This window comes from Gastrolobium bilobum, unplaced genomic scaffold (genome assembly GCF_033153095.1).
Source record: "Gastrolobium bilobum isolate Gb01-03AN ecotype WA unplaced genomic scaffold, APGP_CSIRO_Gbil_v1 utg6194, whole genome shotgun sequence".
NCBI lineage: Eukaryota > Viridiplantae > Streptophyta > Magnoliopsida > Fabales > Fabaceae > Gastrolobium > Gastrolobium bilobum.
Window position 1 is genome coordinate 1 of NW_026898563.1, and position 115,483 is coordinate 115,483.

Sequence of the window (115,483 nt, forward strand, 5' to 3'; positions counted from 1 at the left end):
ATGATGTGGGAATGATTTGGAAATTTCCTTTTCCACTTGAGATATGTAGAAGACTCTTCCCCTAGTTCTCCCAGCACATGATGTCAATAGTCTACTGAGATCACTTTCAATTTCTGCTCTAAACAATTTAATGTTCCTTAGCCTTTTCCTTCTTTTTCTAATTTATCCATTATCATAGCCCTGTCAGCAAGCTCACTTTATGATTTAGTTTGACCACAACAAAGAGCTCTGATGGCTTCCTGATTGACTACCTCTGCATCAGTTAGTTCCAATTCTCTTTTCTACAAAAAAATAAAATAAAATAAAAAAGCACAAATACAATGGTTTTAGTTGCCCCTGATCTCATTTTCTTCATAGATGATGAGTCAATCATTCAAAAACAAGAAAAAGGCATATCCATGTACAAGGAATGCTGCCCTTATCCTGTTGAGAAAAGCAAGAGATTTTGTTGTCTCCCACATCAGCATGCAGGCATGTGTCCTTTCAGCTTGCCTACTCTTGGAGAGTGTATCTATATTGACACATTAACTTGCACTTCACTTTCATTATCGATTGATTCTGTTTAACTTACTGTGCATGCAATCCTTAAGCTTCTAATTCTTTTAGAACCTCCATTCCGCATCCCAGCTTTAGATTAATAAGACTATCTTTGAGAAGTCTCACCACCAATTTAGCAGTGAACTTTCATGAATTTAATATCCTTATTCACCCTTAAGATAAGTTAGAGAAACTGAAAACGATCTTTTAGGTTCAGCAGTCTGTTGATTGCAAAATATTACATATCTATTAGATAGTCACACGGGATAAACTTCACAACCCTTTTACTTTTTTCTACCTTATCGCAAGAGAATTTAAAGTCTGGCATCAGAAAGTTAAAATGCCAGCTCATAAAGCTCGGGTGATGCATCCTCACATGTCATTCAAAAGCACTCCAACTAACCCTTACTACAATCGACCACTACGGAATCTTGCTCCTGAAGATATATAAACCTCTTTCTCAGCATCTGAAAACTAACCCTTTCAAGAATTTTTTATATTTCAAAAAAGTTGACTTGGTTCTTTCTGTAGCATATTTTTCTAAAGCAACCAAACAATCCATGATGTTATAATATTATCTTGAATAACTGTCCTTCAAGTTGCCATGTCAGTGCCTTTTTATCAACCAAGATCATGGTTGATGATCCAAGGTTGAGTCATCCCACCAAAGGGTCAACATTCACTTTCTAATTTTCATCCCTTTAAATACCTCTTTGGAATACAAGGGACTCATCAACCCAAGTGAGCATAGCTTCCTTAGTAATATAGTTGCTCAGGCCATTCCTCTTCACCTACTGTTAGTCCTTTCAATAAAACAGAAACCTTATATTAATCATACAAAATGCAGACCTCACTTCTTCACGAGCTAATTGTTGGAAATCCAATCGTATCAGCAACATATGATCAGCTTCAAAAGTCGTTTAATAGATACTTACCTGATCCTGCCACTCAATGTCAATATTCAACCACAACATCAAAGCAAAGTAAAATCTCTTTTCCTTTGTAATCGAGCATCCAATTTTATTAGGTATTGATGGTTTTGCCAATACTGAGAGCTCCATTGTTTCAGGTAGATCATATTTGACTGTAAACAAGCTTGGAAGGAAGGCTGATATTTCACAAGGAATCCAAGAACATGGTGAGTAATATCCTTGTAAGCAGACATTTTCTGAGTTATATGGCACTGATGAGCTGCGATATATGTGAATCATGCCTTTTGTTTGGGGGATAATATAGTCAAGAAGCTATTTAATCTTGCATCAAAAGGACTATGGTTCTGACAGTTTAACTATTTTTCTCCTTCCTTCAATGTCTGCGGCACCTATATCAGTTTTGTTTAGTGTGAATATATCTAATGCTATTTATATAACTCTGAAATTGCAGTGAGATTGGGGACAAAGATATCTGAAACTGTTAAGAGGAAATTGAGCTTAGGGGCTCGCATTCTTCAAGTGGGTGGAGTGGAGAAAGTCTTTAAGCAGTTTTTCAGTGTGAGAGAAGGGGAGAGGCTGCTGAAAGTTTCCCAGTGCTATCTGTCCACCACATCAGGCCCTCTAGCAGGTCTTCTCTTCATCTCCACTGAAAAGGTTTCCTTTTGCAGTGAGAGATCAATGAAAGTCTTTAATCAGAAAGGCCAAATGTGTAGGATCCGTTACAAGGTAAGTCATCAAGTAGTATAAACATAAACATCTTCATCTCTCTCAGTTTCCTCTAATCCAAGATTTGTTGAAGTTCTGAAAAGTATACATGTCATGTGCAGGTTGTCATTCCACTGAAGAAGATCAAGTATGTGAAACAAAGTGAAAATGTTCAGAAGCCAAGACAGAAGTACATAGAGATAGTCACAGTGGACAATTTTGATTTCTGGTTTATGGGTGTCTCAAAATATCAGAAAACTTTTAAATACCTTGAGCAGGCATTTTCTCAAGCTTAGATGAGTATCAAAATCCGCCGTTTGGGCTTGAAGCTTCATGTTTTAAGGACAAACATCTTGATACAAGAGATGATCAGAAACAAAAACAAGAGCCACTTCACTTCATTGCATTATCCATCCCGATGATCAAAACATCTCATGACACTTAGGCTTTCCATCCAAGACCCAACATTGAGCTGTGATAGTGGATGGATATGGTTCATATTAGATGAGCTGCAGACTTAGCTGCCAGCATATTGTGGATAAACATTGTGAATGCAATAGTTCATCATTTGGTGCCTGCTTTGTTGCAGAATCCAAGCTATATGTATTCAGTCACTGGCAATGCTAAGGACCATATTGCTTTTGCAGAAGACATCCATCCAGGGACTGCTCTATGAAGGGAAATTGTGGTTATTCTAGAAGACAAGATTGAAGGAAAAATATATAGAAAAGGTGGGAAGAAAACTGCAATGGGATCCGATGAACAAGGAAGTCCAACATGAGACGAGATAATGTGTGTAGAGATGTTTTGTAAGCTTATGGATTTATTATGTAAAAGTTTTCAGGAACCAGAATTTGTATTTCAGATTGTATTCATAGCATCAAACTCTTTAATCAATTTTGTATATAATTACTTGAATGTGAGTCTGTTTTAATTAATTAGTTTAAATAATTAACAGGAAGTGTGATAGATTCTATTGATAAATGAAAGCTTCTAAAATAATTAGTGAATTGATTTTATTAACCACAATCAATTTCATTTTTTATTTCTTTCAGTTAGTAATATGATAAGAAGATTGGGAGATCCTCATCCTACAAGCTAGCTTATAGTGTAAGAGAGTCCAAAGTTCATATAAACCTCACACCATAGCCTTATGTTTCCGATGTAGAACTCCAAGTCTCATACCTTATGTAACATCCCACCATGCTCTGCAGCCCCGCACATGTGGAACTCCAAATCCTCAAACTACTGCAATGCCAACGTCACTAGTCGCGCCGCTCAATTCCAACTAGGAGATAAATGATACCAAATTGATACAGATTTCAAGCCAGACAATGAAAAAGAAGAGAACAGAACAACTTTTTGGCCTCGTAAATCCTGATCTTCTATTTATGTATTAAAATGAGACAGAAAGGATATAGATTCGTAAGAATTCTGAAGAAAACACATTCACAAGAAGCAAATACTACTGACAGCAAATGGAAACTAAGTAAATGCAGAAAAGTTAAACGGTGTGAAGCAAAAATGAGAGGCTTAGGGTTTAGGGCATTTGACAACTCGTAGTACCAGGTTGGGGTTCTTTCATACAGCTTGACAACAAACACTTGAATACATATACATAAGAATTGAGAATAATAAAGAAATGCAACAAATAAAAAGAAAACATCAATGGAGTAAATTTGATCATTCCCTTAAAATTTCAAAGCTCAACATTAAATTCCCCTTAGGTAAGTTGAACTGGTCAAGTGTGTGAATGTGTTATACCAATTAGTAGAATAGTGTTTTCCCTTTCAAAACTCAAAAACAGAAAATGATGAAGAAGGAACTTTTTACCATCAGCTTTACATGTGAGGCATGAGCGAGGATGATGTGGGAAGATTTGGATTTTGGAAATTTCCTCTTCCGCAAAACCTTACAAATATTTTTAAATTAATTATGCGTATTTTTATAATTTTAAAATCTTTTCTTAAATGTTTTTTTAATTTAATTTCTTTTTATATTCTACATGAATTTAAAATGGGTATAATCAATAATGAGGCGTGCTCTTGTTCACATAAGCAAGACATTGTGTTCTTCCAAATTTTAGCAAAAAAAATTCAATATTACTGTGGATAAGGGAGGGGGTTGTTGAGAGGTATGGATTTCACTTGGCATAAGGGATTTAGGAGAGTCTTTGTGGAAGGTGACTCCAAGGTGACTTTGGAATTTATAATAAAAGGGTGTGACATAAGTCATCCTCTTTCTGCTTTAATCATCCGAGCTCGTAGCATGCTTCAAAGAGACTAGATTATTCAGCTTAGTCATATTTATAGAGAAGACAATTTTGTTGTTGATTGGCTTGCTACTCATGCACCTCATCAGGATGGACAACTGATTGTGCTGGATGTCTCTCCAACGACTTGTTTGGAATTGCTTCGTAATGACTTAAGGGGAGTTAGTCTCCCAAGATTGTGCCCAGTATAGGGCTTTTTTTTTATGTTGCTTTAGTTTTCATTGTATTTTCAAAATAAAATAAAATATTATGTCTTCTTTTCAATTATCATTTAATTTTTTTTTTCATTTTAGATGCTATGATATTTTTTATTCACCTATCACAAAATAAATAACAATTGACAGTAACATTGAATTTTCATTGCTACCCTAACACTAAAATTTATTCGAATTCAGCAACTGGGCGGGTGCATGTGTTCTCAACTGACGTACTCTAGTATTATAATAAGAGGTGAAAATAAAATTTTAAAAATATAAATATTATTAAGATTAATAAAATATATTAATTATTATAAATATTTTTAAATGAGAAATTAGCTATTAATACTAATAATTTATTGTTATTAAAAATATTATTTTATATATAAAATAAATAAATAAAATTAAAATTTAGGAAGCCACGATCGGCCCCCTGATTTTGACCCATTGACTTTCATTATTGGTTGGTTTTGTTTAACTTTGCATGAAATCCTGAAAGCTTATTATTCTGTGAGAACCTTCACACACTTTCAAACTTTGTAAGTATTTTTTGAAGTAAAACTTTCACAAATTTAATATCCTCATTCACCCTTCAGCCATGTAGAGAAAGTGGAAATGTATGTTGTTTGTAGGCTGAGCAATCTGTTGATTGAAAACAGGACTTGTCTATTGAACAGCCTCATGGGAATATGGGATATATACTTCATCATTTTACTTTTTCTTACCTTATTTGCAAGAGACTTTAAAGGAGGATGGCATCAGAAAGTTAAAATGCCAGCTCATAAAGCTTTGATGATGCAAGAAAAGAAGGTAAATGAAAAAGAATTTCATGTATTGTCGGTGTACTTGTCATTGAGGCTGATGAATAACTGCCCTATGTAATGCATGAAAATCACTGATACAAATTTTTGTGACCCATAGCTATTGTGGTGAGCACAAACTTTCAGAAAGATTTGTAAAGGACCCCTATAAATGGGGAAAAGGTTAAAAGGTTTTGTTGTGTTGGGTTCCAAAGTAAACTTTGTGGGTGCATGATAAGGGTCTTAAGAGTATCATTGATAAGTCCTTATACCTGTAAACCATTAGCTACACAATTGGTGTTCTTTTACACAGTCACACCACTGCACAATATGCACAAACTTATATTAACACTTGAATATATACACAGGAATTGTGATTAATCAAGAAATACAACAATTGAAAGAAAATTTAGTATTAGTAAATTTAATCATTCTCCCCACAAACTTAAAGTTCACATCATTGATACCTCTCAGGGAAAGCCAATTGTGTTGTACGTAAAATTAATAATAGTGATCACCCTTTGGTAATACAAAACAGAAAGTGATGAAGAATGAACTTCTAGTAAGAGCTTTCCACGTGGGGAACGGGGATGATGTAGGAATGATTTGGCTATTTCCTTTTCCACGAAACATTGAAGTTTGTCTTCCCCTTTACTGCTCCTAGCACATGATGTACATAGCCAGTCTTAGATAGATATTCATTGTTTGTTTCCTTTCCATCTCTTACCTAAACAATTTGTCAACTTCACGTTCCATAGCACTGTCAGCTAGCTCTATGATATAGTATTTTTCACCCACTTAAGCACACTGATGGGTTTCGTTAATGACTGCACGTTTGATGTAGGGGTTTTGGTACGTTTCTAATCTTTTATATATGTAGCTAAGAAGCATAAAAGCAGAATATTTTTTCCTGAATGTATTAATTAGTACTGCATTATCTATTTATTTATTTATTTAGCTTGTAATTCTGGTTGATGTAAGCAAATGAACTTTTCCTCTCTTTACTTTACCTAATACGAGTAAACTTAAGAGGGATCTGGCATCAGAAAGGTGAAATTCCAGCTCAGAAAGCTTAAATGACATCTTTGCATTAGCATTTACAAATAAAATAAAGTGGCAGTAGATCGTGGCTTGTCATCAAGCATGTGGCATTGTCCTAACAAACCAACCAACTAAGATAATAAGATATATTATATTATTATTTGCATCCTCTCCCATTTGCAAAAGGGTGACATTTCCTAAAGCTAAACGGCTGCTTATTATTGATTTGTTCCTTAAGAATCCAAAAAATTGCCTTGGAAAATATATCAACATAAATTCTGTAAAATGGATAATATTCTTATTTTCTTTCCCGCTTTGCATCAATAAATTCTGTACACAAAAAGCCTTCAACCAAAAATAATAAACATGAGAACATTATGTCAGTAAATAAAAGATGAACACCAAGGTCTCTATAAATCATGGAAACCACAGATGTTTTTTCAAATCTATAGATATTATAAAGAACCAATTCAACTCAAAAGTTTAAGCTGGTGGATGAAGTTACATTAATGATTTTATATATCTCTAACACGCCCCCTCACACGATAGCTCACTAGACATGAAAGGTGGATAATGCGTAGGTCCAGTTACTTGTGCTAAGAAATTCCACGAGAGAAAATAAGGGGCGATGAAGATCGAATGCGTGAAACCGAGGCTCTGATACCGTGTAAAGAACCAATTCATCCCAAAAGCTTAAGCCCGTGAATGAAGCTACATTAATGGTTTTATATATCTAACAGATATGATGCAAACCAATGGCCAACCTACAGTCAATATCCAAATGCGCTGAAAGCTGAAAAGAAATAACTGAACCTTTGGTCTGAATATAAGCAGTAACATGCAGCCAACCATATTAAGTTCAACCACGTTCCAAGTTTATAACTAAGTCCAACAGTATCAACATCCAGAGGGAGACTTGTACAGGAAAAAGTTTCCTTATTTAAAGACATCTTTCCTTTTCATCTTCTTGTAGGGTTAAAAATGACATGTCACCCTATTTTATGCCTTTATTTTATAGGTAACCCAACACATAATCTTCAAATTTTGAATTACTTTTTTCCTTTTAGTCTTCATGATGATCCATAGCTGACTCATCCTGCAAAAAGTCAAGAGTCACCTTCTTTCCTTTTATCCATATATATCCCCCAGTAGAATACAAGTATTCATCAACCAAAATTAGAAGAGCTCTTGAATACTTTTAACAAGCTAGTTGGTGCTCAAGAAGATCCTCCAAGGCTCCAAGTCCAGAGATAGAAGTGCAACCCCTGAAAGATAACAACAGATATGAAGGCCTCACTTCTTCATGAGCTAGTTAATGGAATTCCTATCTCCTCAACATACCAGGTTGGGAAATCATCAAAGAGATACTTGCCTGATTCTTCTGGCAAATACAGCAAGTCTATCACAAAATCCAAGCAAAGTAGGACACCCTTTCATTACAAAAGTGGATTTGATAAATCCTTCCAAGAAATTTAATTTTATTAATTATTAATCATGGTCATGTTTATCTTTCCAGGTAAATTAAATTCAGTTCTGACTAGGATGAACAAGTTTGGGAGAAAGGCTGACAGTTTTGCAAATGGAGTCCGAGAGCATGGTATGTAATCTTGAAAGACTGATTTTCAATTTTTTACTTCTAATATTTCTTTATGACACTGCCAATATTTCTGTCATTACCTCCAAAATTACTAGGCCTAGATAAATTTCCAATACACATATGATGCATAATTTTCCATGTTTGAAAATGGAATGAAGCTGTAACTAATGGCTTGAAACTGTTGCTGTAACTTGCAGTGAGACTGGGGCCAAAGATAACAGATACAGTAAAAGGGAAATTAAGGTTGGGAGCCAGAATTCTTCAGGTTGGTGGAATGCAGAAGGCCTTTATGCAACTGTTTAATGTTAGAGATGGGGAGAAGCTGTTAAAAGCATCACAATGCTACTTATCAACCACATCTGGTCCTATTGCTGGCCTCCTCTTCATATCCACTGATAAAGTTGCTTTTTGCAGTGAGAGATCCATCAAGATCTCTTCCCCAAAAGGAGAATTGATTAGAGTCCTTTATAAGGTAACTTTCTTAAATTTCTATTTTTTGTATGCAAATTCTCTCTATCTATCTTTAATCTTTCCTTAGACTTTGCTAACATGTAACTTCAATCTATTTGTCATTTCAGGTCTCGATACCCCTTAAAAAGATAAAGTTTGTTAACCAAAGCCAAAATGTGAAGAAGCCTTCAGAAAAGTACATAGAAATAGATACTGTGGATGGTTTCGATTTCTGGTTTCTGGGTTTCTTAAATTATCACAAAGCTTTCAGATATATTCAGCAAGCTATCTCTCAAGCTTAGTGGAAAAATTAAACTGTAGAAGTAAAATTGTTCATTCCCTTTGCTTCACAAGTTACTTTGTGAGGTTGCAATGGTTCCAAAAGATGTACAAATATTTTACATAATCTTGGTAATTAAAAAAAAATAGTTGTTTCTTAAAATTTTGGTTCCTTTGTCCTGTTGAACAGATAAAAGTTAAAGTCAAACTTCATAAAATTAAATATTGGGCACATTTACTCTGGCCATTTCTGTTAAAATTTGCAAGGATATTCAATATCAGATAAACCAGAAACTAAATTGGCTATTATTCATTTAATCAGTGTGCAAAATAATCAAAAAAAATGAACCGAACCGAATCACTCTTAAAATAACCGATTTTTAAAAACCAATTCATGAACAGAACCAGTTTTTAGAACCAGTTTAAGAACCGAACCATTTTGAACCGAACCGAACCGTTTCCAAACCGAACCAAATTAATTTTTGAGTAAATACTGGTTCTTAGCAAATTTTACAATGTCCGCTTTAGTCCCTAGCAAATAAAAGGCTATTCGTGGTCCCTAAAAAATTTAAAATGGATCCATTTTAGTTCTTTTGAGAGACTAATGTGGGTCTTTTTTGAATTTGTGGGGACCACGATTTCAACTAAATGGATCCATTTTGAATTTCTTAGGGACCACGAATAGCCTTTTTATTTGCTAGGGGTTAAAGCAGGCATCGTAATTTGCTGAGGACCAAAAAAGGTATTTACTCTTGATTTTTATAACTTTATTTTTTAAATTTTTACTTTTTCTTTTTTTTTCAAAATAGGGTCAACCCGAACCGAACAGTTTTCAACCGAACCAAACCATTCTCGAACCGAACCATTTAAACCAATTCAATTCGATTTTTCAAAAAATTCGGTTGGATTCGACACATCACATCCCCAATTTAATCCAACATATTTCCACATCACATCCCTAATTTAATCCAACATATTTCCAATCCATATGCAATTGATCTCTTCTATTACTTCTTTTTCTATCAACAATGATAAGAGTGCATTTATTGTATTTGCTTATAAAGCTTAACAGATCAAAATTCCTATAAGTAATTGCACGAATTCCGAGACTCTCAACTACTTGAAACCTGCAATGCAGGGTGTAGTTTTGTTCATATTGCTATTCCTGACCAGAGAAGGCTCATCTTCTTTAATTTGTGGATTCATGGGCAACCTTATTTTACAGTTGACACACACCTTTTAAGATATTACAACTCTGTGAAAGTGGCTTCCCAATTTCATATTTAAGTATATAATGTTGGATGAACCTTGTTATCTTCTATCAAAATCTTGGAATTTCAATATTAAACAAGATTTACTTACATGTGGGGCATAAGAATGATGCGGGAATGATTTGGCATTCCCTTTACCTAAAAACAAAAAAGTTTGTCTTATTACCTTACTACCCTCACCACATGATATGCATAGCATAGCCCACCTAATGTTAATGTCTAATATGGTTCCTTAGCTGACAAGGTTACAGAAGCACTTGCCCTTTATGCTTGCTTACTTTATCATAGTTTATTTTGATGGATGGCTGCTTGTATTTCTATTTGGATTCAGGGATCCAGAAGCTTCGTTCCTTTATATAGATTATTTTCTCTCAAGAAAATAACTCATGGATCTTCATTTGGCAGAATTTATAATAGCATTGCCATACTGAATCCTTACTTAGATGGGAAATGGAGCTAACTTTCATGATTGCAAATCTTACATCAAAAGCATAAATTACGTGTTCTGCCAACTTATAAAGCTGAATTGACATACTAAACAATTGTTAAAAGACAAAACTATTTCCTAAACTTTCCTTTATAATTTTCATTGTAAATTATTTTAAGCTTTTCATTTTTTATTTTGATAATCAATATTTATGTTTTTTACAGTAATGTTCTAGATTTCTGTTAATGATGACAAGGATCTTTACAATATGTCTTTTAAAAAAAAAAAAAATAGCAACCAAACAAGCCATCTTCAACCGTCGATTGATGGATCAACAAATTTACCATAAAATCAAAGCATATTATGGCATCCTTTGTTTCAAAAGATGATTGATCAATTGTTTAGCAGAGTATGGTTTCCTTGGTTCCAATGAAGTTTGGTTGTATTAACAAAATTGACTCTCTTCATTTTTTGTCAGGTAGAGTAAAATTCAGTTCTTACTGAGACCACAAGGTTGGGAGAAATGTGGACATCTCTACCTAGAGTCAGAGAACATTGATTTTTTACCCATTTTATTTAAAATTTGAAACTTTTTATTTGATTAATACAAAATTAAAAAAAATATATCAAAATAATATAATGAGATGCAAGAGGGCCATACGTGTTCAAGTTGCGAATGATGGTTTGCACGACTTACACATGGGGCAAATGCACATATGTCACATGGTGCACTGCAAGATGAGTATGGAGTGTGTGCGTTCAAATTAGGTAAGTGTTTATTTGTCCATGAGCAAGTCATGAACACCCACAATACTTGGCTTGAATGTGTGCGAACACCTTTGTGTTGTACTGTATTCTTTTGATAAATTTATTTGATTTTACGTTAATTAATACAAAGTTTCAAGATTCATATTGTTATGATCAAAAGGCCTGATGTGTAACTAAATGTTGTTTAAATCTTTAGGTTTACTCAAATTTTAGTTCTTAGGAATCATGCTTAGGAGGTTAATGTACCACAAGAGGGACAAAGCTAAAGATGATATACACATTTAAAAAAAAAATAAAATAAAAAAATATAGGATTGTTCATACTTTTCATAGTATATTTTTTATATTTTGAGAACATAAATGATTTTTTCAATATTTATATTAAAAGTTATTTCTTTTACATATGCAATTAAACAAAAGTGTTAAATCAATTATTTATTTATGAGATATTGTTTTTTCATGTAAGGAAAGAAAGAAAAATTTATCCAATAAACACAAATGGAGGAGAGAGAAGAGAGAAAAAGCATGAAGTAAGTTTCACCTCATATTTGTGTCTACTGGAAAAAAATTCTCCGGTTAGATGAGAAAACAATATCCCTTTATTTTTTATCAAAACAAAAAGTCAATCTATTATTTTAGGGTTTGATTTTTCTTATGTTGCATGAGATAATTTATCTCATGCAACACATAAAAAAGTGGATAGGATCTATTTTAAAAAATTGAGAGAAAAGAAAAATGTGAGTCTCATCTACTTTTTTATGTGTTGCATGAGACAAATTGTCTCATGTAACATAAGAAACACATTTCCCTTTATTTTTAAAGCTGATAGAACCATATATATAAAAAAAAATATCAAATATCTTTAAATTATAGATCCACAAATCATGAAGGCTTCTTATAATTATTAGTAAAATAACAATAATAACTAACTGGGGATATATACCCCCAAAACCCCCGGAACTAATTCAGTCCCAGGAGTGTATTTTTGGTTTGTACCACTGGAGTATATACTACTTTATAAAAATAGAAAAAGTTGATACTAAAGCGTACGGAAATATTAAAGATATTTTCCCGTCCAGGTTAGAGTTGTTCATTTTCTTCGAGGGACTAAGCTGATTTTCTGGCAAACATTGCCCTTACAAAATTTAGCATTCTCAGCTCAGACAGAGATTCTTCTGGCAGATTCTAATATGCGATCTTCATTCGTTAAGAATTAGTTATTTATTTACCTTAGAAGTAATTGCCTTCTCTTTTGACGTCATACACAAATGAGGTGCATGAAAATATACGAATAATAATTACAAATTTACCAACAACATTTAACAAGAAAATGAGGTAAATTAGACTAAATTTTTTTTGCCAATGAACTAACTTTAAAATCTTAAAATATACGCTCAAGTTTCAAAAGGATATACTACTGTCATCTGAATATTTAGAAATATTGCAAGTGATTACGTTCTTTGCCTAAATAGCACGGAATTCACCAAGAAGCAATGAGACTATCTTGTAAACAATAGTTGCTAATAGAAAAGATAGTATATTGCGTACAAAGTGTAAAAAAGGATGAGTGCAAAATATCATAAATTGTGGTCCTAAGCAATATAAGACAGATGAGTAAAATATGACGTATACATTAGTTGTGAAATTTTAGAAAAGAAAATGAGGTATAGCTTTTCAGTGCTACTTTTATGATTAACAGACGTCATGTTTTTCAATCTTTTGCATAAATTTTTTAATTTGATAAATTGAAATTAATTTAGCCAAAAATTTTAGAGAGATGTGTAAGGTGTAATTTATAACAAAAAATAAACAAATAAAATGAAGTATCTCGTTTTCATTTCTCCCATTGACATGTTAGATAACAATATATAAATTTAACACCTCATTTCATTCATCCCACATTTATCCCTGACATAAAGAACGTGAAGTTGTCAAACCACAATGATTGGCCTCCAACCCCCATTAACTTGAAGGGAAAAAAAAATTCCTACTCCAGGATAATAAAAAAATCGGTGAGATGTTATTTGCCAATCAAAATAAAGGCTACTTTTCATTGCTTTTTCCTTTTTGCCATAGATAAGGAAATGATGTTGAAGTAGCTATTCTCACATCCTTCAACTCTCCAATCAGCATATAAAGATCCGCAACGCAATTCAGTCTATTTACAGTTTGATAAAATATGAGTTATAAGAGAACTAATTTTGGCAAAGCCAATAATCATCTTATCTGACCCTCTTAATCAAACATAGGGATTTGTTTCTATCGAAGATCTATACGATGACAGAAAAGAATGTTGAAATGAGGGCAATCCATGACTTCCCCCAACTACCTCAATGGAAATGCTAATGAACCCTTAACCTTATGACTAATGTGAAAATATAATCAAGGCTATATCATAGCCTCGGTTTACGCTTAGGGAACATTCATCACTGTAACTGTTTAGACAATGGATTTGCAGAATAGGAGATAAGCTATGCCTATATGTGTCACAGTTCAAAGATGACAAACTAACTAGACAAAAGACAACCTAAGGAGAAGTGATTAATAAAATCAGACTCTGTCGAAGCGCCGCTAAGGAACAAAAAGTGACGTATAGAAGAACCAGTACCGAACCCCTCTCTCCCTTTTCAGAATGCAGAGACATTATGTACAATACTTATTCAGAACTCTGCCAGTCCTTTTAGTAAGGCGTCGCGTTAAAAAAAATAGAAAAATTTTAAAAAAATGTGCCTGAATTAAAAAGAGGCACGGCTTTCAGAGATCACTCTATCTTATAAAGATGGAAAAATAATCTCATGAAACACAAGTTCAGCTGTTCAACACTGTGCTCTCTCATCTTAACACTTTAATTGACACTATTACATGTAGATATTCTCAACCAAAACGGTACAACTTGTTTATTCAATTAATATTATGTTTCTTCTTGTTTATTAACACTAATACATATTAATATTCTCAACCAAAATGGCGCAACTTGTTTAGACAATTCATATCATGTTTCATCTTGTTTATTTTCTTGCACATTAATCTGGTTATGTTCCAGTTCCTCATTCTTTGTTTGGCAAATGGCAATGCTTTGTTGCCATTCCTCTTGTACTACACAGACAACTTTCGAATTTAGATTCTATTTCTAACTTCGAGCAATAAGCATTATGAAAATCAGATGCTCAGTCGAAGTCTAATCACTCATAATTAATTGAATCTTTCAGCTCGAGTGCTATCTTATCCTCTCCCTTGTACTCTTCCTTTCTGTCCCTCTCCTAATTTCTATATAATATTTCTTCTTCTAAGGAAACAACAAAATCATTCATCCAAAAAAAACTAAATTGACCCAATTCAACAAAATCCATGGGGCTATGCTACAAATAAAACATGCGAGTGACTCGAGCGATCAAAATGTCCACAAGAAAGGACATGCTTATTTAGGAGAAACTGAAAATTCCGTTGAAGTAGTGTGATCACATTGATCCAAATGCTATATACAAGTATCTTAGCATCTGAGAGCTAAGAAGCCAACTAGATAAAAGCTTCAAATAAATAAAATTGTACAAGCTTTGATAAAAATCCACTAATAAAGAAGTTCACAAAAGAAGATAGAAAGCACGAAATATATTACACAAATGGAAGAACAGAACAGAACATACCAGGTGGGAATCAAATGGTGGAATCTCCACCCGAACCCGAACCCGAAGACCCTGCCCCATTAGAAGGGTTGACCGCCACCCTGTCTTCCTCATATTCCTTATCATCCGTTGGGAGCTCAAACCTACAGACAGGGCAAGAATTTCTGCAACTCAACCAAGGAACAATACAATCTCCATGGTACTCATGCCCACAAGGCATTTTCTTAGCCACCTCTCCAACACCCACCAAATCCTTACATATAGCACACACCACAGCCTCACTTTCTGAGGCAATCTTCACCGTCGGTAACGCTTCCACCGCCGTTTTCGACGCCGGTGGGGCTCCCCTCCTCCCACTTCCGTCGCTCTCCGCCAGAGTCTGCAGCAACGCCTCATACTCCGCCGCATCCACATAATCCTCCGGATTTCCGACGTACCGTTCCGATTCCGGCACCTGAAGCCTGAACTCAATGGAATTGTCTTCCAGACCCATCAAGATCTCAGCCCAATCCAAGATCCGGTTCCGCATGCTCCTCGTTCGGGTCGCCAAATCCCTAATCCTATGCCGAAGCAGCTCACGCCTCCATCGCCTCAGATCTTCATCATCTCCGTGCGGATCCTCGTTACCGGATCGATCCTCCGGCTCCTCGACGGCACCTTCACCGTCGTTGTGAAACTCCACGCCGTCGTCGTCCTCCTCCTCGTCGTCGTTGTCCCAGCCGCCGACCTCGATCCTGAGGAAATCGTTCTCCGGGGAGCGACTCGGCGGCGGCGGGGGAGACGCGTCGTCGTCACGCGCCGATTGGGCGATTAGGCGAAGGACCTGGAGGAACTGGGAGCCGAAGTAAGGATCGTCGGAGGATGCGGAAGGTGAGCGAGAGCGCGAGAGAGATGGTGTGGGAATGGATTCGACGAAGCCGTGCTTGCACTCGCCGCAGATGACGTCGGGGGAATTCACGGTGGTTTCGATGGAGACGCGTTTCTCGCAGTGGTAGCACCAGTGCGGCGGCGCGTCGGTGGCTGGGAGTGGTGGCTGAGACGGTGCTTCCGACATGGTTTTTCCGGTACGGCGGAGATGGAAGGAGCAGAGAGTGCTAATTGGGTTTGTTTTTTGTGCAATGTACATTAGAATACTAGTCTTGTGTCAGTAATATCAGCATCTTTCTCATTTTTTAATTTATTTATTTTAATTAATTAGTGGGTCTTATTCAACGGTTCAATCAATTTCCAGGAAAGGATAAAGCAATAAATTAATACAAATGGATGTGTTATTTGAGACAATTACAATTTACTAGCTATGAATATCAAAGTTTTCCGATCCAACCTCTTAATGATTGGCTTTTTCTACCATATATACTGTGTTTTTGTTTTCTTGCAATTACTTGCACGGAATCTATGTGAAAAAATGGTTACGTGATCATGTTACTTGATTACAATTATTTATTTAAAAATTATATATTTTTTTCTCTCTTATCTTATCATCAATAAGTGGTTGTGATCAAATAACATGACCATTTTTTCACGTGAGAGGATCCACTCCCCAATTACGGAACATCTATTATATTTTTGTTTCTTTTAATGGAATTTTTGTAAAATTGTATTAAATTCTGCTCGTACATTTATAAAATAAATTAAAAAAATTACAAGTTTTCTTTTCAAATTATTAATTTGACTTCTAAATTAGTAAGGTTACATTAATATTTTTTTATTAAATTCGTATATAATTCAACTATTTTGTAGATAATCTATTTTTTCTCATTGAAATTTCCTTCTATAATATGATAGTTTTTTATTGTTTGGCGTATTATCCAACAACTTTGAGTATCTACTCTTTATAAAAGAAGTTTTTTAGTGGTTAAACACGCACTTTGTTACGATTATTTTCAAATAAGGGGCGATTATTTTATTAAGAAAATTTATGACTTATTTATGAATTAATTAATTTATACATCAATATACTTGCTATATTTGGAGAAACGAATACATTAAAAAAAATTGACACATATAAAACTATAATTGCGTAAGATAGAATGGGGTGTATTCCAATTATAAAAGAAACAAATTACATACTTACGTAAATATTTAAATTGAAATATTAAGGGTGTGCATGACAACTTTCTCGGAATCAATTTTTTTTTATTTCTATTCCCGAGAACATAAATGGATAGAAAACTCATTTGGTAAAATCGATTTATTTTTTTTGTTCCCGGGATGAACCGAATTAATTTTTGTGCTGTGGAACAGAAAAAAGAATAAAAAAATTTCTGTTTTTCTGTTTCCGAGCACAAAATGAGAAACACTTATTTCTCTCAATCACTCTCCACCACTATCATAATTATCATTACCTTAATCATCCTGACACGACCACCGCCACCATCGTCGCCGTTGTCAATGTACCACCAATGTCATCGTCACCACCACCACCACCAATACGATGTCACTGCCACCATCACCACGACGATACCATCACTACCACCTCCACTCATCGCCACCATCACCGCCCCGTCGCCGCCAACACCGCCACCACCACAAAGCCACCACTTTCACCAACCACCACTATCATCGTCACGACTACTGCCATCACCATTCCATTACCACGCCACCGCCACCACGACCACGCCACCACCATCTTCATCAACAACCACCAACACCCCCACCACCACTACCACGTCGCCACCAACCACCACCACCACCATTGCTACCATTACCACCACCACCATGCCGCCACCATTACTACTACTATGGCCGCAGCCACTGTCATCACCACCACCATTATCATCACCACGTCACTATTAACGCCACCACCACCACCACACCGTATGGAAAGGAAAGTGATGATTTGAAAAAAATAATGCTTATAGAAATTATTTTTTATTATATTATTTGTTGTGTTATCAAACAGAATTCTCACTCTCAGAATAAAAATAGAACATGTTATCAAACATATTTTTTTTTCTCAAAAACTGTTCCAAGGCACAGAAATAGAAAAGAATTATTTCTTCTCAGGAACAATGTCAAGAAATAGAATGATTGTCATGCACACTCTAATTATACGGTGAAATTCTATATATTATAAATTTATAATTAAAAAAGTCACGCTTTAGAAAAAAATAATTAAGACACTTCAATCATAATAAAACTTTAGGTGAGAGACATAAAACTATGGGAAAAACTACTCCTATGCTACATGTGATAAATTTTTCTCCTACACACCCTTCGATAACTGTGTCAGCCCACGAGTTTGTCTCTATGACATGAGATTAATAAAACCCTAAAACTATTTACACTAATACTTGATCAGAATTAACTATAATTTTCAAATATTATAATTGCCTTACTTTTTTGTACATGTTAATACACACTTGTTTTCAAATATTATATCTCGCTGAAAGCTTGAAGAGCAACCCATCTTCTTCTTCTTTTCTTTGTTTTTCTTAATATATTAAATAAAAAATGATATTTTTGTAAGCAGTTGTTATACAAAAAATGATATTGCCATGGTCGTATTCAGGTTGAATGAAGTAAGAAATGCAAAATTCTAAAGGCACGAGGGTGGACAAAGATACAAAAGCCGAAAACAATTGTAAAATGTACAACTGAGCCGATCAAAAAATTACCAATACCAGATGGTACAGTCACATACATAATACATTGGATGCACAACAAACTAACAAATATTCTCATCAAATTTCCAAAGGCACGCCTTATCAAAAAAGTTCACATAGGAAGATCTTATGAAGATGCCAATCTTCAAAAATAATTTTAGTATCAAAGAAGCACACCAGGCTCACCAATGCTACCATTAAAATTAACTTTACAGCATTCAGGAAAATGGAAACCAGCCTCATCGAGGCCAGCCTTTGTAATATGTGGGCATGACCTCACATCCAAGTATTCCAGATAAGTGCATTTACCCACAAGAATGCCTATACCTGCCACTGTGATCTTTGGACAATTACTAACCTTCAAAACCTTCAAACTCAAACCAGCCTCCTCACTGCTTACAAGCTGAAAAGCAGCATCGGTCACCTCTTCACAGCAACCAATGTCCAGTGCCTCAAGGTTTCTGCATAGACTTAAAATACAGCTCAATGAAGAATCAGAAATGTTTAAACACCAATCCATCCTCAAGTTTTTAAGGTTGCTTCTACAAGCATTAGCCAACGACTTAATCGCCTCATCGGAGACATCCCGGCACCCACCAATGATTAAAGTCTCCAGATTATCACAGAATTTGGCCAAGGACAATATGGTCTGATCCCCAATTTTGTAGCAATCTAACAATTTCAATGTCTTGAGAGAAGAAGAACAAGCGCTACAAATACTAGAAACCCCAACATCACTGACATTACTGCATTTATTGATGTCCAAAAACTTGATCTGTTGACAACCACTTGCAAGGTTGATCAGTCCATTATCACTAATACTTGTGCACCCTTGCAATCCCAACTCTTGTAAATTATGACAGTTCTTGGAAAGAGCTTCTAATATACCATCAGTAACAAATCTGCAGCCAGCAAGATGCAATATCCTTAAGTCACAACAGCCTTCGGCAACAGCTGATAACCCCTTATCAGTTAGTTTTCTGCAGTAGGATACATCCAAGGACTGCAATAACGAAAGACCTTCACCAATTGCTTTCATTCCAACATCTGTAATTCCTGTATAATATATTAACACAAACAATAAAATAAAATTCCATGTCAACCTTACTTTAAATTTGAACTCTCCGAATTAAATAATTTAAACAATAATAAAAGGAACCCTTTAAAGGTGATAGTCCTTAATGAATCATCACTCAAATTAGATATAACATCACAACTTAAATAACATAATAACCGAAATTATAGGAGAATCACAATCAGAGTTCAGAAAAGTAAATTTCAAAGCCAAGAGACAGAAACACAGAACAAAAAAGGTTTCACCTTTGCAATTATGCAAATTGAGGACCCTCAAGCATCTGAACCCATTGGCGATGACAGCAAGATCGGAATCGGTGACCCCAGGATAGAAGGAACGAGATACGGACTGTGCGAGGTCCAATTCAAACAAGCGTGTGAACCTATCGGCCATTCTCTGAAGCATGTGAGGACCAGCACGTGCGGCAAGCTTCTTCCTTTCGGTGCTCTGCAACCGAAGCCATCTCTTGCACACCAACCCGAACACCTCCTTGTCCTTCTCGCTCTCCACCCTCGCCAGAATCGAACGCAGTTCGTCGTCCGTCAACGCGTCGTTTACGCAGAGCCTCGAGCCCGATACGGCATCGTCGTCGATCGAATTCGAAGCCATTGATGCTGAGGAAACCCTAACCCCACGATTTGGGGCTAATTGCCGATCAGAATTATTGGCACAACATAACGACTGTGTTTTAGTTCAGAGATATAAAAAACAAAAAAGGAAGAACTCTCGTTTGGTGCTGGTGCTCATGATTGTCTACAGCGAAACGTAGATTGTAAGTAAAGCACCCGAGTGTGAATTTACGAGCAAATGCCCCTTCTTCCTCGGATTCATGCCTGTGGTTAAGGGGCGATTTCGACCCAGAGAAAATATATCCTTTTTTTCGTCCCAGACAATATTCACGAAATTTTTTTTGGTCCCCAATAATAAAAAATGTTTATTTTGGTCCTTAATTTTAGAAAAATAGTGTCACGTTAGTCATTCTGTTAGTTGAGCTACGACGGTGTCACTAACGTGTCTGACGTGTACAGTTAAGTGGCTGACTCACATTCTACGTAGGACCAAATACGACGATGTTGAGTACCTTCTCTCTCTATTTTTCTTCTTCTCTCCCACTTGCAGCACCAAAAGCGACGTCGTTTAGGTACCTTTCAATCTTTTTCTTTCTTTCTCTCTTCTTCTTCTCTCCAATGTAAGTCCCTACCACCCTCATCCCCTATTAAATTACAGTTTACCACCACCACCATCTCCTGTAATGACCACCACCCCTATCCAATGGACCTGAGGCAAAACTTCTCTCCAGGGGGCCAGACATGAAACCATTCAAAGGTCCATAACATTCAAGACTATTTCGGGGGCTTCTGTTAGTGCCAATGTTTCAACTGCAAGGATTTGTAACCAGAGTGCATTGTTTGCTAGTGATGTCCTGGAACCTGCTGCTTCATGTGAGGGAACTGTTTCTTTTGCTGCAATCCCTTTGTAGTATTGCAGTATGAATATTAGATACGCGGATGACATGTTAAGTTTGTTAAATTGTTATGGAACGTTATTCAGAATCTTCTCCCAAACCATTTGAAAACCCCAAGAAAGAAAGAGACCCTCCTTGATGAACTCAATATTGATTCTTCATCATCAAACCAAAGAAGAAGAAGAAGAAAAATATTATATATAAATTGTGAAATGGGTTTTTGTTTTTGTTTCTGGCGCTATTAGATCTGTTGTGAGTGTGCTCGATCCATCCTCGTTTACTCGCAAGGTTAGACCGTCACGTTTGTACGAAGTTGCGATTTTTTTTTTCCTTTTGTGCTTTTATCTTTTGGCGTTGTTTGAAACACTCACTCGCGGGAGGATTTCGTTGATTTGCACCTTTTGAGCCAAAGAGTGTTTTTTTGACTTCATTTTATGTTAGTTTTGCTGGAAACAGCATATGGGTTGTGTACCGTAGGTGTACATAAGATGTGTCCCATGGAGGGTGAAGTATATTGATATAGGAGTATCCATAGTGACAATGGCAGAGACCAAGGTTCTAATGGAGCTTCCCATGATGCATAAGGGGGGGTGTGTGCTCTCCCAAATGGCAGAGTGACAGCATAGGTAGAAGATGGAGAAGAAGGTCCCCTCTCCATGTGTAAGAGGGGTATTAAGAGATGAGAGTCCTCTCTTGCATGGGAGCTTGAGCTGGTCAGCCCATGAGCTGTCTCATCAAGCTTTCCCCTGTCGGTGTACAGGGGCAGCAGTGCAGGATGGGGAATGACCCAGTGCTGAGCCTCTATGGCTTGCCATGAGTGCCCTCTAGAAGGTTCTAAATTGTGGGCTTTGAGGGGTTGGGCGCATCTGGTGGGCCTGATGTAAGTTGTATCCAGAACATGTTGGATCACTTTGGGGCTGGGAATTTGATGATGATGCATGGTCAGCTTAGTAATCATGGGGTGGTTGTGGGGTTTGTTGGGTTTTCGGGGAGTTGATTTTGTTGTTTGTATCTTTATTTGTTAAGGATGCTCAGGTACGGGAACTATATAATAGCATCTTAGGGGTCTGGGGTTGTATTGTATGCAACAATGGGTAATGGCACTTCTGGTGTTGTTGGCTGTTTGGACCTTTGAATGGTTTCATGTCTGGCCCCCCGGAGAGAGGTTTTGCCTCAGGTCCATTGGATAGGGGTGGTGGTCACTACAGGAGATGGTGGTGGTGGTAAACTGTAATTTAGTAGGGGGTGGGGGTGGTAGGGACTTATATTGGAGAGAAAAAGAAGAGAGAAAGGAAAAAAAAGATTAAAAGGCACCTAAACGACGTCGCTTTTGGTGTTGTAAGTGGGAGAGAAGAAGAAGAAAAAAAAAAAGTACTCAACGACATCGTTTTTGGTCCTACGTGGAATGTGAGTCAGCCACTTAATCTTACACGTGAGACACGTTAATGACGCCGTCATAGCTCAACTAACAGAAGGACTAACGTGACACTATTTTTCTAAAATTAAAGACCAAAATGAACTTTTTTTATTGTTGGGGACCAAAAAGAGGTTCGTGAATATTTTCAGGGACGAAAAATGATATTTACTCAAAAATTATATATATCCTTTTGCTCTTCTATCTACCGTTTTTAGAAATGGCTCTCATATAAAAATAAATTAATAATAATAATTTTATAATTATTTATTTTAATATATTTTTTATTTATTTATTTTTCACTATTAATCCACTTCTGTATAATTATGATTTCAGATTTTCATATCTCATATTTTTTTTAACATCCACTCCCACAATTTTCAGGTTTTTATTGTATCACAAATTTCACTCACAATGATGAATGATGACAAAACAGAGCGCAAATGTATAACAAAAATAAATAAAAAAATTATAACTATATGATAAGAATAACGTAAATATAGAATATCATATGTTTAATCTAACATGAAGAATATCAATTATTGGGTGGTTAGATTACCAAAAAAATTTAACTCACTGTAATTGGTATAGTGGTGAAGGATTTAAATAATTTATAGTAGATTATATATTTAATTCTCATCATTGTATAAAACAAATTACCAAATTTTTGTTTTAGTATCCGCGCTTCAACTTCCCATCTTCTCAATTACATCCTTTTGATTCTAAAGCAATCTCTCTCTTTCTCTTACTTTTGAAAGAGATGTTGGAAATTTTCTTATCATTAATTGTTAATTTTATTTTTTATAAAAATAAGCAATAATATGGTCGGTTAACTTTTTAGAGATAAACACAATTTTTCTCATTATTTGGATGTAATCAAATTATTTATTTGGGATGTGCATATCATTTTTTTTTAATAAAGTGTGGCTATAGGCAGAGTATTTGTTTGGTACCTCTCTTTTTTAAGATAAAAAAATAATTTAAACTAAAGCTAAAAAAAGAGTTTTAAAAATAAAGCTAAAAGCTATTTGATGATTGTATACAATTTTTAACTTAACAGTTATTTAAAAGTTCAAATTAAAAATAAGTTGATATAACTTAAAAAATGCTTTTCTAGGAGCTTTTAACTTTTTTCTTATTATAAAAAATTCTTTTTAGTAGAAGAGTTTGTGTAAAAATCTGTTTGGCTTAAATTTTGCTTATAAAGAGAATAAAAGCTAAAAAAAAGACCTCCTATATAAATATTTAATAACTCGTAATGAAAAGGTTATTATGTAAATAGTTATACTTGTGGCTAGGTCTCTCTACACTACTTTTATTAAATTCTGCTTTGTCATTTTTTATTTAATATAAAATTAGAAATAAAAAAAGAGTTGAGGAGAAAAAATATAAAAATACATCAAAATGACATAGTTTTATTAAAAATGATATAATTTTATGTCATTTAAAATGACAAACAGATTATAAAAAAAATGACAAACATTTTCCCTTAAACCAAAAGAGTTAAATCAATCATTTATTTGTTTATCAAAAAAAATTCAATCTTTTATTTTAACTGCTGATAGAACCATCGAGGAAAAAAATATCAAATTTCTTTAAATTATAGATCCCCAAATAAGGAAGGCTACTTATAATTATTAGTAAAATAATAATAATAACTAACTGGGGATATATGTCCCCAAAACCTGGAACTAATTCATCCCAGGTGTGTATTATTGGTTGGTACCACTGACGTATATACTCCTTTATAAAAATAGAAAAAGGTGATTAAGTGTACGGAAATATTAAAGATATTTTCCCGTCCCAGGTTAGAGTTGCTCATTTTCTTCGAGAGATTGTGCTAATTTTCTGGCAAACTTAAGTTTTATGATCACTATAGTCCTTATCTAATAATTAATTATCAAATTGACCTTGATTATAAATTATTTTAAAAATTTAAAACATAACATCAATCTGTCCTTGTTTGACCGTTGACCATCAAGTCTACACGGGTATTCCCTCCCTACTCGGGTATTTTTTAAAAATTTTATCCTACCTGAGTAGGAAAAAAGGTACCGAGTACATTTCAAAAATCTGGAAAAATGATTGAATTATTTACCCGAGTAGATAAGGGGCTACCCGGGTAAATTTTCTTCTTTGCATATTTTTGAAATAAAGACAGACTAGAAATGCTTGTGTAACTTTGAAAGAATATAGAATAAAATGATGGCATGAACATAAATATCCCAACCCCTTAATTCTGCAACTTTTTTATGTTTAAATTAAATGATGGGCACGACAGAGATATTATGCGGGTTCTTTGTATGGACAAAGTAGGTGCTTCAGAAGCATGTATCAGCATCTAATCTACAAAAGCATGCCATTCACCTATGCCTTCCCAATCATGTATGAGCAGAAAAAAAATAATACATAGCATCAAAACACATTCACAATGTTTCAACCTTTAAAGAGCAAGCATATGTCCTTTATATTAGATAAACAGATGGCAAACTCCACATCCTTGCATGTCACAAAAGATTAATTTCAATTAAAAGAATCAACATTAGAGATAAGTAACAGAAGATGAAAATGAGCATACCGTCAGCATGCCATCAATCACCATCTTTTGAATCAGATTTGACAAGCTTTTCAACAATTGATAATCCGTCCTTCCAATTATTGTGCCCCCCATGAATCCATACTTGCTTAGCATGTGGAAGAGGACCTGAGCTTCTGTTATAATTTAATCTGACCAAGTCTTTGCCTTTAAATTCACTAGGCTCTATATACCAAACATTGTCAATGGACTTTACCGCTTTTTCCATTAATTGCTGCAACATTTCATATTTTTTCAGATTTTCCAGGATAGCCACCTACCTACCTGGGTAAATAATTCAACTATTTTTCTAGATTTTTGAAATATACCTGGGTACCTTTCTCCCTACCCGAGTAGGGTAAAATTTTCAAAAAATACCCGAGTAAGAAATTTTCAAAAAATACCTGGGTAGAAAGGGGATACCCAGATAGGCTTGATAGTCAACGGTCAAACAGAAATAAATTGGTTGGTGTTATGTTTATAAGCAAGGTTAAATTTTTGAAATAATTTATAATTAAAGTCAATTTAATAATTAATTATTAGATAAAGTGGTAAAAAAGCCGGCAAACTTAGCCCTCGCAAAATTTAGCATTCTCGGCTCTTAGGGAGAGATTTTTCTTCTGGCAGATTCTATGCGACCTTCATTCGTTAAGAATTATTTCTTTCTTTTCCTTAGAAGGAATTGCCTTCTCTTTTGACGTCATACACAAATGAGGAGCATGAAAATATAAGAATAATAATTACAAATTTACCAACAACTTTTAACAAGAAAATGACGTAAATTAGATTTTTTTTTTCCCCCAATGAACTAACTTTAAAATCTTAAAATTTACGCTCAAGTTTCAAAAGGAGATACTACGATCATCTGAATATTAAGAAATATTGCAAGTGATTACTTTCTTGGCTTTTATAATTCTCATTCAACATGAGAATTCAAAGTTTCTTACACACCCTTCGATTTTCGTGCTGACATGGATCCTACATATAATTTTTTCTAACACATGGGTCCCACATATTTTTTATCTCTACAATATGAGAATTGAATTCTCATTCAACATGAGAAAATCAAACCCCTACTTTCTTTGCCTAAATAGCACGGAATTCCCCAAGAAGCAATGAGATCTATCTTTTAAACAATAGTTACTAATAGAAAAGATAGTATCTTGCGTGCAAAGTGTAAAAAAGGATGAGTGAAAAATAGCATAAATTGTGGTCCTAAGCAATATAAAACAGAGAATTAAAATATTATGTATAGATTATTTGTGAAATTTTAGAAAAGAAAATGAGGAATAACTTTTCAGTGCTACTTTTTATGATTAACAGACGTAATGTTTTTCAATCTTTCTAAAGTGTAGACTTTTGAAAAATTAGCATATTTTATTTATTAAATTGAAATTAATTTAGCCAAAAAATTTAGAGAGATGTGTAAGGTGTAGTTTATAACAAAAAATAAACCAATAAAATGAAGGAATATCATATAAATTTAATTATCTTGTATTCATTTCTCCCATTGACATGTTAGATAACAATATATAAATTTTGGACAATATTAGTCTTATGTAACAGCAAAAATTTCTTATTATACATAGACAATCGTGTTGTTTTTGTTTTTATTTTATTTTCTTCTCTTTCCTGCTGGGCCCCGCTTCAAATTGAGTGTATAGGAGACAAAAATTTGTTGCTATCACATAAGAGTATATTTATCCATAAATTTAACATCTTATTTCATTCACCCCACATTTATCCCTGACATAAACAACGTGAAGTTGTCAAACCACAATGATTGGCCAACAACTCCCATTAACTTGAAGGAAAAAAAAAAATCCTACTCCAGGCTAATAAAAAAACCGTGAGATGTTATTTGCCAATCAAAACAAAGGCTACTTTTCATTGCTTTCTCCTTTTTGCCGTAGATAAGGAAATGATGTTGAAGTATCTATTCACACATCTCAACTCTCCGATCAGCTTATAAAGATCCGCAATGCAATTCAGTCTCTATTTATAAGAGAACTAATTTTGGCAAAGCCAATAATCATCTTATCTGATCCTCTTAATCAAACATAGGGATTTATTTCTATCGAAGATTAATCCGACGACAGAAAAGAATGTTGAAATGAGGGCAATCCATGACTTCCCCCAATTACCACAATGGAAATGCTAATGAACCCTTAAACTTATGACACATGTGAAAATATAATCATAGCCTCAGTTTTCGCTTAGGGCTTATTTGAGAGTTAATTTTAGGAAGGAAAGAAAAAGAAGGGAAGAGTTTTATTAATCTCTTCCCTTGTTTGTAAGTTTAAAAAAGTGAGGGAAATGAATTGGAAAATTTCACAAAACCATCCAAAATCCTTCTTGCTTTTAAAATTAAAGTTTTCCCATTTTGAAGTTTTTTAACTCCCAAACAAAAAAAAGAGAATACCCACCATTTTTCTTCCTTTCTTTCCCCTCTCCAAACTGCCAAAGCCTTAGGGAACATTCATCCCTGTAACGTGTTTAGACAATGGATTTAGAGAATAGGAGATAAGGTATGCCTATATGTGTCACAGTTCAAAGATGACAAACTAACTAGACAAAAAGAACCGAAAGAGAAGTGATTAATAAAATCAGACTCTGTTGAAGAGTCGCTAAGGAACAAAAAGTGACGTATAGCAGAAACAGTACCGAACCCCTATCTCCCTTTTCAGAATGCAGAGACATTATGTACAATACTTATTCAGAACTCTGCCAGTCCTTTTAGTAAGGCGTCGCGTTAAAAAATAAATAAAAAATGTGCCTGAATTAAAAGAGGCACGGCCTTCAGAGATCACTCTATCTTATACAGATGGAAATAATCTCATGAAACACAAGTTCAGCTGTTCAACACTGTGCTCTCTCATCTTAACACTTTAATTGACAATATTACATGTAGATACTCTCCACCAAAATGGTACAACTTGTTTATTCAATTAATATCATGTTTCATCTTGTTTATTAAGATTAATACATAATAATATTCTCAAACAAAATGGCGCAACTTGTTTAGACAATTCATATCATGTTTCATCTTGTTTATTTTCTTGCACATTAATCTGGTTATGTTCCAGTTCCTTATCCTTTGTTTGGCAAATGGCAGTGCTTTGTTGCCATTCCTCTTGTACTACAGACAACTTTCGTATTTAGATTCTATTTCTAACTTCGAGCATTATGAAAATCAGATGCGTGCAGTACACAGTCGAAGTCTAATCACTCTTAGTTGAATCTTTCAGCCCGAATGCTATCTTATCCTCTCTCTTTTACTCTTCCTTTCTTTCCCTCTCCTAATTTCTAAATAGCATTTCTCTTCTACGGAAACAGCAAAATCATTCATCCAAGAAAAAACTAAAATTGACCCAAATATCACTTCAACAAAATCCATGGGGCTATGCCACAAATAAAACATCGCAAGTGACCCAAGCAATCAAAACGTCCACAAGAAAGGACATGCTTAATTAGGAGAAACAGAAAATCCCATTGAAGTAGTGTGATCATATTGATCCAAATGTTATATACAAGTATCTTAGCATCTAAGAGCTAAGAAGCAAACTAGATAAAAACTTCAAATAAATAAAACTGTACAAGTTTGATAAAAATCCACTAATAAAGAAGTTCACAAAAGAAGATAGAAAGCACGAAATATATTACACAAATGGCAGAACAGAACAGAACAGAACATACCACGCGGGAATCAAATGGTGGAATCTCCACCCGAACCCGAAACCCAAGACCCTGCCCCATTAGAAGGGTTGACCACCACCCTGTCTTCCTCATATTCCTTATCATCCGTTGGGAGCTCAAACCTACAGACAGGACAAGAATTTCTGCAACTCAACCAAGGAACAATACAATCTCCATGGTACTCATGCCCACAAGGCATTTTCTTAGCCACCTCTCCAACACCCATCAAATCCTTACAAATAGCACATTCCACAGCCTCACTCTCTGACGCAATCTTCACCGTCGGTAACGCTTCCACCGCCGACTTCGACGCCGGCGGGGCTCCCCTCCTCCCACTTTCGTCGCTCTCCCCCAGCGTCTGCAGCAACGCCTCAAACTCCGCCGCATCCACATAATCCTCCGGATTTCCGACGTACCGTTCCGATTCCGGCACCTGAAACCCGAACTCAATGGAATTGTCTTCCAGACCCATCAAGATCTCAGCCCAATCCAAGATCCGGTTCCGCATGCTCCCCGACAGAATCGAACGCAGCTCGTCGTCCGTAAACGGGTCGTTTAGGCAGAGCCTCGAGCCCGATACGGCATCGTCGTCGATCGAATTCGAATCCATTGATGGTGAGGAAACCCCAACCCCACGATTTGGGGCTAATTGCCGATCGGAATGATGGGCAACAACTAGGGGTGTGTATCCTGTACCAGAGCCTATTAAATAAAACAGGGGATAGGATACTGTGACACACAAATATTACGCACAATGTTACGACCACATTTTAACCGTTGATTTTCGTCAATCAACGGTTATCATTTATTGCGAATTAATAATTAATTAATGAGTTTGATTTGAAAAACGATAATCGTTGATTGGCAGAAATCAACGGTTAAGATGTGGTCGTAACATGGTGCGTAACATTATTTGTGTGTCACAATATCCTATCCCATAAAGTAGATTCAGACTTTTAAAAAAATTTATTTAAAAAACAGGCTCGGGCTTTTAAAAAGATATATTTAGAAAGTAGGTTATAGACTTTCTTTTATGGGATAAGATATTGTGACACCCAAGTTATGTTACACCCATGTGACACCCAGTCAATCTCACCGTTAGATCGCTTATGTTGATCCAACGGTTATATTTATTTCCATCTTTGTATGATCATTATTTCCCAAATTTAATATTTTATATTTATTTCTACCTTTGTATGGTTATGATTTCCCATATTTAATGCTTTCACTTTAAATTTGGGAAATCATGACCATACAAAGATGGAAATAAATATAACCGTTGGATCAACATAAGCGATCTAACGGTGAGATTGACTGGGTGTCACATGGGTGTAACATAACTTGGGTGTCACAATATCCTATCCCATATATATATATATGTGTGTGTGTGTGTGTGGGGGTCCATATGGACTCGATTCAGGAACAATGACCAAAATGTCATTGTTTACTGACTTTTTTATCTAAATGTCACGCGAACAGTGTTATTTTCCAATATGCCACGCGGGCAAGTTCGTTACAGTACCCAACAAACTTGGTTTGCTGACGTGACACGTTTCTGGTGGACAACAAGTTCGCTACTCGCCTATGTTGCAATAATTGCTGACATATTGGAGAAGTTCGATGTCACATGCAGCGAACTAGGTGTGCCACGTGTCTGACATGCACCAAGTTCGCTGAAGGTTCAAGCGAACTAGGTGCCACGTGGCACAATCTCGTTGCCCGATCAGAATTAATGTATCAATTACAATAAAACACAGAAAATGAAGAAAAATAACAATTTAATTAATGTGTCAATCAAAATTAATATGCCAATTAGCAATCACAATTAATGCATCAATCAAAGTTAGCGTACAAGTAAGATTAACTTTTGATTGTACCAATCACAATTAATGTACCAATCATCAATCACTTCGGACGGCTATAAATTTTAATTCGGATATCCAAATTAGATATTTTTTATTTTATTTCATGTAAGTTTTCGAGATTTAACCCAAAGGACACCTTATTTGACATATTTTATCTCTCACAAACATCTTTCGAATTTGTAACAATAATCTCACAAACAATTAATGTACCAATCACTAATCACAATTAATGTATCAATCAAAATTAATTGTGATTGATACATTAATTGTGATTGGTAATTGATACATTAATTGTGATTGGTGATTGGTACATTAATTATCATTAGTACATCAATTAAATAGTCATTTTCCTTCGTTTTCTTTTTTGAATTGTGAGTGATACATTAATTCTGATTGGGCAACGAGATTGTGCCATGTAGCACACGAAGTTCGCTACCAAGTTTGCTTTTTATGTGAAAGCGTGCCACGTGTTAAGAAATTATTGGCTACCAGTAGAGAACTTCAACGCGTGACAGTCTAGTAAATTTTACTGTTCACATGACATTTGGATAAAAAGTCAATAAACAGTGGCATTTTGGTTAGTGTTCCCTCGATTCCACTATTTAAGCATAATAGAAATTTAATAATTAAAAACATGGGATAGGATATTGTGACACCCAAGTTATGTTACACCCATGTGACACCCAGTCAATCTCACCGTTAGATCGCTTATGTTGATTCAACGGTTATATTTATTTTCATCTTTGTATGGTCATGATTTCCCAAATTTAAAGTGAAAGCATTAAATATGGAAAATCATAACCATACAAAGGTAGAAATAAATATAAAATATTAAATTTGAGAAATCATGACCATACAATAGATGGAAATAAATATAACCGTTGGATCAACATAAGCGATCTAACGGTGAGATTGACTGGGTGTCACATGGTTGTAAGATAACTTGGGTGTCACAATATCCTATCCCTATATATATATAGAAAATAAATTTATCTCTTATAACATAATAAATGATAAATCCTATATTTAAATAATAATACTCTTTCATATTTCATATTAAAATTTTATTGTGTAAATCTCTTTCTTCATTAATGATAATTAGATTCCTCTCCCTTCTATTTAATATATGTGAAGAAAGAGATGAACACAAAAATTTCACATCACCAAATTCAAGGTTCAGAGTTTAACACGAGTCAGTGAAATTTTAACACTAGGGGACTGAACCTTTAGCCATCACTGACCCCCGCACTCCGGATTAGTCCCATAGCCGGCTCAAAGAGTCGAAGCTTGTGGGGATACCGGAGGGAGCCAACTCGCCTCAAAGAGGTAATTAGGGTTAGGTAACTCAAAAAAAAAAAAAAGAATATTCTCCCCTCTTTCTATCACGTAGAATATCAAATTATTGGGTGGTTAGATTAGGAAATTTTTGTCTTGATATCCACACTTCAATTTCCCATCTTCTCTATTATGTCCTTTAATTCTAAAACAATCTCTGTCTCTCTTAATTTAAAATGACACACCTTTTCCCCTTCTTTTAATCCTCTTTTCTAATAAACATGTAGCTAATTTCTTATCCAAAATTTTGCAACTCATCTCTGCTGGTTCCAATTTTATATTCTACATTCCAAGTCATATTACCATAATTGATCTGAAAGATATCAATAATGGAAGTATTTGCGATTAACTAACAAAAACAATGTAAAATTGTTCTCATCGCACCCACCCAAACATAGAAGAAACGCGTAATGCCTTTCATTTGCACTATCAATACATCAACGAATCAATTATAAGCTGTCAGTCAACAATTATATATTTCCCTTGCGGGGTTAACTTGTGATATAGTCCTAACCACCATCCATTAATGGAATGGCTGCTTTCGAAAATCAAAATTAATCAACTATATTATGCTGTATGAGTAAGCCCAGCAAAATAAAGAATTAGTGAGGAGATTTACAATGGTTAACAACACACTCCTCTAAAAATTGACTGAGCTGAGAAGTATACAATTTCGGGTCATTTCTAAAGTGGTCAACATGAGGTGAGGAGACAAAATTGCATGCTCTCACATGATGTCCAGCCCTACGCTGTGACTCCACAAACGATTCCACTGAATCCGCGGGTATAACTCTGTCTGCAGAGCTATACATGTATAACTGCGGACAGCTTGGTTGCTTTGATGATAACATGCTCAAAACATCAGATAGCCTCCTGCATTTAAATAAGACTACTATAGTTAGAAGTTTACCCATTCATATGGGAAATTATTATAGAATGCGTTAGTTATTTGGTAATAAAGCCAACTAGCCAAGCATATGTACACCAAATTAGAATATTTATACATGGCTTCCGTTATAGGTTTTATGAACCAAATATATTGATGATTGTCATATCCTGTGAACCAACACCGAAGAAATAATATCATGGTTGAATAGCTAACACCATTGGAATGTTCTGATATTCCCAGAAATTGCATGCATACATCTTTTCAGTAACTAAAATCTTACATAAATATAATGTTACATTTTAGAAAGAGCCTTTGCAAGATATCACTTTTCTAAAGAACCTATTTCCATATTAAATCTTATTAAAGTTCTATTCCAGAAATTCAACAACGATACAATCACTTACTGGCTTATATTGTGTTCTCACATCACAATGATTCAAGGGCCAAGACAGTTTATTATCAACTTGATCTTATCAATAGTGGTCTAACACCCATATAATATAGTAATTTCTAGAAGAATCAAAGAAAAAACAAAAGTTGGGATGTAATATCATCTTTTTCTAAACAACAATTATGTAAGTTTGGAGTCATTACCTATTCACTGCAGGAAGATACAGAATGACCTCAAAAAATTTCTTTAGTATTAATAGCAAAGCTTCTTCTGTTGCTGCAGGTTTGTATCCTAAAGCTTCATCACCGCCGATCGATACTTTAATGCCAGATTCATCAGAGAACACACGTCCTTTTGTAGCTACACTATTCTTCTTGAGAAACGCTGCAGAGAAACCTGAGGCCCAGACCTGAAAAGATAATCAGATAATTAAATTCATAACTAGCATGAAACTTAAACATTTTTAAAACCAGGATGAGAAGAGAGAAGAATAACACAAATCATGTATTGGTCCACTCAAAGTTTAATCAAAAACTCAAAATATAAAAAGAAACTTCAGGGCTTCAAAATTAATGAAATTTGCATCACTTCTTCGATTTAAATTTTCCCACGCCAAGAAAAAATGTCAAAGAAAACTGAAAAGTCAAAGAACCAAAGTTCAAATGCCAATGTCTCATCAATTCCTGAAATGTCAAAGAAATTAAAAAAAAAAAAAAAATTGTTTCAAATTGCCAAGGTCTCGATTCATCAATGTACTATAACTCAACAAATTAATGTATTTGATCATTTTGGCAGTAAGGATATATCGGACGGCAACGAAATTGGAAAAGACACAGATAGCAATAACAGGCTTGAACACTAGAGGAGAAAATAAACAACATAGGACACATATGCACAACAAACAGCTACATTCAACAATTCTGACAATTGCTAAGCTATAGTCTTTACCTGTGGGTCAGGGTAAGCAACAGGTGCAGAATCTATGATGCAGCCCTTAATCCTTTCTATTATGGATGGATCCTGCTTATGAAAATGCTCCAGAACAACTCCATATCTGCAACAATGTATACCAAACCAATCAAGCAACAGATAAACGGCATCCATGATAGCAAAAACACTGCCAAAATTTTAAATTTCACTCACGTTAACCATCCAGTGTTGCTGAAAGTATGAAAGACTAGATTCTTTTCATTTTCCCCTTCTAACCAGTCAGCCAAGTGGTTTACAAGCAAGTGAACATTTTGTTCTGCTTTTCCTCCAGGCTGATAACTCAGGATCTCACCCATTGGAAAGGTAAAGGTAATGACATGATATCCTTTGGAAGTGTACCATTCTGCATACTTCTTCAGATGTTTCTGCCTTGCTCCCAACCATCCCAGCAAGACCACCACCGTCCTTGACTTTGTGGATGAGCAATTTGAATCACCTAAAGCATTTGGCTCGGGCAAATGCCATTTATACATGACCTCAGAAGTTGAATTGGAGACACCATTAGAATATACACAAGGCCTAGGCACTCTAGGCAAGTTAGCAGAGTGATACAAATTCTGAAGAAGCGGGGATGAAGCAACCGAAGATTGGTACAAATTAGAAGCACAATTGTGACCCAAACTTGGCACCCGAAATTGAACATCAGGTACAGGTACCCTAATTTGGGTCACAAAAGAGAGGTTAGCAAGCTTTGAGACGGAGATATGAGAAACCCATGATGAATCTGATTCTTGTATGGAGTTAGGAGAATGTGCAAAATTTGAGGTGGAACAATCACCCGATGATCCATAGAATGGCAATTTATCCTTGAGGTCAGGAGAGAAAGAAGCAACGGCAACCGCAGCAGCAGCCACAAGAGGTCGCTGAATGGCTCCAGAAAACGAACTCATTGTAGAAATTCAATGCAAAAAACAATCCTCTCCAAAACCCAGAAACGGGAATCACCTGCCAAAACCAAAGTTTATACAAAAAAAAGCAATGCTTTAAGGAAAACCCATCAATGGAAAATCGGCAGATAGAAAAAAGGGTAGGTAGAGGTTATATTAGTATCGAACTGGAATAATGAGAAAAACGTGCAATGCAGAGATCACAACACGTAAAGAAAACGCGAAGCAAAGAACAATAATAATAATAAAAAGAGAATAATAAGATAGAAAAAAGGGATATTCGGTTTTGGAAAAAGATTATTCTTATTGGTACCTACCTGGGAATGTGTTTTTGAATATCTCCAAGGAACCGGGCTGTCAACGTCAACGTCGGTTTGACAGCCCGATTGGGAGTGTGTGAACGCCGACCCACCCACCACAAACCTCTGTGTGTTTTATGGGGCCAGCTATTAAACCCTCTCTCTCTCTCTCCCTTTCTCTGCAATGCTAGTGTAATTGGAATGAAGAAAAGCTAAAAATTCAAAATATATAATAATATCACTGTGATGATAGAGAATGGACCAACGAGATTGAGCCACGTCATTCGACATTGTCCCAACGTGAGAAAAGACAGCAATTGGAGGCAGAAACAACGTGTGGTTCCCAGAAAAAAGGGAGAGAAAGGAAGCCCATACTGCGTCACTGAAAGACCTTTTTTGCCCCTCGAAAAGTAATTTTGTGTAAAAAGGTCAAGGGTAAAATGGGATCAACAGTTATAGCGGTTGGGGTTGACGTTGGTCAAAATTAACGATCAAGTTACAACTTTACCCTTTCTCTATCCTGTCTCGTTCGCCGTTTCTGACCTTGTTATATCAGAATAGTAAGCTACTTAAATTTCAAAGCAATCACGGAAAAAAAATAAAAAAGAGAGTGAGTCAAATTTCAACAATGATAGCTGTATCCAATTTGATGAAGTCAACTTGTTTCACCAACAACCTTAATCCCACGTTTTTTTTTTTCGTTTTACATAAATTCATGTCACTTTTACACGGTTATTAAATTTAATCTAAATAATTATACTTGAGTTTAAAAGTTTAGCATTCGATCTACTCGTGTTATCATATCATCGAAGTATTTGACTTGTTGAGTATTATTTGTTGGTGCAATAATTTTTACATAGATAATAAATTAAAATTACTAAATTTAAGTTTAAAAAAATTTAAAGACACTGACCTGAATTCTTGTACTTGCATGCTTTTAATAACTTCTGAACCTACGCATGATTGGTTGGTATAGCAAAGTTAAAATAGATAAAAGCAATATTAGATCATTTACAAGGTTTACTGAAATTTGAAAATGTCTATATTGAGACAAGTAAAAGCCAGCCATAAAAATGTGTTTCATCAAAGCAAGTCCCAATATTCATGCACCCCATTATAGGAAAATCATGTATGGAGAACTATTATTGTCAATCTCAGGAATTGCATCCTTAGTGTGGTCGTTAATGTTATCCATTGGAATGCTTCAAAACCGTTATTGTCCCCAGGAGTAGTCCCCACTTTTTCCACCAGATTTATGCTTAAGTCTTATATCTGTAATTGCTATGTCTTTTGAAGCAGCCTTACACATATCATACACTGTTAAGCCAGCAATAGACACTGCTGTCATTGCTTCCATCTCAACCCCAGTTTTACCTGTTGATGCAGCTTCCCCTTCTACTATTACACTGAAGTCCTCGTGATTCAATCTCAAATTCACTTGCACGTGTGTAAGGCTTATGTTATGGCACAAAGGAATCAGGTTACTAGTTTGCTTTGCTGCAGTTATGCCGGCTATTTTTGCCACAGAAAGCACATCTCCTTTTGCCATTTGATTGGCCAAGACCAAATCAAACACCTTCTTTCCAAGATTTACCTTGCAAACAGCAATGGCACTTCTTTTGCTACTTTCTTTTGGAGACACATCTACCATTTGAGCTTCCCCTGAATTGCCAGTATGAGTCAATTCAGAAGAACTTTCAACTATGTTTTGAGATGCCAAATGGGATTCGTTATTCACATGACTATTGCTTGCTGAGCTAGCTAGTCCATTTGCTGGAGGTTCACCAAACACTGATTCCATTTCCTGAAATGGAATAAGCAATTTAGCATGGATAATGGATTACAATAATTCCACCAACATCTCTCACAACAACTGGAACAAAACTTTCACAGTAGATATTGAACAGAAAAATAGAAATCACACAGAAATTTGTATTAATATTACTCATGAAAATTAACTAATAAATTGTAACAATCAATGGTTGAACTTATGAATTGGTAGAATGTTAAGAGAACTATTTATCAATTTCAGTTACCCCTCTTCATTTAATTACTGCAAAGCATTTTCAAGGGAAATACCAATATCAGATCATTTAGCTCTAAAAAATCGTTAGAGTAGGTTCATAGTTAATTAATTCAACGCTAGGATACTAGCCAAGAAAACTTGCATCACATATTGAATGTCCCTTTTCTAGCTCACGATATCATTAAAGATTGAAGTTCCCAGGACGAGATGCCAATAACACTCTTCCAAATTAAGATAACATTGAGCAGAATGTCATGAAGATCACATCGGTTTTAGAACAACATCAGTCTTCAATTCAAAAATATCCTCCAGAGTGTCTGAATTATCATGCATTTAAGAAATTTGGAATTGGCAATTGTTGCGGGAAGTAAACGTAGAAAAAAAAAAAAAAAAAACTCAGCATAACAATTTTTAATCTTGAAGGGTCATGCATGAAATGAGCGACAAGGAACCAACTATACAAGCTGATGAAACCAAACAGAAGAATTACTAATTCTATTAAAGCCTTAATACAAAACCTTCACCACTGCTGATACAACATTACTACATATGAACCAGAAAGGCATTCAAATGGATTTATAATAAATGAAAAAAAGATATGAACATCCAGCAAGAGGACTCAATTTCTTTGCATTGAGCTAGACTATTAACTCAACAAGTCACTGTAGTTATAAAGGCATGTACTATATCAGTATTGTGATCAAAACAGAAAAGACACTCAGTTTACCTCTGTAGCAGAACAAAGGAAAGAAAGACTTTACCTTGTTGAGTTCTTGAATAGCACTTGCATAGTCATGGCTCACAGAAGAGCTGAACATCCTTTTTGATAGAGGACATGCAGCTACAATTCTTCTAAGAAACATTTTAAGCAGGTCCTGTTAATTATTCAACATCTGCAATAAAAAGAAAAATAAATTAAAATATAGTTGTTAATAGGCATATAAAGCAAAGAAATCTCATCATTCAGAATTTAAAGTAATTGCCACAAAACAGCCTTGAGTGAGTTCTTCTCTAGCACATTTTCTGCTAGTTAGAGTTAAGGCTTTGACCATAAGAATGTGGCAATTTAAGCCCTCTGGTGCATTGGATTGGAGCAGAATGCTCACATTTTCAAGAGTCAACTTATTATGGAAAAATATTGTGTTTTTGCCATTTCTCACGTAGATTCTTATTAGGCTACTTCTACTTGTTTGTTCCAAACTTCCAATAGACAAGTATCTAAAATTCTTGAGTAACTAGAATGTGTATTTTTCTTGTTTTATTATCTAAAAAAAGGAAGCGTTGCAGGAATTTGTAAGATTTTTAATGTCTCTTCGAAATTCTTCTTGCAATTGTAATATATATTTATTAAAAATTAAATCCCCACAGAAGTAAAAATTTCTGCTTTTTGTTGTAGAGAAGCAGCAATAAGTACAACCCAGGAGTTTAGGCAAAAAAAAAAAAAATAGTCAGCAAATGAGATGGTTATAAACAAATATATTCAACAAGCGGAAATCTTAATCTCCAAATAAATTTTTTTGCCATTTCAGATCAGAAAGTAGACAGTATTATAGTATCATCATACCAACTTTATGGATAAAAAACACGTAGCACAAAAGCCATTACCTGCAATCTTTGGGGTTGAGGTAGAAAGCAGAAACCTTGCTTCGTCTGTGTTGAACGGTGGTGGGGATGTGCTTGGGCTCAAGAAAAAATGAGGGGCTGGGTTAATGACTTGGTGGGTTAGAGATGTAGAAATTCGATCAAGAGTTTCAGGTTTTAAGGAGAGGTTACTTATTATTTTTTTTATTATCTGTTATTATTAAATTTTCAAGGGAAAAGTATTTCTCCCGCTTAGCTGAAGAACTTGATTTCGTCTTAAAACGATGTTATTTTGAATTTATTTTAGATAACTTTATCTCTAATAATTGAAGAAATCCTTTACTCTAAATTTTAATTGTTAATTTTTGTTAATTTAACGATTATAATTTATGAGTTATACTTATTAATTAATTATTAATTTTCAATAAATTATAACCGTTAAATTAACAAAAATCAATAATGAAGATTTGATAATAAGAAATAGTAAAAAAAATAAGTAGCAAGTTTCTTTATTTAATTATTATTTTTTTAAATCAATTTTGGTTAAAAAGTTACAAATTTTTAAAATAGTTTTGAAGAAAAGAAAAAACAATTTGAATATTTGTTTGGATTTTATTTTTATTTTGTTGTTGTTTGAAGTTAAAATAATTGCACCACCGTCATTATAAAGGAAGTGTTTTATGTGTTTTTTTCTTAAAATATCTCAAAAACATCCTTAAACTGTTTTTAAAAAAAAATCATATTTCTCTCTCATCTTCCTTCTTTTACCAGCATTTGACCCTGTACCATGCATGATGGATTTATTATCTGATAATCTCAATTATCATATGAAATGCCAGTAAATTTTTTACTTCTATAACATATATTTTGTACTTTTTATGATAATCTTGACAAAAATAGGTTCTTTCGAAAAAAAATTAAATAAAAAAGTACTTGGATTTTCAATTTCCTTTTTTTAATAGAAAATACTATTCATAATAATTTATTATTATTACTATTATAAAGTCGCGGCTTTATAATATTAATGAAATATCATAGCCGTTCACAGGATTCGCAATTTTCATTCAATAATTTATAGGTGTATTCTTTAAATGATTAACGTGTATTTTTCCATCTTAATTCTTGATAATAAGATATTCCGGACAATATTTTAAATTTTGACAAAATTTATTCTTACTATACAATATTGAAATTTATAAAAAACCAATAATTTAGTGTAATGACACCAACTGTCTCTTTAAAAGAAACACTCCATACAAGATTTAATCATTTTGCTAACTTTTCTCCATTCTTTTAGTATGACTTCCTTTATTTAATACGTATTATGTAATAATCAATTAAGTTCAATTGGCTTCGATGCATAATCCATTAAAGGAGAAAAAAAAGTACATAAATAATTACTTATTCAGCTTTAAGATTCAGCAATTTGATCCGAAGCACTTTGCGGGATCGATGAAAATCATCCATAACTCAATAGACTATGATTTTAAATAGAAATAATCATCTAAACTAAATCAAGAGCTGGAATCACTAAATTCAATATGCAAGAACTGCAAATTTTGAGTACCAAAAATATCACTCAGACCTCCGTAATCTGTTTCTACATAGACAAACTTGGTGTCAATAACTACTCTACACTGCATAACATTTTCTTGACCAAGGAAAAGTGAACACTTCTCATATAAACCTTCCTTTGGTGCTAGATTCAATAAGCACGATTTTGGAGCTGACATCTTATACTGACCAATATTGAATCTTTCTTGGTCAGTGGCCATTAATATCAGACGATGTTGTCTACCCAAAAGCTCTGAGACATACCTCATGTCTCCTACAGCAAGGGCTTCACGAACTCGAGTTGATGAGACCTGTCCCCTCTCTTTGGAATTAGTACTAGAATTTATATTTGCAGAGCAACGATTCTTGTCCATAACAGATTTTATGATATAAGCTTCCATTCCATACTCCTCACACAACTTTACTAGCTCCAATGCATCACCAGCTGCTTTATATCCAAATCTGTAGTTCTCACCTGCCAGAAGTACAGACATCTATTTTCAGTTTATGTGAGAGTAATTTTGGCTCAGAATAAATCATGTTAATGTTCCGGTTCAGGAAAAATAGCAAATACCAGTAAATCATGTTAATGTGAAAGGGATTGATACAAGTTGCGCAAATAACAGTAAATTATGTAGCTATTTATTTACCAGCAACAACTCCTCGCACCCTAAGCTCTTTTGATAACTTTTCAACAAATTGTCGTGGACTGAGATGCCGCACACTTGAAAATTCAACGTGGAATTCTTCTGGGACCATGTTACAACAATAAGGAACCCAAGATGAAAGAACTCGCTTTCGGTCACATTTAGCAACTATGGGAGCCCTGTTAGGGAAACATTGATTAAACAAAATACACGTAAGATAATGATTATGATGCCATAATCTCCAGTGATTCAGAATCTAAAAATGCTGAGTTAGGAGTTTATATATTTACTAAAAGTACGCCAAAAGTTGTTTTGTCATCTATAGGATAGGTAAATAATGTATCTTCCATATATAATCACCCAGAAGAACCCAAAAACGAAGACCAAACTTCTGGAGAATGTTTTCAAATACTTGTCATTGTAATGTCTTCCTTAAAGCGAATTGCAAATACACTATTGATCGCAGAGTTACTAGGCCTGATGGAAAAATATTGCAATGACAACAGTACAATTGTCAATGTCACTCAGGCATAGCTCAAGTGATAAGGATAAGATGGGGTAAGTTTTAGGTTAGTTCCCATGCAGAAGAAAAAAGCAAATCTTGTGAAAAACCATGAGAAGCCTTACCCCCACCTAGTGGGAAAAGGCCTTTGTTGTTGTTGTGATGGACCACAATAGCCAGCTTCATCTGAGTTTATAATTATTTTCCTACCACGGGTTATTCAAACATGGTAACTATTGTAAATAATAGTTTAGAATAGTAGTATAGAAATCCCACATCATGTATATCTCTTTGTATTTTCTTTCTTTTGAGTTATATAATAGTCTCTCCGCTGTGTAGTTGAGACACACGGATTACTTAAAAATCTCCTTGTTCTTGATATTCAACATGGTATCTAGAGCCTAACAAGATCCGTATCTTTCCGGTAAACCCACTGTCTACCGAGTAAAAATCTTGCCGGAAACTGTCAGTTTCCGGCCACCGTCTAACACCACCGTCCTTCACCGGAAAAAAAATTCGGCGATCGTTTTGATCAAAAAGTACATCAACGGACTCAGAAGAAGCCGATCTACCCAACGCCGCAAGACCCACCGTCATCAGAGGTTGCCAGCGTTATGGACCACCGTTGACCGCCACCACCGATCACTTTTCAGGCACTTTTTCCGGCGAGCCACCCACAGTTGTGATCGTCACAAGGAGGCGGTTCTTTCCGTCCAAGGCCCGCTCCTAAATTCCGACTGAAGCACCCTCACGTGCGTGAAACATACGCTCGGCTTCCAACGTTAGGATCACCCTTTCCTTCCGTGTTCAGATCGATCCTTACCTTGTGGTTTCGAGTCCGTTGCGGCCCTTCCGAAGCATTTCTCCTTTTTCCATTACTGTTCACGATTCAACGAATTGTTCTTGATCCATGGCTGATTCTAGCTCATTTATCCTTCCTCAAGATATTTCTCGGCTCACGATCACTAGTTCCACTGCTACTGTTGTGCATACAGGTAATAGCGTTGCTGGTTTCACTCAAAGTTCATCATTTGGTCATTGGGTTCTTGATTCTGGTGCCTCTGATCATATTTCTGGTAATAAATCTTTGTTTTCCTCTCTTTCTACCTCTGGTTATTTGCCTGCTGTCACTATGGCTAATGGTTCCCAGGCTCAGTCTCATGGGATTGGAACAGTACATCTCTTTCCCTCCATTACTATTGATAATGTGCTCTATGTCCCTAGTTCACCCTTTAATCTCCTTTCCATTAGCCGTTTAATACGTTCTCTTGATTGTCTCATTTCTTTTACCCAAAATTCTGTTGTTTTACAGGATTGAAATTCGGGGAGAACAATTGGCAGCGGATTTGAGTCCAATGGCCTTTACCTGCTCTCCAGCTCCTCTCATGCTTATTCTGTATTAGATTCTCCACTCACTATTCACGCTCAATTGGGTCATCCTAGTCTTACAAAGCTCCAGAAGATGGTGCCACGTTTGTCCAAGTTGTCTACTTTGCAATGTGAATCATGTCAATTCGGGAAATATACTCGCAGTTCTTTTCCTATTAGAGTCAATCGTCATGCCTCCTCTCCTTTTAGTTTGGTTCACTCTGATGTTTGGGGACCCAGTCGTACTGAATCAACTCGGGGTTATAGATATTTTGTTACCTTTATTGACGATTATTCTCGAAACACTTGGTTATTTTTACTGAAAAGCCGCTCTGAGTTGTTCTCCATATTTCAGAAGTTTTATCATGAAATTCTTACTCAATTTGGTATTCCTATCCGCACTTTTCGTAGTGATAATGCTCGTGAGTATCTGTCTCAACCATTTCAATCATTCATGGCATCTCACGGCATTCTTCACCACACATCATGTGCGCACACCCCCCAACAAAACGGGGTTGCTGAAAGAAAAATTGTCATCTTATTGAAACGGCTCGGACACTCTTAATTCATGGGAATGTTCCTACTAGTTTTTGGGGTGATGCTGTTCTCACCGCATGCTATCTCATTAATCGCATGCCTTCCTCTGTCCTTGGTAACCAGGTACCGTATTCTATCTTGTTTCCTCATCAGCCTTTACATTCATTACCCCTTCGTATTTTTGGTTCTACTTGTTTTGTCCATGAACTCGGTCCCAATCGTGACAAGTTGTCTGCCAAATCCCACAAATGTGTGTTCCTCGGTTACACCCGGACACAAAAAGGTTATCGGTGTTACTCTCTCAGTCTCCATCGCTCTTTTGTCTCGGCGGATGTTACTTTCTTTGAGTCTGTGCCATTTTTTGGCTCCACCTCCGTTCCAGATGACTCTGTTGATACTCAGTTACCTTTACTCTCTGTTCCAATTCAATATGTTCCGGCACCAGATTCTACACCACCACCGCCTGCACCAGATTCCACACCACCACCGCCTATTGTCACTTCTCCATATGTCCCAGCACCAGATCCTCCTCTCCAGGTTTATCATCGTCGGCCACATCCACGCATACCCCAAGATATTGATGAGGTTCCTATGGACTCAGATCTTCCGTCATCAACTCCTGCGGTTTCGGTCCCGCCCTCTGAAACTGACCTACCCATTGCTCTCCGAAAAGGTACTCGTAATATTCGTCCTCCACCCAGGTATTCAATAAATATGAGTTATCATCGCCTTTCTCTATCACTTTTTGCTTGTCTTTCTTCTTTGTCTTCTGTATCTGTTCCTAAGACTACAGGTGAGGCATTATCCCATCCCGGATGGCGACAGGCTATGATTGACGAGATGTGTGCACTTCATGGCAGTGGTACTTGGGATCTGGTTCCTCTTCCCTCTGGAAAATCTGTTGTTGGATGTAGATGGATATTTACTGTCAAGGTTGGTCCTGATGGACAAGTGGATCGTCTCAAAGCACGTTTGGTGGCCAAGGGATATACTCAGGTGTTTGGTGAAGATTATGGAGATACATTTTCCCCTGTGGCAAGAATGGCGTCTGTTCGCATCTTTATTACTATGGCTGCTATTCGTCACTGGCCCCTTTATCAATTGGATGTCAAAAATGCTTTCCTCAATGGTGATCTTGCGGAAAAAGTTTATATGGAGCAACCTCCTGGATTTGTTGCTCAGGGGGAGTCCAGTCTAGTTTGTCGACTCCGCAAATCTTTGTATGGTCTCAAACAGTCTCCACGAGCTTGGTTTGAGAGGTTTAGCACCATTGTCCAGCAGTTTGGTATGACTCGGAGTGCAGCTGATCACTCAGTCTTTTATCGCAACTCAGACTCTGGATCTATTTATTTGGTGGTATATGTTGATGACATTGTCATTACAGGTGATGACCATGAAGGCATTACTCAGTTAAAACAACATCTCAGTCATCATTTTCAGACAAAGGATCTTGGAAGACTACGATATTTCTTGGGAATTGAAGTGGCTCAATCCAAGGATGGTATTGTGATATCCCAGAAGAAATATGCTATGGACATTCTAGAGAAGACAACTTTGTTGAATGCTAAGCCCGTCGATACCCCCATGGATCCAAATGTCAAGCTTATGCCAAATCAGGGGGAGCTATTTTCAGATCCAGAAAGGTATAGAAGATTGGTTGGGAAGCTTAACTATCTTACAGTTACTCGACCAGACATCTCATTTGCAGTCAGTGTAGTAAGTCAGTTCTTGAATTCTCCTTGTGAAGATCATTGGAATGCAGTGATCCGTATCCTCAAGTACATCAAGAATGCTCCAAGTAAAGGTCTCCTATACAAACAAAGGTCATACCAGAGTTGAGGGATACTCAGATGCTGATTGGGCAGGTTCCCCCAGTGATAGAAGATCCACATCTGGGTATTGTGTATTCCTTGAAGGTAACTTGGTTTCTTGGAAAAGCAAGAAACAAAGTGTAGTTGCCAGATCAAGTGCTGAAGCAGAATATCGCTCCATGGCCACAACCACCTGTGAACTTATCTGGTTAAAACAATTATTGAAGGAACTCAAATTTGGAGACATTGGCACAACATCTCTCATTTGCGATAATCAAGTTGCGTTACATATTGCTTCCAATCCAGTGTTTCATGAAAGGACCAAGCACATTGAGATAGACTGTCACTTTGTTAGAGAAAAAGTCCTCTCTGGAGATATAGTCACTAGTTTTGTTAACTCAACTGATCAATTAGCTGATATTTTCACTAAGTCTTTGAGAAGGCCTAGGATAGATCACTTATGTAACAAGCTTGGTGCATATGATTTATATGCTCCAACTTGAGGGGGAGTGTTGTAAATAATAGTTTAGAATAGTAGTATAGAAGTCCCACATCATGTATATCTCTTTGTATTTTCTTTCTTTTGAGTTATATAATAGTCTCTCCGCTGTGTAGTTGAGACACACGGATTACTTATAAATCTCCTTGTTCTTGATATTCAACAGTAACAAAGGAAGCTTCACTAATCATGTTAATAATATGTCTGTCAGCGATCTATGCTTTATTACATTCTATGATCCATATGCAACAGCAGAGTGGGAATACTGGCATGAGTTCAATATGACATGAGCATTGGTCCCATTTCCCAACGTCTTATGCATCAGGGGCAAGGCTAATCTATAAATTTTGGTCTCCATAGAAAATTTCCTAATATTTATAAATTATGTACAGATCAATTTTTTGTTTGAACTTGAATCCATTTAATCTCTGTATTATATGAATGCAAATCCCAGTTTCCACCCGTATAAACAAATAAAAGAACCTTTGAATTGGCTTGATACAAACGTATACTATGTCATACCTATGTTCCCAACCAAGTACTTTTGCCATCCCAACAAATGATAAAAGAAACGGAGGTCCAGCCCTTGATGCTTGAACTGCAAGTTCTCGATGACCTATGTGCAGAGCATCAAACTTTCCCAATGCTACAATTCCACCTGGTAATGATTAAGAAAGAATCAATAATGGTATATAACATATATGCTATTGCCAACTTCCCAAGTGAAAACTCCAATTTTTGCATGTCCTTCTTCACTAGTTCCCTACACCACTTAAGTAAGCAATACTGTTTTAACAAATAAAGCAAGAAACCTACATGCACAACGAGTAAAAAGGAATGACTAATTGACATAAATACCTAAAGAATAAAAAGATACACAAAGTCAAGGAAGAATAAGATACTAAGCTAAGAGAATCAAGAAGTCCAACGGGATGCCCTCCTCCTATAAGAAACAACGATGACAAGGTTAACTACATAACCATCCCAGCTATAGCATCAATCACTTTTATTTTTTCAAAAAAAGCACGTTATTTCCCTTCAAACAATATGGATATTCTAAGAACACAAATTACTTATTACATAGTTGGACACCCATTTGAAAAAATGGTAAGGTACAAAGTGAAAGAAACTAAAAACCTGCCACTGCAGATATTCCATCAGAGAGAATTTCACGTTCATCTTCTTGTTGGCTTCACGGAAAGAAAAGGAAACAGATAATCAGATTCTTGACCAAAGAAGGATGACAAATAATGAAGATAAAAAATCAGAGTATGATGAGTATTGGTTGGCTATTACTTCCACCATTTTTTTAATAGATTTTGTTTAACAACTTTCAGCTGAATTATTTACGGTCGTGCATGTAAATCATCTCATTGTGTGTGTATTTGTATAAGATTAAGTTTAATGCCTAGAGATTTGTTTAGCTAATACCAAATCACTAACTTTTGAAAGATACACATCAATGGAGGACCAAATTATGTTTCCATCAAACTTCAAGGACTATCTAGTTAACCAAACAGTACAAAGAATTCTAGGCAAAAAAAATAAAGTAAGAAAACACTATCAGTACATGATTCATGCACAAACTCTTGGAGGGGAGAAAACCCCATTTGATGAAATTAAGAGGAGAACCTGCAACAATCAAAAAGGAGGGGAATTTCTCCAGAAGACTTGGATGGGGTGCTAGAACAGTAGTACTTTGATGGCATTCTGTTTTGCTTCCGAATAATGGCGATACCTCCCAAACAAGGTTTTAGAGGCCATGGGAACGAAAGGTGAAAGCTCTGAAGACCACAGTAACTAAATCCGAAGGGTAGACCCAAGTGAAAATGGAGGTCGCACTCTCGAAAATGATGCGAAATACGAGAGACACCACCACCTAACATTGCACTGCACCATCAATTTTCCTGGACCTTCTGGTTGGTGGTTTAAGCAAAGGGATAATCAGGTCGAATGGGTCGGGTCGGGTACTTGGTTCAATGACAACCCGAGCTGTTTCTTAAGCATAATTATCCGTTGGATTAATTTTTCATCCTAGGGGCTCGGCCTTTTCCTCGTTTCTTTTCATTCTCATTTTGTGAAGCTTGTGACAGACACGTGATAACTTCTTAGCTAAGGTTGTGTGCTATAGTATGTGGTGATGAGCTTAATAATTCATTCCTCTTTATTTCTATGTTTTCTCTTCTTTTTCCATTTATTCGAGTATCTTGGAGTTCTTAATAAAAAATATGGTCTTCATTTTTATCTTTTACAAAAAAAAAAGTATCCATATTATTAAGTTTCATAGTATTTTTTTTAAGCAACGAAAAGTGATAATCGTATTTTTTTGTTAGGGACGTAAAAGGGACTTTACTTCTTTTAATTCCTTTTCTTTTTCTTTTTTTTTTCATAAATGCTGAATATGACGAATGCTGCAGTAGTAGTGTCCAGTTGTGCTTCCATTGTGAATTAATTTTAATGTTTTCCCCATTTCTTTTGCTGACTTAATTTTTTCTTTCCTTGCTAATATTACTGGGCGACATGGAAGAAACTTTGCCGACGAAATAGTTTTTGCTTTTTATGCAGTCATCTCTTGTAGTTAAGAGTCCTTTTCCATTTAGTGATTTTTTTTTTTGTTTTTTTCCCCTTTCCCCTGCGAATCTAGGACCAATGTTTGGTGTTGTCAATGCTATCTCCTATTTGCAGTATCTGATTTACTTCTTGATTTAAAGTTAGGAAATAAGCATTCATTTAATATACTTTAATAAACTTGATTTATATAGTTTGATGCGAACACAAGAAAGTTTGGATGGTCCAGCGCAGCTGGATTCTCAACTGAGCTACGCTAACCCTCATTTGAATGATTTCTACTATAAAATATGATTTTAAGCCATAAATAATGAAATTATGTAGATATTATCAGACCATCAGACCATAAGTAACATACAAATCACAGACCACTAAAGGCGAGTTGTTGATATACATGAATCACAGGGCTTGTAGTGAGCATCTAACTCCACAACTCCGGCAGTTATTTCTGATAAATAAAAGCGGCTAGCAACAACTTAACATAATTACACTAAACAAATCATTCATACTTGGACTCTTCCTACTCCTATCTTATCTTTCCTATTGTATTTCCTCATTTTCGGATATATAGTTGGCAATGCCCTAAAAACAATGCATAGATCAAAGCCAAAACCGCAAAAAGAAAAAAATAAATCAATTTATCCTTGTACTATTCCTTCTTCCCCACCACTTCTTTACTTTCTCAATTGAACCACTTTCATTTCCAAGTTTATGTAAAATGAGCTTCGTTTCACGCAGTCTTGCACCATAATCCTTTTTCCAAGCCTCAAACATCTGTTTTAACCTTCTAAGCTCTTTATCTGGGTCCAAACTTGCTTCAACTTGACCAGATTTTACTTCAACCAAGAACTTGGCATCATCACCAAATACTTGACTTCTCTGCTCGAATTCTTCAGCCAACCGACTAATAACACTCAAACCTGCACTCATTGATCTTGTGTCATTGCTTTCTTGGCGCCTGTGATTACTTCCTATATCACAGCTGTAATCCCTCTCATCACTTGCATTAACGGATGCATCTGAGTTTCTTTCAGGATCATCCATAGCAAGGCTCTTCTTTGCAATAGATAGGCTAGATTGCAGGGATCTCATTTGTTTCTGCCATACTTCTTCCATGGATTTCATCTTTAATTCATATTCAGACCATCTGCTCTCATACTGTTGAAGACGTTGATGAAGGATATCATTTTCCTCTTCTTTCTCTCTCAAGGCAGCTTCTGCCTTAAGTACCCGGCGTTGTAATTCAGCTAGGAAAGACGACTTCACCAGAACCTCATCTGACTCATTAGTCTGTTTTAGTGATCATGATTGTGAGTATCATAAAGATGAAAATTCTACAAGCAAATCCATGACAACAATCCTTTGGAAATATAGTTTATGAAATTAGAAAAAAGAATACCTTCATGCCTCCCGATTTCAATAATCCTATATCTGCTGAGCATCTTCTGACCAACCAACCGCGAATAACTGCAGAAAGTAGCAAAAACAAATTACGAAATTTTACCTATAATTAAACCATTGAAAAGACAGTTGTCCATAACACATCAAAATGTAGTATTTTGAAATGTATAATTATCTTCCACAATAAAATTTAGGAATTTTGATTGCGAAACATTCGGTGCAACACCGATGCTGACTCGTGAGTCATGTCCATCATTGATGTGGACACTTAGAGGAGAATTTTCATTACACTCGCTCAGAAGAAGACAGAAAAGAGGACTGATAATATATTTAAACAACTTTTGGTGTTCTCTGTCTTTATGAGACTACTCCGAACATACAAAAAAAAAAATAGGAACATGTATCTTTGCATTTAGAGAACATAGAATTCTTACATGATTGTATGATAACTGCAGCATCAATAGTAGTCTTCATTCTTTTTCTTGCAAATACTGTTTTCATCCGCTTCTGTATAATAACAGCAGCTCTATGTCTCTGAAGCAAAGCTGCATATCCCTTTCTTCTTTTCTCTCCCCTAATAACTGCATGAATAGGTTAAAAAAAATGTTTCCGGTCTGTTACACTTCTCAAGGAATATTAAAGGCTTAAAGAATAAGGTGGAGAAAAAAGAAATACATGATTGAAGAGTGGTGATTCCTCTCCAAAGCTCCTTGCGATAACAACGAGCTTGGTAACCCCTGAAGCAACTTTGCACTCGTAAAATGCCATGGAGGGTACGATTTCTAGTATCTTCAAGCACTCCAATCTGCCATCACGGTCAAAGCAGCATATTAAAGACAAAAGCAAAAGAAAGGAGTAAATAAAGTTTAAAGTTGGGCAACTATTTCAAAAGTTTATAGACATAATGCAAAAGCATATTGAACAACAGAAGCACGAGTTCAAAGAGATGGACCAGTTTATCATGCAAAAGATGATGCAAAGTGATGCCAAAACAATTCTGGCATCCTTTCAATCCAACGACATAAATTAGGAGTAGATAAAGTTTAAAGTTGGGTTCAGATGATTAAACTATTGCAAGAGTTCAAAGTTAGGCTGGAACGTAGGATAAGACCGTTTTAGACTTTGGCGAAAAAATGACAAGAGAGCATGAAGAAAGAAAAGAGCAAATAATGAAAAAAAGGAATAATTTCACTACACTTAATGAGTAACAAAGACTAGGCGGATAGCGGAAAAAAAAAGATCAAATCTATCCATATCCCATATCATTGCAGTCCAAAATTCCATCGCTTATTAAGTAAAAACTAATTCTCAAATTATAACCCTAACCACACAAAAAAAAAAAAAATCAATCATATCATATCATTCTTCTTCATTACACTTCCATATACTAGGTTTCTCCACTGCACCATACTTAAGGACGATGCTGAATACAATGCCTAAAAGTACATGGGAGATAATGAGAGGTTTGAGATAAAAAATTCAACTGATTTCCTTAATTCATTTTTAAGTTGATGTTAACACAAAAACATTAGAGCCATGAAAAAAACTGACGCTATACAATCAGTACAATTGAATTTATCACTACCACAGCAATTTAAATAAATAAGAATAATGTGTATAAAAAATCATAGACATCTATTTACCTGCCCCGTTCGGAAAAATAATTTCGTGAAGCCAACTTGATACATCTCAGGCAAAATGTTAAACTGATGAAGAATAGCAACTGAAACACTTAGTGGATCCTGAGATGCAACATTTTCAAGGAGAAGAAAACCATATCTGATTCATCAAAAACCAAGCCAATAAGAGAAAGGTTAGAGACATTAATTGAAAGAACATTAATCCCCATAGTTTCGTTCTCTATCTTTATACCTTCTGGCAAACTTTTGGTGAAACATTCTAGTCGGAAAGCCCGATCTTGATATTCGAACCACTTCCAGGACCCCACAACATCTCAACTGCTGCAGGACAAGGCCTTGCTCATATGATCCAGGTGATTGGATGTTATTTGGCTTAATGCACCGTATAAAATGTGGTGTAGTGCTCTCTAAACGTTGCATCAGTTGGAACAATTGTCCCTGGGTGCCAACAGAAATAACTTCTAAAGTTAATTCAACCAGGATAAACATCCCAACCTAAAATAAACCTCTGAGGCTCTGAATATTTATCGTGCGTTTGGTAGGAGTGAAAGCGGATGGAGTAAGGTGGGGAAAGGGGAGAGTTGATCATGCATTAAAAAAATGCATGGTTTGATGCATTGTTTTCGTTCATTAAAACATATGACAAATTGATTAATTGCAACAATTAAAATAACTAATTTGAAGCATCCTGAATTGACAGGCCATGTCACCATTACCATTAGGATCATTGATATTTAGATGAGACCGTTTTTCTTTTTCATGCAGTAGCTGCAATATTTTGCATTACCATCAATTGCATACTAGAAAATAAAGTCTAGCATATATTGAATGGAGGGATGGCAGAACCAAAACATTAGTTTGCCTAAGTGTTAGACCATTTAATGACGAGTTTGGAGAAAATCATAACTAAGGTTGTGCACCTTGAATTTTGTAGCAACACTTAGCTTTTGGGAATCTGCCCCACTTGACTTGTGTAAGGGACCAACTGCAGGCTTCTCAGACTGAGTAAGCATATTGGATGCAAATATCTGAGGAAGATGACATTTGCTTGAGGATAAAAGTTGGATAGAATCCAAGTGCAATAGGTCCCTGTTCTTCTCCAGGAATCCAGTTGTATCATAAGTGACCTGAGGGGAAGAACAAGTGAAAGTGTGAAACTATCAAACAGTAAGGTATGTGAGCAAACATAAAACAATAAGAAATAAGTTACCCTTTGCCTTTTTAAAAAAGATAGCATTTGGGAGTTCAAAAATATTAGCTATGAAACACTTCAATCAAAATTATGGTTAGTAGGTTATGGTAAAAAAAATTATGGTTTGTAGGTTAACTAATCCGTGGATTCAAAATGAGTCGAATCACATTATAAAACCCACACCAAAATGTACGTAAAATTGAAAGCCATCGTAATGTAAATCTTAGACATTTTCATATCTTAAGGCAATTTACAAGCATTTTGGATAAACAGATAAAACCAACACCACGTTACAAGAGCATGACCAGATTAATACCTCTCCTGCATAATGACACACAGAAAAGGCTTTGTCTCGTTCTCCTTTGAAACATGAGTTAGAATTTAAGTGCTGCTTAAGCTTGTTAGCAAATGATAAATCCGTGCCATTTGGGAAAGTGGACTCTTCATCTAACAGGGATAGTAGCCCCAGTGGTTTCTGCACATATATCAGAAGTCTAAGACAACAGAATTTCAAATTTGTAATCAGACATGGCATTTTTCAATAGCAAAGAATAGAAATATATTAGCCACAACAAAAATTTCATCCTTTTACCATTCACCATAATTTAAGTACCTTAAGTCAGGGAAAAAGGAAATATTGTTGCTGTCAAAGCATCGTAAACTAACTAGATAGTAATATAGATTACATTCATAACTGGATTCGGATCAACATTTTAAGAATTTAAAGAATATCAGTTAAGGAACTCTGAATTAACAGAACTAAGTCGCAATAGATCTGCATACTCTTTATTAGGATTTAGGATTATTATTCTTAACACCCGCCCCACACCCCCCAACAAAAAAAAAAGCTTCTAATGAAGTTTCTACTGGACATTGAGATAAACTCACATCATTTAGTTTAACAGCAGAAAGAAAACACAAATGGAAGCATAGCTAGTTATATGATAGGTTTAAAATATATATAAAATAAACCGTCAAGTAGCATCCTTATATCTTAGTCATATGAATTATGAAAGCCAGTGGTGGTGTCACACACATAATATGACTTGGCATTCTTACAACGTACGATGATAATGTCAATCCCAAATTCTTAATATTCAATCAAGTATCAGAATATGTGTGCTTTCAAATACCAATGAACCAATATATATATATATGTTAGAATATTAGATATGATATGATTAGATTTGATTAGATATGATTGGATTCTGTCTTATCCGTAAATAGTCTGACTGTATTCTGACTGTATTAGGATTAGGTTTGGATTAGGTTTGGGCCTTACACTTAAGCCCATTAAGGTCTCTATATATTGTAACTCATTGACACAGATCAATACACAACATATTATTCTTCTATTATTTTATATTCAAGTTGGTATCAGAGCTCTTTCGTTCTGGGAACCCTCGCTTCCGCTTAGAAACCTTGTTTTTTGCTTTAAAACCTAAGCCCACTGCTTAGGAGTCCTCTTTCTTGCCGTGCGTCCTTCCGGCAAGCCTTCTAGGGCTGTAAACAGCCTCTGAGTGATTTTTCCAAACGTGTCAGCACCTCCGACGGCCACCGGAACCACCGCCCGCCGTCAGAATCACTGTTCAGGCAACCGGAGACTTTTTCCGGCGACTTTTCCGACCAAACTTCACGCGATCAGGACCCTCTCTTCCCGGCGACCAGGTCTGTGGCGGTCCGGTCAGCAACGCATTTCCCACGCCCCGCCACGCGCCACCTGTCTTCTCTGCGCTTGGGCTTCACGCGCCACCTTCTGCCGGCGCGTGAGCACTATTCCGGCGGCTTTTTTCGGCCGGTCTTGGACAGAGAAGCTCGCCTTCTCCTCCCCTTTCTGGATCTGTGATTGTTTCTCTGTGGGTCTGACCTTAGACGCGTGGTTCTTCTTGATTGGATATCGTTTGCCTTCGTTTACGGCTTTTATATTTTATCTTTAAATGGCAGCAGCATCTCCTGATCTCTCGGAGGTTAACTCTCCTTCTATTGTTGCAAATATAGCTCAGTCAGACAATGCATCATTTGGTTCAGGTTCAGACTATGCTGCACTCCAAACCCCTCTCAGGAAGGCTTCTCCTCAGTCTCAGCCTTATACTGGTAATCTTGTTGCTTGTGTTTCTCATTCTACATCACTTGGCACTTGGATATTTGACTCCGGTTCTACCGATCATCTCTGTGGTAATAAGGAACTCTTTACATCTCTTACTTATTCTGATCATTTACCGTCTTTTACCCTTGCGGATGGAACCAAAGCCCCAGTTCGTGGGATTGGACAAGCTCGTCCGACCTCTACCTTGGCCCTGACATCTGTCTATTACATTCCTGGCATCCCTTATAACTTAATTTCTATTAGTAAGTTGATGCACTCCCTCACTTGCACCATTACTTTCTCTAACCATTCTGTTTCTGTGCAGGATCCGGGTACGGGGAAAATGATTGGAGTGGGTCGTGAGTCACAAGGGCTTTATTATCTGGATGTGCCTCGTCCTTCAATAGCATGCTCTCTCACAGAATCTCCACAACTTATCCACAGTTGCCTTGGTCATCCAAGTCTTTCAAAGTTGCAGAAAATGGTTCCTCTTTTGTCCGGTCTTCAGTCTTTAGATTGTGTGTCATGTCAACAAGGGAAGCATACACGCTCCTCTTTTGCCAGTCGAGTCAATAAACGAGCTGATGCCCCTTTCTCTCTTGTTCATTCAGATATTTGGGGTCCAAGTCGTACCTTGTCTGTCTTAGGTTTTCGGTATTTCGTTACCTTTATTGATGATTTTTCCCGTTGCACTTGGACCTATTTAATGAAAAATCGTTCCGAGCTATTTTCCATTTATAAAAAGTTTTCTACTGAGATCCATACTCAATTTGGTGTTTCTATTCGTATTCTACGTAGTGATAATGCTAAGGAATATGTTTCTATTGATTTTTCTAATTTCGTGGCCACACAAGGTACTTTACATCAAACTACTTGTCCTCACACTCCACAACAAAATGGGGTGGCTGAACGTAAAAACAGACATCTCATTGAAACTGCCCGTACCCTTCTTATTCATATGCAGGTTCCCCTTCACTTCTGGGCAGATGCTGTACTCATCTCTTGTTTTCTCATCAATCGCATGCCTTCATCTGTGCTCCACAATGACATTCCTCATAATCTATTGCTTCCAGATGTTCCTCTTTATCCTCTAACTCCACATGTCTTTGGTTGTACTTGTTTTGTTCATGATCTCACTCCTGGTAAGGATAAGTTAACATCCAAAGCCTTTCAGTGTATCTTTCTTGGTTATTCTCGTCTTCAAAAGGGTTATCGTTGTTATTCTCCCGACCTTAAGCGTTACTTAGTTTCCGCTGATGTCACTTTTCTTGATCAACAACCCTTTAATTCTATCCCATCTCAGATGTCACAGGTTGATCATGTCCTTCCTGTCCCTTTTCTTGACTTGTCTTTGCCAGCTGCAGGTGCTTCTATTCCAGATGAGCAACCCATTGCTTCTATACCTGAGGACCGTCCACTTCTCACCTATCAGCGTCGCAAAACTGTGCCTCCTGTCGACTCGACTCTTGCTGACTCATCGCCCACTGCTGTTGCTTCTTCCTCTCCGGATCCTTCATCAGAGACTCTTCCCATTGCTCAAAGAAAAGGTACACGTACTACTCGTAACCCTTATCCTCTTTATACCTTTTTGAGTTATGACCGTCTTTCTTCACCTCATTTCACCTTTGTTTCTAGTCTTTCTTCTATTTCTATTCCTAAGACCACAGGTGAAGCACTTTCCCATCCAGGGTGGCGTCAAGCAATGCTTGATGAGATGACTGCACTTCATTCCAATGGCACTTGGGACCTTGTTTCTGCTCCTCCAGAGAAGTCTATAGTTGGTTGTCGCTGGGTTTTTACTGTGAAAGTTGGACCTGATGGCCATATTGATCGTCTCAAGGCACGTTTAGTTGCCAAGGGTTTTACTCAAATCTTTGGCCTTGATTATAGCGATACATTTTCTCCGGTCGCTAAGATGGCGTCAGTCCGCCTCTTTCTTGCCCTTGCTGTTGTTCGTCACTGGCCACTCCTTCAACTTGACATCAAAAATGCCTTTCTTCATGGTGATTTACAAGAAGAAGTTTACATGGAGCAACCACCTGGTTTTGTTGCTCAGGGGGAGTCTGGAAAGGTGTGTCGTCTTCGGAAATCCTTATATGGTCTCAAGCAGTCTCCTCGAGCATGGTTCAGTCGTTTCAGTTCTGCTGTTCAGGCGTTTGGCTTAATCCGCAGTAAAGTTGACCATTCTGTGTTTTATAGGATTACATCTCCTTATAAGTGTATCTATTTGTTAGTCTATGTTGACGACATCATTCTCACCGGAAGTGATCAAGACGGAATTCGTCAGTTAAAACAACATTTGTTTAGTACATTTCAAACAAAGAACCTTGGGAAGCTGCGTTACTTCTTGGGAATTGAGGTGGCGCAATCAAGACAGGGCATTTCTATCTGTCAAAGGAAATATGCCTTGGATATCCTAGAAGAAACTGGTATGTTGGGGAGTAAACCAGTTGATACACCTATGGATCCTAATGTCAAGTTATTACCCGGACAGAGGGAGCCGTTATCTGATCCTGGACGTTATCGGAGGCTAATTGGGAAGCTCAATTATCTTACTGTGACTAGGCCAGATATTTCTTTCGCTGTCAGTACGGCCAGTCAGTTCCTTGATTCCCCTTGTGATTCACATTGGGATGCTGTTGTGAGGATCCTCCGATACATCAAAGGAGCACCAGGAAAAGGTTTGTTGTATTCGGATCAGGGAAATACAGAAATTTGTGGTTACTCAGATGCCGATTGGGCAGGATCACCCTCGGACAGACGTTCTACTTCTGGTTATTGTGTCTTCTTCGGAGAAAACTTAATCTCATGGAAAAGCAAGAAACAACCTGTTGTTTCCCGTTCTAGTGCAGAAGCTGAGTATCGTGCAATGGCAAATACTACCTGTGAGTTGATCTGGTTAAAGCAGTTGATTCAGGAGCTTCATCTTTGTGAACAGAAACAACCCATGACACTCATCTGTGATAATCAAGCTGCACTACATATATCCTCTAATCCTGTTTTTCATGAGAGGACCAAACATATAGAGATTAATTGTCACTTCATTCGGGAAAAGATTCAGTCAGGAGAAATCAAGACAGCTTTTGTCAACTCATCTAATCAACTAGCAGATGTTTTCACTAAAGCTCTTAGAGGTCCTCGGGTTGAATACATTTGTAACAAGCTTGGTGCTCATAATATATACGCACCAGCTTGATGGGGAGTGTTAGAATATTAGATATGATATGATTAGATTTGATTAGATATGATTAGATTCTGTCTTATCCGTAAATAGTCTGACTGTATTCTGACTGTATTAGGATTAGGTTTGGATTAGGTTTGGGCCTTACACTTAAGCCCATTAGGGTCTCTATATATTGTAACTCCTTGACACAGATCAATACACAACATATTATTCTTCTATTATTTTATATTCAAGTATATATATATATATATGTGGAAAAAGTGTGTATCATTTTTTTTTTTTGATAACAAAGTGTGTATCATTTTTTTTTTTTTTTGGTACATTGCCAGGAGGTATCCTCATTCAACCTTCTCCGGGCACCATGCCCTCGGGGTACGGCCCGTTTGGGCTAGCCCCTCATTGTAACAGTGGGTGCACTAAGCTTCGCAACCGGAGAAAGGACGAGACTAATCCCCTAACTGAAGATTTTTAGCTTATCCTCTGGCCCCCAAAGATTTTCCAAGAAACTGCTTGAGGCAGGGTTTGATCCCTGCACCAAGCAATCCCTTGGGAGCTCAGCTGCCAACTGAGCTACCCTTGGGGGTTAGTGTGTATCATTTTAAAGGACACAAAGTTGTGTCATTTTAAGTGAGAGAAAAAGATAAATAAGAAAGAGAGAGTGGGAGGAAAAAATTTTAAATATGTGAGTCCTACCTCTTTGTGAGAGTGGAAGGAGGTAAGATGTGTCATTTAAAATGACACACCTTTCTCTCTCTCTCTATATATATATATATATATATTATGTATAGGAAAAACATTTCTCCGGCAACTTGAAATAAATTTATCTCCGGTCACCCCAAAACTAAGTCGTTTTATTTATTTATTTCCTTATATTAATTGATTCACCTTTGAATGGTTATGATTCTCTTTTTCTCTCTCTTCCTTTATCATCATTGATCCATCTTTGTACGGTTATGATTTAATAGCCGGAGATAAAATTATCTCAAGCAGATTGAGAAACGATGAGCCCTATATATATATATATATATATATATATAGATGTTTCCGTGAGAATAAAAGTTTGTTTGTTACCAAGAGGAAAAGAGGTAGGCCAAATCTTACTTGGAAAAAAGTAGTAAAACAGGACTTGATCTGTGTTTTAGGACAGATTAGATGAAAATTATTAGTACTATACAAGGGTAAATCTGTTTTTCTTTCTATGTTCTATGTATGTGGTCCCTATCTAGTAATTTTTCCCTATTTATTTATTTTCCTCTCTAATTTATCTTTTTCTTTATTCATCTATTTTTATTTTCTCTACTTATATATATTATTTTATTTCTTTTCTTTCCTCTTATTTATTTTTCTCTTATTTATCTTTATTTCACTGTATTTTTATTCTATTTTTTACATATTTTTCTTTTTAATTTTTAATTATTTATTTTTTCCCTTTATTTTTTTTAATTTTTTTATTTGAGTTCATAAAGATTATACACAGAAAGGGGGGCCAGGAAGCTTTGTACCTTTTCGAAAAGATTAAGGCAGTCTTGGTTGTCTTCAAATTCAACTTTGGCCCAATCAATGCCATCTTGGATATACTCCTGAAACCAAATTGTAAACAATCAACAAGCATAAGCAGATTATTAGCTTTCAGAGGTAAGCAAAACATTTTTAAAAAACAAATTGATACGAAATATTTCAATTTTTAAAGGAAGTACAGCAGATGATCATCGACTTATTTGGAAACTAATTTAAACATCAGCTTCCAAGACTAGTATCATCCTAATCACTGCTGGAAAATCAAATCAATGATTTGAGGAAGTTGAGTTTGTGGTCCTGAACGAGGAGATTAGGAGGGCATTTTCTGACATGGGACCATTGAAGGAACCTGGGGGAGATTGGTATCTAGCTATTTTCTAGGTGCCATTATGTGCGGTTTTGTCAAATCAGTATGGAAGAATCACAACTTGATTAAATAGACAAACAGTATTGGGTTAATGTTAACCCCTAAATTGGAAAATCAGAAAGCTTTAAACAGTTCCTTCCAATCCCCTAAAGAGTATTTGCCACTTTTCCAATTATCAAGCCTCTGGGTTTTGAGCACAGGATCCAAAACGCAGCACCATGCGGTGCAAACCCCAAAGGAAGGGAAACCAGCCACCTCGGCTTAGCGTGGGTGGTTGAGGTAGTTGATTCTAGCCGTCATCAAGACTTCTAAATGTATCAACCAAAAAAATAAAAAGGTAAAACAAAATCCTCATTGAAAGGAGAAATATCATAGCACCAATTTGACGTAATTAGCATTTACTCAACAAGAATTTTAATGCACAAAGAAAACATAGAACTGATCTCAACTCCTGTTCGTATAATTTATTGTTTCTTCTTTTTGTCAAAAGAAAAAAAAATACAACGACAAAATTAATCCAAAGTTCCCAATGGTCCACAAGAAAGACCAGAATGACATTCCATGATGTTTTAGTTTTAACAGATTAAAATACTTAATAAGGCAAAGAACAAAGCAAGTTGAGGAGCAGAAAAAAAGTTGTCAATAACAAGATCAGGGAATAATCATGAAGAGCTAGGAGTCCACAATGGAAACGTTGTCGGTTTATTATGCACATTTTCAATGGCAACTCAAGAGATTAGAATTTAAAAAGCTATACACCTAAACCAACTCCATCATCCATTGTAGTTTTGTAGCAGACAGTTTCTATGTGGCGCATACCTCCTGTTCTAACTTGAATAAATGACGATTGAAGTGTTGCTGTAATCTTTCATTTGCATAGTTTATGCAAAACTGCTCAAAACTGTTCCTCTGTATGCATAAAATGCACACTATCAACAGAGAGAAAATATTCCAGAATTTAAACAGGGTAAGGATGTTGAGATAGATATAAAGAAAAGGAGAGCTAAGGTTTAGTATAAACATACTTTGAATGACTCAAAGCCATAGATATCTAGAATACTGATGGATCTGCCAGTGCATCTTTTGCCAACAGCAAGTGATTTGTTTATTTGTTCAACCAGCCAATCAAACAGACATGCATATATTGACTTTGCCAAAGCATCTCTCGCATCAATAGCCTGAGAGATAAGAAAAGTAACATTTATTACAAGCCTAGTGCACCATTACCAATGTATGCAGGAATCATTCATATTTAAATACTAAATGGGATTTCTAAATATGAAAAATTGAACGAGGCAATGTACACCACCAGTGAACTTTTCTTTCTATTTTTATTACTTTCTAATAACAAATTACAAAAATTGGCATATGCTGATAGAGAAATGCTATACACATTCATATTCTCAACATCTTCCCTGCTGGGATGTTGCAGTTTTTCCATCCATAGTTGTAAAGGTAAATGTCAACAGTCATTTTACCTGAGATAGTGTCAATTTCTGGACAATATTATCATTACCAACTTTCATTCTGCGAGTTGATAAAGTCAACTTCAGATCTTCAATGTCACAACCGATCAACTTGGCAACGCTGAAGAGCCCTTTAAGAAGTCAGGGAACAAAATTCATCTTTAATTGAGGAATTAATAAACTTATAATGCATGAAAGCATCTAACATATGCTCAAAACCTGTGCACCAGAAATTAGGTATCAAATGTGCCATATGTAACAACCAGTTATCATATGAAAATGAAAACAAGTTGAAGTTACTACATAGTTCATAAAACATAAGTGCAGCAAGCCAGCAAAACAACCAATAACCATGTCAAAGAAAAAAAATAAAGAGAAAGCCTTTGAAAACTGCAACTTTATTTCTAAATACATAAACTCAAATTACAGCTTTCTCTTCTCTCATATTACAAGGTGGGGGAAAATTAAATGTAAAATGCTAATGGGGAGCCTTTGTGCACCAGGGTTTGCACTTTTTTTTAAAAAGTGCTAAAAATAATTCCATTCTAGGATATGCTGAGTGAAGCCATTCAAAACCCAAAGTCTGGCACCAGACAGAAGCTTTCCTATAACCATGGAGTTGCATGGCGAGAAAAGCATTGAAACATAAAGAATTACAGAAGCTTTCTCATACTTAAGAAAAGTATTTTGCAAAAGCTAGATTGAGGCAAGTAGGGGATGCTATTCCAAAAATTATGCCATAATAGGTATTATTTATATCCAGTTATTGTCTATGTAAAATGCGGCAGCCTGGAGGTATAAAGTTCTCACTATGTAGCATGTCTAGGGAAGGGTTATGTGGGTCGATACTCGATAGTAGTAGTCTTTCCATGAATTTGCAAGGGACAGATTCCGTGACTCAAGGGTCACATGCCAATAATTATATCCGTTATGCCAAAGGCTCCCCTTCTAGTTATGGTTAATATAAGACTGAAATTTAACATGACCCTGTCTATCTGTTTGTACAAGTTAAATATGATGTATTGCAATGCAAAAGGGATCCAGAGTTTCTACGGAATACCACAGAAAGGTATCCCTTTCATAATCTGCAACTGCAACCTATCATGCCGTAAAAATTATATGCTGTAGATTCCATAGTAGAGATTCTGGAAAATTCTTACCTGCATCCTCAACAGCTTGAATATGATTTTCATTATCAACCACAGTAAATGAAATGTTTCCTAACCATAATACTGCAGCAAGCATTGCAAATACATTCTCCTGGTCTGCTTTGCTAATATGGACAACATCCAGAGCTTCCTGGAAATGGAAAATAGTATGAAAAGGTTCATATGTATGTCAAGCTATTGCTTCAAACTGAAACCACCAGTCAAAGCGCAGATCATCCATAATTGATAAGCGATGAAAAATAGAGCATACCCTGACTATGCGAAATTCTTCTGCATCATCAACACCATTAATTGAATAACAATTGCTCTGCCTCAGATATTTATAGTCTTCTACGCTTTGTAGATTTAGCTTCTCTGAGTTATAAAATCAAATATCAAACGAACAACGAAACAGAGAAGGCAAATAAACAAGAATACAGAACTTATAATGTAACATGGAGAGATGTACTAGTATAAAAAGCTTAAATTAATAATGAAATCAAATCATATACATGAGAGGTTACGTTCTAACTTTTGAGAATTCTCATTAGTTGGTTCCCATTTTTTACAATAGAGAAATCAAATATTCTTCAAGAACATCTTCAAATAAAAATTCTAACAAAAATCCACCATATCAACAAATATATTGGCAGAAATAGAAGGTAAAAAATCCAATTACCCCGAAGAGACGGTGGTGCTCCAGCGCATAGCTGATAAAATATATGATATGACCTTTCCCCTTCATTGCATTGGACTACCCTAGACTGTTCACATACCAAGTATAACTAGCGTCAATTGCTGTAATATGAACACAAATTAAAATGTAAAATTAGCTAAGAAGAATGAATTACCTTTTCAAGCAAAACTGTTTATGGTAAGGGCATGCCAGGGGCATAACATAGATTCAACACATAGACACAAACATTTAACATACTTAGTTGGAAACTTATAGTGGAAGCAAAGACACAAGATTTCAGCTACAATTAAGAAGACAACTTACATGTTTGAATATTAGCACCGGATATTTTTCCAGTTTCACTGAAGTGAATTTCAATGAGCTTTCCCTGTCATATATTCAATCAAATTATGAGAGCTTTCAGCATTAGCAAAGTATAAAATCAAAACGATCAATAATGGGTCCACTAAAAGAATCAATATGATACATAGGAAATCTTACAAAACGACTTGAGTTGTCATTTCTCAATGTTTTTCCATTACCAAAGGCTTCCAGTATTGGATTAGTCTTTAATATCTCATACTCTATTCCACTTCCACCACCAAGGGCAGCCAAGTACTGCATTGCTATTTTTGCTGTCTCAGTCTTCCCTGCTCCACTCTCACCACTGAATATGTGCATGATAAGAATTATTTTAGCTTTTATTACCATCAACGTTAATTCAAGAGTGGAAAATGAAAAGGACATCCCTAGATTATATTTGTCTACACCCAGTAAAGCAAAGATCCTCCCATATACAAATGTTAAAATATAAATAAGGATAGATAGAGGGGGTAAACTGAAAAGAATCTCAAGCAGGGACCACAAGGGAGACCAAGTATTTAAAGGAAAACAAATCCATGCCTCTAGGCAATTGAAAAATTAAAGGAAAATAAAACAAGAGAATTGTCTACATGACATGAATATCCAATCAAATCTATGAATATTATGGATTATACAAGTTCACTTTTTCTTGGAGACGAGGGCAACTATAATATAATTTAATATGGACAGATAAATTTTTGGGAAACTAGAAAAATGAATGCATGCTAAAAATATTTCGAGTTATGGAACATTTAACCACTCAAGTGGTTACTCATTCTTTGAACACCTCTAACCAGCTGAGTGATTAATCATTCCTTAACTGAAAATACTTTTAATAATAATTCTTATTTCATAATTTTCCTTAAAAAAATTTCAGCCTAACCACTCAATTAAAAATGGGAAAACCCCAGTACACAAGACTTCCCGACTTGCAAGGATAGGGGTAAGAGTCCATTGTACGCAGTTTTACCCTTATATTTTTGCAAAGAGAGTATTTCTTTTACTCAAACCCGGGACCTTCCGGTCACAATAAATAACCTTATTGCAGCTCCAAGGCTCTTCCTCAAGCCTAACCTCGCACTTGATCCAAGATAATTGCCAGATGAAAGAAATGAATATCAGAGGTTCTGAGCAGCTCTTATACAACGAAAATGCTTACAAAGGTCTCCGGAAAGAAAGTGTAGACAACAATAAACGCAATAAAAATGACAAATTTCAGTTCAGAATCTTGAGCGGAACTTAACTGGACCCCACGTGGGAGCCTAGCACAATGGACCACCCCTTAATCTCAAGAGATTAAAACTTTAGACCAGAACTCAAGCAATACATACTTGCACAAGTTGCAACTGAAATAAAATAGTTTGTGACTCATCAAAAAATACTGACCTAATAATTATTGATTGATTAACTTCATCTGAAAACAAAACAAGAGCCAGAGTAAGAAGTTATAGCTTAAAACAAAAGGAAGTGGTCGTAATTTTTTGAACTTCATCCATATATGTAAATATAATAAAAGAAAACGGTACCCCGTATCATTTCTCGGATGGCTGTGTCTGTAATTGCATACACATGAGGACTTTCAATCGCTTTACACTTGTAGGCTTCAATATAGTCATTGCCATACAGAGGAACATTCTTAAAGGGATTGATGGCAATCAAAACAGGCCCTGCTTTTGTCTAAATTGCACCCAGTTATGCACATAATAATGTTATGATTAGGAATATATTGATTAGAAAAACTTCAGAGATATAAAGACTTACATAGATCATATTTTGATTGTATCTATATTGCAGGTTGTATAAAACTGACGGTTCATTTAAATAACTGAGTTGCATGAGGTCATCCACTCCATCGAGAATATCAGGATTTGCTGGTACCAAATTTTCATCTTTCACCCTTAAAACCTATGATTAAGGGGGGGAAAGAGTACAGTTAATCAGAAGAAAAAAGAAGCACACCATTCTTGAAATATATTGTAACTTATCTTACTTTCCCATCAGGCAGTGAAATGACAGATTCATTTCCAGAAGTTGTTATTATCTTCACCAGCTCCCAATCCCCATTAGAAAGTTGAAGCCAAGATTGAAGCTTCTGAAACAGTGAATTTCAGAAGGGAAAGAAATAACAAATTTTAAACCATCTATTAACAATGAGAACTCCAATAAACTCAGAAAACAAAAGTCTGGAAATGCTTTTAAGGCAATTATCTGCTTTTATTTTATTTTTTGAGGTGGGGGGATATCTTATCAAATCAATGAAGAATGCATCCCTTCCCCAATACAATACCTTCACACGCACAATCATTAAATAAAGATGGACAAAAGAAAGGTGCAGAACTGCAGATGCTTTTGTTTGACAAAAGAATAGTGATAAACAACAAGCAGCAGTGTGTAACAGCAGCCCGGTAGGTAGACCTTTGGCACATGGATTGGGCTGTACTACCACTCGAAAATCTCAGTGCCTGGAGTCCAGGCCCGTTAAGGTAGGAAGACTTTGAATATCAACATGAGGGGTACATGAATTAATCAAATCAACACCCGAATGAGAAGAATCTAGAGACTGTGCAGTTATCGGACTGCACATTTGAGGATGACTTATAAGAATTAATATGTACTACCTATACTAACAAGATACATCTACTTTTTGGTAGCCCATAACGAAAGAACTTCATAGTTAAGCGTGCTTGACTTTGAGCAATTCTGAGATGGATGACCTCCTGGGAAGTTTCTCAGGAAATGAGTGAGTGAAGACAAAGCACGTTGAAAAGTCTTGTGTTAGTTTGTGGGAACAATCATTGATCTTGAAAGTCGCCGAGCATTACACAGTGAATCTTAGATTTTATGAATATCTCTCTTTATCAAGACACACTCAGCAGATGAAAGATAAAAGGAATTGAGTCCATGAAAAGCAGAAATCCCGAGGAGATGAATAATGGCCCTACTTCAATTTTAAAACCACTACAGGGGGCGAACCAGAGCAGTGGTAAAGCTGTTCTTTCATGACTGAAAGGTTATGGGTTCGAATCCAGGAAACAGCCTCTTTGCAATTATGCAAGGGTAAGGCTACATACAAGGATTGCCTCCACCCCACATTCGCTAGTCGGGTTTAACGGGGAATGGTTTTTTTTTTTTTTTTTACATATGGATATTCTGAAGGGCCGGCTTGGCTCAGCGGTAAGCTTGCTTGCCGTGGTGTGTCAGGTCGCGGGTTCGAATCAGCCTCTCTGCAAAAAGCAGGGGAAAGACTGCCTAGAGTATTCCCTTCCCCAGACACTCACGAAGTGGGTATTTGAACTGGGTCGGCCCTTCGGCCCTTTACATATGGATATTCTGTTAAAACAAGGCTGAATCAAAGAGATGGCAAAAGATAAATATGACCAAGGCCCCCTACCTTAACAGCTTTTGATGGCCCAAAAAAATAATTAAAAAAAAAAAAAACAGCTTTGAAACTAACTATATCAAAGAAATTGAAATGAAAAGAAATATTTCATTTACAAAAACTCTATCTTTTAAGGCTCGTGCCCAGGGAAAATAGAATTTTGAGAATGCAAGGCAGCCAATAATGATGTCAGTTCAGCACTTCAGCTAGTTGACAAAAATTTATAGGAAGAGAAAGACCAAAGAGATGTTGGTCAGATTAAAACTACTGGAAGATGTATAAATTCAAAAGGGAACAACTTACAAACTATTGAAACTAATATAGCTTTGCTGCTAATGCTAAAAGAAATACATCAAACAATCCACATTAGTTTCCCATCAGCTCCTTCTAATCCTCAACATACTACAAAGCACCAATCCAGTTGAAAATTTAGGAGTAAGAGAAACCACAAAATAAGCACGAGCATATGGGCACTACGAAATTGTCAAATAGTTTGAAAACAATTGTCTTACCTGAGAAACATGTAGATGCAAGACAAAGCGGAGTCAAATCAAACATAATTTTATTTTGATTTATTGCGATTTCCAAGGAAGTATCTTTATATATATTATTTAGTTATTTTGAGGAAATTGTGAGGTAGTTAAGGGTATAATTAGAGTCCTACTACTCCTGTTAAATTCTAGTTTGTATACTACAACAAATCCTACTACTCCTGTCACCCAAATCAAATTTTGAAACTACAAAATATGAATTTTAAGTCGTGTGAATGCACTCCTTTCCTATCATTATTTCTCCATCTTTAATACTTGCATTTATAGACTCACTCGGTAGAGTGAGATGTTCCTCTAATGATGTTTGCCCACCCAATTACAAATTTACAACACCCATGAACCACCAAACCAAACACGTGGATCAACTGGCAAGGGATTATTCTAGTTTAACCAATGATCTTGAGTATCTAAGTACGCAATTGTGTTAAAAACTTCGCACGATAAATCGGCAATGATTATGAATAAATAATTTGTTATGCAAAATATACATAGACTTAGGTCGGGACAGAAACATCCAAATAAAAAGAAAATGCATCAATATCCTGAATATTCTTCCAGAAAAATCAAGTCCATTGACCATTATCCAACCGAATAATTATATCACGGGTATCACAAATGATTTCAAAAACCAGCAAGTAAAATTAAAATCTGAAGCCAAAATTACCTTCTTTGAAGCACAAGGTGTTGTATCACCCCACCTACTTTCCCTAGAGGATGTTGAAATTGATGGGAGGGGCAACGAAACAGATACCAAGTCTTCATCAGCATTTGATGGTCTATCTTTTAATGATCTAAGTTTTCCACCATAAGGCGAGTCCTCATCAAAAAGATCCATGTCACCAGGACGTTCATGAGCTTCCTTAGAAACTTCCCCAACTAGTGCACCATTTTCAGGACCCTTTGATCCAATCAGATCACTGCTTCTCAATTTAACATCTCCATGTTTTTCCACACGATGAGGGTTTGGCTTATTAGTAAACTCGAACTCAGAAGGCAACGATTTGATGGACAGGAAGGCAGGCGGGACACTTGATGTCCGAGACATCTTCCCTTTAAAGAGTTCTGCCACAACCAAGAAAAGTTACCAGCAACAATTGCAATGGCAAAAAGATATATTTTTTATAAAGTTAACTTTTCAAAAATTTCAAACAAATGGGGCCTTCCAAACTTTAAAACAAGGCCCGATTGAATGATTTAATCAGGATAACATAATGGAGGGGACCTACTGACTCTACTAAAGTGGCAATTGACAGTTCGAACTTCATTCCAAGCTGCAAAATTCAAAATCATGAACATAACACAGCCAGCCCCACCCCCACTAAACCTAAACTAAGTACCCAAGCAGCTACACAGACCTTTTAACCTAATGGAACCTAAAACTTCCCGATCTGATACTTGAACTATGCTGCAACATATAATGCTAAAACAGATCTTTCTTTCTACTTGAACATCGGTTTCTGAGAAAGAAAAAAAAATTATATATATATATATATATACTGAAAATTGAAATTCGTTTAACCCTCCAGGAAACCACAGGGAGGAAAAAACAGATAAATATGAACTAAGTTGAAATAAGACGAAGCTTCAAATAATTTATTTTTTTCAAATTTTCCTCGTTTACATGTCAGCAAGTAAAGGCAGAGGATGCTCGAAACACAAACAAGTAAAAATTAGTCCGATTTTCATGAAGCCGATCGATCCACTAACCTCAGAAAAAGCAGAAGAGAATGTGAAGAATGATTATAAGATAAGATCGGAGTTTAGGTTGGAGAAATCGTTGAGCATTGAGTGAGTTAGAACTCAGAACACAAGAGATGAACAATCTCAGGTTGAAGAATGTGTTTAGGGAAGAACCTCAGCCTCAGAAAGACCGTGTTTGGTTCCTCACAACGTATGGAGAAGATGAAATGCACGAAACTGCTTTTTTTGCTTTGCTTTTTCACTCTTACAGTCTTCCTTGCTTAACACAAATAATAACACACAAATTTGAAAATATAAAATAAAATTATAAAAAAAAGGAGGGAGAGTTTTATAATTTTAATAATTTTTTTTTTTTAAAAAAAATGTCTAATAATGAATGTACCATAAGGCATAAGCTGGTCCTGAGTCCTGACTATTTCATTCTTGTCCAGTTTTTACAGATAATTTAAATTTAAATTTTTGTGGTACAAATTAAATTTAAATTTAAATTTTAAATTGTCTCTGTATAGGCGCGTTTTTCTTTGCCAACCGATTTTGAAGAGAAAATTCAGCTACGACATTTTGTTGGAGCCAAGTGTTTTGTCAATTGACGAAATTACCCCTCTCTGGTGACTACTTCAAGCAAAATTAATTATGTTTGTGCGTCGCTCACTGCCTCCCAAACTCATTCATCATATGACAATTCACAAATATCATTTTCTCAATTCATAAACGTTATGACATGGTAGTTTTTTTCTATGTTAAATTTTACCAATTATTGGTTCGTTGTTCAGTCTCACATCATTATGTTGCTTGGTGCCAAAACAACATCTTGCTATCAATTATCAATAAAGTAATTAGATCGCAAATGACTTGTAGGATAAGACATACAAAAATTATTTTGTTAATTATTTTATAACATTGTAAGAAAAGCTATTAAAATCTGCACTTGAACTTGAAAATATTTTATTTTGCTTCTTTTTTAAAGTTACAACTTGATGTTTAAATATCATGTTTGATAACGATACATAATTATTGTGATGCATATTGCCTTAAAATTTGCAATGCTCATAGCTTTTATTTGACTAGTTCCGTTGCCAAATCACAACTACTTTACATTTATAATATTTAGGTACGTGGGTTCTTTCATTGCTTGACGGCAAAAAAAATCAATATATTGTTTTTTTAAATAATTATATATGAAAATACAATTGTTTTGAAACTAAATACTGATTTATATTTTACCCAAAAAAAAAAATACGGATTTATTACACTCATTCACGTCTACAATTGGGCGTTATCACTCACGTCCAATACCAGATGTTACCCAAGAGAGAGACACGCTCAGCATATAGCATGACCTGGGACAGTGGTAGATCCAGAAAATTTTCTTTATGTCCGCACATTTAGTGACAGTGGTTCGGGGACAGAGCCCCCGAAAAAAAAAATTGTAAAAAAAGTTTAAATTAACGCTTCCGCTTATAATCTAGTTGCTTCCACAACAAGCTGCAAATAATTGTTTGACCAATCATTTTCTCCCCTAAATCTTACCAATCCTCCAAAATAAATATGAGAATATACTTCAATACATTCATACATCATCATTTTATTTTATAGTGGTAAATAAAAAAGTCAACACTACCTATACATAAGGCAAGCAAAATCACAGACCTCGTCTCTATAGATTAACTTATTTCATAATGTCAGAACTACAATCAATCTTCTTTTTTTTATAAAAAAGAAAAAGGAAACAAAGGATGAAGAGAACATGAGAATGAGTACGTGACACGGGAAGAAGAATAAGTTTTCTCTCAAATCAATTTGCGTTGCTACGTTATTTTAATCATCTCTATACGTTGCTACGTTGCTAACTAATATAAAATAAATATCATTTTTGGTCCCTAACAAAAAATTTGATCCCGAGTTTCGTCCATTATAAAAAACAATTAGTCATCTGGTCACTATGAAATTCAAAGTGGACCCATTTAAGTCTTTTTGAGGGACTGATATGAATCTTTTTTGAATTTGTGAGGGACCACGATTTTAACTAAATTGATCCACTTTGAATTTCTCAGGGAACTCGAGACTAATTTTTTTATAAGGGATTAAAGTAGGGACCGTATTTTTTGTTAGGGACTTAAAAGAGTATTTACTATTAATATAAATATTGAACCAAAAGATAAATAAGAACCTAAAAAAGAAAAACTAAAATGAAAATTTCATGTCCGCACTTGCGGACATGTGCATAGACGTGTGTCTGCCACTGACCTGGGAGGAAATAGACACACTTTGTATGGGGGGTAACCGAGGAAAGAAACACGCCCTAGCTGGGGCGTGACCCAAAACCTTTTTTCCACCTTTTTCTTTTCCAAAACATTGTACTTTTCTTCTCTTTGTGTCTGTGTGTGACTATTTTGAATTAACTATTTTGAATGATCGATCATGGAAAGCTCCTCCATCAGAATTCAGCCCTTGAACACCACCGCTGTCGTTGTCTCTAGTGTAATTGTCGATCCTTCTTCCTTGTATCCAGCTCCTTTTAACGCCTTTGTGACTGGTAGTGGTACATAATTCTTCCCATGCTAGGGCGTGACTCAAAGGATGATAAAAAGCCTATGTAGCAATTAGGCGTTGATAATTTTTTTTTTGTGGTCAGAAAAAAAAAAAAACTTACTAAAGGTTTAGGCTTCGGAGCCATTAGGTTTCGGGCAAATCAATCTCTTTGTATCAATTGACTTGTGTTTGTGCTGTGTGTGGTTGACGTGAGCCGATGAACCCACGCAAATTATCAGGTTATAAGGATTTGTAGTAAAGGGCACAACCTGAATCATCTCTCAAGGAACTTGCAAAGGGACTAAATCACTCAAATTAGAAACAGAAAGTAAAGGGGGCGTTTATACGATTAAAAATAGAAAGTAAAGACAAGGATTGTAAGAAAAAATTATCAAATAAAAGCAACCAACCCAAGAATTAGGATTCCAAGAATATCCATCATTGGACAATTAATTACCCAAATCGTGGATGATCCTAAACAAACCGTAATCCCTGCATTCATTTATGAACCCCCCTCTAGAAGATCGCCTAACGTTTGGTCATGTACGACACGTTTACTCATGCAATCATGGAGTTTTAACCCATTCAACTTAAGATCATTGGGTTAATCAACCTAAACGTTAAATTTAACATTTAATCCCTTCCCTAAAGTGCAATCGCATATCTCAGATTTAACATCCACAATCGCGCAATGTTAAAACTGAGTTAAGGGAAGAAAAATAAAATTGGTTCAATATTAAGGCAGGTCCTCAGGATTCAACCATGAAATCCTCAACACTTGGGTTGATTACAGGACGCTTAGCCCAGCATGGCTAAGTCTAAAATCGAGATTGAAAGATTGAAAACGAAGAACATAATAGAGTAGAAAAGAAAACTATGTTAATCCCTAAACTGTAAAAACACAAACTAATACAATTTGACAAAAACTAAAATCTGACTAACAAGGTTTCCTAGTCATGCCTTTATATAGGCTTTACAAGCCTGACCAAAAATAAAAGGAAACAAACATAAATAATGGATTTGGGCCTCATGGACATTGGGTTTCCAATTACAAACTTAAGCCTAGTTAATTAACTAAAATTCCAGCAACTCGCTTCAGATTTTAGCCACAACTTCGACCATCTTCTTGCCTGAATTTGGCTTTTATGTCTTCATAACATTTGTAGATCTTTAAGTTATATGCAAAACGCAAGAACGGGGTTAATCAGACACTTGTAGCAAGACTTATGCTCTAAATACCACAGTATTGTAAATTTGAATTTTTAGTACAAAATTCAAAATAAACCTAATTAAAAATCCAACATCTATTTTAACCCAAAGACCATTATTTGCACACTAAATAATTCAAAAATCACTAATCAAAAGTAACAAATAAGTGTAATAAATATCAATTATCAGTGGTTCAGTCGAAGACGAATGTGGGTTGGGTTGGCTGTGAGTTTTTTTTAAATTTAATTATTAAAAATAAATTTATCTTTGTAGTTTTTTTTTGTAGACTTATCTTTGTCTTTTTTACATGCATTTTTTCTAGCTTAAGAATCATTTTTTTAAGTGAAGACTCCCGAAAAGGGCAACTTTATTGCTTCAAAAAAATTTAGAGATCAAGCGGATGAAAATTGGAAAATTGTGTAATTATCAATGCGATTCTAGACATGAAGTGATGGTATAGTGCAAGTGACATCAAGCAATCATTCTTTAAATCATACATTGGAAAAGCAATAGGGAAACAAAGCCAAAATTCCCCCAGATTTCAAAAAGCAGCCATGGGGCAATAGGGAAAAAATGTTTTGGATCACACCCCAGTTAGGGCGTGTCTTTCTCTTTGGTCACATCTTATGTTCGGTGTGTGACATGAGCTGTCAAACTTGTGCAAATTAAAATAAATCAGATTTGTAAAAAATTTGTAATATAGTGCAAACATGAGTCGTATGAGATTATGAAGTTTGTTACAAAATTTTGTAAAAGTTTGTTACATAATTTATTTTGTGATAAAATATTATGAAGTGAATGCTGATAGAATATTGAGACTCAAATTGAAACACGTAACAAATACTGAAAAGGGAATACATCATATTTCTTCAATACATAAAGCTTATTAATAGGCAACACTAAAAACTGAAAGTACCAATGAAGAGACTCATTACAAAGCTAATCAAGAGTCTCATAACACCACTAATTAACTACTCATAACGTCATAACCTCAGCCATTATATCCCTAATAAACATATCAATTTAACTTCATAACTCACATAAGAAAAACCAAAAGACAATTAACTCCTCAATATTGTAACTGACACAAGAAACTAAAAAGACTTAAACATATTACAAAAAAAAAAAAGACTTAAACACTCCCTCCCTTAAACTGATGTTTGCTAACAGTCAGTTTAAAGTATACAGACACCTAATAATCTTCTTAACTTCACAAATGACTCCATCTTGAGAGCTTTAGTGAATATATCAGCAATCTGATCTTCACTCCTGCAGTAGATTAAATCAATAGCTCCTATCATTACAAAGAACTCTTAAAAAATAAAACTTCACATCAATGTGTTTGCTTCTTCCATGTAGCACAAGATTCTTGGATAATCTAATTGCTGAATTATTATCACACATAATTTGAGTAGCTTTGAGTTGCTTGAATTGAAGCTCCTCAAGAATTCTCCTTAGCCAAATGGCTTGGCATGCACAAGCTGTAGCAGCAACAAATTCAGCTTCTGTGCTTGACAAAGTGACAATTGGTTGCTTCTTCGATGCCCAAGAAATAGCACCTGTACCAATCATAAAAACATAACCTGATGTGCTCTTCCTGTCATCTTGATCTCCTGCCTAATCACTGTCAGTAAATCCCACTAAATCAGATTTTACACCCTTCTTGTAAAATATCTCGAAATTTCTTGTTCCTTGCAAGTAGCGAAGGATTCTCTTGGCAGCCAACAAATGCATTTCTGTAGGATTCTCCATATACCTGCTAATTAAACTCGCATAATACATTATGTCTGGCCTTGTTGCAGTGAGATACATCAAACTTCCCACAATTTGTTTGTAGAAGGTGTTGTCAACCTTCTTTCCTCCATGATCTTTATGTACCTTCAAGCCACATTCAACTGGAGTGTGCACAGGATTACAATCCTTCATCTGAAACCTGTCTAGAATATCTTCCACATATTTATTTTGAGAATAAGAATTCCATCACTTGATTGTGCTACACTTATGCCAAGAAAGTAATGCATCATACCAAGATCAGTCATTTCAAGCTCATTCATCATAGACTTTTTAAATTCTTCAAACATAACATCACAATTTCCAGTGAATATAAGATCATCTACATATAAGCAAACAATAAGCACTTTTCCTTCATCACCAATCTTAACAAAGAGTGTATGTTCATAAGGACACTTTATAAAACCAGCCTTAAGAAAATAAGACTCAATGCGACTATACCAAGCTCGAGGGGCTTGTTTTAGTCCATAAAGTGTCTTTTTCGATTTGTAAACTTTATGCTCATTTCCAACCTTCTCATAACCAGGGGGTTGTTCAATAAATATTTGTTCCTCCAAGTACCCATGCAAGAATGCTGATTTGACATCTAACTGGTAAATAGGCCAAGAATTTTGTGCAACCAATGCAACCACCAACCTGATTGTATCATGTCTCGCAACAGGAGAAAAAACTTTTGTATAATCAATCCCATATTGTTGCTTGTACCCCTTGACAACCAAGCGTGTTTTGTGCTTGTCAATTTCACCATTTTCCTTTAACTTTGTTTTGAATACCCACTTCACACCAATGGTTTTGTGTCCATTTGGAAGATCAGTTAACTCCCAAGTATCATTCCTCTCAATTGCATCAATTTCAACATCCATTGCTTTTCGCCATTTTTCTTCTTTGACAGCACTCTCAAAAGTCACAGGATCATATTCTGAATACAAAGCAAAGTGAGTAATTAGATCTTCAATTTCAGTTACCTCATAATCTTCAATCCAAGCAAGCCTTCTTCTAACACGACGAAGAGATTGAGTTTCTTCTTCGTTGACTTAAACTACTGTTGGTGAGGATTCATTGGCTGAAGAAGTTGCAATGGATGAATTTTCAGGCATACTAGATGCTGAATTTTGCTCTTGTTCAAAATCAATATCACAAAGAACTTGGATAGGCTGCTGCATATTCCAATGCCAAGTGTTTTCTTCATAAAAAACAACATCCCTGCTAACCACAAATTTTTTTATCAGTGGATTAAATAATTTATACGCTTTAGATGTATCACTTACACCTAGAAAGACACAATTTTCAGTCTTGTCATCAAGTTTTTTTCTTTTCTGATCCGAGACATGAGCATATGCAATGCATCCAAAAATTCTAAAGTGATCCACATTTGGTTTTCTCCCACTTCAAGCATCTTCTGTCGTCATATTTTGAACTGCAAAGGTTGGACTTCTGTTCAAGACATGAATGCACCAGTTTACTGCTTCTGGCCAAAACGTCTTTGGAACTCTTCCTCTTGCCAACAAGCTTCTAACCATGTTGAGGTTGGTTATATTCTTCCTCTCTAATACACCATTTTGTTTTGGTGTATACGCAGTTGTAAGCTCTTTTCGGATGTCATGTTCTTCACAAAAAGCTTCAAATTCTTTTGAGCAATATTCACCACCACGATCTGTGCGAAGTGTCTGAATCATCCTTCCTATCTCATTCTCCACACGAGCTTTGAAATTTTTAAATGTAGAGAAAGCTTCTGACTTTTCTTGTAAAAAATAAACCCACGTTTTTCTAAAAAAATCATCAATGAAGGTAATTAAATATTTTTTTACCTCCATTATAGATTGGATTTATTGGACCACAAATGTCTAAATGCATCAATTGCAAAATTCCCTTTGCTCTCAATGAGTTCCCTTTTGCAAATTCAGAACGATGTTGTTTGCTAACAACATATTCTTCACATATTAAAGAATGAGAAATTGTGATTTGAGGGAGGCCTGTCACCATATTTTCCTGTTGGAGCGTCTTCAACCCACCAAAGCTCTAATGGCTATAGCGAAAATGCCACAACCATGAATGGTCTTTCATTTCAGCCATTAAACTAGATTGGATTCCTTCAATCTTTATTGGAAACAATCTGTTTGAACTCATCTGAATAACAACAATAGCACCTCTAACAGAATCATATATTTCACAAACACCATTTTTAATAGTGATCACATAACCCTTTTCTTGTAATTGGCCAGCACTCAATAAATTACTTTTCAAATCAGGAACATACAATACATTAGATATTGTTTCCACAAAATCATTCTTGGTTTTTATTTTAATATCACCTTTTCCCATTACTTTCACAGTAGAATGATCACCAAAACTCACAGTAGATTGAAAATTTTCATTTAGATGAGAGAAAGAAGACTTACTACCACTCATGTGGTTGCTGCAGCCAGTATCCATATACCAAACATCTGGCTCAATTTTCTTTTCATCTTTAGCAACCATCAATAAGTTTTCACCTTCCTCCTTTTCTGCAAAGTTTGAACTTTCTCCTTTTTCTTTGCTATTTGGCAGCCTAGTATGACATTCAGATTGATAATGACCAAATTTATGACACCTAAAACATTCTACCTCGGATTTATCAGGGGCTCCTCCTCTGCCTCTGCCTTGAAATTGATCATTATTGGCTCTGAAATTAGTAAACCTTCCTCTGCCCCTACCTCTGCCTCTACCCCTTCCTTGAAAATTGTTGGAACGAGTATCAGTAGAAGCCTTTAATGCTTGCTCATGTGTGTCTTCCTGTTTGAACTTCTGTTCATGCACCACCAATGAGCTCTGCAATTCATCAAGTGACAAATCATCTATATCTTTAGATTCCTCTATAGCACAAACAACAAAGTTAAATTTTGCTGTTAATGATCGAATAATTTTTTCTATGACAGTTATTTCTTCTGTCCTGTCTCCATGAATTCGTATTTTATTGACAATGGTCATCACGCGAGAGAAATAATCTGCAATTGATTCTCCCGACTTCATTCGAAGTGTTTCGAATTCGAGCGTAAAGCTTGAAGCTGCTGCCTCTTTGCTCTTGAGGAGCCTTGATACTTCTTTTTCATGGAGTCCCAAATATCCTTGGAAGTTTCTTTGGAAAGAATGGTTTCCAAGATAGAACGGTCAATGGCATGAAAAAGATAATTCTTCGCCTTCAAATCCTTCAACTTTACTGCTTCATGAGCTGCTCGTTGTGCTGCTGTCAACTGCTGAGCTCATTCTGGTTCAACAACATCATTGGTAACTACATCCCAATATTCCTTGGATCGAAGGAAATTCTCCATCAACATGCTCCAATGATCACAATGACCATCAAAACGTGGAATGACTGCTTGCACAAAATTAGAATCTGTGGCCATGACTCTTCACTTCACTCTTCACTTTTTTTTTTCACAACTCAATTCCCTCACGTGTTTAACTCTCAACATGGCTCTTGATACCACTGATAGAATATTGAGACTCAAATTGAAAAACATAACAAATACTGAAAAGGGAATACATCATATTTCTTCAATACATCAAGCCTATTAATATGCAACACTAAAAACTAAAAGTACCAATGAAGAGACTCATTACAAAGCTAAACAAGAGTCTCATAACACCCTCATAACACCACTAATTAACTACTCATAACGTCATAACGTCAACCATTATATCCCTAATAAACATAACAATTTAACTTCATAACTCACATAAGAAAAACCAAAAGAGAATTAACTCTTCAATATTATAACTGACACAAGAAACTAAAAAGACTTTCACAAATGCAATATAATTGTCATAGAATCGAGAAGATTGGTTAAGATATAATTGTCTTTATTTCTTATATTTCATGTAAATGAGATAAAAATTCTTAATCTTGCCCTATATTGCCTTAGGATTGTATTGTATGATAGATTAAAAATATTAGATTGCATAGAATTTTTAAAGTTGCATCTTATCTAAGTTTACCTAAAATTGCACATGATTGGAATGATTAATTGATAGAAGATTAATATCTAATTTTGAATGAAACGTTTTGGAATCAACGAAAAACCTTCTTCTATAAATTGACATCTTTAGACTTATTCCAATGTGTGCATTCCATATGTTGAGAGCTATTAATAATTTTAGGATAGTGTATCATTAAGAGACAATTGGTTAATATAAGTTTATACTTCATGGTTTTTTAGCTTTTGAACTTATTAATTGAAGCCTTAACCTCTGAATCTCTTCTCCACTGTGTATTCTTTTAAAGTCGAAACTATAAGCATGTGTCCCTACTCGACGGGTGGGTCTTGCAGTCAAGCTCCCTTCTGCCTTTGTACTCGAGGGCCAATCTCTGTCTGGCCTGAGGAAACTCCGTTACTTTTTGGGAGGCCTACGCCCCATAGAAACTGTCTACGTGAGACTGTTACAAAAATTGCCCTTCAAATTGCGTTGTTACGAAAAATCGCAAAAAAAGATAGTGTTGCTAAAGCTGAGCAAGTTGTATTGGTTTTTTATTTAGGTTTCTTACCACACCTCTTTGGTCTGTTGTGAAGCTCTTAGATAGCAATTCTTCTATGAATGTATGGACAAGCTCTTTAATGTGGTTCACTTGGCCTTGGCCTTGTACTCCGTGAATCAGTCAGACGGTAACCCCCAATTTGGTTATAAAGTCAACCAAGAGACTCCCTAGTTACTGATATGGCCTGGTATCCATTTTAATGAAGTAGACCCCATTCAGACAAGGATTTCAAAGAAAAAAAGAGGTGATAGAAGATCCACGAGCCATGGAACTTTATGAACCAAGGGCCCTTTATGGCACAAGAGAAGCTGTCGTGGGCTGTGTAGTGAGGACATAAACTTTCACTATAATGGATAATCTGGAATTGATATCAATGCCACATACTTCTAATGTTGATTTTGTTCTAAAATTGAAAGAATCATTCCATAATTTGGATAAGCACGAGCTCAGAATTAGAGAGACAGAGGTATTAAAATGACAAAGCTCACTTTTCCCGTTAAATATAGATAATAAAAAATTTAATGGTTATTGGTAAGGTTGTCCTTGAAGAACTCTCTATGCTGTATTTCTTCCATTTTATCCTCTAAAATATTAGGGAAAAGTAATTACTTTCATTTATCTCTACATGGACAGGCACTGAACCTGTTTTGAGCTTCTTTGACTTTCAAATCTGCTTTGAGCAAAAGTATGTTGTACATCTTGAAGAAATCAAAAGAAGAACAAGGATTAAAATATTTTGCAGTTGTTAATAAAAGTCTGAGTCCTAGCAATTTTTTTCCCCCCATATCTCTTGCAAATATTTTGGTTCTGCAAAGTACGGTACATTTGAGTGATTTGGAACATGATTTTAAAACTCTTTGTTGTATGTTGAAAACGATCTAATTCAAAACTTTCTTCTTGTAAAGACTCATTTGCGAACAAATATTTCCTTCACAAAATTTTATTGTCGGGGCATGCTACAATTTTTTCCAATTTTTATTTTTATTGTTATGTTAGGACATGCGATAAATTATAAGTAAGGCTTATAGCGGTCTAGTATAATAAACGAATAATAGCAAGAATTGAATTTGGGAGAAAAATGTATCATTTTAAATGACACAAGTTGTGTAATTTCACAGACACAAAATGTGGGACTCACTAAAAAAAAAAATCTTGTTTGTGTATATGGAATGACACAACTCGTGTCATTTAAAATGACACACATTTAACTCTTAATGGTAGCTAAGTTGACAACTAAACTCTTAAGGGTTTGTTTAGGTCAGAGTTTAAACCTTGCCTCAATCAAATTATTGAAAAATCTTTGGGGGTCAGAAAACGTGTCTCTCTCCTCGAATAGAATGTGCCTCTCTCCTCGAATGGAGAATTAGTTTCATCCTTCCTCCGGTAGTGAAGCTCAATGCACCCACTGTTCCAATGATCCTTCGGCCCTGAACTCCGAGAATAATGTGACCGAAGGAGGTTGAATGAAGATACCTTTTGATTATACAAAAAAGAACGACACTCATTTTTCCCATTAAATTTATAAGTCTTTTAGTTAATGCATTTTTTTTTAATAAATTGATGCAATTCTGCATTGTATAAAGGCTAACTACTGACATAGCCTAAATAGGAGTTGCAAGGGAGTAGGAGGCTTTTTGACCATTATGCTCTTTTATTAATAAATAATTATCACTTTGCTCCCGTACCAAAATATATCACTCATCTTTCCTTGTTTACCCCAAATATATATAGTCTAGTACTCGAGTATACAGGGGGATACCCAAATATAAAGAAAAATACTTGTGTATAGTTCATGTTCTGAGGATTCTTTTAAATTATTTATCCAAGTATAGAGGGGATACCCGAGTAGTATCCTTTGAATTAGTCAAAAGATACGATTTTTCTTTGAACTACTGATGTGGTGTGTTTTGTTTTGAATAGTAAGCTTCAATAGTTGTGACACGTGAGTGTATCTCCCATGGGATTTGCAACGTGGGCATGGGCCAATCAGTTCCTTTGGGGTTACTAGGAATCCATGGATAATGAGCTTCAACAAATCTCCAACTTGGTTATGGAGAATGACATCAATCTCTTTGACACTGCTGATTCTTGTGGTACAAGAAGGTTAAATGGGCAGGGCGAGAAGTTTATGGGAAGGTTCATTCGAGAATTTTAAGATTCATCACATATATTCCTTTTCCAGTTTCATTTAATCTGGTATAAATTAATTGTAACTTGGTCCTGCCCTTAATTCATGGTTTTGTTATTTGATTTATGTTTTTTTGCAATGTCATGCTTAGTCAGCCTAATTATTTACATAAATCTATTACTTCAAAGTTTGATCAATGAGTATCTTGTATGATTTGTAGCAAGAACAATATAGGCTTCTCCGTATATTACTAGAAACAAGGGCTCCTTCATACATCTCTAAATAGGAAAAACCCCGTTACGCAGTATACCTAGGTATCCCTCCGGATAAATAATTCAAAGGACCCAGAACATCAACTTATCAGAATATCCTGCTTCGAGTAAACAAAAGTATATGAGTGATATGTTTTGGTACGAAATAAAGTAATAATTATTTATTAACGAAGGGACATGATGTTCAAAAAAATTGGAATAGGGACCACTCGACCCATAAATGCTATGGCCTCTCTCGTTCTTTACCTCCACATTAGGAAGAATATATATATATATATTTGAGGTTGAAACCGACTCAAGTATTGCTAGTTGACTAGATCCATATCAGAAACGACTCTTTCAATATATTTTTTTTATTTCCAAAATTCGAACTGGAATTGATTAGAAAAAATCAATTATATTATCACTTGAATCAATGATATTATTAATTAGAACAAGTCTTCGACTCCGAGACGATGATGATAATGCTCCACAAATTCAACACAACAATATAAACAGGTGAAAATCATATTAATAATTTTATATTTCTCAAACATAATATTTTGTTGTTGTTAATAGAAATTTTGAGTAATAAAACATCCTTTTAATATTTTTTTTAAGGAAAGGTTATACTTACAACTTATTTTCGTTTATAACTTCTTACAATCATGTCTTAACCGTTGATTTTCACCAATTAACAATTATTATTTGTTGCGAATTAATAATTAAAAAGTTATAAACGAAAATAGGTTGTAAGTATAATTTTTTTTTTTTTTTACATCCTTGCAAATATTTTGGTTATGCCAATTACGTTACATTTGATTGATCTGGATAGTGATATGTTTTTTAAAATCCTTATTCTACGTTGGAAATGATATGTTTGGAAACACTGTAAGTGCTATTATGATGGCCAATTTTGATATTGAATATCATGTCATTATTTTAAATTAAAATCCATTTTTTTACTACCGTGCACATATATAAAATATTTTCTGACCCTACTAATATGCGTTAGAAGATAATGAAGCCAACACATTGGACTGTACATTGATGCTAGAAGATACTTTTGTTTTTTTTCTTCTATTTTATTTAATATTTTTTCAATCCTAATTTTCCTTTTCCTTCTTTTTGAAACAAAATTGTTATTGAGAATGAGTCAATTTTATTTTATTTTGCATTCTAATTTTTTAATTAATATTATTGCTTTTATTTTTATTTTTTTTTATAAAAGAATGAAACAATTGTTGATAATGAATGAAGGTAACTTTTGAGTTTTGGTTTAAGTAAGCTATGGCATGAGTAATTAGTCAGTGGAAATAAATTTCGGCTAAAGGGAGAAAAAGAGTTTAGGACGAAAGTAAGAGACAAATGAGAGAGAATATGGTGAATACAGGAGACCAATTGTATCTCCTTCTTTGCATTAGCTATTTAAATCAATCATCATCAATTTAATCTTGATCCTAGCCTACTTATCGTATTACTTATTGGCTTAGCCCATTTGACAACATGTTTGGGCCATTAGGCCCGAAACCTTTAGACTATGTTTTCTCTTAATCTTATCTCATAAGATTCATTTGTCAATTAAGGCCCAAACACATGCTAGGTATTACCATTGAGGTGATATTGGTATGTGATCCTTTAGACTCAATTAGTCCCTGACATAATAAACAAGTTTGGACATTCTTAAACTCTTTCATCGAGCCCAACTTATCTAATTACTACACTGAGCGACAACAATGTTTTATGACCCTATAACTAATTGAGTTGATCAAGTAATCTACTTTTATTAATTTAGATTTCATGTGAATCCATCCCCTCATCTCGTTTATCCACCCTTTATTCAAGAGCAAGGAAATAATATCAACTCCTTAGTGACTAAAAAAAGATTTGCCAAGATAGGGAGCCTTCCTCCATAAACTCTAAAGATGGACCCATGAACTCTTCATGATCGCTTTACTATGAATAGATTTGCAGGTCTTATAGAAGTCATCTGAGTATCAACGATTTTGTGCATAATTAATCTCTTATAGGAGTTGATGAATTACTTCGGTTTGTTCATCTACATTATTGCCCTTAGATCATACCCGTAAATACATTATTTTTCTCATTTTTTTAAGCTAATAGAGTTATTCCATAAAGTGTGATATTTGCATATAACGTATGGTAACAACCTCAAGTGTAAGGATGGTCCACACTACTAAATGATAAGAGATATTACATACATAATAATATTTCTATAAATTTCACTATAGAGTCTCTTAACGGGTCAATTTAGTGCAACTCGATCTACTATGAATCCACATAAGTTAAGGTATGTCATGTATGCACTAATGAGATTTGTACTTTACATCTCTATGCAAGTAATTTAATGTCATAGTAGTCTAATTGAAACAATCAATTAAAAATATCGATCTCCATAACTTAAATTTAAATTTCTATAATTTACTTCGTAGAACATCGACCACTATAATTTCGTTTATTTTGATTTTGGTTTCACGTGAATTTGAAATTGTAAGAAATAATCATGTATAATGAGTAAAAATTATAGTGATTTAAACTCAAATAAATTAAAAAGATTAAAACTGGTATATTAATGATATGAACGATGGCGAAATCTAGGACAAGATCCAATTAGTACCAAAAGACCTAACTAGTAAAATTTAGCTAGTGTTAATATTATATTATTTTTAAAAATCTAACAAATGCCAAGGCTATATTATAATTTTTGAAAAATATATGGGGAATGTTACTCTCATTTTACATGAGAGTAGCTCTCTCATGTTACAGAGAGAAATCATGTGGGACCCATCATTAAAAGATAAAAAAGAAAAAAGAAAAAAGTGGGTGAGATTTTTGATGTGAGACAACATGAGATAACTACCTCATGTAAAATGAGAGTAGTATTTCCCAAAATATATATAGTATTTTTTAAAATCAGCTAATACCTAGGAAAAACCAAACTTTACAAATTAAAACACATGCGAAACTGTACATACTAATTGTTTAGTTTCTTGTATTAAAAAAAATAAAAACTGTTTAGTTTCCCCTAGAAAGGAAAAGAATCCTGGAAGAGGGGGGACATACGAAAAAAAGGTAAAATATAGAATGATGAAAAGGTTAATATGGCCCACAAGGAAAAAGAATTGTTACAATAATATTATAATGATTGGTAACCAAAGGTAAGTGGTGGTGGAGAGTCACGGCAAGATGAGCCTATTTTGAATTCTTACCGGCTGATTTAGATAGGGCCGCTAGCGATGATGTAAACGTGGGATTGAAAGCTTCGGATTGCACTTGAGGTCACCACCGCAAAAGTTAGTTCAAAGGGTAGGAGTGCTCAAGATCTTGTAAAGTTATATTAGTTGCTCATCCAATCAATGTGGTACTATATATCTCAACACGCCCCCTCACGCAAGAGCCCTTTAGGCTAGAAGCGTGGAATTGCACAGGTCCAATTTTTGGTTTACTTTTTTGTGCTTTTTTATTTTAATTCCACTTTAAAACGGGGGACGGTGAGGTTCTGATACCATGTAAAGAATCTTGAGGTCACCACCCCAAAAGCTAGCTCAAAGGGTGAGAGTGTCCAAGGCCTTATAAAAGCCATATTAGTTGCTCATACAATCAATGTGGGATTATATATCTCAATATTGTCTTAACTCTTAACCTTTGACAAACAAAAAAGGAAAGAGAAAAAGAGAGAGCAAATACTGAGGTGTAATGCACTTATGTTGTCCCCTTCTCATCGTCCTCTTCATATCCCTAAAGTGAATAATTGGGCCTATATATGGACCAGCCAATCAAAAGCCCTTTTATGAACCAAAATAAAAGTCTTTTGAGTTTTCCAGTTTTGGAAATACACGTTACTGGGAAAAAAACACGATTCTTAAAAATTAGTTGAGTCCGTCGATGTATTGTAAATTTTAATCTGAACTAGTAATGGCTAGTGTAGATGTCATCCATTAAAATAGGCATACTTGCAAGAAAGTAATTATAGTATTCTGTTCTGGAGTGAACATTAATTGTCTAGCAGGATAGCTAGTATTTGTATCTACGGAGCTTATGGTAAAGATGACAGGTAATGAGAAGTCTTGTACCTTAGGCCAAAGTCTGATGGGATGAACAAGAGGGGTGTGTGTGTGAGTCACCTGCGGTGGATAGGAAGTGCTCTGAGCACAAGTATGTAGGTTGTAGCCATGTTGGCCAGGATAAGTTATCAGATGAGTTTCTAGATGAGTTATGAGATTATCCCCTTTGTTAGCTATAAGGGGTTATATATAGATGAATGCACTAGGGGGCTGTTTGGTTGAAGGAATCTGAACAGAATGATAGATAAATCACAAATGGGAAAGGAAGAAAGCAGCGTTTGGTGTGTTGGGTTTTCTCACTTAGCTAGGTAACTGTGATTGAAAGCATTCCTATTTCCCTAGCTAGGTAACTGTGATTGAAAGCATTCCTATTTCCCTATGTATATGTACTGATTTAGCCAGCCATAGAAACCCATTTGCAAGGTGGTATTGTGAAATACCTCCACATTTGCTCACTGACTGTACACAAAAAAAGACCAGCGTGCCCCTTGTTCCAGCTAAAGTACTTGCAGTGTCCCAAAAGTTCAAGTTCCAAAATACGGTGTTGAAGTACAGAGTCCAATCCTTCTTCACCCCTTCTTGACCCAAACTCAGCCATCTACTGGGATCAATTTTAGGCAATGAAATCAAAGACAGCAACACAAAAGGTAAAAGGGAAATAATCCCCATAGCAACTGCAGTGTAACCAACTATAGCTAAACCAGAATAATTCAGAAAAGATAGCACAGAAGTGGATATGAATATGGACACATAATGAGGTAAACCAGAAGACAATGTTGGAATTACCAATTTGAGGGAACCCCAAAAGGGACCAAAGGGTTCATTAGCCCATATAACAAAGCCACCATTGCAGGTGTAAGATACCGATCAGAGGATATTAAATTCGGATATTACAAGCAGGTGTGAAGAATTGGTGTATATATGCAGGTGTGCAAATAAGTTTGTCTTCTTTTTTCCTCACATTCCCTTTTGATGGCTCTTTTTTATAGTGTGCCGGCCAATCAAAAGTAAGGAAGCCTTTGAGAAAGGTTAGTTATAAAGTCAGGGTTAATTTTGTAAACTCGCACGCATTTTCCCATCTATATGTTACTTACAGCCAAACATAGACTTTACAAAAGTTACCTAAGTTTCCCTGTAAATTTTTTTCCAACCAAACAACTTTTTCTTACATTTTCCTACCAATCTCACTTCCCACCCATTTCCCTATACATAACACTTCCCTATCATTCATAATATTTCTCCTCAACCAAACACCCCCTAGGAGATTCTGCCCCTAGTGGGTAGTTTGTAGGTGACTTAATGGCATGATCTATGCCTAATGGGTGGTTATTGGTAGTTAATGAAAGTTAAGGGAAAGTGGTGAAATGGGATGCTCCATGTAGTGGGGATAGGGAGTGGGCACCATATAAGTGGTCCACAACATAAGCCCCCCAGCCTGGCATTGTGCATAGTCAGAATGTCGGGGTAAAAGTAAAGCCCCCGTGCCTATCAAATAATGTTTAGTGTTGTGAAAAAGGATATGAATGCCGGGAAAACCCAGTTTGCGAATGCTTCCGAGTTCCAAGTTGCTTTATCGTGTTGCTCGTTGGTTGTAGTCGTCTCCGGGTTTGTAATTGCTTCTGAGTTTGAAGCTAGAGGTGGTTTCTCGGATTTGTTAGCCTAAACCTGCAATATATAAAAATAATAATAGTTTATTGCGTACCTGAGTAGGGTGTGAGAACACTATATGATGATGTCTTGTGCGCTGATTAGGATAATTCAGAATCAAATGTTCAACAATTTTACCGCTTCCGAGTAGAAATTGAACAGGTGCCCAAGAGGCCAATTCTGGCGGCAAGGAACTTTGTTTTCCCATTTCCGAGTAGGAATTGGACGGGTGCCCAAGAGGCCATTTCTAGCGGCAAGGGACTTTTAATTTTCCCGTTTCTGAGTAGGAATTGGACGGGTGCCCAAGAGGCCAATCAAGGCGGCAAGGGACTTTATATTCCCGCTTCCTAGTAGGAATTGAACGGGTGCCCAAAAGGCCATTTCTGGCGGCAAGGGACTTTATATTCCCGCTTCCGAGTAAGAATTGAACGGGTGCCCAGGAGGCCAATCAATGCGGCAAGGGACTTTATATTCCCGCTTCCGAGTAGGAATTGAGCGGGTGTCCAAGGGGCCATTTCTGGCGGCAAGGGACTTTAGTTTTGTAGCTGGATTATGATTGCTTCATTCGTGATTTATGATGCTGGTAGATATGTTCCCCCCTGAAAAACAGGAAACATGCAACTTGCAATGAAGATGTCAATCAATTGTTAGAGTAAAAAAGTCTATAAACAAAAGGAAAAGATAGAGTAATTTAAGATACAACTTGTAATGCGCAATTTGCTCATTTTCCAAATTTGGGACACTGATGATGGAAGCAATTACTAATAAATGCTCTGGATTTCTTGATATGCTGACTTCACTTTCTTGCTTTGGGATATTGATCATTGCCAATAATTGTTAAAAAATTGCTATAACATGCTTCACGATATATAATGAATGAGTATTATATGTAGGACTCATATACCAGAAATGTATCACACATATATATAATTACACATAGATTTTCAATTTGACAATATTAAACTATAACATTACAGTGCCTTCCTTTTTAATGTAATGACGTGTAGGTAATACAAAAAATGATATAACCCGTTATAAATTGCAAATGATATACTCCATAACTTCATGCATTCTATTGCATCCTGACTTTTACATCCCCGAAAAGTCGGGTCCACATACCAATAACTTTATCATTATTAATGAGAGTAACTATAGAAGCCATGAATAATTGCCTAGTATAATTATCCATGCATGTCTTATTTTGATTTTTAAATTGAAAAGTGGTTCGACCATATTTTTAAGACCTAAAAATGTGGTTCATTTATGATCATGGTTTTGATACAAATGATAAAAGAAAATATATTTAAAATTAATAATGTAGAACTTGGAATTTTCACACCTGGTTACTCGCAGGTTGTCCAATGACCTTTATTTTCTAGCATTAGAGTAGTGGTGCAATTGATTAGTATTTCGAGTTCCGCTCTATGCAAGGACCTGTATGGAGCTTTCTTGTAACCACATCTGGCGGATTACCCAACAACCTTCATTTTCTGACATTGGAGTAGTGGTACAATTTAGTTGGAGTTCCGAGTTCTTTTAGTTTAGTGATCTTGTCAAAGAATAATCTCCTTGTGATCTTGTTAAAGGATAATCCTGCTACAAAAAACATCTTAAAGGAAATGACTATATCTTCTTCATCTTTAAAAGAATAATCCATGCATGTCTTTTTTTTTTTTTCTTCTTCTTCTTATTCTTTTTTTTTTTAATAAAAACGTCAAAACAAAACAAAGAGAGGACACATTATCATTATCTTGTATATTTTTTTTATGAGTTTTATCTATCTTCCTCTCTAGGTTTGTTATGTCTTCCCTTACAATATTAAGATACAACTATTATCATCATATGCAACTAAGAATAAGCTCATCACATATTGAAGAAAGGGAACGAGAAGAAAGATTAAATACAGTGATAATAATAGCAAACCCACCAAATTTGGTTTTTTCTTTTCTTTTTTAAGTTTCCAAAGTTACCATTTTTTATTTTATTTTTTGAATCTTGGAAATATCCAGAATATTTTATGTATTTCCTAAACACTAGGGGTAATTGACCAAGTGATAACCGACTAATGCCATTGCCCAGAAATTGTGGTATTTATTTTCTTTTTTGCCTTGCGTTCCAAAATAAAAATATGTAACCAACTAAATTGTAACCAACTGACACGTCTTAGATTCCTTATGTGAGTAAAATGGGTAAAGTACAGTAAACTTCGCACCAGTTACCACTCTCTCCTCAGTTCAGTTATTACTAATACTAGGCATGCCAGATTTGTGCCTCTTCTTTTTATGATATATATTGGGGCAAGTTATATTTACAAACTTTTTTGTTTACAAACTCTTACAAACTATACTATATTCTCCGGGGAGAATACAAACTCTTACAAACTACACTATGTTCTCCCGAGAGAACATAGTGTAATTTGTAAAAAAATTCAAAAAAGTTTGTAAACAGATCCTGTCCCAATATATTTCCCTAAAGTTGTACTTTTTTTTTTTTATTTAGGAAAATTAACTCATCCATTGGAAAGCTCCCTAGAAATCAGAAAATATCTTGATCACGTTCACAATTAATAATCTTTAAGATATAAACTTGAAAAAACATCATAGTGGGGTAGCATGTACACAACTCATACTATATTTAGCGAGAAATATTCAGAGAAAATAATAATATGAGAAAAAAAATGATAATAAAATAAAATAAAAAACAAAATACTCTGACTTTAAAGAACTATCCTTCTCTTCATCGTTATCCTTTAAAATAAGATTGTGTTTTATGATTGAGTTAGAGGGGGAAAAAAAAAACTTAGCTTATATTGTTTTTTTTCTGGCTGGTTCACGTTGTCTTGTCTTGGTCGATTCTTCTGTGCTCAATGTTTAGTTCTGGTCAGCATTTGTTGTTGTTGTAGCTTTAATGAGATTTCTTTCTTGGTGTTACATCTCACATCATCTATATTTGATGGCTTGTCTAAAAGCATTCATCCTTAGAAAACAAAAGTTAGTGAGATAAAAAAGAAGTACATTAACCCCTGCCTTGAGTGATGTGAATTAAAAACAAATAAATGAAGATCAAGATCAAAAGAGTGCTTATTGCATTTAGTGGGATAATTGCTAATAACTGTATTTAGTGGAGATACTATAATATAAAGTAACTGCATCATTTTACAAAAATAACTGTATCTGCACTTCATTTTTTTTTCCTCTAGACGTGAACAGTGCACATAAGGTCAAGGGAAAAAAAAAAAAAATGAGAAAGAGAGAATGACTTCCGCTTATAATTTTTCGTGACAAAATTATTTCAAAAAATATTTGTCTTTTTTTTTTTTTTTTTTTTTTAAAGAATGAAATACTATCTCCTTTTAAGAGCAGTATTTGATTTAATAAGTAGCATCTTATCACATATTGAAGAAAGAGAACCAAAAACAAGGGTGAAATATGAAAAACATGCGAAGTTGGAGTTGTGAGATAAAAATGCTGAAAAGAAAAGATACTTAGCTTATAATCCTTGCATGGACGTCAACCCACAGATCGTAGAAAAAAAAAAAAAAGAGATAAAGTGCCAACAACTCGACTTTTTCTACTTGAAGTCATTTGGCTTCTACAATTGTATGGTGGACCAGGAGTGTTGCCCGTCCAGTGCGGGGACGTTGATGCGTCAAATGGTAATAGAGTGGAAATCAAAATTTATCGATTCTCACGTACGGCGCCAAATGTTCTGGAGTGAACATTAATTATCTAACATGATAGCTAGTATTTGTATCTACGGAGCTTATGGTAAAGATGACAGGCAATGAAAAGTCTTGCACCTTAGGCCAAAGTCGGATGGGATGAACAAGGTGTGTGTGTGTGTGTGAGTCACCTGCAGTGGATAGGAAGTGCTCTGAGGACAAGTATGTAAGTTGTAGCCATGGTGGCCAGGATAAGTTATCAGATGAGTTTCTAGATGAGTTATGAGATAATCCCCTTTGTTAGCTATAAGAGATTATATATAGATGAATGCACTAGGAGATTCTGCCCCTAGTGGGTAGTTTGTAGGTGACTTAATGGCATGATCTATACCTAATGGGTGGTTATTGGTAGTTAATGAAAGTTAAGGGAAAGTGGTGAAATGGGATGCTCCATGTAGTGGGGATATGGAGTGGACACGATATAAGTGGTCCACAACATATTCCAAGTTGTATGATCTGCAGAAATAATTCTGTAGACCTTATTTACACAAGATTGTTTGAACAGTGCTGTTGGTCACCACCAAGATGTGAAAAAGACAATACTTATTTAGGAGGAAAAGATAGAGGGAATGGAAAGTGGGGTTTATGTTACTTGGACTTACAAGTTGAGTAAACTAATCAATCAACAACCAAGATATTATCACTTTATATTCAAAATCACAAATTCTGTGACACGTAATAATATGTTAATAATTCGTGGATCTAATCTAGACGAGTATTTTCTCACTGAATTGGCAATTTATTGTCAAATTTTGCCTGAATTGCCTCAATAACCCTTGCTTTTACAATTCAGAACATGTGGCCAAACCCAACAAATTAACAATATATAAGACAAAATCAGGTATAAATTAAGAGAAATCATAGTCTTTGCTATAGGAGACAACTGGTTTTTTCTACCGACTCAAAAAGATGGGGACCCACTCCAAATTTTTTCTCTTTTTCTGAACAATGAAACCCACAATATTTCTGTGTCTATGAGAGGAGAAGAAATCTTCCCTTTTGCTACGTAGAAATATAACCCATAAATTAAAGGAAGCCCAAAAAAAAAACAATAAATAAAAAGATTTTGCAAATTCAGTATTGTCAAAAAAGGAACATTGCTACGCCTATAATGATAATAATGTGCCTTTACAGCACGGCATTCAGATGTGGATAAAAGTCATCGGCAATCTGCACCAACTGCATCAAGAATGGATTTGAAACCATCTCGTTCCAAGCATGCAGCTAATTCAGCCTAAAACCAATTGAATGAGAATGAGAATTTTGGTGCATATGCTAATTGATTTTAGAATCATCAACCATAATCATGAACACGTGCAAGATTAATACCTTTATCTGAGGAATAAGTGCAGGTCCCCCATAAGCAAATGCGGTATAGAGCTGAACAAGAGTTGCTCCAGCACGTATTTTCTTGTATGCATCCTCACCACTAAATTGATATACAAGGATCAGAGAAATTATTGTATAATTTAATTTAATTTTCAAATGATAAAAAGAATACCAAAACAGATAGCTAGAAACCAACTGCGCTAATGAAGGAGTGAAGAATCATGTAGTTTTTACCTGCTAATGCCACCGCAACCAATCAAAGGAATCTTTCCCTGATATACATGAATTCACAGAGACAAGTTGTTAAGCGTGACTAGCATATATAAGTAAATCACAACAAAGGAAAAAAGAAAAAAAGAGAGAAAGGATTGGTTACTAGCATATATAAGTGCTTATGAGTGTATAAATTAACAACGGCGGATACTATATTGCTTGCATCATCCATCCAGAGTAGTGGCATGCATTGGAGAGATAGGATTGGATGCACTAAATCTACTCTTATCTCAGTACAGTTTACAAATCACAATATAAAACCAACAAACGTACCCTTGTCAAGATATACATATCCTTCAAAATATTGGTAGAGAGATTGAAGAGAGGCTTCCCACTCAAGCCGCCAGCTTCCGAAGCCAATGGATTTCTACTGACTGGATCTGGTCTTGAAATGGTTGTATTTGATATAATCTGGAAACAATAAATAAATAAATAAAGAGAAAATGAAGTAAAGATTGCACAATTTGAAGCTTTATGTTTTTGCTACAATTTGAAATTAGTGATAGAGCAGAGAGATACCAGTCCATCTAAGTGAAGAGCCAAGGCAACCTATAATCAAAGTATAAATCGTTATACAGCATATGGCATGATGCAGATCAGAGAAAATACACTAACATGCGCATACTTACTGCAGCAATATCTTCAAGGTCTTCTTTTGACAAATCTGGAGCAATTTTTACCAGCAATGGAGGTGGGCCCTCCTCACCCCATTGCATCTCATCACGAGCAGCCTGAACCTTCAGAAGAAAGCAAATTTTGCTAAAGTCAATGTCTCAAATATGAAATACAAGAAACACGTGGAGAAAGCTACACAATCTAGTTTCTACCTTCTTCACAAGATCCTTCAATTGCTTTCTTCCTTGAAGCATGCGTAAGCCAGGGGTATTGGGTGATGAAACATTAATCACCTAGGAAGGAATAAAAGCATAAACAGAACAGAATACCAAGCATTCGTCTCAAAAATTTGAGGTAAGCTAAGCTGCATGGATACTTAATTATAAAAAAAATGGGAATCCTATATTGGTTGTTTCACATACCTCTCTTCCGTGTTAACTAAACTTTACCCATTTCCTGGGCAAATTCCCTCTCATCCTTTCAGCTTCTCCTACATGAGTTTTCTCATTTTTCTAAACCAGGGCAGTAGCAATGGAGATGGCAACATTCATATTAATACTCACACGTTTGGGTGACCATATTACTCACATTATGTTTTGGAAGAATGTTTGGGTGGGAAATTTGAAAGATATAAAATCCTTCCCATGGCTGATTTTCCATCCTCTCTCCATAACGAACTTTCTTTTTAAATAAAAGAATTTAGCTGAAGCATTTACCTCGAGTGGTTTTTAAGCAAACATAAAATGGGAATGCAGTTGGCCAAAGTGGACTTCTGATATTTTACCATTTTTCTCAGTTGCACAACTATCTCAGATTTAAGTTTCCTACAATTGACACATTGATTCTTGTCCCTTAGTTATAAGACAGGCATGCTTGGCAGACCACCAATTTATTATCAAAATAGAATCCTATTGCTAGGGAATTTAGAAGTGTTAGATATATTAACAAAAATCATCATTGCACTTGTTAAGAACCTTGATTTCACCACCCCAAAAGCTAGCTCAAAGGGTGGGAGTGCCCAAGGCCTTATAAACCTCACATTAGTTGCCCATACAACCAATGTGGGACTATATTTCTCAACACGTCCCCTCACACGAGAGCCCACTGAGCTTAAAGGGTGGACAACATACAAGCCCACCTACATGTGGAAATTCCACTACAAAGAAAGTGGGAGGCGGTGAGATTTCGAAGGCTCTGATACAATGTTAAGAAACTTGAGGTCACCACCTCAAAAGCTAGCTCAAAGGGTGGAAGTGCCCAAGGCCTTATAAACCTCACATTAGTTGCCCATACAACCAATGTGGGACTATATTTCTCAACAGGACTTTCTCTTGACAGATTAAACTTTTAAGATAGTTGGGTTTCTTCACATGGTTGAAGAGGGTCCTTGACCAAGTAGTCATCAGCTAAACCCTTGATGCCACCATTCTTTAAATTAAATGATAATCTTAGCACATACCCTGGGTAGACATGTGCTTCATCCACATTTCAATGACGGGTGATTTTTATTAGAAGATGTATGTATGCTAAAGATATTAATGAAAAACATCAATGGACCATATTGTAATAGCTTAAGATTCTAGCATAATCAGTCCCTAGACATGGACAAGGAGAATTAAGCAAACAGTAAAGGCAATGATACTTGGTATAAATCTTTGATTTCTTTAATCATTATAATGCTCCCAGACCTCTTTTCCTCACTAACCCAAAATTTCGCACAGAAGACTTAAATTTCAATTTGTTTGCTTTTATAACGAAGAAGATGATGGACCATACACCGTCAAAGTTCATTGTTAATCTATACAGAAATTCCATGCTTTAGACATAAGCATAATTTTATAAGGGATCAAAATGACAAAATCATCTTTTCTTTAAAAAATAAATAAAATGTTTGACAATACATGTCAAACCTGTCAAACAAGGAAATATTACTAACTACTACATTATTTATAATCTGCAGTGATCATAGCAAGATAAGTGGCGGCATATAATTTTTCTATCTTCCCTTTATTTTCTACAAGAGGCATATAAGAATTTTTTTTTTTACCAAGTAATCAGCATATTGGGATAATGTATGAACTCCTTGAACATAGTCTGCTGCAGCATCTTCACTTGTCTTGTTCTTCCCAAGATTGACACCAAGAATGCCAGGGCCAGCTTTTCCACCATGTTTGACTTCATTATTGGAAGAAGTTGAAGTGCTAGAAGTTTCATCTAATTTCCTCTTACCATGCTGAGCACCCAGACGCTTTGCAACAGCAACAATTCCCTCACTGTTAAAGCCACATCTATTTATAACAGCACTGCACATTCAATTGATCAGTCTTAGAACAATCAACAATGTAGATAACATAAAAAAACTTTTAAAAACTTCGTCCTATCCAAAGTAACAACTTTCACACTCCCAACAACCCCTTCTACAATATTTTGAAGTGATTATAAAAGTTAGAAAGATGAAACAGAAACAATCTATTAATTGGCAACAGAAGTATAAAGAAACAAAATACAAACTCTTACCCTTCCATTCGCAACCTGAAGATACGAGGCTTTGGATTGCCTTCCTGGGGGACAGGAGTAACAGAGCCAACCTCCACAAAGCCAAAGCCCAAAGCAAGAAAACCATCTACTGCCTCGGCGTTTTTATCAAAGCCTGCAGCAAGACCTAATGGGTTGGAGAACTTTCTTCCCCAAACCTCTAGCCCTAAGATTGATGGGTCAGGCCTCTTCTCCCTCGGAACCCAACCACGTGCTGCAGCCGATACACCTAGTCTGTGTGCAAACTCAGGGTCCAACAAAGCGAAAAAAGGATTCACAAGTGTTGTTGCTGAGAATAACCATCCACTGCAAGGAAGATAGCTTCAAATCAAATTAAGCTTGAAATCAAATTAAATCATTTTTAAGGCATGCACTTCATTTTCTAATCAAGCATTACCAATCATTTTTCTCATGTGAAATTACTTATTCCTTCTGCATAAGTAAAATTTTAGAAGAATACCTTCACAACGGACATAAAAAGTTATTTTTTTCCTTCAAATAAAAAGGATATAGTATAATGAATTAAACACAGAATTAAAGAAGCAAAACAGACTGCAAACAACACTCAAACTCCCAAATGAAGTACCAGAAAGTAGCTTCATCCACAGTACTCACATAAGCTCCACCAGCTATAAGTAGGCCTATGGTGGCTCCTGTGAACAACCGTCCCTGTAATTCAAAGAAATCAGGGTAAGTAAACTACCTCAAAAGTCACAAACAAGAACCAGATAAGTTACAGCTTACATGTACAAGTAAACTACAAACTTAATCACATAATACAGACAATGCATGTTTTCTTAAATATGTTTCCATGATATATCTCTAAGATCTTTCAAAACATTAACATATGAAATCACTCTCTGCAACGTGCACAATGCATTGGCGAATTGCAGCATGCTAAATGAATTGGGCATCTTCCAACCCAAAATTTTCCTCAAAATTAATCTTTTGACTGAAAAACCCAGCTATAACAGAAGGCAAACACATCAACAAGACAATGCATAACGTTAACGAACACACACACACACACACACACACACACACACACATATATATATACAAAAAGGGAATAAAAAGCATACTTTCTTAGAATAGTGACCGATCTTAGGAGCAATTTCTGGTGCAGAAGAAAAACATCTGACGCCAGGAAGTTGATTCGAAACTACCCTTTTGAGAAAAAAATCTCTCAGTAACTTTCTAGAAGACCATGCGGCCATGAGTTTAAAAGAAATCACAAAAATCTCTAACAACCGTAACTTTAACGCAACACCCAGAAAAAAGTCTTAGAAGGGAAGGGGTGTGACGTGGCGTGGCACGGCACGGCACGGCACGGCACAGAGGGCGATATATTCTCAAAGTTTCACCCTTTCGGTTATCGTTAGGTTCAAATTGAAAAAGCTAGAGGCAATACACGAGGCAAGTTATATGAATATGATATAAACTCATGCTTCCAGGTGCAATGGGTAGTAAGAGGAAGCTCAAGGCGATGTTCTGAAATTTGAACAGAAGTGATGAACGACGGTGCGAATTCGAGAACAGGAATGTGGTGATTCCGGCGGTGCTTACAAGAAGCAGACGCAGACGATGATTTCGTTTCGGTTTGATGTAATGTAACAATGGGATACCAAGGGGAGATATACGATGCCGTTTTATTAAAAGAATGGTGCTTTTTAATGTAAGTATGGGATTGGGCCTTGAAACCCATAAAATATACTGGGCTCTGCTTTGAAGCCCAAATGAACTAGTCATGCAGTAGCGGTGGAAGTAATTGGCGGCGGCACTTAGCTTCTTCGGTTTGATCACTGTGCTCTTATTTGTGTTTGTTTGTTTCTGTTGCTCACTCTGTTTGTTGGAAATGGTGATGGAAATCCTAACTCTTGCAAGTTTACCTCATCCAAGCATATTCCTCTCGAGATCCAGGACCAGGTGGACTTACAGTCCTCTCAGTCTCAAATGCTCAGCTCAATCTCCTCCTTTAGGTTATTCTCATTTTTTTTTTTTTAATTTTGAATTTACTGTTCTGAAAATTGCTATGTGGATCCACTCACGGTGTGTTTGGTTCAGTTGACAATGCAGATAAATTTATTGAAGGTTCGAAGAAGGGGAACGTGATTCCTCTATACCGATGCATATTTTCAGATCACCTCACTCCTGTTCTTGCTTATCGGTGTTTGGTTAAGGAGGATGAGAGGGATGCTCCTAGCTTTCTCTTTGAATGCGTTGAGCCCGGCCTTCAGATGTCCAGTATCGTAAGCACATTTCCACTCGTTATTTTATACATGTGCATGTGCCTGGTGTTATGTAATTAGTCTGCCTTAATTGTATTAGGGGAGGTACAGCATGGTCGGTGCTCAGCCATGTATGGAAATTGTGGCAAAAGAGAACATGGTTACTATTATGGACCACGAGGCAGGAAGCAGGACTGAGGAAATTGTTGAGGATCCATTGGTCATTCCTCGTAGGATCATGGAAAAGTGGACACCCCAACTAGTTGATGAACTTCCCGAAGCATTTTGTGGTATGTGATATGGACTCATAATTACGATTTTCTTTATTTTTCCAATTTAGTTAGTTGTAGCATGGTGGCCCTGTTTGCAGTGTGTGATATTTAAGTCTTCAAGTTTGGTTGGTGTATAAATAAAACCACTCCCAGTTAAACCCTACTAGCGAGTGTGGGGTGGAGGAATCCTTGTATAAATACAAAAAAAAAAATACAAAAAAAATTGGTTGGTACATAAGTAGTTAGGTTCAGACATCCAGTAATCATCCTAACTTGTTTTCTTTTTTTCTGTATTGTAATTTGATCTTGTTTTGCAATGACTGGATTATCCAAAGAGATATCTGGTTATACTTTTTTTCCCCCAACTTTTAAGTGTATCTGTAAATGCCAATGTAAAGATTGAATGGTTCTATGACTTTTTGCACACGCCAATTGAGATTTCTTGCTCACTTCAACTGTTGAGAAGATTCGTTTCAATAGACCTAAGCAATTTTGTCATGGGTTTCATGATATATGTTTGACTGTGTGCCATTTTCTTTATACAGGTGGTTGGGTGGGTTATTTCTCTTATGATACTATGCGCTATGTAGAAAAGAAGAAACTTCCTTTTTGTAATGCCCCACTAGATGACAGAAACCTTCCTGATGTTCATCTGGGCCTTTATGATAATGTGATTGTGTTTGATCATGTTGAAAAGGTACTTTATATTTTCCTTGTTCTTTCCAAATGTAATTATTTCTTGTAAGAAAATTGTGCTTCAATTTATAACTTCATTCACATTTTTTATGTTAATAGTATTTATTAGAACACAGATCATGTTAATTATAAGCACTTTACTCTTTCTTTTGCTATCAACATGTTTTATGAGAAAGTCATGACTGCATCTAATCAATTGAGAGATAATAATTCTGATTGTAATGATCCACTGAAAGATTTTACTGTTTTGATATTGGAGGAATTTTCTATTTTCTTTATTTAAATTTGTTCAACCCAGAAAGCATATGTGATTCATTGGGTTCGGTTAGATCGATATTCTTCTCCTGAGGAAGCCCTCAGTGATGGAATGGACCGACTGGAAACTCTAGTATCTCGTGTGCATGATGTAATTACGTGAGTAAACTATTTTATCCTATTGTTTTTTATTCTTGGCTTAACATTTCAAATTAAGTTTAGGAGTGGCGTTCTTTTTGGTTGTTAAGGTATCTTCAATTGTAATTGTCAATTTCAGCCCAAGACTACCTGCAGGTTCAATAAAGTTATACACTAGTCTCTTTGGTCCTAAACTGGAGATGTCAAACATGACAAATGAGGAATACAAGAAGGCGGTATTGCAGGCTAAAGAACACATACTGGCTGGTGATATTTTTCAAATTGTACTAAGTCAACGGTTTGAGCAGCGAACTTTTGCAGATCCTTTTGAAGTCTACAGAGCGCTGAGGATTGTTAATCCTAGTCCATATATGACTTATTTACAGGTTTGCCAATTTCTTCTGACATGATTTTTTAATATTAAGCTTGCATTCAAAGGATAACTTGTTGGAATATATTCCGGTATCAGGCCAGAGGGAGTATTTTGGTTGCTTCAAGTCCAGAAATTCTTACACGAGTGAAGAAGGTAACCTTGTGCAACAATTACTCAAATAATTGGCTTTATCTTTTAATTTTCTTCCTACACAATGTAAATAATTTATTATAGTTAGCCTTGTTCATGTTCATTAACTCTTCTTTCGAGTTTCTGCCATTTTACTAGACTTACTTGTTAACATTATGAACTCCATTACTGGTCTAACAAATATTAATCGGCATTACATATCTTTGTTGACAGAGAAAAATCACCAATAGGCCCCTTGCTGGGACTGTTAGAAGAGGAAAAACACCAAAAGAAGATATCATGTTGGAGAAAGACCTTTTGAATGATGAAAAGCAATGTGCAGAGCATGTAATGCTAGTTGATTTGGGGAGAAATGATGTTGGAAAGGTATATAGTTCTCATTTCCAGGCTTATTATGTTTTATTTTTTCAAGATTAAATTCTTGTATTTTGAGGACTAAGGTTCCCAGCAACCCTTGATCTAAATGTAAACAAAAATATCAAGAACAGACACACAAAAAGTAAGATATATTAGCCTCACACTAATAGCAATTGAGCATCACTTCTAGGAAGAGAAAGCATGCCGTTTTCTAGACTCTTAAAGCATTCATAGCTGAAATTCATTGCTGCTCAGAAACAGCACCAAATAGGATACACAGACAAACACATACATACATATTGGGGTCATATCAGGTGAGAAGAGTGTTTCATGGTGAGAGGTAAAAGGAGCACTTGACCATTGGATTTTACATGAATGATCTAGATAAGAAATTTTCTATAGGGTCACATGACCACTTTTAAAAGTCACATGTCTTTATGTTCTAATCCTGACCACACATGCAGGAGGATTCGATGGTCAATAGTTGCTCTTGTCACTTATATGCCCCTAAATTCAATTTTTTTTTACTGTATAATATCCATCTTTTTTCGTCCATCCAGCTTGGGCTGCTTAAACTGTCTTATTTTCTTATATTGGGTGAGAAGTAATGGCCCTTGAAAGGCTGCTTAGGGTTGTTTGGACTGATACACGTGTTTTTGGTTGCTCCAAGAAATATTCATGAATTTACTCTTGACTTTCTTGAGTATAGTCTTCCTCCTCTAGAGTGATGTGTTGGCTTTAAGGATATCATTTTCATCAAATCTTTTCCATCACCATGTCCACTAACTTTAGTAAAACTCCACAAAATGCTGATGTAAATCATCTTGGACTTTATAAGATTGATTGATGGTAGCTTCCTTTTTTATTTTCATAAAATGTCTCTTATCATATAAATCATCTGATGTGCAAAATCTTTATCTTCAGCACTAGATCTTGCTTTTGTAGACACAGGAATTTTAGAGGATGGTCCTTGTTTGATATGTGCAAAGAAAAAATTCCAATCTCACGTGCCTTGTTAACTGAGTCAAAATTTCATAATGTTAACCATTGCATATATGCTGTCTTGCTATTGAACCTATATCTTTACATGCATTCCATAGTTGCTCTACAGTTTGGTAGTTTATGATCCTAATGGTTTATAGTTTCTCTACAGTTTGGTAGCTTATGATCCTAATGGTTTTACTCTTTTACTGAATTGTGCATGATGAGTAAACCATTTCTTTTATTTTCGTAGACATGTGCTTAATACAAGATGAATGAATATACAGGTCTCCAAACCCGGTTCTGTTCAAGTTGAAAAGCTTATGAATATTGAGCGCTATTCCCATGTTATGCACATAAGTTCAACGGTAAGTTCTTTCTTGCAAATTATAAGAATTCGAATATATATATATATATAATCTTTCCCTCAAATTTCATTTCAACAATATAAATTTGAAAAGTAATACCCATTTCATTAGAGATTTTTCTATTTCGATTTCATATATGATATATTACACATAATCTGTAATCTTCAAATTTTCTGTTTTTGGGGTCTTTCTTTTCAAATTGAAGAATAAACTCCCTGAGCTCCTATAATGTTAGATTTAATGACATCTGCTTCAATACTGACCAATAGCTTTCCAATCTTAGACCTTTCGAAGTTGAAACCAAGAAGGCCTATACTTTAATTCAGTATATTTTTTCCCAAGAAATTTTCCGTGGGAGCTTATTTCAAGGGATTTTGAATATGAAGATCTTTTAATTTTAAAATTAGGTTCTCATTTTTCAGCGAGAGTATTTCAATATTCACTGCATTTTCACGTTTAAAAGCATAAAGCTGAAGTTGGTCGGAAATGAATTGAAACCTAAACAACACATGTAGATGGAGAGTTGTATCTATGCTTGGGCACGATGCAATTGATGTTCATATCCTTCAGATAGAAAATCCATGAGTTATTCAATTGATTCATATGAATAAATACAACATATTTATTCAATATAACTACTTTTTTATAAATTATGATGTATTAGTACTTTTATCAGTAGGTTATTTAAGATTTTTTTATGATTCCTGTTAGAAATGGCCTTTGTCTTTCCTTTAATATTTTTTAACTTCTCAAGATTTTCATTACAACATATTTAGTGTATATACTAGTCTGCAAAATCTAAAGGGCAGTAAATTGTTTATGGTGCATGGGTTGTGTTTCCCATTCACTTTTCTTGGAACTTCAATTTTTTCATTAATTAAATGACACAAAAGCTTGTCAATAGGATTCCCGCTAGCTTTTGCTCAATTCTGTTTGTTTATCCTCTTACCTGCACTATTGATTCTTTTGGTGTGTTTGACGGAAAGTCATTCTTCTATTTTGTTATTTTGTCTCCAAGTATACAGAATTTCTTCGTCATAATTCCCTTTGAAAACCCAAAGTCTCCTCTAAGATCAACTCTTGTATATTTGTCAATTTGCCTAAGGGATTGATACTAACATTATTTGTAGATTCATAACCCTGACTGACAAGGTTTTTATCTTCTGATATGTGGAAGCAAGTGAGCTAGAGTCCCTTCTGGTTTTACTTGGTTCCAATTATTTCTGCCAAAGTCCAAATTCTATTGTCCGGTTTGGCAAAAATGAATTTAGTGCAGAAGCTTGTTACGGATAATGGAAAACTGTAACTGTCTTTGCAGGTCACTGGGGAGTTACTGGATCACTTAACAAGTTGGGATGCATTGCGAGCTGCATTACCTGTTGGTACAGTTAGTGGAGCACCAAAGGTAAATCTATCTTAGCATCCTTCAAGGCTATAGCCTAGGTGTTTGCAGTCTCTTTCTCCTCGCTGATGTAGTTTCTGGTATAGTTTGGCACTTCCCTTTCTGATATTCCTTGTGCTTAATACATGGGGATTGTTGAGAGAAAGATGGGATGGTGGGGGGTTCTCACTAACATTGTGAGAACAACCGCTAGATACCGTTTGTTGATTGTCACCAACTTAAGATTGCAGTCTTGGTTTGAGTTTTTTTTTTTGGTCCTAAATTGTTATCTTTATCTGTGCTGTACAACAGGTGAAAGCCATGGAGTTGATTGATCAGTTGGAAGTCGCAAGACGTGGGCCATATAGTGGGGGATTTGGAGGCATATCTTTTTCTGGTGATATGGACATTGCCCTTGCTCTGAGAACCATAGTTTTCCCAACTAATACTCGTTTTGACACAATGTACTCGTATAAGGATGTGAACAAACGCAGAGAATGGGTTGCCCATCTCCAGGCTGGAGCAGGAATCGTGGCTGACAGTGACCCAGCTGATGAACAAAGAGAATGTGAAAACAAAGCTGCAGCCCTTGCCCGTGCCATTGAGCTTGCAGAATCTTCATTTGTTGATAAATGATTTGGATTTATCCATCTGTGATGCATCCTTTGTGAGATGAATATTGGGGGCAGATGATAGGATTTTAATCATTAAGTTATAGGGAGAATCCTGAAAACCATCTTTTGTTATGTCTTGTGATAGGGAGCTGTACCTCCGCAATTCCATTTTGGGAAGAGGATGGAGTTGGAATCATGGAAAGAAATGGACAAAAGGTGTTTAATTAGTTCATGATGAATGTTGACATGTATCATCTAGACAGTGGAAATTGAGCCCTATTTATAATCGTAAGTGGGGAGGAAACACCGATATGGGGTGACCTTAATATAATAATTAACAAATTGTGAGATCGTAGTATGGGTTCGTAAGATTGTATTTAGAACACAAAATTATCTGTAATTTTTTATGTAATAAAAATTTCTAGGATAGAGAAAGAACTTGATACTAATTGTTAATTGAGTAGGGTATTGTAACAATCAATTAGAGTTACTATCAATGTTATTATCAATCAATTTCATCTTTAGATTGATTATGTTGATTTTATCTTTGTATGGTTATGATTATCTATATTTAATGCTTTCACATTAAGCATGGAGAATCATAACTAGGGGTGATAAACGAGCCAGGGGTCTTTGACTCGGCTCGTGAAGGCTCAGGCTTACATGCCTAATATTGGTTGTTGGAACCAGACTTGGACTTGTATAAAAGCTCGTTTAGTAAAAAGGCCTCAGGCTACAATTCAAAAGCTCGGCCTTGGAGCTTCTCAGGCTGGCATAATATATTAATTTTTATTTTTATTTATGTAATAGCCCTCTCTCTCCTCTCAATCCATTTCACCCTTATTTTTTTAGTTAAACAAACTTTTTGAATGATTTTGTTCTATATTATGTTGTTTCGATATACATTGAATTTATGAATATTTATGGAATTACTAGTGTTGTTCATTGTATATTCTGTTTAGATAAATTTTTATTGTCTTATTTTTTTCTAACAGGCCAAATCAGGCTTTTATTTTTTGTAAATAAGGCAGGCCACAGGCCGATAATTATATTCGTAACAGGTAACAGGCTTGGTAAAGCCGACACATTTAATCACAGGCTTAGCCTTTTAAGACCAAAGTTTGGCTCGGCTCGGTCCATTAACACCCCTAATCATAACCATACAAATGTGAAAATAAATATAAAGTATTAAATATAAGGAATCATAACTATACAAAGATGGAAATAAATATAACTATTGGATCAATATAATCGATCTAACAGTGAAATTGACTGGTAGTTACATTGATAATAATCCTAATTGATTGTTATAATATCCTACCCCATTGTTAATTACTACTAAAATTTAATTAAATTTGGATTGAAATTGTATAAGATCATATTTAACTCGTAAGTCACAAACTCAGGTCTAAGTTGAAGTTATACATTAACAACTTAAAATATTAAAAGATAGGAGATGGTTATACTTACCACGAAGTAAGTTTATCACCCTTACAACCAATCTCATCACCGTTAGATTAGAATTAAATCTAACGGTTCATAATTATCTCTTATAATTTTAATTTTTTCTCTATCATCCTTTCTTTGTCTTTCTCTAAGTTTGGAAATTACCTCTCTAATTCTCTCTTCATCGTTACGGAGATTGTACATGGATAAATTATCTTTTTTTTTATCCTTTTTACCATCTTACAACACCCAATTTCTTTTTACCATCGTTACAAAACATTGCTTCATCCTCTCTTCATTGGTCTTATGCCCCATGGACAACACCCAACCTTTTTTATCCTCCCAGGACTCAACTATTATCCATTTGCTATAAAGTAATGACTTTTTAATAAAGAATGAATTGTTAAAGTAATTCTTACAAGCGGAAAATAAAAGTGTTTCTTTCATTACTGAGAATGCAAAAAGTTATTAAGTTATAATGAAAGACACATACTTGTAGTCTGTTAGAATTAAGCCTACGTGTTACAAATGTAACTGAAACAGAAAGAAAGATTAACTACGAAGCATTGGCAGAGAAACCCATTTCCTCTGTTCATACCCAAGGAACCAAAACTGTGGAGGAATGCCAAGCCATGATTCACAAGAGTTTACAAAGTATCTCAATTCTTCTTCCTTCTTCATTTTCCTTTTTTACCTTTCTCCATCAATAAACTGAAACATCTTAATAGGGTTTAGGGTTTTGTTATACCACTCTTATTTTCTTTTTTAAGTTTAATCCCTTTTTTTCTCGCGAATGAGGTTTATCTTCAAATTGGGTTTTGAAAATTTTGAGTATTTGCTGAAGGAAAATGTGAACTTTCAAATTTCACCATTTGAAAGTAGTATTTTTTTTTCAGTGCAATCAGTGTTAGGGAAGAAGAAAAAAAAAGTTTATGGGGTGTGTTCTGATTCATATTGCTTTTGCTTTTTCATTTCATTATTCTCCAAAAGTTTATTTTCGAATTGGGTTTTGAGATTTCTGAATATTTGCTTGAGAAAGTTGAATAAATAATCACACTTTCATCACCATTGGAAATGCAATTTTTCATTGAGGAATCAGTTGCAAATGATAATTTGTTACTTGGTGGATTCATTTCATTGGTCTTTGACAGCTCCAACGGTGAGGTTTTTGAGAGAACACTTGGAGAAAGCTGGGTGTGGTGTAAAAGACAATTTTTTCAAAGCTGATATTTGCGACCATAAAAGATTAATTCTAATCTGTCTACGTGTAAAAGATTAGAATTAACTACGACAGATTAGATTACACGTAGTTAATCTTTCTTTCTGTTTCAGTTACATTTGTAAAACGTAGGCTTAATTCTAACAGACTATAAGTATGTGTCTTTCATTGTAACTTAATAACTTTTTGCATTCTCAGTAATGAAAGAAACACTTTTGTTTTCCGCTTGTAAGAAAGAGTTGGTTAATGGTCACGTGTGAGCAGTATGTGAGAGTTGAGAATTAGTGTATTTCATCAGTAATGGAAGAATTGTTTATAAAAAAAAGTAATGGAAGAATTAAGAATCAGCAACGATGGAAGAATTGTTTATCAAATAATGTACATGTGGATGAAAGCTTTAAAAAGAATTGCGATCAGCGACGATGAAAAAAGAGGATGAAGAAAAAATTGACTCACGGTCCAATTATTCATCTTAGTGAGATATTTTTACTGAAGATCAAATCGCTGTAACAATGAAGAGTAGATAAGAGAGATGATTCTCAAACTTAGAGAGATATGCAGATTGCAAACCTAGAGAGAGACGGAGAAGGGATGAGAGAAAAAAAATTAGAATTATAATGGATAATTATGAACCATTAGATTTAATTCTAATCCAACGGTGATGAGATTGGTTATAAGGGTGATAAACTTACTTAGTTGTAAGTATAACCGTCGCCTAAAAGATATGAGTATTTTATAGCGCATAAAAAGAATAGCAAACAAAAGTGAAGAGCAGAACAACAGAAGAGAGTCGAACTAGCAATATCAGAAGTGTCAAACCAGTCAAAAAAACAAAACGTGTTTTGAAAATAGGCTAAGAGTGAGGTTTTTACGGTCGGGTGAGTGTGAGCCTTCAAATACGAGTTTTTTTGCTGCAGGGTCACGATCCTACAATCTTACTCTCTGAGTTCCAAAGTGTGAACAGGAAGATTGCAATCTTTAAAAAAAATAACGATTTTGACTACTTCGACTATTACAAAATTGATAAACATAGTAAAGTTATCCTTATGCTAGTTTCTCGGGTCCAGACAAGATATATAAGGAGAGTTGCATAGCCTTATAAAACACTTCTTTCTATCGATCTAGAACTAAACTCATATAAAGTAGCCTTTAAGAGAGTTTCTCTTGCTATGGTGAAATCCACCGTGATGATTATGGTGATAGTTACAAATATATCATGTGTACTTTACTACTTTATATGCGTAAAATACAATAAACACCTTGTTGATTACTTGTACGATTGCGGCTTTTATGTTTTCGGATGCGAAGATAATAGTTATGGGAAAAAGTGTGTATCATTCTAAATGATGTAAAGTTGTGTCATTTGAAAAGAGAGATAGAGATAGATAAAGGAGGAGAGAGTTGACAAAAAAAAAATAAAGTTGTATTTCCAAAAAAAAAAAAAAATAAAGTTGTGAGTCCCACCTCTTTGTGAGAGTGAAATAATATAAGTTGTGTCATTTAAAAGGATAAACGCTTTTTTCGTAGGTATGAGATAGAGACAACAAAATTTTATATTAATAAAGTAGGTATCGAAAGTAGGTACTCCCACCCTTTGAGCTAGTTTTTGGGATGATGACCTCAATGTTTGTAACAATTGGTGTCTTACCTATAGGCTGGATTAAGATGCCTTTGGTGACTGAATATTGATAGATGGATTAATGCAACCCCAGGTTGTATTTTTTATTTTATTTTTTTAACAGATTAATATTTGTAACGTATAACTGTATAAGGACCAATCATTCATAAAAAAAAAGGAACAAATCCTTTAATAAGTTAGAAAAGGGTGCCCTCATGTAATTATATTCGTTTGGCTATACTTATAATATTGACAAAGAGAAAGGATGATTAGATATGAAGGCACCCTTACCTTCCCTTCAGAGTTCAGAAACACAATAATGTGAATCAACTTTAGTAAAATGAGAACACGCCTGAAATATTATGCCAGAAAGGCCAGCAAAGAATAAGGGCTGCTCAATAGTCTGCTCTAATTAGAGAATATGTAATTGAAAGACCACAGCTCATTCCCTTAATACCCTCTAAATTTCAATAGTCATTGCTTTAATAAAAGCTTTAAACGACATATAACATCACTGACCTTAACACCACTGCTTATGATTTTCTATGGTACAATGTTTTGGAAGAAAAGCAATTGAATTCTACACCAACTACTTTTAGGATGAAGATGCTAATTGCTTCAATTTTGCCTGCAAAATAACCCCAGCTTCATCTGCCACATTTTTCTTTTTGGATGTAACCTGCAATTTTGGATTTTGCTTCATAAATACAAATTCATTGAAAAGACGATGTGAAAAGGTAATTTAGTTGCAAATAAAGGGGAGAAATATTGTTTATCCATTTTATAAACAGAATATCAATTGGTGTGAAAAAATTGTATTAAAAAAAGTTATTCGTATTTGAATAATCACTCTCCACATAGAATAACCACATTTAGCATAAACATACAAAATCACCTCATTCAGCATAAAAAGACAACATTTTATGTTGTGGTTATTCCATGATGAAGAGTGATTATTTACGTTTGCTCAGGATACCCTCTCTTTGGCTGGCATCAAACCATGTAGTAGAATTGAAACCTTGATTATCTGGAGGTTCCCTGATGTGGGCTGGTGGAAGCTTAATACTGACGGTGCCTGTAAGTGGAACACTAAGAGAATGGACTGTGGTGGAGTAATAAGGGATAGTGACGGAAACTGGATTGTGGGCTTTACTAAAAATCTTGGTACTGGTAACTCATTATTAGCGGAGCTGTGGGGAGCCTACGTGGGCCTAGAAATTGCATGGGGTAGAGACATCAGAAATGTCTGGCTGGAATGTGACTCCCTCACTATGATCAATCTGGTTAAGGAGGGTTGTGAGAGCCAAAAACCTTGCTTCCCTTTGGTTAATAGAATTCGCGGCTTGTTAAGCAGAAACTGGAATGTGGAGATTTCCCATACGTTTAGAGAAGGTAATACTGTCGCGGATTGGCTTGCAAATCAGGCTTTTGGGCGTGATTGGAACACTCATATCTTTGATGACACCCCCGCTGGTTGCAACTATCTTGTGTTCAAGGATTTGATGGGTGTATCCATTCCGAGAATGATCCCCAATTAGATCCCTATGTATTTTTCCGTTTTTTTTTTAAAAAGTGATTATTTAAAAGATGAGAAATTATACTCTTATGTTACATAAGATTCATCTCTCATGTTACACTCACATAAAAAGATGTGCCTCATTTTATTTTTATTTCTTTTTTTAAAAATTGGTGGGCCCCACTTAATTTATCTCACAACATAAGATAACTTCTCTTCTACAACATGAGAAAAGTCAAGCCCTTAAAAGATAGTTTTGGGAGATAATAAAATAAAGGAAAAAACTACTCTTATGCATAAATTTCTCTCCAACACATCCTTCGATAACTGTGCCACCTTTTTCTTTTCTTTTCTTTTTATTTTTTAGGTGGTGGAGTCCACAAGTTTATCTCTATGACATAGTTGCAGTTTCGCTTGTAGGAAAACTATGAGTTCATATGACATACCACAAAATGCTTTGGAAGTTCATCAATTAGTCGGGGTGTCCACTTTTCAATGATCCTACGAGGAATGACCAATAGATCCTCGGCAATTTCCTCGATTGCGCCCTTTCTCGTGATCAAAACCCTAGCTCTTGCAAGTTTACCTCATCCAAGCATCTTCGTCTCGAGATCTAAGACCAGGTGTGTTGGATATATGCTCTTTTGGTCACTAAAGTCCTATTGGGCTTCAGTGAAACTTGAGCCCATGAGGCTTAGGGTTAAGTTATGTCTAAGACCTAAGCGTATATATTCATAGTTTTCTCCTCTTGTGCCTCCAAGGTGATCAGATCATCAGAAACAAACCTAAGAGGCAGACGTTCATCATCTGAACGGTTGCCCACACAACCATCTCATCCTCCTCGAGAGATAGTCTGGAAGATCTGCCACAGTCCAGCTTCAAGGAGGTTGTTCGTGCTGCAGCGCTGAGGTGAGCTGTTCGTGAAGAGGAATCCTACAAGGGAAGATTCTACACGAGACCTGCGCACCGAGAGGTAATTGTGAAACAAGGATGATTCGGTAAGCATACCAATGTACTAGGTCCTAAACCGCTTCCGCATAAATCTAAGATTTCCTACAATTGGTATCAGAGCCTTGGCTGTACATTGGTATGTGAATCTAGTTTCACTATTCATGGAATTAGTTTTGCTTCTTGAAATGTGGCACCTAGGGTTCTAGGATTATGGTATGAATCTAGCATGTGTATTTTATAATTCATTTTCATAAAAGTTTAAATTTTAATCGGTAAAAATGCTTTAATCCATGGTTAGGATCTCTCGTGTATTTCTCGATTTGTAACAAGGAGGCTAATCCCATATGATTAGGTTTCCTCCTTGCTGTTTTTGTTTATTTTTGGAATTTCTGTGTATTTTTCAAATATTTTGTAAAAGTTCAAGATCGAGAAACCGCGAGTAAGATGCGCAGTCAGAACTGTCGGAGACTTTTCGAGGTCTTCCCGATCTCGGAATGAGGCGATCTATATATGTTTAGAAAGAGGACGGAAAGACAAACGCAACGGTGGGTGGCTTACCGCCATCTGAGTTTACACGCGCCCCCACGCGCCTCCACAAAATTCTGAGAGTGGCCGCCACTCTCCGGCAAAGAATGGGAGAGTGAGGGAGCGTCCGGCCACCTTTTTGGGTGATTCCGGCGGCGGTGCACTCGTCTCTACGTGGCGGTCCTTCCCCTGGAGTTTCAGCTTGATTTGACTTCGGGTGACGGCGCGGCAGACCTGACAGCTAGGGTTTCTCTTTCGCGTCCTAGGGTTTCTCGCCAAAGGATTGGGTCTTTGGGCTTTTGGGCCCATGAAACCCTAAAGGGGCTTGAGACAGATACTATGGGCTAGGCGAAAGTCGAATTCCAAAGTTGTATTATTTTATTTTATTTTATTTTCTTTAAAATAGGAAGGCCATGGATTAAAGTAATTAGATTTTATTATTTAATGCTTTTATTGATTGGTATAAATTATATGATTGATAACATGCTTTATTGCGATAACATGCCATATAGAATAGGTGGTGTCATATTGTTGCATAACTTGTATGATTGCATGAGCATAATAGCTATTATGTCTTCAGCGACTAGTATGATAGTTATTATGGGATTATTTTGATTTTAAATCATCCTAAGAAATTAATTAATAATTATTATGATTTTTATTAAAAATCTAGATTAATAATTGAATTAATTAATTTTGGATAATTAACATCAAGACAAATAATCGTTATGGAAATTATTTTGATTTCAAATTATCCTCATAAATGATAATTATTATGATTGTTGCAATCTAGATTAATAATTAAATCAGCTATTTGGATGATTTAAATCTAGAAAAATAATTAGAGAAAATTTCCTAAGAGAAATCTTTTATTTTGCGAGTAATTTGTGGGTTTTCTGAAATGGTCATGGAATAACACACGCTGCATACAACATTCATGTATCATGATTGTTTGGAGCACACGCTGACGTAAAGTGACCGGATTTCAGGACCTTAATGCTTTCAAAATTATGTTAAGCTTAGTGCACGTTTATCGGTGCTCTTACTTATATAGTTTTTGAAATCAAACAAAGGATACTCTCAATTAAATAATTCTTGGAAATTAGAAAATGTTGCTTATGTTGAATGGAAGGAGATTTAAATTAAGAAATTAATTTAACCTTCAAGCGCATTATAAGGACCATTAATAAAATAATCATGTGAAGTCCCATCGAATAAGCATGATTGAATTTTATTAGATTGGACCTAAATAATTATGGGAGGAGATTTAAATTAAGAAATTAATTTAACCTCCAGGCGCATTGAGGGCCTATCAATAAAATAATCATGTGAGGCCCCAACGGATTAGCATGATTGGATTTTATTAGGCCTTAATAATTTCAAAATTTTAATAAAGTATTGTATGGCCCATCGTCGATAATACTAAGTTATTAAAGATAATTTTGAAATTAAACAATGAATTCGACAGGGCTTATGAAAATTCTCAAACAAAAATGTTGAATGAGTGAAGGTTTTAAAAATTAAATAATTTTAAAACCTGCGGGCTCCATTTGTGGGTTTATTAGTGAAATGGTTATCGCTGAAGCCCCATCGGATAAGGATAATCAGATTTCACTAGATTAAATCTTAATAATTTCAAAATTTTAGTAAAGTATTGTACGGCCCATCGTCGGCAATGCTTAGACACTAAGGATAGTTTTGAAATTAAACAATGGTTAATTACATTCAACTTTGGTAAAATTGTTAACCCTCCCATCGAGGCTCTGGCAATGGCACTGAAGGCCCAAATAACAATTTTGGTTTTTACAAGTGACTTGCCCATCGTAAGCCTTGTAAAGATAAACTGAAGGATTGTTAACAATAAACAAGAGTAGTTATGAGAATCTACTTGCACTTCGTTTGTTTATTGCATTATTTGTTTGTAATTGTGTGCTTTATATGTTTTTCAGAAAATATCTTAGAAATGATTTTGAGTCGAAAACCTCTAGATGGTACCAACTATGAATAAGTGAAAAGCAAATTTTTTGATATTGTTCTAAAACATGGAAGCTAAAATTTGTTCTGACAATGCGAGGGCCATAGCAACCTGCAGAGGATGCGTCTTAGGAAACTAAGATGCATTTCTCAGATTGGGAAAGGGCAGATATGGTAGTTCGCTGCTATGTTCTTGTCAGTCTTTCCAAATACTTGCAGAAGCAAGTCTACATGATTAAGAGTGGAGTAGAAATGCTTCAGGCTCTTAATGACATGTTTGCTGCGTCTAGCAGTTCTGCTAGACAGAATGCAGTCGGTGCAGGCTTTGCTAAGAGTCTTGTTAAATCCAAAGGGAAACCCAAGGGTGGTAACAAGAACAAAATGACTTGGTTATCAGTTGTCAAACCAGTTGCTATGAAGAAGCCGCAAGGCAAGTTCTTCAAGTACAGACTAAAGGGACACTGAAAGAAAAATTGCCCAGAGGTGATGAAAAGAACCAGACATGGGCATATCAAGGCCTGATCAGTGAATGAATTATTGATTCAGGAATCACTGATTATGTTTGTTACTCTTTGTAGTAGTTCAAACATGGCATACCTGTCAGCAATGGACATAGATATTTTAAGCTTGAAAATGGGAACTTGTGTCTGCATTTGCAGTAAGACAAGTTATTTATAAGACTATGGTTTTGGGTGACTGTTTATTTGTTCCAGATTTCAAGAGGAATTCAATTTTTGTTAGTTGTTTTGGTTAAAACATGGGTTGACAATGCAATTGATTCCTCAGTTACATTTCGAAGTTCATCTTCGTCTTGTTTGTTCTGGTACATTGTTTAAATAGTCTTTATTACCTATGTCCTATAACCTTTTTTAAATTTGTTATGTTGAATGGAAAGGATGATGAACAAGGATTTTCACCAAAGAAATAAAAGTTTCAAATGAAACATAACTTTGGCCTTTGTGATTGAGTCACATTATCTCAAGTAGAAAATATGTTTTAGTTAAAAGAGATACTGAAAGTGCAAGAATCTTTTAACTAACAGCTACATGTTAGTCCTATTTGGAAGGTAAAGTGGCCAAGCAATCCTACAAGGGCCAAAAAGGTTTGCGCAACTATTCAACTGGAACTGGTACATACTAATGTATGTGGACCAATTAGTGTTCAGACCAGAAGAGGTGATGAGTACTTCATTATATGAATGTTTACTCTGGATTTGGACAGATGAACCAAGTGCGCCATAAGTCTAAAGCTTTTGGAAATTCCAAGAGGTTTAGTCTGAGGCAGAAAAGCATGTAGGTGTTCAAATCAAAAACCACTTTGGTCTACTAAAGTGTTTGGCTACCTGTCTGGTAATTTCAGGTCTTACCTGATTTAAGAGGGGATAGTTTTCGTAACTGTCAACTCTAAGAACGCATTAGTTGAATGAAGTTGCAGTATGCAAAAATCAAACATTTCTAGACTTGGTGAAGATCATGTTCAGTTATTCATCTTTGTCAATGTTGTTCAAGGGAGATGCCTAAGAGAAGGAAATGTACCTTTTAACTTGGTTCCGTCAACGTTTGTTGTAAAGACACCTAAAGAATTATGGAAGGGGTGCAAGCCCAGATCTAACCATATTCGAATTTAGGGTGCTACGACACACGTCCTACAACAGCAGTCAAATGAGATGGAATCTTGTATGGAAGTGTGCATATCTTTTGGCTACCCTAAGAGAACTAGGGATGATTTCTTATTTAGTCTTAAGGACAAGATAATCTAAGTGAGCACTCACATGATTTTCTTAAAGGAGGACTAGATAAGAAATTACAAGCTCTTAAGTTAGGTTATTCTCGATGAGATTTATCTCAGATCAAGAATTTCCAGAATCTCTAGAAGCTTCATCCATTGTTCCCTTGATTGTTCAAGAGGGGATAGATATATCTCTAAGTGAACAAACAAGAGAACCATGATTGGAAATTCAACATGATAATATATAAGTGAAACTAGTAGAAATATTAGTATCACATGTAAAGGAACAATATCAAGGATAATCGGATTCAAGAAATTGAAGATCCATCATTTGACCCACTATTTGTTTTACCTATAAATACACAAGGTCTAATGCAGTACATTCGTAGTAGGAGAGAACCTTGTTAACTCTCAAGTTGTCTCTTGTTGAGTGATATTGATCCTACTAGTTACGATAATACACTAGAAGATGTTGTTGATCAAGTGTTGCTCACGCTATGAACAATGAGATGAAATACTTGTATTTCAACTCCGTTCGGTCCTAGTAAATACACCAAGAGGGGTAAAACCCACAAGGTGCATGTGGACATAAAAGGCAAAGAGAGGATGGACAGAAAGGTGAAAACCTTCAAAGCTAGCTTGGAGGCATTTTTTGCCAGACGCCATGCTTGAGTCTATCCAGATTCTCTTAATTGCTATAAGTCTCAATTATGAGATTTCATTTTGGGAGTTGGATGTCAGGATATCTACATACAACAACCAAAAGGGTTTATAGCAAATGAGCAGGAACACACGGTATGCAAGTTGTGAAAGTCTATTTCATAGACTTAAGCAAGCATCCAGGTCTTGAAACATCATTTTTGATCAGGTTATCAAAATTTTGATTTTGAGAGAACCTTGATGAATGATGTGTAT

At 35.5% G+C, this 115,483-nt stretch overlaps 11 protein-coding genes and 1 pseudogene across 14 annotated transcripts; 3 read left to right on the forward strand and 9 right to left on the reverse strand.

The window, feature by feature from the left end:
• The first annotated feature begins 1,341 nt into the window (after positions 1-1,341).
• On the forward strand, positions 1,342-3,046 carry LOC133317413 (GEM-like protein 4). Of its 2 annotated transcripts, none has more exons than XM_061519274.1 (4): positions 1,342-1,539; positions 1,611-1,675; positions 1,921-2,195; positions 2,297-3,046. In XM_061519274.1, exons 1-4 carry the CDS (start codon positions 1,379-1,381, stop codon positions 2,468-2,470), a joined length of 675 nt encoding a protein of 224 aa, XP_061375258.1. In that variant the 5' UTR covers positions 1,342-1,378; the 3' UTR covers positions 2,471-3,046. The 2 variants fall into 2 exon arrangements, with proteins under 2 accessions (XP_061375258.1, XP_061375257.1); XM_061519273.1 differs by having other exon boundaries at positions 1,342-1,520; positions 1,607-1,675.
• A 4,626-nt stretch (positions 3,047-7,672) lies between these two features.
• LOC133317417 (GEM-like protein 4) lies at positions 7,673-8,833 on the forward strand. Its single transcript, XM_061519280.1, has 4 exons — positions 7,673-7,904; positions 8,001-8,081; positions 8,279-8,553; positions 8,660-8,833. The coding sequence occupies exons 1-4, from the start codon at positions 7,769-7,771 to the stop codon at positions 8,831-8,833; spliced, it is 666 nt and encodes a 221-aa protein (XP_061375264.1). The 5' UTR covers positions 7,673-7,768.
• A 5,864-nt stretch (positions 8,834-14,697) lies between these two features.
• LOC133317415 (E3 ubiquitin-protein ligase CIP8-like) lies at positions 14,698-16,028 on the reverse strand. Its single transcript, XM_061519276.1, has one exon. It carries the CDS (start codon positions 16,022-16,024, stop codon positions 14,930-14,932), a length of 1,095 nt encoding a protein of 364 aa, XP_061375260.1. The 5' UTR covers positions 16,025-16,028; the 3' UTR covers positions 14,698-14,929.
• A 2,446-nt stretch (positions 16,029-18,474) lies between these two features.
• Positions 18,475-20,324, reverse strand: LOC133317412 (F-box/LRR-repeat protein 4). The gene is made up of 2 exons (XM_061519272.1): positions 19,824-20,324; positions 18,475-19,559 (listed from the first exon to the last, which is right to left on the reverse strand). Exons 1-2 carry the CDS (start codon positions 20,185-20,187, stop codon positions 18,667-18,669), a joined length of 1,257 nt encoding a protein of 418 aa, XP_061375256.1. The 5' UTR covers positions 20,188-20,324; the 3' UTR covers positions 18,475-18,666.
• An 8,184-nt stretch (positions 20,325-28,508) lies between these two features.
• Positions 28,509-29,391, reverse strand: LOC133317420 (E3 ubiquitin-protein ligase CIP8-like). The gene has a single exon (XM_061519283.1). The coding sequence runs from the start codon at positions 29,336-29,338 to the stop codon at positions 28,739-28,741; it is 600 nt and encodes a 199-aa protein (XP_061375267.1). The 5' UTR covers positions 29,339-29,391; the 3' UTR covers positions 28,509-28,738.
• Positions 29,392-32,346: 2,955 nt separating this feature from the next.
• Positions 32,347-35,556, reverse strand: LOC133317416 (uncharacterized). 3 transcript variants are annotated; one of them, XM_061519277.1, is made up of 5 exons: positions 35,403-35,556; positions 34,352-35,143; positions 34,157-34,262; positions 33,412-33,617; positions 32,347-32,801 (listed from the first exon to the last, which is right to left on the reverse strand). In XM_061519277.1, exons 2-5 carry the CDS (start codon positions 35,086-35,088, stop codon positions 32,531-32,533), a joined length of 1,320 nt encoding a protein of 439 aa, XP_061375261.1. In that variant the 5' UTR covers positions 35,089-35,143; positions 35,403-35,556; the 3' UTR covers positions 32,347-32,530. The 3 variants fall into 3 exon arrangements, with proteins under 3 accessions (XP_061375261.1, XP_061375262.1, XP_061375263.1); XM_061519279.1 differs by having other exon boundaries at positions 32,697-32,817; XM_061519278.1 differs by having other exon boundaries at positions 34,352-35,556.
• Positions 35,557-36,302: 746 nt separating this feature from the next.
• LOC133317419 (cyclic pyranopterin monophosphate synthase, mitochondrial) lies at positions 36,303-39,131 on the reverse strand. Its single transcript, XM_061519282.1, has 3 exons — positions 39,016-39,131; positions 38,172-38,303; positions 36,303-37,188 (listed from the first exon to the last, which is right to left on the reverse strand). The coding sequence occupies exons 2-3, from the start codon at positions 38,271-38,273 to the stop codon at positions 36,598-36,600; spliced, it is 693 nt and encodes a 230-aa protein (XP_061375266.1). The 5' UTR covers positions 38,274-38,303; positions 39,016-39,131; the 3' UTR covers positions 36,303-36,597.
• Positions 39,132-40,437: 1,306 nt separating this feature from the next.
• LOC133317414 (FAD synthetase 2, chloroplastic) lies at positions 40,438-47,795 on the reverse strand. The gene is made up of 5 exons (XM_061519275.1): positions 47,542-47,795; positions 47,047-47,099; positions 46,432-46,567; positions 41,196-41,371; positions 40,438-41,020 (listed from the first exon to the last, which is right to left on the reverse strand). The coding sequence occupies exons 1-5, from the start codon at positions 47,793-47,795 to the stop codon at positions 40,506-40,508; spliced, it is 1,134 nt and encodes a 377-aa protein (XP_061375259.1). The 3' UTR covers positions 40,438-40,505.
• Positions 47,796-48,782: 987 nt separating this feature from the next.
• On the reverse strand, positions 48,783-69,379 carry LOC133317418 (myosin-1-like). Its single transcript, XM_061519281.1, has 24 exons — positions 69,156-69,379; positions 68,113-68,510; positions 65,509-65,610; positions 65,280-65,423; positions 65,045-65,195; positions 64,905-64,932; positions 63,657-63,822; positions 63,480-63,543; positions 63,331-63,344; positions 63,159-63,243; positions 62,751-62,854; positions 62,492-62,630; positions 61,344-61,462; positions 60,891-61,043; positions 60,685-60,774; positions 59,483-59,560; positions 53,027-53,185; positions 52,439-52,645; positions 51,751-51,956; positions 51,522-51,657; positions 50,554-50,683; positions 50,313-50,459; positions 49,877-49,944; positions 48,783-49,767 (listed from the first exon to the last, which is right to left on the reverse strand). The coding sequence occupies exons 2-24, from the start codon at positions 68,491-68,493 to the stop codon at positions 49,111-49,113; spliced, it is 3,528 nt and encodes a 1,175-aa protein (XP_061375265.1). The 5' UTR covers positions 68,494-68,510; positions 69,156-69,379; the 3' UTR covers positions 48,783-49,110.
• Positions 69,380-77,217: 7,838 nt separating this feature from the next.
• LOC133317410 (uncharacterized) lies at positions 77,218-77,770 on the reverse strand (annotated as a pseudogene).
• A 14,062-nt stretch (positions 77,771-91,832) lies between these two features.
• On the reverse strand, positions 91,833-97,365 carry LOC133317409 (dihydroorotate dehydrogenase (quinone), mitochondrial). The gene is made up of 11 exons (XM_061519270.1): positions 96,861-97,365; positions 96,365-96,447; positions 95,761-96,084; positions 95,291-95,546; positions 93,456-93,536; positions 93,258-93,365; positions 93,148-93,177; positions 92,902-93,039; positions 92,590-92,627; positions 92,356-92,455; positions 91,833-92,260 (listed from the first exon to the last, which is right to left on the reverse strand). The coding sequence occupies exons 1-11, from the start codon at positions 96,993-96,995 to the stop codon at positions 92,186-92,188; spliced, it is 1,368 nt and encodes a 455-aa protein (XP_061375254.1). The 5' UTR covers positions 96,996-97,365; the 3' UTR covers positions 91,833-92,185.
• A 258-nt stretch (positions 97,366-97,623) lies between these two features.
• LOC133317408 (anthranilate synthase alpha subunit 2, chloroplastic-like) lies at positions 97,624-104,051 on the forward strand. Its single transcript, XM_061519269.1, has 11 exons — positions 97,624-97,757; positions 97,843-98,027; positions 98,107-98,296; positions 98,824-98,975; positions 99,273-99,388; positions 99,507-99,753; positions 99,837-99,893; positions 100,104-100,256; positions 101,516-101,596; positions 102,915-103,001; positions 103,290-104,051. Exons 1-11 carry the CDS (start codon positions 97,634-97,636, stop codon positions 103,611-103,613), a joined length of 1,716 nt encoding a protein of 571 aa, XP_061375253.1. The 5' UTR covers positions 97,624-97,633; the 3' UTR covers positions 103,614-104,051.
• The last annotated feature ends 11,432 nt before the right edge of the window (positions 104,052-115,483 follow it).

What these genes read in the sequence shown, in the direction of transcription:
- LOC133317413 (XM_061519274.1), top strand. Translation starts at nt 1,379, where the DNA reads ATGCAGACCTCACTTCTTCACGAGCTAATTGTTGGAAATCCAATCGTA. An exon ending in AGTAAAATCTCTTTTCCTTT is followed by an intron (nt 1,540 to 1,610) that starts GTAATCGAGCAT and finishes TGTTTCAGGTAG; the next exon opens with ATCATATTTGACTGTAAACA. An exon ending in TGTGTAGGATCCGTTACAAG is followed by an intron (nt 2,196 to 2,296) that starts GTAAGTCATCAA and finishes TGTCATGTGCAG; the next exon opens with GTTGTCATTCCACTGAAGAA.
- LOC133317417 (XM_061519280.1), top strand. Translation starts at nt 7,769, where the DNA reads ATGAAGGCCTCACTTCTTCATGAGCTAGTTAATGGAATTCCTATCTCC. An exon ending in TATCACAAAATCCAAGCAAA is followed by an intron (nt 7,905 to 8,000) that starts GTAGGACACCCT and finishes TTATCTTTCCAG; the next exon opens with GTAAATTAAATTCAGTTCTG. An exon ending in AAATGGAGTCCGAGAGCATG is followed by an intron (nt 8,082 to 8,278) that starts GTATGTAATCTT and finishes TGTAACTTGCAG; the next exon opens with TGAGACTGGGGCCAAAGATA.
- LOC133317415 (XM_061519276.1), bottom strand. Translation starts at nt 16,024, where the DNA reads ATGTACATTGCACAAAAAACAAACCCAATTAGCACTCTCTGCTCCTTC.
- LOC133317412 (XM_061519272.1), bottom strand. Translation starts at nt 20,187, where the DNA reads ATGGCTTCGAATTCGATCGACGACGATGCCGTATCGGGCTCGAGGCTC. An exon ending in CAATTTGCATAATTGCAAAG is followed by an intron (nt 19,560 to 19,823) that starts GTGAAACCTTTT and finishes TATATTATACAG; the next exon opens with GAATTACAGATGTTGGAATG.
- LOC133317420 (XM_061519283.1), bottom strand. Translation starts at nt 29,338, where the DNA reads ATGGATTCGAATTCGATCGACGACGATGCCGTATCGGGCTCGAGGCTC.
- LOC133317416 (XM_061519277.1), bottom strand. Translation starts at nt 35,088, where the DNA reads ATGAGTTCGTTTTCTGGAGCCATTCAGCGACCTCTTGTGGCTGCTGCT. An exon ending in TTGCTTACCCTGACCCACAG is followed by an intron (nt 33,618 to 34,156) that starts GTAAAGACTATA and finishes TTATCTTTTCAG; the next exon opens with GTCTGGGCCTCAGGTTTCTC. An exon ending in TATCTTCCTGCAGTGAATAG is followed by an intron (nt 32,802 to 33,411) that starts GTAATGACTCCA and finishes ATTTAAATGCAG; the next exon opens with GAGGCTATCTGATGTTTTGA.
- LOC133317419 (XM_061519282.1), bottom strand. Translation starts at nt 38,273, where the DNA reads ATGTTTCTTAGAAGAATTGTAGCTGCATGTCCTCTATCAAAAAGGATG. An exon ending in CTATTCAAGAACTCAACAAG is followed by an intron (nt 37,189 to 38,171) that starts GTAAAGTCTTTC and finishes ATTCCATTTCAG; the next exon opens with GAAATGGAATCAGTGTTTGG.
- LOC133317414 (XM_061519275.1), bottom strand. Translation starts at nt 47,795, where the DNA reads ATGTTAGGTGGTGGTGTCTCTCGTATTTCGCATCATTTTCGAGAGTGC. An exon ending in TGGAATATCTGCAGTGGCAG is followed by an intron (nt 46,568 to 47,046) that starts GTTTTTAGTTTC and finishes AATCATTACCAG; the next exon opens with GTGGAATTGTAGCATTGGGA. An exon ending in GTACTTGGTTGGGAACATAG is followed by an intron (nt 41,372 to 46,431) that starts GTATGACATAGT and finishes TTTCCCTAACAG; the next exon opens with GGCTCCCATAGTTGCTAAAT.
- LOC133317418 (XM_061519281.1), bottom strand. Translation starts at nt 68,493, where the DNA reads ATGTCTCGGACATCAAGTGTCCCGCCTGCCTTCCTGTCCATCAAATCG. An exon ending in CACCTTGTGCTTCAAAGAAG is followed by an intron (nt 65,611 to 68,112) that starts GTAATTTTGGCT and finishes TCACTGTTTCAG; the next exon opens with AAGCTTCAATCTTGGCTTCA. An exon ending in GCCTTAATCTTTTCGAAAAG is followed by an intron (nt 53,186 to 59,482) that starts GTACAAAGCTTC and finishes ATATATGTGCAG; the next exon opens with AAACCACTGGGGCTACTATC.
- LOC133317409 (XM_061519270.1), bottom strand. Translation starts at nt 96,995, where the DNA reads ATGGCCGCATGGTCTTCTAGAAAGTTACTGAGAGATTTTTTTCTCAAA. An exon ending in CCCAATATGCTGATTACTTG is followed by an intron (nt 93,537 to 95,290) that starts GTAAAAAAAAAA and finishes ATTCCTTCCTAG; the next exon opens with GTGATTAATGTTTCATCACC. An exon ending in CACTTATTCCTCAGATAAAG is followed by an intron (nt 92,261 to 92,355) that starts GTATTAATCTTG and finishes AATTGGTTTTAG; the next exon opens with GCTGAATTAGCTGCATGCTT.
- LOC133317408 (XM_061519269.1), top strand. Translation starts at nt 97,634, where the DNA reads ATGGTGATGGAAATCCTAACTCTTGCAAGTTTACCTCATCCAAGCATA. An exon ending in AGCTCAATCTCCTCCTTTAG is followed by an intron (nt 97,758 to 97,842) that starts GTTATTCTCATT and finishes TGTTTGGTTCAG; the next exon opens with TTGACAATGCAGATAAATTT. An exon ending in CGTGTGCATGATGTAATTAC is followed by an intron (nt 99,389 to 99,506) that starts GTGAGTAAACTA and finishes TGTCAATTTCAG; the next exon opens with CCCAAGACTACCTGCAGGTT.